Source organism: Podarcis raffonei, chromosome 14 (genome assembly GCF_027172205.1).
Source record: "Podarcis raffonei isolate rPodRaf1 chromosome 14, rPodRaf1.pri, whole genome shotgun sequence".
NCBI classification, from domain to species: Eukaryota; Metazoa; Chordata; class Lepidosauria; order Squamata; family Lacertidae; genus Podarcis; species Podarcis raffonei.
The window spans coordinates 44,121,703-44,247,580 of record NC_070615.1 but is presented as its reverse complement, the minus strand read 5'-3'; the positions used below and the strand labels follow the sequence as shown (position 1 = coordinate 44,247,580).

General features: G+C 47.2%; 3 protein-coding genes, 1 long non-coding RNA gene and 3 other non-coding genes across 8 annotated transcripts; 5 read left to right on the top strand and 2 right to left on the bottom strand.

Annotated features, from left to right (window-relative positions):
* Window positions 1-14,228: 14,228 nt before the first annotated feature.
* Window positions 14,229-14,300, top strand: TRNAT-CGU (transfer RNA threonine (anticodon CGU)). Its single transcript has one exon. It is a non-coding gene; the product is annotated as a tRNA-Thr (tRNA).
* Window positions 14,301-18,879: 4,579 nt separating this feature from the next.
* Window positions 18,880-51,329, top strand: LOC128402108 (uncharacterized). Its single transcript, XR_008327607.1, has 2 exons — window positions 18,880-19,383; window positions 50,851-51,329. It is a non-coding gene; the product is annotated as an uncharacterized LOC128402108 (long non-coding RNA).
* TRNAI-GAU (transfer RNA isoleucine (anticodon GAU)) lies at window positions 27,705-27,785 on the top strand. Its single transcript has one exon. It is a non-coding gene; the product is annotated as a tRNA-Ile (tRNA).
* Window positions 30,132-30,201, top strand: TRNAM-CAU (transfer RNA methionine (anticodon CAU)). Its single transcript has one exon. It is a non-coding gene; the product is annotated as a tRNA-Met (tRNA).
* PARN (poly(A)-specific ribonuclease) lies at window positions 46,740-92,554 on the bottom strand. The gene is made up of 24 exons (XM_053365974.1): window positions 92,385-92,554; window positions 89,395-89,472; window positions 88,165-88,244; window positions 86,554-86,621; window positions 86,375-86,456; window positions 86,119-86,179; window positions 84,522-84,687; window positions 83,237-83,302; window positions 82,933-82,971; window positions 82,032-82,074; window positions 80,179-80,259; window positions 79,951-80,007; window positions 78,350-78,427; window positions 77,370-77,413; window positions 76,383-76,425; window positions 75,171-75,246; window positions 74,472-74,582; window positions 74,301-74,370; window positions 72,404-72,459; window positions 71,517-71,603; window positions 69,685-69,759; window positions 54,084-54,276; window positions 51,751-51,935; window positions 46,740-46,917 (listed from the first exon to the last, which is right to left on the bottom strand). The coding sequence occupies exons 1-24, from the start codon at window positions 92,401-92,403 to the stop codon at window positions 46,865-46,867; spliced, it is 1,911 nt and encodes a 636-aa protein (XP_053221949.1). The 5' UTR covers window positions 92,404-92,554; the 3' UTR covers window positions 46,740-46,864.
* Window positions 92,555-93,449: 895 nt separating this feature from the next.
* Window positions 93,450-104,913, top strand: ECI1 (enoyl-CoA delta isomerase 1). The gene is made up of 7 exons (XM_053364804.1): window positions 93,450-93,763; window positions 96,588-96,704; window positions 97,521-97,648; window positions 98,846-98,992; window positions 100,995-101,116; window positions 102,887-103,065; window positions 104,483-104,913. Exons 1-7 carry the CDS (start codon window positions 93,712-93,714, stop codon window positions 104,647-104,649), a joined length of 912 nt encoding a protein of 303 aa, XP_053220779.1. The 5' UTR covers window positions 93,450-93,711; the 3' UTR covers window positions 104,650-104,913.
* Window positions 104,914-105,247: 334 nt separating this feature from the next.
* DNASE1L2 (deoxyribonuclease 1 like 2) lies at window positions 105,248-119,940 on the bottom strand. Of its 2 annotated transcripts, XM_053364802.1 has the most exons (9): window positions 119,809-119,936; window positions 113,961-114,108; window positions 112,421-112,509; window positions 111,106-111,189; window positions 109,950-110,050; window positions 108,905-109,017; window positions 107,927-108,081; window positions 107,181-107,277; window positions 105,248-107,040 (listed from the first exon to the last, which is right to left on the bottom strand). In XM_053364802.1, the coding sequence occupies exons 2-9, from the start codon at window positions 114,096-114,098 to the stop codon at window positions 106,987-106,989; spliced, it is 831 nt and encodes a 276-aa protein (XP_053220777.1). In that variant the 5' UTR covers window positions 114,099-114,108; window positions 119,809-119,936; the 3' UTR covers window positions 105,248-106,986. The 2 variants fall into 2 exon arrangements, with proteins under 2 accessions (XP_053220777.1, XP_053220776.1); XM_053364801.1 differs by having other exon boundaries at window positions 105,248-107,277; window positions 119,809-119,940.
* Window positions 119,941-125,878: the final 5,938 nt, after the last annotated feature.

Sequence of the window (125,878 nt, the reverse complement as noted above, 5' to 3'; positions counted from 1 at the left end):
TATGTCCCACCATGTTTAGTGCACATATAATTATGTACTTTTTGAACTTTCAGTAAAGATGATGATGATGATGATGATAAATTTATTTATAGGCCGCCCATCTGGCTGGGTTGCCCCAGCCACTCTGGGCAGCTTCCAACAAAACTTTAAAACAAAAACAAAAACCCACCTCCCTGTAATAATAAAACAACAACAAAACCACAACAAACCAATAACACACACGAAAAAGCAAAAAGTGTTGCAATCGAAACAAAACTTTGCAGAAAGGTGGCCCACGTATATGGCAGAGGCAATCTCTCCACTTCCTCCCATGCTCCTCATCAGCCACTTAGAAGCTGTCCAAGGGAGGAGGCTGGCTATGGTGGCCAGGGAGAGACCATGGGTTGCTTCCTTACAGCAGCCACGGCTGCCGCATGGGATAAGCACCGACTCATGCTCCTCAAGCTCAGTGGCAGCTGTACTGGTAGGGAAACAGGGACATTCTGGGATCAAATCGGAAGCCAGGATGGCTTTAGTAATTCTCGGGCATTCCCTGGGAAATGGGGACCCTTGGAGAGTACGCTGTTTCTTGAGGACGCAAGAGATCTGAGGTTCCAAGCCTACAATGATCTGTGTTGGTGGACGCATCCTTAGCCCCCTGTTAGGAAGGAGCTTGGTTACAAAGGCTGACCACATCTTAGAACTCTTAAAACTATAAAGGATAGTGTCATGAATGCGCCAGCTCCAAGCGAAGTTTTGCAGCCGGCTGCAAAAAGCAGCCAGGAACAGAGAGGCTGGGATTTCACTCAGGCAGAGGAGAGCCGACAGCTGCAGGCTTAGCCTCCTCCTGACCTTGAATGGCAGGATGATAAGGCTGTAGCGGAGAGCGGGCTGGAACACAGCCAAAGCTCTCAGGAAGCACAAACAGGAGTAAACAGGCACAGAGATGGTCAGAAAAGGAAGAGGCTGGAGCTAATCCAGTCAGTCCGAAGAGTTGGCGAATGGGAGGGCTGCTAGATCGGAAGCAAAACGAGATGCAAAGGGTGATAGTTCAATATATTCTGTAGACACCGGAAGGAGTCTTCAGAAGGGTCATCTTGAGTGATAATGCCGGCGGCTGTGTTAGAGCCATCCGGAGCCATCTGTTTGTTTTTCCAATAAATCCTCCTTTTTAATTACCTACGCTTACTGTGTTAGCAGCATGCGGGTGGCACTGTGGGTTAAACCACAGAGCCTAGGACTTGCTGATCAGAAGGTCGGCAGTTCGAATCCCCGCGACGGAGTGAGCTCCCGTTGCTCGGTCCCTGCTCCTGCCAACCTAGCTGTTCGAAAGCACGTCAAAGTGCAAGTAGATAAATAGGTACCGCTCCAGTGCGCTGCTCTGGTTCGCCAGAAGTGGCTTAGTCATGCTGGCCACATGACCTGGAAGCTGTATGCCAGCTTCCTTGGCCAGTAAAGCGAGATGAGTGCCGCAACCCCAGAGTCGGCCACGACTGGACCTAATGGTCAGGGGTCCCTTTACCTTTACTGTGTTATCAAGCTGGGAACCTGGGCTCCTGACAGATAGTGGCATTAAGGGGAACAAGTTTGATAAACTGTGTTCACCCCGAAAGCATCCCTCTCCACCAGCTTTGAGCCACAAATCAGTCCCTTAGCAACCAGGCCCTGCTGTGATCTTATTGTGACATAACTGAGATGAGAGGCCAACATTTTGTACGGAGACCTGCCCCATCTTTTCTCGGACCGGCAACCTGGCTGTCGCAAAGGTCCCAGCTTGGCTTCCTGGCGCGATGGGGCGGATGTAAAACACACACAAACAGGCGCTTGGAATGCGCCCTTGACGCAGCGGCGCGGACCTAGCATGAGACACGCATATGCAGCTTTGGTGCTGAGTTCCCTGCTGTTGGGGAAGAAGCCAAACAGAGATCCTTCCCCCCACAGCGGCAGGATCGTAGTGCGGGAAGACCCAAGCATCCCCTACCAGGAGGGGAACAAGCTGCTAAAATTTCGCAAGTCTTTCTGCTTGCAGCATGGCTTCTGCTGGCTTTCGGACTCGCCCTGGGGGTTCCTCCTGGTGGGATCGGCCATGCTGCTTCTGTGGCTGGTGCTAAACATCTGGACCTCATCGGGCCCGGCTTCTTCGCAAGCAAAGCCTCGCGAGGCGACTGTGAGCTCGGTAAAGAGACGTTTCTCCTTAAAGCGTATTCAGTAGTTATGGCCAAGAAAATTACAGTGGTACCTTGGTTCTCAAACTTAACCCGTTCCAGAAGTCTGTTCCAAAGCCGAGGCGCACTCTCCCATAGAAAGTATTTTTTTTTCTTTTTTTCTTTTTTAGGTTAAATGTTTGTATTTTTTGTATTTTATGTATTTTATGTATTGTGAAATCTTGTTTTTGTGTTTTTATTGTTCTTTGTTTGGTGATGTCTTTCCTTATTGTTAAACTTAATAAAATATTATTATAAAAAAAGAAAGTAATGCAAAACGGATTACAGTGGTACCTTGGGTTACATACGCTTCAGGTTACATACGCTTCAGGTTACAGACTCCGATAACCCAGAAATAGTACCTCGGGTTAAGAACTTTGCTTCAGGATGAGAACAGAAATCGTGCTCTGGCGGTGCAGCTGCAGCAGGAGGCCCCATTAGCTAAAGTGGTGCTTCAGGTTAAGAACAGTTTCAGGTTAAGAATGGACCTCCGGAATGAATTAAATACTTAACCCGAGGTACCACTGTAATCCGTTCCAGACTTTTAAAAACAACCCTTAAAACAGCAATTTAACATGGATTTTACTACCTAACGAGTGAGAGGAGATAGGATAGCTATCATCAAATACCTCAGCAGCTCCAGAAGGTAGGACCAGGATCAACAGATTCAAAGTACAATAAAGGAGATTCTGACTAAATATTAGGAAGAACTTTCTGATGGTAAGAACTATTCAATGGTGGAACTGTCTCCCTCGGGAGATGGTGGGCTCTCCGGCATTGAAGGTTTTTAGGCAGAAGTTGGGTGGCCTTCTGTCATGGATTATTTAGTTGTGATCACTGCATTGCAAGGGGTTGGGCAGGATGACCTTTGGTGTCCCTTCCAACCTTATGATTCTGTGACGAAGGCCGACGTAGGAGGATGGCTATCTAAGAGAACTGGAAAGCAGGTAATCCGTTTTTCACTTTACTCATCTGCCTTCACACAGGTGGAAACGGTTCTCAAACTAGAGAGAGAAGAAGAGCAGGAAGCACCAGGAAAAAATGGTATGTTTTTGCAACCTGACTTTCTCCCTTAAACAGTGTTCGAAACTCCCATTGTTCTAGGTGCATTTTGCGACAGGGAATTTCATTAGCGAGAGCAGTTTCTGAGTTCTAGGAGCAGTACTGCACCTAAGATTTCAGATCGTAACTGCAGAGTGGAAGGGGGGGGGAGGAAAATGTAAAGTACCCCTAAGAGTTAAGTCCAGTTGTGGCCGACCCTAGGGTTGCGGCGCTCATCTCGCTTTACAGGCCAAGGGAGCCGGCATTTGTCCGCAGACAGTTTTTCTGGGTCATGTGGCCAGCATGACTAAGCCGCTTCTGGCAAACCAGAGCAGCGCACGGAAACACCATTTACCTTCCCGCCAGAGTGGTACCTATTTATCTACTTGCACTTTTTGGCGTGCTTTCGAACTGCTAGGTTGGCAGGAGCAGGGACCGAGCAACAGGAGCTCACCCCGTCATGGGGATTTGAACCACAGACCTTCTGATCGGCAAGCCCAAGAGGCTCAGTGGTTTAGACCCCAGCGCCACCCGCGTCCCTGAGTGGAAGGAAAGGAAGACCTTTTTCTGCCTCCCCACTTCCAGTTCAGATAGTAATTGGAAGAAGACTGGAGAAGAGTCCCTCTTAAGAATATTAGGGGGGGGGGCATGGAAGAACTAGACTATGTGAAAAATGAACATAATATTTTAGCCGCAGTTCATTCATTTTCAGCTTTGTATTCTTGTTATAAAAAGTGTGCCTAGACATTCCGCTGTTGCGCCCATAACCTAGGTTGAAGGTGCCATTTATCTCCTAGATTCCATATCTCAGTTTTTAACGCTGCCCTTAACTTGTTCTTTTCCAAGTCCTGTAATAATTGCATCTTCTCTGTGGAGATCTATACTGCCATCAGTGTGGGGTGTCTGTTCTTGGTTTAACATAGTGTAAGTCACTTCTTATTGCAAGCTGGCAGTTTTATAAATACTTTTATAAAGAAAGTAAAATAAAACATGCTTCGTCATGGCAATGCCAGCAGGACAGTTGTTGACGTGGGAATGACAATAAAAGAAAAACCCTCCCACAGAAGTGAATGGAGGATAGATAGAGAGGAGCGTTTGTGTGGAAAGTAAAGGTAAAATTTACATGTGTTGCTCCGCCTACTTTTAAATCGGCCCCACCCACTACTGCCATGTGGCTCTCAGGCCACAACAGTTTGTGTACCCCCGAGTCGATTTAATTCATTGATTAAACATTACAGAGCTATAATAAATCTTCAAAACAAATAATAATTATTTTTTTGTCATAGAATGTCTTTGTGTTTGTGGGACACCGTTAACTTCTTATTTCGAAAGGTAGGTATGTCCTCAGTAACTCTAGACAAAAGGGATGTTATTTGGGCTGTTTTCTAGGGGGCGCCCAGGTGGGGAGTCTTCTGGGAGAAGACTGGTAAGGGCCCTGGGGAGTAAAAGGCAGCCCCTTACGTCCCAGCTGGCGCAAAAGCTAACAAGGGATGAGTGCAAACAAGAAATGCTAACAAGGGATAAATGCAAACAAGAAACACTAACAAAGGGTGAATGCTAACAAGATACGCTAACAAGGGATGAATGCAAACCAGAAAAGCTAACAAGGGATGAATGTGAACAAGAATCAGGCTCGTATCGGGCAGCAGCTTTCCAGGCTTTCAGGTCTTTCCAGGCTGTACTTAAGAGATGCTGGGGACTGAACCTGGGACTTATTGCATGCAAAGAAGATGCTCTGCCATCCCTGTCCCTCTTTTCCCTCTGTTGTTTTCCTCCAGAGTAGACACAATGACATAGAAGTTAGACCTGCCCACTAAGTTCAGTGTGCCTGCTCTGTATCTCCCTGGCATTGAATTCCATCCTAAGGCGGTTCCTAAAATGTTTTGTAGGACACAACTCGGTCCCCACTCCCCTCAACACAAAAACATAGTTTTATCTTGCTTTATGCTAACATGGTACATTCTTTTCCACGCTGCCTTTTCTTTTCTCGTCATATGATTGCCCAGCCCGATCTTAGAAATTGCATAGACATGCAGTTTTTAAAAATGTGAACTTTTGGAAATGGTAGGAATTTGGGTGGTGTCCAATGTTAGCATTACTCAGAATAGCCCTCTGGGAAATTAATGGGCATGCAATACCCAGGCCCACTAATTTCAATGGATCTATTATTTTAAAGCATTTGTAAACCACTATACACACACACACACACACACACACACACAAAATTAAAATTCAGTTGGACCTGACCCTTATTAACGCACCAAATGTACAAAACAACTCTGTTTTGTCTTCTTTATTGCAGTTGTGAGCAGCCTTGTGAAATTCACCACTGTTCTCTTGTTCCATGTGAAGATATGGGAAACTGGCATCAAGAGGAGTGTTTATGTCCAAAATATGATGGATTTCCTCCACTGAAGTATGAGGCCATTTTAAGCCATGCTTCCTGCTCCTCCTCCTCATCATCATCTTCTTCCTCCTCCTCCTGCCTACCTCATTTAAAATGCCTGGACCTGCATTCGAGTTCCGAAAACTTCCAGGATGCTAGAGATACTTCGTGGACCGTATTAGATTCCTTGGACATGACGGAGAGCAAAAGCTCCGATTCCTGCTCCAATTCGGAGGAGCCCTGCTTGATAGTGCCGAAGCGTGAACCTTTGGAGGTCCCATTGCTGCCTGAAAAACATACAGAAGTCATAAGAATCCCTTCCCTCCCACCTATGGCTCCGTTTACACAGATAAATATTCTCCAGAGTGCGACTTATAAAAAAGAAGACCAGGTCATCTTGGTGGAAAAATGTGTCGCAATTCGTATGGGCCCTGCACCATCACATAAGGCCAAGCCACCCTCTCCTCCCAAACTGATGGAGAAAGAGAGTGTTGAAAGTTGCACGGATCAAGAGGAGAGGGAGGAAAAACCTCCAGAATTGTCCTGCTCCGACCAAATGCCACTTCCGTGTATAGATATGGATGTGACGTGCGCACAGGAACATTCTAGCGCCTCGGAGGAAAGCTTGCCAAAGCCGTCTTCTCCCACCGGTCAGCGGCCTGCGACAAAGGCAATCTCTGGCACCAGCTTCCCTCTGCGTGACTCTGAGCTGGCCCCTCTAGTCCTGGAAGAGATGGACAGGGAAACCAGAGGCTCTCTTGAATTTCACGTCAAAAAGAAAATGGTTCAGAGGCGGTGTGGCGTCCCCACCCTCGTCTCCAAGTCTGAATCGTGGTTTCGACCCTGTGCGGACGAATATTCCAGGGAGCTTGAAAGCAGGCCCCAGAGGCCAAAGAGAAAGACAATTTGTGCCCGAAGCCCCCTGCCTCTTGAGTCTCCACACAGAAACGCCACGGTGCTCTATGCAAAACCTTTACGAGAATCTCCAGGAACCAAGAAGTATTACCTTCTCCATTTGGAGGACCAGCCAAAAGAGAGCGGGAAGCCTTGTTTCCTCACGAAGAGGCCAGGCCATAAAACCAGGACTTCCCCTGGGAAGTATATTCTCCTCTCGATGGAGCCAGAAGACGTGAAGAAGCTCACTTTCCACATGACGGTGAAGATCTTAGAAATGCAGACGGGCGCCTTTCCAGAAATGGTGGAAGAATCCTTCCGACTCTACAAGGTCCTTTCTGCAAATCCTCTGCCCAAGCCGATCCGTTTTGGCAACAAAACCCCAAGGCCCAAACACATCTGCCTGCCCTTCGCCACTGGAGAGGCTCCTTGCATCATTGACCTGAACATCGGACACAAATACTTGGCCTACAAGTCAAAACTTCCAACGCCCTATTCAAAGTCGGTGGCAGAGCTGACCTACAGTTCTTCACAGCTGAGTGGGACCGAAAGAAGTATCATGAAAAGGGCGCCCCCTGGGCCTTACACACCCAGCATCATTTTGAGGAAGAATCCCAAGGAGGAAACACCTCTTGGCTCGGATCAAATGCTGATAGTCCCAGAGCCCCCAAAGCCACACAAAATGGGGATGCAGGCAGAGACAGCATCCTCCAGCAAGGTTCTCCGGTTTTCCTTGAGTACCGATGGAGCGTCAGCTGAAAGAGAAGGAGCGGAAAAGGGAGTGGAGGCTGAGGGCAGACAAGGGATCAGAGGCCGTGAATTAAGGCACTTCCAGGAGGAGCTAGCGGGAAGATCATCCTGCGTGATTCTCCCGATTTTCGTTGATGAGAGAGGAACAGTGGTCAGTGGAAGAACTGCAAGGGCGAAATTAAGGGACCACCAAACAGAGCTGGAGGGAAGGCCAACCCATGAGGTTCTCGCAATTGCTTTTGATGAGAAAAAGATAGAAGTCAGTGGAAGAACTGGAATGGTGGAATCGAAGGACCAACAAAAGGAGGTAGAGAGAGGACCATGCCGTGAAGTTCTCCCAATTTTCTTTGATGAAAAAGGGATAGAGGTTGGAGGAAGAACCAGAACTGCAGAATCAAAGGACCGCCAAAAGGAGCTGGAGAGAGCGTCACATCACAAGGTTCTCGCAATTTCCTTTGATGAGAAAGGAACAGAGATCACTGGAAGAACTGGAATGGTGGAATCAAGAGACCACCAAAAGGAGGTGGGGAGAGGACCATGCCACGAGGTTCTCCCCATTTTCATTGCTGATAAAAGAACAGAGGTCAGAAGAAGAACCAGAACTGCAGAAACAAAGGAACATCAAAAGGAGCTCGAAGGAGGACCAGGTCACAAGGTTCTCCCAATCTTATTTGATGAAAAAGGAACAGTGATCACTGGAAGAACTGGAATTCTGGAATCAAGGGACCAACCAAAGGAGGTAGAGGGAGGACCATGTCCCAAGGTTCTCTCAATCTTATTTGATGAGAAAGCAGCAGAGGAAGAACCAGAACTGGTTGGAAGAAGAACCAGAACTGCAGAAACAAAGGAACTTCAAAAGGAGCTGGAAGGAGGGCCAGGTCACAAGGTTCTTCCATTCTCCTTTGATGAGAAAGGAGCAGTGATCACTGGAAGAACTGTAACTGTGGAATCAAGGGACCAACAAAAGGAGGTAGAGGAAGGGGCATGCCACAAGGTTCTTGCAATTTCCACTGATGAAAAAGTAACAGAGATGAGTGGAAGCACTGTTATGGTAGAATCAAGGGACCAACAAAAGGAGGTGGAGGGAGGGCCACACTACAAGGTTCTCTCAGTTTTGCTTGATGAAAAAGAAAAAGCAATCACTGGAAGAATTGGAATTGTGGAATTAAGGGAACACCAAAAGGAGGTGGAGGTGGAGGGAGGTCCACACTACAAGGTTCTCCCAATCTTATTTGATGAGAAACCAACAGAGGTCGGAGGAAGAACCAGACCTGTAGAAACAAAGGAACTTCAAAAGGAGCTGGAAGAAGGGCCAGGCCACAAGGTTCTTCCAATCTCATTTGATGAGAAAGCAATAGTAATCGCTGGACGAACTGTAATTGTGGAATCAAGGGACCAACCAAAAGAGGTAGAGGGAGAACCATGCCACAAGGTTCTTGCCATTTCCATTGATGAGAAAGTAACAGAGATGAGTGGAAGCACTGTTATGGTGGAATCAAAGGACCACCAAAAGGAGGTGAAGGAAGGGCCAGACCACAAGGTTCTTCCAATCTCCTTTGATGAGAAAGGAATAGTGATCACTGGGAGAACTGGAATTGTGGAATTAAGAGAACATCAAAAGGAGGTGGCGGTGGAGGGAAGTCCACACTACAAGGCTGTTCCAATTTCCCTTGATGAAAAAGGAACAGTGATCTCTGAAAGAACTGGAATTGTGGAATCAAGGGACCAAACAAAGAAGGTAGAGGGAGGACCATGCCACAAGGTTATTGCAATTTCCATTGATGAGAAAATAACAGAGATAAGTCGAAGCACTGTTATGGTAGAATCAGGGGACAAAGCAAAAGAGGTAGAGGGAGAACCATGCCACAAGGTTCTTGCCATTTCCATTGATGAAAAAGTAACAAAGATGAGTGGAAGCACTGTTATGGTGGAATCAAAAGACCACCAAAAGGAGGTGGAGGGAGCCCCAGACCACAAGTTTCTTCCAATCTCCTTTGATGAGAAAGGAATAGTGATCACTGGGAGAAGTGTAACTGTGGAATCAAGGGACCTCCAGAAGGAGGTGGTGGGAGGGATACGCCACAATATTTCCCTTGATGTGAAAGAAAAAGATATTGGTGAAAGAAGTGCAACTGCAGAATCAAAGCACCAAAAAATGCAGGTGGAAGGAGTGCCAGTTCACAAGGTTACCTTTGTTGAGAAGGGAGCAATGGTCAGTGGAACTAATGGAACTGTGGAATCAAAGGACCAGTCAAAGGAGCAGGAGACAGGTCCAGTCCAGATGGTTCTCCCGGTTCCCCTTGATAAGAAAGGCACAGAGGCCAGTGGAAGTCCTGGGACAGCAGAAACAAAGGAGCAGCCAAAGGAGCAGGAGGGAGCTCCAGGCAAGAAGGTTCTTCTTGTTCCCCTTGATAAGAAAGACACAGAGGTCGGTGGAAGTCCTGGGACTGCAGAAACAAAGGACAAGCCAAAGGAACAGGAGGGAGGGCCAGATCAGAAGGGTCTCCCAGTTCTCCTTGATAAGAAAGACACAGAGGTCGGTGGAAGTCCTGGGACTGCAGAAACAAAGGACAAGCCAAAGGAGCAGGAGGGAGGGCCAGACCAGAAGGGTCTCCCAGTTCTCCTTGATAAGAAAGACACAGAGGTTGGTGGAAGTCCTGGGACTGCAGAAACAAAGGACAAGCCAAAGGAACAGGAGGGAGGGCCAGATCAGAAGGTTCTCCTAGTTCTCCTTGATAAGAAAGGCACAGAGGTTGGTGGAAGTCCTGGGGCTGCAGAAACAAAGGACAAGCCAAAGGAGGAGGATGGAGGGCCAGTCCAAAAGGTTCTCCCAGTTTCCCTGGATAAGGAAGGAACAGAGGCCGGTGGAAGTCCTGGGGCTGCAGAAACAAAGGAGCAGCCAAAGGACCAGCAGGAGGGAGCTCCAGGCCAGAAGGTTCTCCCGGTTCCCCTTGATAAGAAAGGCACAGAGGCCGGTGGAAGTCCTGGGGCTGCAGAAACAAAGGAGCAGCCAAAGGAGCAGGAGGCAGGGACAGCCCAGAAGGTTCACAAGGTTACCTTTGATGAGAAAGGAACGATGGTTGGTAGAACTACTGGAACTGTGGAATCAAAGGAGCAGCCAAAGGACCAGCAGGAAGTGCCAACCCAGAAGGTTCTCCCAGTTCCCCTTGAGAAGAAAGGCACAGAGGTTGGTGGAAGTCCTGGGGCTGCAGAAACAAAGGACAAGCCAAAGGAGGAGGATGGAGGGCCAGCCCAGAAGGTTCTCCCGGTTTCCCTGGATAAGGAAGGAACAGAGGCCGGTGGAAGTACTGGAACTACAAAGCAGCAGCAAAAGGAGTCGGAAGGGGTGCGCTGCAGGGTTCTCTTGCCTTTCTTTGAAGAGAAGGCGAAAGAGGCTGGCCCAGCTGAGAAAGCAAGGAGGGGGCAAAAGGAACCAGCGACTGAGTCTGGCTCCCTGCTTCCTTCTCCTTCCACTGGTGGAAAGGAGGCAGAAACGGAGAAAGGGGCAGCAGTGGCCGGTGGAAGCAGGCCGGAGATGGAGAAGGCCAGGATCCGGAAAAAGGAGGCCTCCATTATAAGGGCAAGCCTCTTCCTTGAGCTGGACCTGGTGAAAGAGAAACTGAATCTGCACTTGAAGAAGAAAATGGAAGCCCGGCTGCTTCCGTCCCAGGGAGCGGAGTTGCAGGTCCACGTTGGCTTTGACAAAGAGGCGAGAGGAAGGAAAACAAAGAAATCGGCACAGCCGAGCCATTCCGCTGACCCTCAGCCCAAGCCGAGCCGGCCCTTCTGTTACGTCTGCATGTCCCTGGATAAAAGTGGGGTGGCAGTCAAACCTGTTTGCTGGGTTCTTCCAAAGCGGATTTTGAAAATGAACGGGAACCGGGTCCCCCAGGTGGTACGATGGGAGAGCAAATCCAAAACTGCTCCAACTAACTCTGCTCCTTCCGGCTTGGAAAAGGAGGCAAAAGGGGTTCCAAAAAAACCTGCTGTGACAATCCAGCCATCTTAGAGAGAGAAGGGGATTTCCTCAGAAGCAGAAGAAATATTGGGGTGGGGAGGAAGAAACTATTAAAGATATTTGCCTGAAAGCAAAGCCCAGCTGCTGGCCATCTTGTGCTGTTTTATGACAGTTTGCTAATGTCGTGGGGAGATTCTCACTCCTAGGGATTGAGGAAGGAAAAATTTGGTTCCGTTTGCTACAAAACCCCACACTTTCTAAAGCACTCTGCAAACCAAAACACAGCGATAGCCTTTGAAAATTGCGTCCCAGTTTAATTCTGCAGCGCAGCTCTCTTGCCAAATAATGTGTGCAAAAAAAATGATATACTGGGGTAAAGTGTGCAAATAGATGCATGTGCAAGTGAAAATAACGTCTAGAGATTCATTTTATCGGGAGAAACATAAACATTAGGGAAATGCGTTGCAAAAATGTGTATATTGGGCGGAGTTTCATACAAAAGATGCATTCGGGCAATGACCGTTTTGCAGGGGGGTTGCGTTCCTGACCCCCACACGCGTCAGTGGAGTGCATGGAAGTCCACCCTGCCCCGTTATGCCCTCTTTTGTATGACCCCACCCCCTTTTCTGGCCCCATCTGGGTTGCGGCGATGTTCTTTGAACACATGCAACACAGTTGTTGCCTTCATCAGACGTTTGCACTAAAATGCTGGTGGAGTTTCATGAGGACTTTAAAAATAATAATAAAATAACTGATGTGGAAATGTGCGGAGAATTTAAAGATGAGGGAAATAAGAAACTGAGAAACTGAAATTAGCAGACTTGCCCACCCCACTCATCACAACCCTGTTGGCAGAGTAACTAAACTGCAGCTAGGAAGCCTGCTCAGAGTTTCTGCACTGGTTGTCCATTTGCTCCTGGGCCAAAGTCAAGGCGTTATTGTTGGCCCACAGAAGCATAGAATTGTTGGAAGGGACCCGAGGGTCATCTAGTCCTACCCCCTGCAATGCAGGAATATCTTTTTTATTTTTAAGTAATTTTTATTGTTTTTTTCCATAATTTTATGCATTTTACCATAACCGTTTCAAACATTAAAGCACAAGGTTCTTTTGAACTTTCAGGCCTCCTTCCCTCCCTCCATGGGTTCCATGTTTAAGATTGAAAGACCTACAGTGGCTCCCAGTATGTTTCCAAGCACAATTCAAAGTGTTGGTGCTGACCTTTAAAGCCCTAAATGGCCTCGGTCCAGTATACCTGAAGGAGCGTCTCCACCCCCATCATTCAGCCCAGAGACTGAGGTCCAACTCCGAGGGCCTTCTGGTGGTTCCCTCCCTGTGAGAAGCCAAGTTACAGGGAACCAGGCAGAGGGCCTTCTCGGTAGTGGCGCCCGCCCTGTGGAATGCCCTCCCATCAGATGTCAAAGAGAAAAAGAACTACCAGACTTTTAGAAGACATCTGAAGGCAGCCCTGTTTAGGGAAGCTTTTAATGTTTAATAGACTATTGTATTTTAATATTCTGTTGGAAGCTGCCCAGAGTGGCTGGGGAAACCCAGCCATATGGGTGGGGTATGTATAAATAAATAAATAAATAAATAAATAAATAAATAAATATTATTATTATTATTATTATTATTATTATTATTATTATTATTGCTGCATCTTTTACCATTATCCATCTATTTTAAATAACCATAATTATCATAAGTAATTGCCACATTACAAGTGTCATTACATCCCTGCCGAAGATTTTAACCGTTTGCAGTGATCTTTTAAATAAATTACAAATTTACTGCAGTGTTTAGAAAATACTTGATCTTCCTGGTTTCGGATCTTTCCCGTCAGTTTTGCCATCTCTGCATAGTCCATGAGTTTCATCTGCCATTCTTCTTTTGTTGGTACTCCTCCTTCCTTCCATCTCTGGGCTAGTAGCATTCCCGCCCCTGCCGCTGCATACATAAAAAGTCTTTTATGCAGGAATCTCAACTCAAGCATCCATGACAGGTGCCCGTCCAACCGTCCAAGGAAGGAGAGTCCACAATCTCCAGAGTCCCAAGAGAGTCTACTCCACTGCTAAACTGTTATTGTCAAAATTTTCTTCCTGATGTTTAGTCAGAACCTTTCTTGTAACTCGAATGGTTTATAGTTACAAATCTGGTCTATAGTTACAATCAGGGCCGGATTTAGGTCTGGTGAGGCCCTAAGCTACTGAAGGTAATGGGGCCTTTTCTATGTCCAGCTGTCCTTTGTCAACAACAAATTATTGCTGTTTTTTGTGTTGAATATATGTTATATGGTAATTTATGGACCTAATAGGTATCTAAACCCATTTGCACATAACAAAATACGTATTTTATCAAAGTAATTGTTGAACTGAAATTCAATTAAAAAGAAGTATATTAATAGTGGAATTTGGGGGGGGGTCAAGAGAGTGGGGTCCTAACCTATAGCTTGTTTAGCTTATACGTAAATCAATGATTAAATTAGCTTACAGTATTACATATAAAACAAGCTTGATGGGTTCATGGAAAAATGGGTGGTGGTGGTTTTTTGTGGTTTTTTTTACAATGTTTTGGAATAATAAGTTCAATGACAGAATGACAGCCTTGTGCAACTTTCAATACTGTGTTTGTCCACCGATCTGCTTTAGTGGATCAAAAATTAATTGAAAAGGAAAGAGCAGCTCGCAATCGGGGATTTGGGTGGGGGGGTATGTGCCCGCCTCCTCGCAAGTGTCCTGTCTCTCCCCGGGGCTCCTCTTTTGCTCGGTGCGGAGTTGCAAGAACGGGATCGGACCGTCTTTTTGCAACAGACCCAAGAGAACACCCAGGCGCATGCGCACTGAGCTGGGGGGAATGTGTGGAGTTCCAAGGCGTGCACTTCCCAGGGCTGCCGCTTGGCGGCGGACAAGAAAGAAAAAAGCAAGACAGCGCAGCGAGCGTCGGGGGCGCGCGCCGGCGTCGCCGCCGCCTCGGGAGCGGCGCCACCCTAGATGGGAGTGAGGCGAGGCTTTCAACGCAGGCGCGGTGGCCAAGTGGTAAGGCGTCGGTCTCGTAAACCGAAGATCACGGGTTCGAACCCCGTCCGTGCCTCGCTAAAACCTCGTGCGGGCCGAATGCCTCTTCCCCTCGCCCCGGTGGGCGCGCCAGAGAGAATGAGAGGGAGGGGCTCATTTTTAGGGCAATTTAAGACCCGAAAGCGAAAGTTTAAAGAAGAAGAAAAAAAGGGGGGCGAGGAGCCCCACTGCAAGGGAATCTAGCGGTCTCAGCTCGACTCCGTTTGTTTCCCACGTGAAAGCAAACACGGGGAGAGCATTCACTCGCCAGGGTCCTGCGCCTTAATCGTACCAGGTCGGATTTTGATTTAAGGGGTTTTCCCCACGTTAAAGGGAGATCGGTCAGCCTGGGATTGCCTTGCACTGCTGGGGTTGCCGATTTCTTTTCCTAGCTCCTGCGCCTTTTAAGAGCAACCCACCACGCGCCAAGCTTTCCCCCAAGAAACAAAGCGAGGGGGAGGAAAGAAAGGTATATATATATATTAAAATATATATACCTTTTTATATATATATTTTATATATATTTTAAAGCTGCTGACGTGGGAGTAAGCAGGAGTCAAAAATCTAACCGTGAACTTTGCTTTTATTTATTTATTCCGGCATGTTATAATCATTGCACGCTCAACACCTCCACTTAAGTGCTTTTGCTGGGCTGGGAATGGCGATACTTCTTAAATGCCTTGCATTGTGGAAAGATAATGTTCTAGTCCTCATGAAAGGCGCATCACGGCGCAATTCACAACAGTGGTAACATCCAGGGGAAAAAACACACCTGGAGCCACTAGAGGGCGTTCTTGCAGCACCAGACTTAACTGTGCTTGCAGGTTGTCGGAAAGGAAACCGAATTTACAGAGCAAAAAAGAGTGAGACGTTGTGGGGGGGGGGGAGCAGCAACTGGCAGCTGCTTTGATTACAATTAGGGAACAGCAAGGCGCAAATGTAAATAAGCCAACCAGTTTCAGCCTGGTTGCAAGCCTATGGTGCAAATTCCTATTCCTTAGTGCATAAGATGCTATAATGATTTGCATTGTTCTCTGACAGTGAAGGTTGATTCCTCTTCTTCTGGTCAGCCTCCTGCACAGCAGGCAGAAGTTCAACAGGTGACTCTTCATGTCTGTCTCAGAGGCCACAATAACCACACCTGTTGAAATTCAGGCAGCGCCCTCTTTTGCAACAACTTTTGCTTTTGCAAATCAAAGCTCATGTGTGACCTTTGGAGGGCAGCAAATCCATCCTGCTGTTTATTTATTTATCTCAATAAATGATTCCCAGGGCGCATTCCGCGAAGGAAATTAAAAGTGAGCGGCAGCAATAATACTGAACCAAGTAATGCGAGCCACCGAGAAGTTTCCGCCTTGGTTTCGGTTCCCAGGGATTGTTCGGAGTGTGACCTCGGATGATAAACAAGCAGTTATTGCTAATTCAACTGGCAGAATGGTTCTCTCGAATGACCTGAATGCTGATGGGAAGGAACTGTTTGGCTCAAAAGATAACAAGAGTAAGAAACTGTGTTTATGGGAAGTTTTGTTTTTAAATTGTGTATTTTAGCATATCCCACTGATGAGCTGCTTAAATGTTACTAAATGCTACTTTTTAACCTAAATGTTATTAAATGCTAGCTTTCGTAAAGCATTAAAACTTGCTGAGACAGTTTAAATTTGGGGAACGACAGAGGCTTTCCACATGGCTTCTTGTTTGTACACAGTGGCTCAACATGGAAATTGGGGAATATTCAGAACAAAATTGCAATTCTTAGCCGCCCCCCACCCTCCCAAAGTAGAAAGCATTAGTTAATGTCTTGGTATTTTTTTTTCTATTTTCACATTCAACTTGCCTTATTTCAGAGGAAAGATCATACATACTCAGTGGTCGCTCGCATCTCCACAGACTGCAGAGAGAGAGGCCATCTGAAACCCTGGAGAGCAGCTGCCAGTCAGTTTGGACAATACTGAGCTAGATAGACGAATGGTCTGAGCTGGTACAAGGCAGCTTCCTAATATTTTCCACCCACAACAGCACATGTTATCTGATGTTCCTTGTCTCCTTGCACTGATGATTTTCCTCCCCAGCAGTTGGAATGTTCAGGCGCATTCTATGACCAGACAGATGGCCTGCCTCATTGCGGAAGCCACTGTGACATCACAGAATTTCAGCCAATGGGTGTGGAGGCAGTGCCTAATTTATGCAAAAGGCTCACTGGGGCTCAGAACTGGTGTTTGTCATGCCACGCGATGCAATATTTTAAAAGAGGAGAGCACCTCTGAACATGTACAGTGAGCCTGTTCCGTGCGATTGTACCTGGTCCTGAAATGTCTAGGATTTTATTGTGAGTCGCTGAGAAATGTAGGCATATGATACATCTAATAAACGTATAGTGATGAATAATAATAGGGGTGGAATTTCAGCCTATGCTACGCAGCTTCCAGACAAGCTGCTGGAGGCTGCAAAACCTTTTTTTAATATAAAATGAAGTACTTTTGTCATAGCTGTCAACTTTTCCCTTTTCTTGCGAGGAATCCTATTCGGAATAAGGGAATTTCCCTTAAAAAAGGGAAACGTTGACAGCTATGACTTTTGTAACATAAGGCAATACACAACACATAATGTATACTCTGAAATGAAGTACGTATTTTTGTTAGATACAATGCAATACAATTAATACAAAATATAATATGTAATTGAACTCAGGTGTGTAAGAAGATAATAGAACTGTAAAGTTGGAAGGGACCCTGAGGGTCACCAAGTCCAGCCCCCTGCAATGACAGGCAGGATTGTGTTCCTATGCAGCGATTCTGCAGCCACACCACGCAAGGGCAGAAACTAGATGCAAAACACAGCATCCTGGGCATGCACTTTAAAAGTTAAGATTCTAGTCCCTAAGACAGGCGCAGATATGCGTGAAGGACTCCTGGTAACAGCAGCAGTCCTTCAGAAGGCCCCGTAATATGTTTTGAGATCAGGAGGTGGTGGTGGAGAAGAGCCAAACAGCCATTTTTGCCCTTTTCCCCAGGCAGGAATAAAGTGTGGAAACATCCAAGTTGCGCCTGCGGTCGCTGGTTCCAGCTGCTGTTCCTACAGAACCGTCCGCGAGGCCTTTCTCCTCCAGCTCCGGAGCCCCATGTAGCTGTGGGTGGGCGTGGAGGCAATTTCAAAATTGCATCTACTCGTTTGCTTCTCTGCCTGCTGCAGCTGCCTGATAACGCAAGAGCCCTGGCTGTGCTGCAAAGCCTCCTCTTTCTTCCAGCGCCTATACTACACCCCGATTCCCTTCCGGAGCATGTTGGACTGCAAGCAAGCTGGTCGGGGCAGGGACCTTACCTGCTTGCCTGTCGCCTCCCTGCGTCCCGCTTGGCAGCTCAGTTGCAGTCGGCAACGTCTGCAAGGGGCGCCGGCTTGGCGAAGCCTGGGAGCCTGTTCCTACGCTCCGGGCGCGCGGTTGCTTGTTGCTTCTTAAAGCGGCAGGGGAATATTGCAAAGCGGAGACAAGAGTGTTGGGGGGAGCGGCAGCTTTTCCTCTCCCCTCCTCGTTCTTTTTCCTTTAAAGCGTGAGCTCCAGGCCTTTGCATGGGTGAGGAAGGGCCCCCCTCTGCGCGAGGTCGCGGGGTGCTCACCAACACTCCAACTGCAGAGAGAGAAAGAGGGGGCACCCTGGCAGCGCAGAGACACCTCTGGCCAGATGTGGGGCCGGAGCGCTTTTTTTTTGGGGGGGGGAGAAAGCAGACGGCCGTTTCCCCAGTTCCAAAGACCCCCCCCATCGGCTTTATATGCCGCCACCACCCCACAGCCAGAGCTCTTCTCCCTGCCTGGGCCAGCCTTCCCTTGGCTGGCGGGCCACACCCCCCTGTCTCCGCCGACCGGGCGGGCAGAGGAGTCGCTGCCCCGCGGGGCAGCCAGGCAAGCAGACAGTCAGACAACTCGGGGAGACTCCCTCTTGGGCGATCGGCCGCGGTAAGTTTTTTTTTGGGGGGGGTCCCAGCCAAAACACCCCCCCCCCCGCTCCCCACTGCCACCCGCCTGAGTCACGCTTTCGCCGGGGAGGAGAAGCAGCCAGGCAGCCAAGGAGGGAGGGAGGGAGGGAGGGGCGGCGGCCACGCCAGGAGGCGCCCGGTCGCCTCTTCCCCCTCCCCGGCCTCGGCCCCAGGCAGCCGGGAGATTCCCCGTGCCCCCGCCCCAGCCGCCGCCGCTGGCGGAATCTCTTCTGACACCCCCGCCTGTGCAACGCCGCCGGGTGAGTCCTCTCCGGGGAGCCCCTCTGGGTATTCCCCGGGCCCCTCCTCCGCGCGGGGATCCTCGCCTGGGCTCCGGACGCCGGCAGGTGTATTTGAGGAGGGGGGTAAAGAGGGGGGGCGGGCGGCACCCCCTCCTTCCTTCCCTCTCTCTCTTGCCTGTCTCTTGGTGTTATGCAATCAGAAGTGCGGGGGGGGGAGAGACCCCCCCCGGCAGCTCCCCGCCCCCTTTCCCCCTCCCACCCCGGTGGGCTTTTGTCAGATGGGGGGGCAGGCGGGGGGAGGCGGAAGCCGCCAGCCAGCCAGACGCAGCACCGGGGTTCCCCCGGGAGCGCGCAGCAGACACTGGCGCCCGCCTGCTCGGCTGGAGAGAGAGAGAGGACTGGGGGGTGGGGGGGCGCGCTCCCGTCCCACCCCCTGGAGCTGGGCTCCTTGCTCTGCCCGAGATGTGGAACTCAGGAAGCAGGTGTCTTGGCGGGGTTGGGACACGAGAGCATTTTATTATTTTATTTTTAAAGGACGGGGATGCAGAAACCAAGCCCACCCCCCAAAAAAGACCCACGTGGAGCCCAGGCTCCGCTGGCCTGACTCCCCCACCCGCAATGGCTTGACTGTCTCCACGTGGCTGCTTTGCTTTGCAAAATACAGCGCGTCCAAGCTCCTGGAGGACAGCGATGGTGCCAGACATAGCCTGCTTTGTACGTGCTCAGACAGTTCCCTTTGGGGGCTTCGTAAGGACATCTTGGAAGGAGACCCTGCTGGATCGGGGGTTGCTGGAGGGTCCCTAAGCCAGGGCGCTTGCTCGCTGGCCGGCCGGGTGCAGCCCCTCTCCCCATGGGATGCCTGAAGCTGACAGCCCTGACTACCTGGGATTCAGAGGTAGACTGCACTTAGGTATGGAGGTTCCGCTTATCCAGCACAAAGAGGAGCCATTGAGGCATGAATGGGCCTCCACCCCTCCTAAAACCCTCGCGTCTTGTGTCAATGAGTTTCGCACATTAATACATAGCTGTCAACGTTTCCCATTTTACTAAGGGAAATCCCCTTATTCCGAATAGGATTCTTCGCAAGAAAAGGGAAACGTTGACAGCTTTGCATTAATAATAACAATAAGAACTTACTGTTGCCTGCCCATCAGCTGGACTGGGTGGTGCTGAGCTCTAGTTTTATGAGCGAGGCGGAAAAACTTCTCTCTGCTTTCTCCACGTGGTGTATAATTTTAGAAGTCCGTAGAATCATAGAATTGTAGAGTTGGAAGGGACCACGAGGGTCATCCAGTCCAACCCCCTGCAACACAGGAATCTTTTGCCCCACGTGGGCCTCGAACCCGTGATCTTGAGGTTAAGAGTCTCATGCTCTACAAACTGAGCCATCTCACTTACCTCCCCCCTGCCTTGCAGGCTTTGAGGTGGGTGGGTGCATCACTGAAATCTCAGGTGCCGCATCTGGAAAACAAACATGCATGCCTGGCTTTTTATTCCAGAGAACCTTGGCTTTCGCCAAGACTCCTGCTGTCAGTTTTGACTTCTGGGTGTAATCTGTGGGTTTTTAGGGTCGGGGTTTTTTTTTATTATCGCTTGCATGCTTTGTCTTTTTTTGTAAAACGGTGCTGACTTGTCACCTTTGCAGGGAGGACTAGGGGAATATATGGTTTAAATAATAATGAATAGTATTGCGCAGAAACAGGGCAGCTGAGGTGTCAGCGGCTTCTGCAAAGCAGTAAATTAAAAGTAATGCATAGAACCTCCATGGATAGGCACAGTATACCCCCAGAGGGAGAATTCCACTGGGCTGGATGAGTCCTTGATCTGATCCAGTGAAGCACTTCTTACAAATCTGTGTTCTTGAAGAAAGTTGCGGGCGCAGAGCATGGGTGTAGCCAGGATTTTTGTTGGGGGAACGGGGGGGGGGCAGGCCTTTTGTTAGGGGCAGCAGAATCTCAGTTTGCTCCGTATTTTTATTGGACTTCTACTGATTTGGGGGGGCAGGTGCCCCTCCCTGCCCCTCTACCTGGGCTACACCCATGGCACACAGCGTATTGGGGAGGTGATGGTAAATTGGAAGGAAAGCAGCAGAGGTTGGGATGGGGCCTGTCGGAAAGCACATGGTGCGCAGATTTGCCTCTGGAGTAAGAAGAGGCGGGTTGTTCTGGTCCTTGAGGGATTTCAGGAGAGCCAAATTCAGAGGGCTACTCTGCAGCCACCGCTGTGAAGCTGCTTCCCTGGTCTGCCACAGGACTGTGGTCTAGTGAGTTCTGCAGAGACTGGGGTGATCTGGATGTTCAAAGTTCCCATCAGATTGTGGCTCTTGCAGCTCATTCCTACCAGAGCTTAACCCCACCCTTGATAACAAGCGTAAATCTGATCCTTCAAAGACTTTGCTATCTGGCCGTGAATGAGAGTCAGCAGACTCTGAGTAAGATCTGTGCTTGGTTGGTGGGGAGATGGGTGTGTGTGTGTCTTTCTGCACAGGGCAGGAAATTTTGCCGTCTCGTCTCAGCTTGTCAGGAGGGTTGGGAAACTCTCCTAAGGGAGAAATCTAGGCAGGGAAAGAATCCAGGGGAGCGCTCTGTGAAATAAAAGTGAACTTTTGGATGCGGTGGTTCCAGAGTCGGGGTTTTGGGGGCGAGATGAGCTTACGTTTTATCCAACTGGCCCACAAAGTCCCTCTTCTGGAGCTCACGTTGGTCTGCAAAGGAACCCTGTTTTGCGGTGGCTGAGAGAGCGGAGGGTTTGCATGGAGTTTCTACAAAATACCTGTATCTTAACAAAATACCTGCATCTTAACTGGCGTAGCAAATCAGCCTTGGGTCACCTGCAGGCAGCCTGTTTCTTGAGCTCTCCTCTTGATTGCTTTGCACAAATTCCACTTTGTGCCTTCTGCTGTTTATTGGCTACTCATTATAATTTATTTATGGTGCATTTATACAATGTTGCGCCAAGTCCCTGTTACTCCACACATTTTCAGTGCGTTTCCCTGCCAATTTCCTTACTGTAAAATATATATATCCAGGAGTGTTTTTCCTTTTTGGGGGGTGAGTGGAAACAGCTTTGTTGTGCAAAAGCACCAAATCATCCGCAAGTCGAACAACCTAAATTCCTGATGTAGATAATCACTCACCCCTCGTTCTCTTGCGGGAAGGGAGCGTGGTGGTGTTTTGTGGTTTGCCTCAGGTGCCAAAATGTTTTTGGCCAGCCCTGGTCGTGTGATATAAGAAATGTCCCTTCGTTTGTCCGGGGGAAATTCCTTGAGAACTCCAGCAGTCCTCCTGGACAGGAAATCAGCTGCGAGATTAACATGTGACAGGAAAAGCAGATTAAAAAAACCCACATGCTTCTAGCAGGCCTTTCCCCATTAACGATACAGGAATTTAATTCATTATGCATTTTTTTTAGATTTACTCTATTAGTTGCTTTTCTGCAGAAAATGAACTTGGAGCGAATTACGAAAACAAAGATGCAACATAGATTCAAACGAAAAATAAAACCAACCCAAAACAGAATACTGTAATATATTCAACTGTGCCCCAGTTCAGAATTGAACTCCAAAGGACTGGGTGAATTGAAATGTTTTCGCCTGGCACCTAAAAACATTGTGAAGGGGCCAGGAATGTCTCATAGCTTTGTGATCACTCCCTGTCCCTATGTGCCCGCCAACTAGTTATTACCTTGGTCAGGGTCTGCTCAAGACATTTTGACACCTGAGGCAAACCATAAAATGGCACCCCCTCCCCAGCAGGGAAGAAGGGGTGTGTGAATATCTGCATCAGGAACATGGGTAGGTGAGTGGAAATAAAGAACTACACTAGGATCTGCTGTCCCTGTGGATCCTGCCGCCTGATGCAGTCGCCTTACCTGGTCTTACAGACAGGTGGGCCGGCCCTGACCTTGGATGGTGTTTATTAGGTAGATCTTGCCAAAAGATTGACGCGTTCTCATTGCAAAACGTTTTTGCGAGCGTTGCATAGATGCCCCGCTTCCAGTACCTGTGTGCCTTTTTGACATCTGGAATCTTTTAAAGTATGTTACGGTTTGTGAAGGAACCGTGTGGTTGTGCAGCAAGCTGAGAAAGTGTCTGAAGTGTCCAAAGCGTGTTGGACGAGCTTTTTTTTTTTGGTGGGGGTGCAGAATTGACGGGAGGAAAAGAACGCCTCTGCTTGCAACAGAATGTAAGGCAAAGGAGTTATGGAAAATGAGCAGGCGGGTCCACAGAACCCTGGATCATCCTTTGAATGCTTTTTTGACCCTGGAGCAGCCATTCTTTGTGTCCTCCCCTTTTGACTCTCCCAGAGCTGCCCATCAGCTTCCCTTCTTAGCGGTTATTTGGCCTCAACGGCAGACGGCAGTCTCGTCAGTAGGCGGAGCACATCTCCTGCAGGAGGGGCAAGGCAAACCTGCCTTCTCGCCTTACCTGCTCGGCTATCTTTTGCCAGGACTTCAGTGCCGCCTCTCTGGGTTCCCTGGGAGAAGTTGCTGGGGGGGGGGGACGTTGGTAGAAGAATACAGTGGTACTGTACCTCGGGTTACAGATGCTTCAGGTTACAGACGCTTCAGGTTACAGACTCTGCTAACCCAGAAATAAAGCTTTGGGTTAAGAACTTTGCTTCAGGATGAGAACAGAAATCGCGCGGCGGCGGCAGGAGGCCCCATTAGCTAAGGTGGTGCTTCAGGTTAAGAACAGTTTCAGGTTAAGAACAGACCTCCAGAACGAATTAAGTACTTAACCCGAGGTACCACTGTAAGTGTTTTGGGGTGTTATGTAGGCTTACTCAAAATGTCATTGCTCATCTTCGCACATAAAAGGCAGATTTTTTCTGAGGTCCCAAGAATTTTCTGGCTCCCCTCCTTTGGCTACGAGGACCCTCTTTTTTACCCCAGGCAGGGGCATGATGTACCCTGTGCACCCCCCCTCCTGAGCCGTGACCACAGAACTGTTCAACGTTCTGCTGTGGGGACAGTACAGTGGTATCTCGGGTTGCAGACGCTTCAGGTTACAGACTCCAGAATGAATTAAGTTCTTAACCCAAGGTACCACTGTATTATCATCCTGCTGTTGCTCCAGACAGCTGGATTGTGGTTTGTTTTGGCAAGCGAGACCTCCATTCTCTCTCCCCAACCAAAGAGCATGAAGTAGGAGGGGGCCTACTAGGGTCTGGTGGTCCCCTTCCTCGGGCCTGTTCATTTGTCTGTTTATGCCTCTGTCTATGGGCAGAGTACCCAATTAGCTCATGTTCCTCTTTTTCATAAAAAGAAGGAAAATCCCATATCCTTACGTTTCTTAGGCAAACCAGAATATCCCAAAACAACAACCAGAACAACAACCCGCCCGTCTGGCTGGGTTTCCCAGGCCACTCTTGGCGGCTTCCAGCACATATAAAAACAAATTAGAGTGTCAAACATTAAAAATGTCCTGATTCAGATGTCTTCCAAAAGTTGTCTAGTTATTAATCTCCTTGACATCTGATTGGAGGTCATTCCACAGGGCAGGCACCACTACCAAGAAGGCCCTTGACCTGGTTCCCTACCTTCTCATTTGTTATAATAATAATAATTTATTATTTATACCGTGCCCATCTGGCTGGGTTTCCCCAGCCACTCTGGGCGGCTTCCAGCAAAATATTAAAACATAATAATTCATCAAATATTAAAAGCTTCCCTAAGCAGGGCTGCCTTCAGATGTCTTCTAAAAGTCTGGTGGTTGTTTTTTCCTTTGACATCTGGTGGGAGGGTGTTCCACAGGGCAGGCGCCACTACCGAGAAGGCCCTCTGCCTGGTTCCCTGTAACTTGGTTTCTCGCAGTGAGGGAACTACCAGAAGACCCTCGGCGCTGGATGTCAGTGTCCGGGCAGAATGATGGGGGTGGAAATGCTCCTTTGGGTATACAGGGCCGAGGCTGTTTAGAGCTTTAAAGGTCAGCACTAACACTTTGAATTGTGCTCGGAAACATACTGGGAGCCAGTGAAGATCCTTTCAGACCGGTGTTGTATGGTCCCGGCGGCCACTCCCTGTCACCAGTCTAGCTGCCGCATTCTGGATTAGTTGTAGTTTCCGAGTTCCCTTCAAAGATAGCCCCCCAAGGCATCTGAGTTCCCCAGAACTCTTCGTTTTCTTTACCATCTAGCCTGAGGAAGTGTCCTGGGGTAATCAGAAGCTTGCATGCTGTTTTGTGACTGTGTGATTGGCCTAAGAAAGGTACAGACCCGATACGGATTTTGGACGAGGATTTCATGTTTTGGGGGAGAGCCACAATCGTCCTGTGGGAAGGTGGGAGGCTGGACTGATGAAACCTGACTCTGTAGGGGGCGATGGGCTTCTCTGCACCCCAAATTCTGTCAGCGTGTACATCTAAAAACGTGTGTGATGAATGTAGCAAGGAATTGTACATACACAACCAGCAATAAGGATCACCTCTATGTGTTAAATTGCTTGTAACGCATGTACAAATGTGTTTGTTCTTTGAAGTACATTACCAGTATGTTGGCATATTGGATGTAGGAGAAATTAGAATCGGTTCCCATATGGAGGCCAACTCTCCTAACTGGTACTTTCTGAATCAGTGTGAGAACCAAAACACAGATCCGTCCTTCAAAATCCACAGTTCTCTGCAATGCAGTCCTCCAGCCGAGGAAGGGCTGCAGAAATACATACACCAGGGTAAACTGTGCATAAATATGCATACATTAGTGAAAATACCCTGCAAGAAAATGCATTATATTTGGGGAAACCACTTTGCAAAAAAAGAGAAAAGCATATTGGGCAAAATGCATGCAAATGTGGAAATTTGCACTCTGATGCTGTCGAATTTTCACGAGGACTTAAAAAAAATTAAAATCACAAACCGATGTGAAAATGTGGAAAACTGAAGACTGGAAAAACGAAAAACCGAGGGAAATGAAAACTGGCGAATTTGCCCGTCCCTCCTCTCTTAATGCTGGTTGTATATGTTAAATAGGGACCCGCAGTGCGTACAGAATTGTATCCAAATAATTCTGTGTGGCATAGCAGACCTGCCCTGAGAATTGGCATTTGCTTTGGCTCTCTGTTCAATGTCCGTTTGGTGCACAGGGTCGGGGTCATAGGTCGGCATGTGCTGAGGCCTCACACCCCAATAGCTTCCTCCTCCCGGACAACGAACCTTTTCCCTCCTTTTCACCATTGCAGCTTGCTTGTTTACCTGCCCCTCCAGCCTGGAGGGGATAATCGAGCCAATTCCAGCAGTGAGAAAGGCAGAGGAGCGACTGCCATTGCCTGCTTGCTCATTGGCTTTGTCTGGTATCGAGGCAGAGGAGCCTCAGCAGTTGGCAACGATGGAAGTAAGGGAAGCACTTACTCTCTCACCCGAGGCCACCCAAAAACTTGGGAGCCAACATTGCCTTGGTATGCAAACCTGGGTTTATGACAGCAACATGTGAGTGGGCTCTTGTTCAATGCTTGCCTGTTATGTTCAAATTGTCGTGGGCTGCCTGACTTTCCTCTGTGTAATGTAGGGTTGTATATCCCCACTCAGTTAGATGCAGCGAAATGAACGGACCTAAGGCTGTTTACATACCATGACACCCACCCCCCAGCCCATTTTTTTTGGAACTGTAGTTTACCCCCTCACTGTGCTACAACTCCCAGCACCCTTAAACTACAGTTTCTGGGATATATATATATATTTTTGAGAAGGGGATGTGCTTTAAACATCTGGCTTGTTCACAGCCTTAGTCATGTCCATTAATTTAAAGGGGTCTTCTAACACTGGATCTCAACGATTTATTTATTAGGGACCTTGCCGAAAACCCACAACTTAAGAATATATACATGGTTAGTATATATGCCAAGATTCACTTTGTGGTGTAGCGGTTGGTCAGGAGGTCGGACGAGAGCTTGGGAGACCCAGGCACAAACCCCCTTTCAGCCATGAAGTTCATTGCGTCATCGTAGGCCTGTTACTCTCTCTCTTTCAGCCTACCTCACAAGGTGGTTGTGTAGAGAAAAGGTGGGAGGACAGAGAATTTTTTTTTATGTATTTAATTATGTGGTATCAGAGTTTTTAGGGGGTTAACCAGGCTGGGATAGCTAGGATAGCTGGCTTGTTGGTTTTTGAATGTCTGATGTAGGTTTTTTTCAGTTTCGTTGTTCTGTATGGGACAACGACAATAAAGATTATCGTACTGTATCATAACCTCGCCTGGCACTCGGAGCTCTTTGTACGAGTGTGAAACATAAACTTATTTACCCAGCACCATCATTGCTCTTCAACGCAGGGAAAATGAGGGACTTTTGGGGGCAGATGTGTTTCTTTTGCACCACCATAATGCCCCTAAAAATCCTTATTGCTCTTGCAGTATCCTTCCGGTCGGCCGGACTCAGGTCGGCCGACTTTTCTCCAAGGCTGGAGCCACCGACGGCTTGGTGTGGAGGAAAACACCTGCGGGCCCACGGAGCTGCGTTTACCTTTGCCTTATTTTTAGCCTAAACCCCGCCGAGGAGGACCACCTGTTGATCAACGAGTTTAGTCAGTCGTAAATCCCGGGAAGACGTCTTGAGCGCCGCTGGGGGCCTCCTGGGAGCGGCTTGGCAGGGATGGGGTTGCGTTTCGCTAGAGACGGGAGCGGGAGAGCCTTGGGAACGTGTGCTTCTCATTGGACGGGTCTTGGAGTGAATCTGAGGGCGCAGTCAGGCTGCCCCTACATGTCCCAAAGCACCTGAGTCACCTGCCTCATCCAGGGCTGCTTGCGTCGCCTTTCCACACACCAGAAGGCCATTCAATAGAGCCCTGCAAGCAGTGCTAGAAACTCAGATACAGTTGCCATCAAAATCATTCAACCACCATTGCAAATCAGGTTTATTATCAAAATTTGCAGGCTTTCAGCTGTTTGCCAGGAGCAAATCAGAGTTGGGTTTTCAGCTGAATTTGGGGGAACTGCTTGAACAGTGCTAGATTTTCGTATACAGTGGTACCTCGGGTTACATACACTTCAGGTTACATATGTTTCAGGTTACACACTCTGCTAACCTAGAAATAGTGCTTCAGGTTAAGAACTTTGCTTCAGGATAAGAACAGAAATTGGGCTCTGGCAGTGTGGCGGCAGCAGGAGGCCCCGTTAGCTAAAGTGGTGCTTCAGGTTAAGAACAGTTTCAGGTTAAGTACGGACCTCCAGAACGAATTAAGTACTTAATCCGAGGTACCACTGTAACTTAGTTTAGGGGACCTTCTGCCTGCAAGATGGATGTTCTGCCCGCATAGCTCAGTTGGTTAGAGCATGGTGCTGATAACGCCATGGTTGCGGGTTCGATCCCTGCACGGGACAGCTGAATATTCCTGCCTTGCAGGGGGTTGGACTTGAATGATCCCTCCTAACTCTACAATCCTATGATTCTATGACCACTAGGTCATGGCCCTTCCCAGTTTGACAAGGGCTTTATCCATAGTGTTTGTTTCTTGGGCGAAACAGCACTGCTTCTGTTACCCCAAGTGTATTCTCTGGGACTTTGGCTGGGAGTTACTGGGCGGTTAGTTCCGTCCTGAGCTTAGGAAGCATTGATACCTGCTGGCAAGGTTTCCTTCCCGGAAAGAAAACCGTAATTAAAAGCAACATTGTGTGGATTTAAATAAACATTCACACTATCTGTATTAGAAAATGTGTAGAAGATAGAGAAATATTACGGTGTACTTACTTTTACTTTTATGTTTTTAGGTTTGATGATGTTATTAGTAACTTTTTCTGTCAGGAGGTAGCAAAGTGGGTGAAAGGAGAAACAAACCAGAACCGGGAGTTGGGGGGAAGCCTAGGAGCGGAGGGAGGGAGGAATACATAGTAAATGTTAAGAATTTGAGATGTATGTAATGAATGAAAAAGAAAAATGAATAAAATTTTTATTAAAAAATAAAATAAAAGCAACGTTGTGGGCAAGTTGCTGGGATCTCTTTTGAGGACCGCTTGCTCGTCGAGCCCAACACCTCGTGCTTTGACTGTAGCGAGCAGATAAATATTTTGGTGGGCTAAGTTGACAGGCAGGAGGAGCCTGATAACCACTCTCCATCTTGGGCTGATTGGTGACTTTGGGAAAAAACAAAAACAGATACGGCAGGGAATTTGGACCTGGTTGTTGGGGCTGTGGGTGGCAGGATACACACTGAGACCTGGGATTGTATCTTCCAAGGCAGGGTCCTTCCTGTCACAGGAACAACAGAAGAGGCTTGCTGGATCAGACCAATGGCTCATCCAGAATCCTGGGGAAGTTTGCCTGACGCCTTCATTATACAGTGGTACCTCGGGTTGCATATGCTTCAGGTTACAGACACTTCAGGTTACAGACTCCGCTAACCCAGAAATAGTACCTCGGGTTAAGAACTTTGTTTCAGGATGAGAACAGAAATCGTGCAGCGGTGACAGCAGGAGGCCCCATTAGCCAAAGTGGTGCTTCAGGTTAAGAACAGTTTCAGGTTAAGAATGGACCTCCAGAACAAATTAAGTTCTTAACCCGAGGTACCACTGTACACCTTTAGGCGCTAGGCAAAAACTTTCCTTTTCAACCAGGCCTTTGGTTGATCTGATTTACATCCTATGCCCTTTTAAAATGTGTTTTTTTTGGGAGGGTGCTATCGTGTTGTTGTTTTATTTTTGTTGGGTGTTTTGTGGTTTTATGTCCTGATTTTATTCTGTGAACTGCCCTGAGACCCCCCGGGTATAGGGTGGTATAATAATAATAATAATAATAATAATAATAATAATAATAATAATAATGGAATGGTACAGTTGGAAGGGACCCCAGGGGGTCATCTAGTCCAACCCTCTGCAATGCAAGAATCTCAACTAGATCATAGCCGACCAGATGCCTACAGGAAGCTTGCAAGCAAGACCTGAGTACAAGAGCCCTTCCCCTCTTGTGATTTCCAGTTTTCAGAAGCATAGGCAGTGCCAGATTTATGTATGAGCTAAATAAGCTATAGCTTAGGGCCCCTCTCTCTTGGGGGCCCCCAAAAGAATTAAAGGAAAAGAAAAATGGATGTAAATTTCCAAAATATAAGATAAAAAACAAGTAAAATAAAAGCTACATACAGCAACAGTGTTTTGTGTTGTATAGGCTCCTATGATGTAAGTAATGGGCCCCGCTTGCTAGCCTGCTCCCTCAAATATCACTGGTTTGCTCATTTCTATATATAGGATGCCTACATTCTGCATGGACTAGTTGCATGGCCACATGGGCAAATGGCTTGAGATACCTATTAGGTCCATAAATTACCATATAGCAGATAGTCAACACAAAAAAACAGCGGCAATTTGTTGTTGACAAAGGACAACTTGGCATACAAAGGGCCCCATTACCTTCAGTCGCTTAGGGCCTCATCAAACCTAAATCCAGCCCTGAGCATAGGCACCGTGTGTAGAAGCCATTCATTCATAGCCTTTCTCATCCAGTTTTAAGCCATCCTAGTTGGTACCCATCACTGCCTCCTGTGAAAGTGAGTTCTGTAGTTCGATTATGTGCCATGTGAAGAAAAAATTAGTTTTGCCTGCCTTTCCTCCTCCCTCCTGACTCCACCTTTCAAGAGCTAAGGAGCAACTTTTGAGTTTAGTCCTTAGGTGTTCTTGGGCAAGGTCTTCTAAATCCAAAATCCCACTGGGAATGCAGAAGCTCTTAGGCCTGGCTCTGGCATAGCTCAGTTGGTTAGAGTGTGGTACTCATAATGCCAAGGTTGCAGGTTCGATCCCTGTGTGGGACAGCTGCTTAATCCTGCATTCAGGGGGTTGGACTAGAAGATCCTCAGTTTCCCTTCTGTAATGGCCGGTGGCTCTTTCTATCCCTTCTGTAATCTCTCGGATGTAGTAAGATGATAATAATAATAATAATAATAATAATAATTTATTATTTATACCCTGCCCATCTGGCTGGGTTTCCCCAGCCACTCTGGGTGACTCTCAACCGAATGTTAAAGACACAATACAACACTAAACATTCCCTAAACCTTCCCTAAACGGGGCTGCCTTCAGATGTCTTTTAAAAGTAAGATACAGTAGTACCTTGGGTTACATATGCTTCAGGTTACACACTCCGCTAACCCAGAAATAGTGCTTCAGGTTAAGAACTTTGCTTCAGGATAAGAACAGAAATTGTGCTCGGGTGGCGCAGCAGCAGGAGGCCCCATTAGCTAAAGTGGTGCTTCAGGTTAAGAACAGTTTCAGGTTAAGAACGGACCTCCGGAACGAATTGAAGTACTTAACCTGAGGTAACATGGTAGTTGCTTATTTCCTTGACATCTGATGGGAGGGCGTTCCACAGGGCAGGCGCCACTACTGAGAAGGCCCTCATTGAGGATTGGGTTTCACGAGAAAGAGGGAGACCAGGATTCCAAGATTCCTCCGTGACTCAGAATTAATCAGGAGCTCTATATATTGTGGCTGAAAACCAGCTTTTGCTCTCCTCCTCCTCCTCCTCCCCTCCACCCCATTTTTCTAGTCCGGGGTGTGGCTTCAAATATTTAGGGAGTTGTTGAGCCAGATGGTATTTGACTTGGCCCAAAGTAAGCTGCATTCTCTCCCCCCCCCCCCCACGCACTCTATTATTTTAAACTCAAGTTGTCATTTCGAGGCAATAGTACATTAATCTAGTGAAGGGCTGTTAAAATATTTGACCGTGTTATTTATGGAGCCATTTTTCAGCCGTGATGGAAGATCACTGCATGGTTATGACTCTTGCTAACTGCATGCTCTCTACCATGAGGTAAGGTGAGGAAGACCCCCAAGGTGGTGGATTTGGGGCACCATTAAGGACCGTTAAAGAGTTGGGAACAAATGGATCTGACCTGCAGGAGACATCAGTCCTGCAGGTAGAGACCTGACTTCAAGACCTTTCTGCAGCCCCCCGCAATAGTTTGGGATGAGAAGCGATGCATATGGCGTGCCGTTTATGGATGAGTAAATCTACACAAATTTGGTTTCACTTTCTTGTTTTTTCAATCTCGAGCACAGTTCTACACATTTCTGCATATGTTTGTTCTGCATCGGCATTTTAATGCAAATCTATCCAGTATACACATTTTTGTAGTTTTGCCTAATGTACATATTTTCCCACCACATATAACTTTTGTATGCTGTTTTCATACCTCAGGTTACATACGCTTCAGGTTACAGGCTCCGCCAACCCAGAAATAGTACCTCGGGTTAAGAACTTTGCTTCAGGATGAGAACAGAAATTGTGCTCCAGCAGCGCGGCAGCAGCGGGAGGCCCCATTAGCTAAAGTGGTGCTTCAGGTTAAGAACAGTTTCAAGTTAAGAACGGACCTCCAGAACGAATTAAGTACTTAACCCGAGGTACCACTGTAGATGCATTAATATGCAGGCTTTACTCTAGCCAAGGCTTTTTAAATACACATTACTTACTTGGCAGGAGAACTGAATTGCAAAATTTGGAGAAGTGCCAGTTTTGAAGGATGGCGGTGTTTTCGTTTGCTACTTGTTTTGGAAAAATGTGTGTTTGGTAAGTTTGCCTTTAAATGTGAACTGAATTGAATTTCTCCCCCCCATCCCTGCTTGTGACAGGGCCTTATCTGTTGTAGCACCCTGACTTGGGAATGCTTTTCCCAGGGAAGATTGCCTGGTGCCAACTCGAATGCCATTTCCACTCAAAGGCACAGGCCTTTTGATTTGCTCAAGCCAATCTCCTTTAACTGAGGCCCTCCAGATGCTTTGAACTACAACTCCCATCAGCCTCAGGCAACATGGCCGTGATGGCAGGGTTGCTGATGGGGGTTGTAGTCCAAAACTACTGGACAATCTCTGGTCGGGAAGGCCAGCTTAGGCTATTGTGCTGATTCTGTTCCTTGCATTTTGATATTGTTTTCCTCTGACTTTCATTCTTGTTTCTGCTGGTGGTGCCTTTAAGGACGATGTATAAATAATCAAAATCGGCATGCTTTCTTGCATTGCCCTGCTGGAACTGTGTCTAAGTGAGTCTACTTTATCTGTCTTTAGAAAGAAAGTGTGAAGATGCTGTGTTTGTGTGCATGTGTGTGGCAAGGGTGTATCTTAAGAGAATGTGTGTAAATTTATTACTTCCCTGTAAAAATGCTTTGTATACTTGGCCAATCCCTGCAAAACAGCACCTCACTTTTCCTTAGGACGTCCCTATTCTCATTGGATACACACTTACGAAACTTCAGGTTATTACAATAATCCTGCTAATGTTTTTATCTGTCTGCAATTCATCTGTAAATATTTGCTTTGTAAATATTCAACAAACCATTTCCATTCTTTTTATAAAAAAAAGTTTGTTATCGCAATTTCTTATTCTTCTGGTAAGTTTCGCCTTTCCTGCATATTCCATAAGTTTTTGTACCCATTCCTTCTTTGCTGACTGCCCTCCTTATCCAGTGATCAAGCAAGCAGAGGTGTGCAGGCGAAGTCCACAGAGTTAAGAGAGGCCAACAGTTACACAGCGTTGCCACCCATCCTAAATAATACAGAACTGACCAGTATTTCAGTGTAAAATCCTACGTCCTGTATTGATTCAATACAGGATGCAGTTTGTCCTGTATTTCCAGCCATGGGGCCTCTGTCCGCATCCAGCTGGAGGATGATGCTGCTGAGATTTTAAATATATATCCATTGTTTAGGGGTATGTGTACCCCTGCGTACCCCCAGAAAAAAACACTGCCCTTAACAGACTAGTTCTCAGAATTCTTCTTCATCTCTGAGCACAGGTGTTATATGGTGACAAGACCTCACTCCTGTCAGCAATCGTGCTGCAGCATTCTTTGTTAACTAGAAGTTTCTGGGGTGCCTCAGACAGGAGGAGAAGGTTTAAAAACAGCAGCAGCAGCCTTCTCTGTCTTTCACAGATGTCCCAATCCTGACTGGATGCTAATAGCAAAACAGCAATGTTACCTGTAGTTTAGTCTTTGGAAGCCAGAGAACAAGGCTCCAGTGTTGCGAATCTAACGGGAGAAGAAGCTTTTTTTTTTTTTTTTTTAATAGTTTCTTCTCTAGCATGGTGAATTGTCAGTTCTGTTGCCACCCCAATGGCGGCCTCATTTCCTGTCACAGTGTTTCCTGAGTCTTGGACTGAAGTGAGCGTTTAATGTGTGAAGTAGGAGTTGGAATCTAGCACGGTGATTGGTCAGTTTCGTTGCTACCACTTCCGATCGTGGCTTCCTTTAATTTCCCCGTGTAATGCATGTTCTTTGTACTTTTGTCCATTTACTGTATTTGTTTTCCCTGATTTGAACTATAAAATGGTGATTTTCTTGAGAATAATAATAATAATAATAATAATAATAATAATAATTCCATTGGAAAGCTCAGAAGGAAGCTGGCAGCCTGCAGATTGTGACGGGCAACTGAATGGCCCTGAAGACATCTGGGGAGGTAGAAGACAGTCTTATCTCCCTCACTCTAGACTTGAGGACTGGGAGATGCCTCAGGCCATAATGATTAATGGCCTTCAGTAGGTTGGTTCCCTCTGGAGAGGGGAACTGATCCCAGCTGGAAGGAGCAGGAGAGTTTAATCCTCCCAGACCTTCCTCTTCCCTTTCCCCTACAAACCCGTTCCAGAATTCCTCAGCTTGGGTTGGTTTGCTCAGCATTCCTGCCTCACATCTTTGGCGCCCCATGAGTGTGTGATTAATACTCTTGAAGGTGCAGCAATTTCCTGAATATCCAGTGAAGGGCTGAAAAGAATCTCTTTTAAAAAATGTGTTCTTTCTTCTTCTTTTTAAAAAAAATCTAGATGAAAGCACCAATGACTTGTGTTTTCGTCTTCTTTCTCGCAGCTCGGTGATTCATCTCTTTGGAATAAATACCCTGAACATCGCCAGTTTATGTTAGAATCTGAGCATGATTCTGACCGCTTGCCAGAGCAACCAGTTGCTGGTGGCTCCTTTTGCTGTGATCAGTGCTTAAATCAACCATGTGCTGTATCTGCTGGTTGCTACGAGAATAAAGACATCAGAAGCATAGCTGTCAATGTTTCCCTTTTTTAAAGGGAAATTCCCTTATTCTGAATAGGATTCCTCGCAAGAAAAGGGAAACGTTGAGAGCTATGATCAGAAGAGTCCTGCTGGATCAGGCCAGGGTCCATCTAGTTCAGCTTCCTGTTCTCTCGGTGTCCAACCAGACTCTGCCTGTGAGAAACTCACAAGGAGGACCTGAACACAGGAGCCATCTCCCCTCCTGAGATTTCCAGAAATTGGTATATGGGAGCAATACTGACTCCAGCCGTGGAGGCAGAGCAGAGCCATCATGGTTAATAGCCACGGATAACCCTCTCCTCTGTGCATTTGTCTAATAATCCTCTTTTAATCCACTCTATGCTGCCTGTAGGGACGCGGGTGGCGCTGTGGGCAAAAGCCTCAGCGCCTAGGGCTTGCCGATCGAAAGGTTGGCAGTTCGAATCCCCGCGGCGGGGTGCGCTCCCGTCGTTCGGTCCCAGCGCCTGCCAACCTAGCAGTTCGAAAGCACCCCCAGGTGCAAGTAGATAAATAGGGACCGCTTACTGGCGGGAAGGTAAACGGCGTTTCCGTGTGCGGCTCTGGCTCGCCAGATGCAGCTTGTCACGCTGGCCACGTGACCCGGAAGTGTCTCTGGACAGCGCTGGCCCCCGGCCTCTTAAGTGAGATGGGCGCACAACCCCAGAGTCTGTCAAGACTGGCCCGTATGGGCAGGGGTACCTTTACCTTTACCTTATGCTGCCTTGGTCAGACCACACCTGGAACGCTGCATCCAATTCTGGGTACCACAATTTAAGAAGGATGTTGACAAGCCGGAAGAGCATCATATCATACATACTGTTAGAATTCCTGCTCCGTGACTGCAGTCATGGGATTGTTGTCTTTCACATGACGGTGCATGTTTTGGCTCCACAAAGTGGGAAGTGACGGAGACAGGATGTTTGTGTTACTGTGTTCCGTGAAGTGGGACTATTGTCCTTTGTTCTTTTTCTCTTTGCTGTCTGATGCTAGAGAGAGAGGGAGCCATGTTGCAGTGCTCTGTGTGTGTTTATATATAAATAAAGTAGATTAGGCAAAATGCTGAGTTGCTGAGGTCTGTTACACAAGCTGCGAAGACTCTGCGGATCCCTAAGTGTGCCAGTGTCTATTGGCATCAGTCGCTGTAATGTTCGGGCTGAAGAAAGCTTATGAAGCTCCTAAATGATCGACCAGGAGGGAGAGAACATGCCAGTTGGGCATGTGTCTCTGCCAGAGTCCTACTCGAGTGGAGGACGGGCTCCTAACAACATCACAGAAGGAGGCGGTCTACAACAGAAATCCTGTCTGCCAGGATACCTGACAATGGCCAGTGATTGCTTTACTTTGGCAGCCGGCCATTCTTTTGCGATGGTAAATATGACACTGGGGAGGCTTTCCCATTTCCCTCCTCCGTGCAGAGAAACATTTGAGGTCAATTTGGGAGAGTCAAAATAGTTTCAGGATTGCTCTCCTGTACTATTTCAGACATGTGGTTTATATACTTACTATCAGGGAACTGCCATCGGAGCCAGGAGTGGAGGCAAGGCTCCCAAGCGATGCCGAAGAAGGGCCCAGCAGGGAGAGAGGGGACTCATCGGCTGGGGAAGGAAATCAGCGTGACACCAGGGAGAAAGGGGGGCAGAGGGGGGCTTCAGAGAGATGGCTCCAGGACTCTTCGCCTGAGACTAGCGGAGAGAGCACGGGTCCTCCGCTGCCCACGCCCACCCTGCACAGAAGACTTCCGCGCAGGGAGGCTAGGTGGAGACTTGGCGTCAAGGAACTTTTATGCTGGAAGAAGTTCAGGAAACGCCCACTGAAGGATTCTGCTAGCGACTGAGACAGCCACGGAGTGAAGGCTGTCCAGCCAGGGAAAGGTTTAACTAGGCAACCTTGCCAAGAGTGGCGGCAACTTACGCACGAGCAACCCCATACATCCATAACACTTACGTACAGTGGTACCTCAGGTTACACACTCTGCTAACCCAGAAATAGTGCTTCAGGTTAAGAACTTTGCTTCAGGATGAGAACAGAAATTGTGCTCCGGTGGCGCAGCAGCAGCAGGAGGCCCCATTAGCTAAAGTGGTGCTTCAGGTTAAGAACAGTTTCAGGTTAAGAACGGACCTCCAGAACGAATTAAGTACTTAACCTGAGGTATCACTGAATGTGTTTGCCTTGTAAATTTATGAACATTTAATTTATATATTTGAGACCCTAAATTCTTACAACACACCCAAGTTGGACGCCATCACTGCCCCCTGTTTAACTATGCACTGCATGAAGAAATACTTCCTTTTATCTCTCCCCAATCGTCCACCATTCAGCATCGGCACTGGACATGTTATGAGAGAGGGAGGAAGACTCTTGTCTGCTTTTCCTGGAACGCTGCCCTTGCTCTCCTGCACTCCTGGCCCAGTCAGGAGAGAGAGAAGTCCATCCTCTTTGGAAGGCATGGGGATGCAGGTCAGAAAGAACAGCCTGCTTCTCTGGAGTATACTGCGGGGATAAATGAAGCCCTGAATTTTCTCACATGGTTGGGCTGTTGCCCAGAGGACTTGGCTTGCTGCAAGTGGTGGCGATTCCATCAGTGTTGGTGGGATCTTGTGGGGTGAAAGGCAAGGGAGCCAAATGGGAGGTGGAGACGAAGCAGGATGCTGAATTAGATGGGCCCTTGTTCTGATCCAGCCAGCTCTTCTGATGCTCTTGGGAGCCTAAGGTGCAGTTGTGCATTAGGTAAAGGGACCCCTGACCGTTAGGTCCAGTCGTGGATGACTCTGGGGTTGCGGCGCTCATCTCGCTTTATTGGCCAAGGGAGCTGGCGTACAGCTTCCAGGTCATGTGGCCAGCATGACTAAGCCGCTTCTGGCAAAGCAGAGCAGCGCACAGAAACGCCGTTTACCTTCCCGCCGGAGCGGTACCTATTTATCTACTTGCACTTTGACGTGCTTTTCAACTGCTAGGTTGGCAGGAGCAGGGACCGAGCAACAGGAGCTCACCCCGTCGCACAATACAAAAGCAATAGCATTGGAGGGAGAGCTTGCTTCACAAAAGTGGCAGCTGCGCGCACCGTTTCCTGCAGCGGCGTGTGCTGTGACCCAGCCGCGAATGAAACTGAGCATAGTCTGAAATGCCAAATGCTTGGGGAATGCAGGCATTGTCTAAATGCCTGGCGCATTCATCTTTGCTGCCGTTTGGCACATTCAGGAACGCCCTGCCCTGGGAGTTTCTGGGTGATGATACCCTCGGGGAAAAGCAGGTAGATGGCTTAGCAAACGCTCCAAGCACTCTTGATCTTTGAAACCCATTAGGAAGCAAACACAGGACAACAGCCCAAGTGGTCTGGGAGCCTTGCCATAGCCGAGAGCTGAGCTGACTGCAGGCCAAAATACATGATGCGTTTTGCTCCGAATCTGACGGCAGGCCTGGGCATACCAGCCTGGGAATAAACGCCATCGAACAAGCCGGGACTTTCTTTGTAGTGAGTACCGTATTAATGAGTTTATTACTTCGGTCACAGACCAGTTCCAGCTCACATACAATATCAAGGAAGTCATAAAACATGATAGGGATACATTTGAATTTGCAATTGGGTGTAACAGGAACAAAACAGATACAGCAACAGTTAAATTAAATTAAAACAGTTAAATTAAAAAAAGCAACAGTTAAATTAAATTAAAACTTAAGTCACTAAAATATAACCTAAAATTATTATTTAAGGCCTTCATCATTATGATAGCACATTTTGTTCCCTAAGTTTTATGGCAATCGCACAGAATTTGGCTACCCTTAACGTGATCTCAGGATCCTTCCCCTCTACCAGGGATTTTAGACATTGAAGTTCGGATTCATTTAGAGATTTTTGCATAGCAGGGGTAATAAATCCGCAGAAACGGCAGCATAACAAGGCACGAGAGACAGTTTCTACCTCCATCTACCTCCATTCTTTGTAGTAAATACTGTATTGGCCCGAATATAAGCCGCACCCACAAATAAGCCGCACCTTTAACATTATAGCAGGAGGGGGAAACTACCCAGAAAGTTACAATTGCTAAAATTGCAAATTGCTATTCAGTTGCTACAGTTCCGCAGGCACTCACACCCTTAAATGGCAAATGTATACGAAAATCCTACGGGTACTAGAGAGGACCCACAAGTGGGTTAAACAGTCTCAAGCTTGTAAATCGGCAATAGAACATTTTTTGTGTGTTCCGTTTTACTGTATGTTTCAGCAGCGATATCATAAAAGCCCATTTTTGTAAGGTCGCGAATTTAAGCCACGCTTTAAGTTTTCACGGTTAGAATTTGGGGAAATAGTGTGGCTTATATTCAGGCCAATATGGTAATATGTACAGCAGGGCTAAGGACGCTTTCCCAGCCTGAAGGCTGCATTGCCTAGTGGGCAGTCTACTGGGGGCATAATGTCCCTGGTTTGCGGAGCTAGAGGTTAAAGTGGCAGAGCGATGGCTGTGACCCTTACCCAGGGCTGGACTGAGGTTTGATGAGGCCCTAAGCTACTGAAGGTAATGGGGCCCTTTATATGCCCAGCTGTCCTTTGAGGTCAACAAATTGTCGCTGTTTTTTGTGTTGAGTATATGCTATATGGTAATTTATGGACCTAATAGGTATCTCAAGCCATTTGCACATGCAGAATGTAGGCACCCTATATATAGAAATGAGCAAACCAGTGATATTTTAGGGATCAGGCTAGCAGGTGGGGCCCATGACTTGCACCATAGGAGCCTACACAACACAAAACACTCTTGCTGTATGTAGGTTTCATTTTATTTGCTTTTTATCTTATATTTTGGAAATGTACATCCAGTTTCTTTCCCCTTTAAATTTTTTGGGGGCCTCCAAGAGAGGGGGCCCCTGAGCTATAGCTTGTTTAGCTTATACATTAATCTGGCACTGCCTTTACCTTGGCACGGGAATCTGCACTGAAGCCATGCAAAGCTTTGAAGGAATGGTGGGGCAGGGAATTCAATTCTGTTCTGATTTAAAGACGAGCCATCCTTTAAAGGTCACACAAATTCTGCAGTGCAGCTCTACAGCCAGAGAAAGTTTACAAGGATGCAAATATTTTGGGGAAAGTGTAAATAGACATGCATGCGTCAGTGAAAATAGCATTTGCATTAAGAGAAACTGCTTGTGTCTTTTTTTGTTGCGCTGTAGTGCAAAGCTGCCCCCGACGGAAGTAAAACAGAAATGTTGGGGGGAGCGTTGCAGAAGAAGCAATAAAGCCTAGAAGATGCATGGACAGCCCGGAATAAATTTACCATTAAAGGTAAAGGGACCCCTGACCATTAGGTCCAGTCGTGACCGACTCTGAGGTTGCGGCGCTCATCTCGCTTTATTGGCCGAGGGAGCCGGCGTACAGCTTCCGGGTCATGTGGCCAGCATGACTAAGCCGCTTCTGGTGAACCAGAGCAGCGCACAGAAACGCCATTTACCTTCCGGCCGGAGCGGTACCTATTTATCTACTTGCACTTTGTTGTGCTTTCGAACTGCTAGGTTGGCAGGAGCAGAGACCGGGCAACGGGAGCTCACCCCGTCGTGGGGTTTCGAACCGCCGATCTTCTGATCAGCAAGTCCTAGGCTCTGTGGTTTAACCCACAGCGCCAACTGCGTCCCAAAATTTACCATTAATGCACTATTATTACATCTTTGACATGTTGCAGGACACGTGCACACACCAGTCTGGAGTAGATAGGGCTGGGTGAGAACTGGTTTTCAATATTGTGATATATCACCAGCTAAACATCCTGATATCCCGATATATCACAATGTCTGAAATAAGGATGGAGCTATGCAGAGACAGTAGTTGGCTTAACCGTTTCCCCCCCATTCTGGCTTTTGCATAGCACACACATGCAAACATATAATGAGTTGGGATATATCGCCAGGTCCAAAATTTTGAAACCGATATCACGCTGTGGACTTCAAACCGGTTATAGGATAGAAAACAGAGGAAGATGGAAACTATTGCTGAAACAATTAACAGAAGTGGAATACAAAAAGGGAGGTGTGAGGAGGTCGCTGAAATAAGTGAATGAAAGATAAGATATTGAAATTGTTTGATGTTGATTTGATGTTGATTTGATGTTGTTTGATGTGTTTTTTGTTTTGTTTTGTTAGTTTAATGTGTTAGTGTTATGTAGTGTTTTTGTATTGTATTGTTCTTTTTTTTTCTTTTTGTAGTGTTTAAATTGTTGGAAAAGTAATAAATATTATTTTTTTAAAAAAACCGGTTTGGGACGATTTAGCATTATATCGCCCAACCCTAGTCTGGAGGGACCTTCAGACTTGTAGATCAGCCTTGTCCACCATCTAGGGCAGGCATAGTTAAACTCGGCCCTCCAGATGTTTTGGGACTACAATTCCCATCATCCCTGACCACTGGTCCTGTTAGCTAGGGATCATGGGAGTTGTAGTTCCAAAACATCTGGAGGGCCAAGTTTGTCTGTGCCTGATCTAGGGAGTCCAGGGTTGTGTTCTTCAACCGTGTGCACCCACATCTTGGTGAACCCCAGCTCCCATCCATCCCAGCCCAGTGTGGCCAACAGAGAGGGCTGATGGGAGTTGGAGTCCAGTGACTTCTGGAGGCTGCCTTGCTCCCATTTTAGCAGCTGCATTTTATAGTGGCTACATAGCACAAATAACAAGGCAGACTTCAGACTTTGCTTTGGCTGGCTTTCCTGAGCCTCCCTCTCCCCCCCACTCCCATTTCATTCACTGCTAATGGCATTGTTGAAAAGGGAAATATTTTCACCCTAATCAGCAGTAAACAAGAGTGATAAGGAACTGGTGCACACTGAGGATTTGGGCACAGTTTGGAAGGGCCCAGCGGCCTTGCTTGTTTGCTTCTAAACTTTGCACCGCACCTCTTCAGTTCCACATTCACATCCCTGGCACAGCTTACAAGCATAGGATACTATTCTATTAAATGATAATACTAAAATAAAATGATAACCGTAACAATATTAATTACATTCATATCCCAGCCGCCTTCCCAACAGAGCCCAGAGCAGTAAACACACGTGATAAGACAGGCCATCTTTCTGGATAGCTCAGTCTATGCCTGTTCTGAATCCACTTGGAGGACTCAGTCCCTGCTTGTGGGCCTCCCTAGGGAGCAATCTTGTTGGCCACTGTTAAGAACAGGATGAGGGCCCCCTGTTTGGCCTGATCCAGCAAGCTCCAAAAATAAAATAAAAAATAAAATAAAAATGCCATCTGCTTCAGCTTGTTCTGCATCTTGCCTGGTTTCAGCATCGCCTGATCATCTTCTAATTAACTGTCCTGTTCTGTTCAGCACTCGTAATTACTAACATAAATTAGCTCCTTTGCTCTGAGGAATGCGGGCGGCGGCAGATAAACGCTTCCAATTCAGGCCGCTGCTCAATAAACCGTTCTTGCCGCGTGCCAAATGGTTGCCTTAAGCATGGGCTGGATCTGTGCACATGCAATACCTAAAAGATAAGTATTGGCAGCAGTTTGACTTGGTCGAGAGATGGATGCCAGCGGTGTCCTCAGGCTCCACCCCCGGCCTTGACTGTCTTTGCTCCGCCTTCCTTTACCTCTTCTGGTTCTGGAAGGCTTGCAGGCAGGGAAGCTGGTTGCCGCAGAAGAGGGAGACCCATTGACTTCTTTAGCAACTTGCCAAATCTCTGCCTCTTGGCTCTGCTCCTTTCCAGCCTCTGCTTCTGCCTCGGATTCTGGACTGCTCTCTGCCACAGGCTCTCCCTGCTCACTGAGTCCTGTTGCCCTTTCAACTTCTGACACCTCGCTCTTCCCAGGGTTATCTCTCTTCTCCCTCTGACCACTCATTGTCATCCCACTCCCAATCCCTGGGCTCTGAGCCTTCTTAGGGCAGTGGTTCTCAACCTGTGGGCCCCCAGATGTTGTTGGACTACAACTCCCATCATCCCTGAGCTCTGGCCTTGCTAGCTAGGGGTGATGGGAGTTGTAGTTCAACAACATCTGGGGACCAACAGGTTGAGAAAGGCTGCCTTAGGGGTTCCTCAGCTGGTTCCTCCCTCTATTCCTCTGTATCCAACCAGTCTATGCCAGATGCCGGCCTGGAAAAAGATTCTCAACATTGCCATGATGTACTTGATATCTAGGGACGCGGGTGGCGCTGTGGGTTAAACTACAGAGCCTAGGACTTGCCGATCAGAAGGTCGGCTGTCCGAATCCCCACAACGGGGTGAGCTCCCGTTGCTCGGTCCCTGCTCCTGCCAACCTAGCAGTTAAAAAGCACGTCAAAGTGCAAGTAGATAAATAGGTACCGCTCCGGCGGGAAGGTAAACGGCGTTTCCGTGCGCTGCTCCGGTTCGCCAGAAGCGGCTTAGTCATGCTGGCCACATGACCTGGAAGCTCCCTCAGCCAGTAAAGCGAGATGAGTGCCGCAACCCCAGAGTCGGCCACGACTGGACCTAATGGTCAGGGGTCCCTTTACCTTTTTTAACTTGATGTCTAGCTGTTCTGGTGGGCTCCAAAAGCCCCCTAACTTCTTGCAGTACTTTTGGGCTGTGCGGCCAGACTCTATACTTTTTTTAGGGTATGGAAAACTGTGTCCCGGATGCCCAAGTTCCTGGGCCAGCGCTGCAGCTGGAGAGCAATGCTTCTGTTTTGGGGTGTGTGTGCGGGGAACAGAACATCACTTTGGTTATAGCCTGGAGCCAGAGCTGTCGGCCTACACAAGGACACTTCTGTCTTCGCTTAAACAAAACCGCCTTTGCAGCAAGGAGCCGCGCAGTTTGCGGTGGGATCCTCTACAGCCAAAACATCTGCTCATCTGGCAGACGTCGAGAGCCAGCCGAGGCCAGAAGCTTTGTAGAACAAATATGCAAGCAAATTCCATATTTATTCTCCAGCTGCCCAGGGACGGGGAGAGCAGGGGAGCCAAGCAATTTGCCTTTGTTACGGCAACATTAGGAAGACCTTCAACAGATTACGATACCGTCAACAGATAAATGGAATGGATTAAAATTCTAGCTGTAAAACAAGATTCAGGCTCCACTTTTAAGTATGGAGGTCTGGCTGGAAGAAACATGGACCCTATTGGACTAGAGCTTCTCCGAGATTTGGTGCTTAATACCAAGGACTATCAAAAAAACCAGCAGAGAGGAATTGAGAGAGAATTAAGAGCCTCGGACGTGAGGTCTCCAGGCTGATAGTATATGGACTGATGGACGTTTGTTGGGGATTGAAACCGGGAAAGGGGGGGGGGTGGAGTTTGGGAATCCAAAGGGTGTATAATCTAACTTGTTCTGTTTTTATTTTGTTTGGATATTTGTATGAAAATTGGGGAAATCGTGGAAGGGAATTTAGGCCGACTTTAGAAAAAGGTTTAAAGAATAAGCAATGATGTATAAATATGAAGTCTATAAGGCAAAATTGGTTTTTTTTTAAAAAAGAACTAAATATAAAAAGGTTTAAAAATAGGGATAAGAACTTGTTGAACCAACAATCTGACCTGGAATACAAGAGGGAGAGGTGTGGGGAAGTCAGGGAAATATGTTATAGAAAATAAGGATTGTGAACCGTATGTGTTTTTAACCTTTTTTTGTTTTTTTTATTTTTTATTGTACTACGGTGGAAAATCTTAATAAATATCATTTTAAAAAAATAAATAAAATTCTAGCTGTAAGCTACCATTGGTAACATATGAAGCTACTTCAATGGTATTTGGAATGAGTCTCCACAGACTGTATTAGGTTATTGACAATCGTGTATTAGGATAAGAATATACACATCTGTATAAATGTAGGGTAATAGAACAGTATTCTTTTTTTGTGCATTCTCACTCCCCCCCCCGCTCGTATCTTTTTATAAAGGCAATCCTCGTAATAAAATATTATTAATAAACAGATGATCCTGGGGACCCCCCCTTCCAACTCTACAATTCTGTGACAAGTAGCAGCTGCCCAGGGGTTCAGGAAGGAGCTTCTCAATCCTACCTGGAGACAGATTGAACGTGGAACCTCTGCTGCTGAACTTTGCTCCTTTCCCAGCTTGCTGGGTGCAAAAGGGTTGCAAGATGGATCCGGTCATTATGTGGTAGTAAAAGTATATATATATATATAAAAAAGGTAAAGGACCCCTGGATGGTTAAATCCAGTCAAAGGCGACTATGGGGTTGCTATTGAGAGACCCAGACCAGGCCCTGTCTGCGCAACACCTTTAAAGCAGTGTCACACCGCTTTGAACAGTCCCCCCCAAACGATCCTGGGAGCTGTTAAGGGTGTTGAGAGTTCTTAGGAGAGCCCTCTTCATCTCCCAGAGCTACGTTTTCCATGGTGGTTTTAACAAATCAGCCCTTCTTCCCAGGGAACTCTGGGAACCGTAGCTCTCCTGACAACTTTTAGCACCTTGAAACTACAGTGCCCAGGATTCTCTGGTGGGAAATCATGGTGGTTTGAAGTGGTATGACGCTGCTGTAAGCATGTAAAGGTAAAGGACCCCTGGACAGTTAAGTCCAGTCAAAGGCAACTATGGGGTTGCAGTGCTCAATTTGCTTTCCGGCCGAGGGAGCCAGCACTTGTCCAGAGTTTTCTGGGTCATGTGGCCAGCAGGACTAAGCCGCTTCTGGCGCAACAGAAGACTGTGACAGAAACCAGAGCGCACAGAAACGCCGTTTACCTTCCCGCTGGAGTAGTACTTATTTATCTACTTGCACTTGGTGTGCTCTAGAACTGCTAGGTTGGCAAGAGCTGAGACAGAGCAACAGGAGCTCACCCCGTCATGGGGATTCAAGCTGCCAACCTTCTGATCGGCAAGCACAAGAGGCTCGATAGTAGCACGTGTTGGAAGAGCGGGGGGATCTCTCTGGATGCTGCCAGATTCCAGCTCCCAGCAGCCCAGCCCATCACCATGGAGTCCAGTAACAGTTGGTGGGCTTCATGTTGCAGAGACTGTAGGGAGGCGTAAGTTCAGGGCTGGGGTCATTTGGCCCTTCATTGGCTACGCTCTCCCATCATCCCATTGGCCATGTTGGTTGGGGCTGATGGGAGTTGGGAGTCTAACAACCTCTGGAAGCCCAGGGTTCCCCAACCTTCTGCTGTCACTCCAGGCGGCTCAGTCCCCTTCCAAGTGGCCATGAATAGTGTGAGCCTATGTCGCAGGGCTCTTTCTCAAACCCATGATTTGAAGAAGGCGAATGGGTGACAGAAAAAATTCAGCGCAGTCTTCATCTGAGGTTGCCCTCATTGATCAACAAGCAACTGGAACTTTTTTTAAAAAAAAATCTGGCTGGGAAAACCTGTTCCCTCTTCTACAGCTTGTGATGCAATCCTTATTAACCCTAAAATAGTTGGTTGTTTTTTTGCAAGGTGGGGGAACAAGAACATTGTGGTTTTTTGTAAACCTGCAGAATGTATTTTGTATAGTTAAGTTTTTGCTTCTAGCTTCAGTAAGTTGTATTCTTAGTTTATTGCTATGGCTAGTGGCTGATGCAAATAAAAGGTTCTTCTGATTCTGATTCAAAATTGTTTTTTAAAAGCACACACAGAGAGACCCAAGTCCTAAGAAAAAAAATCTTTAATTTTCACTTTATGGAAATACATTCCCCGCCCCCCATATTCTCATTTCCATGATACAAAAATGTTAAATATCAAACCAAGTTTATGAAATCTACCAAAGCAGATCTTTTGTTTTGTATTTTAAACTAAGGCTGGTTAATGTCGCAGGTTTCCATTTGTACAACCCACAAAGTTAAGGGGAAAAGGGAGCAGGAAAAGGATGACCCCCCCCTCCCACCTCTATATAACACTCAAATACTTCCCGAATGAAAGGTGAGGTTGAGGAAAATAGTGGGCCCCCCCCTAAAAAAAAAAGACAAGACAAAGGATGTTAATTTAAGGGGCTGGGGGAGGAAAAGGGGTGGGTGGGGGTACAGATCCTAGAGAGGAATGAAAGGGAGTCAAGTGGCTGAAAGCATTTTGTTACTGGCCAAGTTGCAACAACAGGTGAAAATCTGGACTAAAGACAACTTGCATATAAACCGCCCCCTGCCCCCCCCTTGATGGAGCAGTGGAGCAAAGTTACAACACACACAGCTTCTTCTTTTTGCGAATTTCACAGGGTACATGCCGTTTAAAGGTGATCAATACCAAACACTCAGTCTTCTAACATTTATGACGAGCAAAAAGTAAGATTTCAGGTTAAGCAACAAAACCGACGTGTTACACGCACACATGTACGAAGGTGGGGGAGTGGCGGCAGCGATGATTGTTCCGTAGGGTATTCTTTAATTAAAAAAATTTCAAATGATTGCTGAGAGACATCTTGCTTTTTATTTGTGTCTATTATATAAACACCCCCCCCCAACTTCGTTTTAAAATAAAGGGCAGCCCGGCCGAGGTGCGAGGGGCTGCAGATTCGTCCGAACTGGGAGTCTGCTTCGCGCTGGTGTCGTAGCCGGATGCTACCACGTGTCTGGAACGTCGAAAAGTTGGGTGGGCTGGGCCGGGAGGTCTTCTGGAGGAAAGCACATGATGCAGTGGTTATGGAGAGCATCCTAGCAGCTGGGATAGCTCAGCTGGCAAGAGCACGAGATTCTTAATCTCATGGTTGTCAAGTTCGAGTCCTGAGTTGGGCAAAAGATTCCTGTACTGCAGGGAGTTGGACTAGATCAGCCTTTCTCAACCTGTGGGTCCCCAGATGTTGTTGAACTACAACTCCCAGCACCCCTAGCTAGCAAGGCCAGAGAAGAAGAACAAGAGAAGAGTTTGGATTTGATATCCCGCTTTATCACTACCCGAAGGAGTCTCAAAGCGGCTCACATTCTCCTTTTCCCTTCCTCCCCCACAACAAACACTCTGTGAGGTGAGTGGGGCTGAGAGAATTCAGAGAAGTGTGACTAGCCCAAGGTCACCCAGCAGCTGCATGTGGAGGAGCAGGGAAGCGAACCCGGTTCACCAGATTACGAGTCCACCGCTCTTAACCACTACACCACACTGGCTCAGGGATGATGGGAGTTGTAGTCCAACAATATCTGGGGACCCACAGGTTGAGAACCGCTGGTCTAGATGATCCTCATGGTCCCTTCCAATGGCAATTCTATGGTCTTGTGTGTCAAAGCGGAAGAGCAGACTCTGCTCATGCCTGTGCAGGGATCCCCAGTAAGGACCAAGGCCAGGGAGCTCATGGACCGTCAGAAGGCTCTGCCAAGTCTTCGTGTTATAAGATAATAAGTGGCACCTCGGTTTTTGAACGTAATCCGTTCCAGAAGACCGTTTGACTTCTGAAACGTTTGAAAACCAAGGTGCAAAGGGCGGTTTGCAAATTTAACTGGGAAAATTGAGGAAAACTCAGGGGAAGCCGTTCGAAAACAGAAGCATTTACTTCCAGGTTTACGGCGTCCGGGTTCCGAAATGTTTGTCAACAGAGACGTTTGAAAACCAAGGTGCCACTGTATTTGTTTTAGTGCTTACATTGCAAGCTGCTTTGGGAGCCTTGGCGAGCAGGTGATATATAGACCCAATCAACCAATCTTTAAACAAACAAACAAACAAATAAATAAATAAAGCTGGGTCTCAAACAACGTAATTTGGAAGGGTGTCAGGGCCTCATTTAGCCATAAAGCGGCACAGTGACGTTACGGACTGAGGTTGGCTGTGGCTGTCATGGCCGCTGCCCTTTGGGTGTAAAAATGAGTCTTATAGTCAAGGGCGACTTGGGGCACGCAGGGCAGCTATGCAGAGCTTCCGTAACTAAAAGCAGCCTTTTCAAACCTGCTGCCCTCCTGGTGTTTTGGGCTACAACTCCCAGCAAATGGCTGAGTGGGACTGGTAGAGCAGAAGACAGGGAGGCCAACAGCAGGTGGCGCTAGAGAGAAGTGCAATAGGCAGAACCACCGAATCCTAGTTTTGTCTCCATCATCCTCCCTGCAGAGTCATACAGGAGGCAACACTGACACTAAGGAGGAGGAGGGTGGTTGTAAGTAGTAAGAAGGCAGGCTTGGGTTCGCCAGTTTGACAGGCCTGGAGGGAAGGAAAACACACGAGTGTCGGAATTGCTTCTCAGCCTGCGACAGCATTCAAGAACTTAGTATGTGGGGATGACTGCTCAAATAACTGAGGAGCTGTAGTTTCAAGCACTAATACAACCACTTGGTCATTAGCGTTTTTAAAGCGGTGTACATAAAAATAAACCACACAGAGAATAAAACCGTAAAAACTCATCATAACACAATAATTCCAAACACTACCTGGAGTAAGGAAGTCATGGTCATGTGCCTGAAGCTCAGAGCCCATCTAATCTCGGTCAGGCAAGGGTCACTATGGTGAATGCATGGCTTCTGGTTAATATGAGCTGCACATCTGAGCCATGGGGGACGACCAACAGAGACTGTCCCAATATCTTAGTGACCAGGCAGGGATATAAGGGATCAGTTGGCTCCAACTTGCTAAGGGCCTCGTCAATAAATATAGGAACCTGAACCTGGCCTCGTAATATCTGGGCACCAAACTTGTAAACTCCTGGGTTATGTGCTGGCAATATCCTGTTCCCATCAATAGTCTAGTTCCAGCATTTTGTAGCAGCTGGAGCTTCCGGATGTGGTGCAACGGTAGCCTCACATGGAGCAGAGTGCAATAATCGAGACGTTTACAAGCCCTTCGGGACAAAGAGGCCTGCTATTCAGTCACATGTGGACAGCTTGAATTATTCTCCCATTTAGTTGCAGTTTGCTTGTGCATAATGAGAAGCACAAAGGTGTCCTAGGTGACTGCTGGAGATGTGGAGAAAAATCAGGCACTTTCTACCATATGTGGTGGCAATGCAAGAAAATTGAGGTGTTTTGGGAGGACATCTATTTAGAATTACAAAAACTGTTAAAAATCTTTTTCAATAAAAAACCAGAAGCTTACCTTCTGGGAATTACGGATTTGAACTTCCCTTAAAAAATAAAGGACATCTTTTTATATGCTACAGTGGCAGCAAGAGTCCTAATTGCTGCAATTTGGAAATCTGATAAACTTCCATCTATGCAGGAATGGATTCAAAGATTGATTGAATATGCGGAACTAGACAGTTTCTCTGAAAAAATAAAGAACAAACCAAAACAGGTGTTTGTATCTAAATGGAAAGTCTTTAAAATATATTTGAAAAAGAATTATAGTAGCTTAAATTCTGTCGCAGCATTTGATTAACTTCAGTAGTAGCTTCAAGAATGATGTGAGACCTAAGATAAATTAAGATGCAGTTAAAAAAAAAGAGAGAAGCAGCTTGGCAGTGCTGAGTTGTGAGCAGAAGTGTTGGAGGGCTGACACAAGATACCAGCATCACTGATAAAAAAATCATAGAATCGGAGAGCTGGAAGGGATAACAGCATCACTGCTCAAAAAATCATAGAATCGGAGAGCTGGAAGGGACTATGAGGGTCATTTAGTCCAACCCCCTGCAATGCAGGAATCTTTCGCCTAACCTGGGGCTCGAACCCACGACCCTCGTGCTCTACCAACTGAGCTACCCAGCTGCCACAAATCAAACCTTTGCCAAGTAGAATCCTGCTGTACCCTAACCCTGTTTTGTGTTAACTAACACTGGCCTAGTCTGACACTAGAATTAAGTAAAGGTAACTTGTGCCTTTACTTTAACAATAAAGCTGGACCATAAAGAAGGCTGATCGCCAAAGAATTGATGCTTCTGAATTATGGTGCTGGAGGAGACTCTTGAGAGTTCCGTGGACTGCAAGAAGATCAAACCGATCCATTCTGAAGGAAATCAGCCCTGAGTGCTCACTGGAAGGACAGATCCTGAAGCTGAGGCGCCAATACTTTGGCCACCTCATGAGAAGAGAAGACTCCCTGGAAAAGACCCTGATGTTGGGAAAGATGGAGGGCACAAGGAGAAGAGGACGATAGAGGATGAGATGGTTGGACAGTGTTCTCATGTTTATGACTGGTTGGATTATTTTCAGGTTAATGAAATGTTTAAAAAATATATTAAAAGAAAGGGGTTATGTAGAAAAAGATTCAAAGTTCCAGACAGAAGTGATAAATAATGATTGTAAAATTTTGTCAAAAATGTATAAAATACTGTTGGAATGGAATATGAAAAATGAGGAAGTTAAATCAGTAATGGTACAATGGGCCAAAGATTTTGGTTACAATATACAGTTTGAGGATTTGGAAAAATTGTGGAAGGAGAACTTAAGATTCACTGCTTGTATGGCACTAAAAGAAAATGTTATGAAAATGTTCTACAGATGGTATATCACACTGGTAAAATTAGCAAAAATGTATAAGACGTGTTATAAGTGTTGGAAATGTAAGGAAACAGAAGAAACGTTTTATCACATGTGGTGGGAATGTAAGAAAGTGAAGGGATTTTGGGAGATGATATACAATGAAATGAAAAAGATGTTAAAATGTACATTTGTAAAGAAACCAGAGATTTTTCTTTTAGGGATTACAGGAGAGGAAATAAGAAGAAAGGACTTTAAACTTTTCCAATATGCAGTTACAGCAGCAAGAATCCTACTGGCCCAGAAATGGAAACAAGAAGAAATACCGACGGTAGAAGAATGGAGACTGAAGCTGACAGACTATGCAGAACTGGACAGATTAACTGGGAAAATTAGATATCTTCGAGACCAAAAGTTCATCGAGGACTGGGGAAAATTTGTTGATTATCTGAAAAGAACGTGTGATGTGCAAACAACGCTAGTGGGGTTTCAAGAAGCACTGTGAAAGTTGAGATATATTGTTAGAAAGAAATAGAAGTGGGAGGGAAGGTTAATGGCAATATAAACAGAAGAAATGCGTAACTGAGAGGTAAATATGGATGATTGTCAGAGAAGCTGAAGGAAGTCCAAACAGAGTTAAATTTGTGGAAATTTTGATATGATTGTTTATTTGTGTTGGAAAATTAATAAAAATTATTATATATATAAAAAAAGAGATGGTTGGACAGTGTTCTCGAAGCTACGAACATGAGTTTGACCAAACTGCGGGAGGCAGTAGAAGACAGGAGTGCCTGGCGTGCTCTGGTCCATGGGGTCACAAAGAGTTGGACACGACTAAACAACAACAAACTTGTGCCTTTGCTAAAGTGAAATTACTGCTGCTGGCTTATTGTAGTGGCCGGCCACAAATGCAGAGCTGTCAAATGCTGCAGCAGACTAAGAAGCAGCTCTAGCACCAGTGTGTTTTTCTCCCCCCCCCCCCATCCAGCCCTACCAAACCGGCAGAGCCAAACTCACCCCACAAGCACCACCCACTAAACCTAAATCCATGCAGAGCTCAGTCAAGCTCTCTGCGGCACCAGACTTGCTGCTTTATCAACACACCTACGTATTCCACCTACCTGCTGGGGCATGTTCCCTTTTGGCTTTCTTGAACTTCTTGGTTTTTTTCTTCCCCTCTTCCAAGGGCTCCGCAAAGGAGTCTGGGGGATCCTCCTGCATTTCGCTCTCTTCCACGTCGTCACAGCCACTCTCCTCTTGAATGGGGCTCATGCTTCTCTTCCCCACGGTGCTGGTAGCTGAAAAACTGGGGAGGGAAAGAGAGAAAAGAGGACATTCTCAGGTTCTCATGCAGAAGTCTGCTTTTGCTGCCTCCTCCCCCAACACCCAAATCCCTTTTCCTTCTGTTTTGTTATATATATATATAATTAAATTTTCTGTTTTACAATTTAAAATACTCATTTTACATCCTTAAAATACCGACTTGTTTTCCTTCTTCTCTTTCCATTTTGCATTTTACATACCATAAGCCCCTGCATATTTTACAAAAACGATACCATTCAGTATTCCATTATATCAAAAGTTATTTACACTGTTGAATTTATCTGAATGCTGCCAGCGTTTTCAGCTATACGCAATTATTTCCCATATATTCAATAGATGTTTTCCAGTCTTCTTTAAACGTATGTTTAAAACTGTAACATGGTTCCTTATATTTTCCATTGATTTCAGTTTGGGTGGCCCCCGTAAAGTACAGCAATTCCCTTTTAGGTGCCCACTGTCTATCCATATTAACTCTCTTAAGTGTAATAGCCTTGACAGGAGATAGCAGTTTTCCTTTCCAGCAGATTTTTATATTTCTCCCTAAATCCTTTTTTCTTACATGTCATGTAAGGACATATTTCTAAGCCATTCTGGGAGCCCTTTCAGTTGAAGAATGGGATGAAAATGTTTAAAATAAAATCAGTGATTCTTGCACAGAATTACCAATTGAACAAGATGGGATGAAGTCAATGCCCTGGCTTGGAGGATTTTTTTCCCCCTACAATCAAGCTTTGTGAAATAAATAAAACAGGAGAATGTTCACATGACCTTTGTTCCAAAACAGCCACGCTGGTTGCTGGTTCATTCACAGGCTTAGTTCAAGGTGCTCACATTAAGTGTTTAAAGCCTTAAATGGCTCAGGTCTCAGATATCTGAAAGGTTGCATCCTTCCCTACAGGCCGTCTCAGGTATCAAGACTGACAGAGGGGGACCTCTTGGGAGTTCTGACACCCCTGGAATTTTGGGAGGTAGCGGCTCAGGATACGGCATTCCTCTGTGGGAACCCCTAATCTGCAGAAACCCCGCCCCTGCAGAGGTGTGTCAAGCCTCTTCATTGGACAGCTTCCGCTGAGTGCTGAAGACACACCCCTTTACCCTTACAGCTATACAGTGGTATCTCGGGTTAAGAACTTAATTCGTTCTGGAGGTCCGTTCTTAACCTGAAACTGTTCTTAACCTGAAGCACCACTTTAGCTAATGGGGCCTCCTGCTGCCGCTGCACTACCGCTGCACGATTTCTGTTCTCATCCTGAAGCAAAGTTCTTAACCCGAGGTAATATTTCTGGGTTAGCGGAGTCTGTAACCTGAAGCGTATGTAACCTGAAGTGTATGTAACCCGAGGTACCAATGTAATAATAATAATAATAATAATAATAATAATAATAATAATAATAATATATTTACCCCGCCCATCTGGCTGGGTTTCCCCAGCCACTCTGGGTGGCTTTTAACAGAACATTAAAAACATAATAAAACTTCAAACATTAAAAACTTCCCTAAACAGGGCTGCCTTCAGATGTATTCTAAAAGTCAGATAGTTGTTTATTTCCTTGATATCTGATGGGAGGGCACCACCACCGAGAAGGCCCTCTGCCTGGTTCCCTGTAACCTCACTTCTCGCAGGGAGGGAACCGCCAGAAGGCCCTCAGCGCTGGACATCAGCTTAGGCATTTTGCTTCCGGGAGCCAGCCTCACTTGTTCCAGGTGAAACGGTTTGACCCGTTTTATAACTGCAACGGCTGTATCTGTTTTTATAACATTGTTGTAATCTGCCCTGGGACTTATCATAGAATGGATCATCTAATTGCAACCGCAGGAGAATCTCAACTAAAGAGCCCAAGACAGATGGCCATCGAACCTCTGCTCAACATCATCCAAGGAAGGAGGAGAGCTCGCCACCTCCGGAGGGAATCAAACAGGCCTTACTGCCAGAAAAGCTCTCCCTGCTGCTTAGTCGGAATCTCCTTTCTTGTAACTTGAAAGCCACGGGTTCGAGTCCTACCCTCCATGCCGAAGGGCAGGTGTGAAATCTTACAAATGGGAATACCTGGGTATCTTCGAAATGCATGGAAAAGTGATTCTCTCTCACCTGTCTTTTAAAGGCGCAGGCCGTGAAAAAAGTGCCCCTCACCTGTTCGGGTTGTAGTACCGGTTTTGAAGCACGTACGGAGCGGCCTGTGTTTTCAGCCGCTTTCCCTCCATCTCCTTCCAACCATCTTCCGTCCATTTCCTCTTGCCCTGCCTCTTCTCCTCGTGCTTCTTCTCCACGTATTCTGCGTAGGTCTGGATTCTGTAGCTTTCGGCGTACTTGCTGGTGTTTACGGCTGCAAGATGCAACGGAACAGATAGTTAACACTGAAGCAAACTGGAGCCAGGAGAAACCTCTATTCGTCAGCCACATTCTATTTACAGCCATACCTTGGAAGTCGAACGGAATCCGTTCCGGAAGTCCGTTCGACTTCCAAAATGGTTGAAAACCAAATCGTGGCTTCTGATTGGCTACAGGAAGCTCCAGCAGCCAATCAGAAGCCATGGAAGCCTTGTCGGACATTCGGGGCCCCAAAAAAGTTTGCAAACCGGAACAATCACTTCCGGGTTTGCGGCGTTCGGGAGCCAAAACATCCAAGTTCCAGGGCGTTCAATAACCAAGGTACGACAGTATTTAGATTGTTTCTATACCATTTTACAGGCGTTGGGGGGTGGTGGGGCAAAGGAGGAAATCTCTTAAGAGGTTTACAGCACCTCTGGAAACATTAGAAAGGCAACACTGCAGAATATCTGACTACAGAGGCCCCTTCTCCCAAATATAAGCACCGAAAGAAGGAAGTCGAGGTCAGAACAGGACGTTGTAAAGGCGCATCAAATAATAAATAAATACAACATTCAAAGAAGCAACATGAGCAGCAAAACAAAGCAGCCTTTTAAAAGCCGGAAGCATTACGAAGTAAAAAAATCAGGTACAAAAATGCCACATTAGAGAAGGAAGGGAAATCTCAGGATCTGGGGCCAAATGCATCCCTCCAGGGTGCTGGGAACTGTAGCTCAGTGAGGGTGTCTCCTAACAACCCCCCCCCAGCATTCCATAACCAACCCTGGATTGCCCATCGCTGTTTCTAGCACTGAGGTCCGTCAGGCTGAAAGGTCTTATTTAAGCAAATTTACTTTTCCTTAAGTACCAAAAGACAGGAGTGCCTGCCGTGCTCTGGTCCATGGGGTCACGAAGAGTCGGACACGACTAAACGACAACAACAAGAAGTATCAAAAAGTACTGCAAATTGTGCTATATGGTCTACTGCAGAGCTTTCCAAACTGTGTGTCGCGACACATTAGTGTTTCGGCTAAAGTGTGTAGTTGTGTGAACACTCCCTGCAGACTTCCCAGGTCTGGAAGGGGGTTAGTTTAACCTGGCTAGCAAAACTGAATTACCGTGTCACGAAATGGTGCAAAACTGAATTACTGTGTCACGAAATGACGTGTGTGTAAAAAGTGCGTCACCAACATGAAAAGTTTGGAAAGCTCTGGTTTATTCAGTTCTGCTCAGACGGAACAACCCCCAGCCCTGTAGCCTAAAGACGACGAGTCTTTTTCTCAATCTTCAGAGAGCGTTTGTGAGAAACACCCTCTGAACCCACACCCTTTAAAAATATTTCTTTGTAGCCAACCTTTTCCTTGATTTTCCTCCAGGTCTTGTGCAACCCAATGTATTACCTGGAAACAGAGTTGCCCTCATCTATTCCTGCGTTTTGAAGCTTTGGCTAATGACGACAGATTTTCAGTTTGCACACAGTTTTCCACCCCTTTCCACAATAAATCTATGATTTCTTAACAGCTGTGCTAATGTCTTAAGACTTATACCACATCCCACACCGTATGATTAAAGTACATTTATTCCACTTTGAAGATTCATGGCTGCTTCTTCTCTCCCAGCCCAGAATCCTGGGAACTGCCATCTATTACTATATTTATATTTTCGTTGTTATAACATCTGAGGATCACAGGATAGCTTACGATAGAAAAACAAAAATATGTAACATAATAACAAACAAAAACAATACCCCCCCATTTAAAATCCCTATAAATATTTGGCACAGGGGAGCTGTGACTCTTTAAAGTGGAATCTGAGTGCTTTAGAATTATTGAATTGTAGAGTTGTGAGGGACCCCAGGGATCATCCAGTCCACCCCCTGCAGTGCAAGCAAATAAAACATTGCTTATTCTTCATCCACTGGTGTGCTGATTGGCTCCAGATCTGGAGAAACCTGCCCTTGGCAGAACACGGTTGAAGTGGGAATCTAAGGCCTGCTTTGAATCACGCTGGATGAACACAAGAGCCTGGGAGACCGAAGCCGGCAGCTCCCTCCATTTCTTCCCTAGGGGTGGGAGGAGACTGGCAGCACCTACTGTTCACGAAAAGGTGGCTGCAGAAGAGGCATGGGGGCAGCGGATCTAGGCTCCAAGGAGTGCGCTGCAGCCGCTGCCACCACCGTGGCAGAAATAGGTGATGCGCACCTTGGAACTGCTGCCCTGTGGATCCTGCTGCCCGAAGTGGTCATCTCCCCTTGCCTCATGGGTGGGCCGGCCCTGGCGGATGCGACCCTAATATTATGAGGACTGGCTGTGCCGACTGGGGCTCCACTCCCCACTCCTGATTCAACCTGTGTGTGTGCATCCAAAATTTTAAAATTCTAGTAACCTTTTGGCTAGCAACTTCCTCCCTCCCTAGGTTAGCAGGAGGTCTGAGGGAACAAGTTGGGATGCATTTTCCAAAGTTTCTGGAAAAATAGACAGGAAAAACACAACTCATCAATGTTTTGCTTCTGTTGTGTGTGTGTGTGTGTTGGGGGGCTTTGCCTTACAGACTGGTGGCTCCTGAAATGTGGCAGTTCCTTCTTTTGCCTTGCTGGTTTCTTGCAACATCACAAAGAAGGAGAAAACCTTTCTGTGGGTGTTCCCTCTCTCACGCACGCACACATGCGCTCCTGGAGGTTTTGCCCTCGCAATCCTGCAGCTTCCCTTCAAGTCCCAGCAACTTTGCAAACCCGCTGCCTTTCATCTCCCTGCCAAGCTTGGGCGCAAAGCCAGCCACCTCTTAGGGGTGAGTCAGCAAAACCCCTTGGCTGCCAGCTGATGCCCCTTGGCTGTTTCCAGTCCAACTGCTTAGATGAAAGTGATGCACGGCTGTCCCGTCCCCCCTGCCCCCTAAAAAAGTGTTGTAGGTGGATGAGCTGTTGCTGGAGAGTCACTTCCATGTGCCAAGATGTTCAGCTCCATGCAGCCAACGCTTAAGAGCTGTATCCAACACTAGGCCTACTCAAGAGCAGGCCCACTGAAATGAAATGAAGAAGAAGAAGAAGAAGAAGAAGAAGAGGAGGAGGAGGAGGAGGAGGAGGAGGAGGAGGAAGAAGAATCCCCCACCAATCTGGCTGGCTTGCTCCAGCCACTCTGGGCGGCTTCCTACACATATAAAAACATAACAGGTATACATATAAGAAGAAGAAGGAGAAGGAGAAGAAGAAGAAGAAGCAGAATGCTGCGGTCCTCAGGCTGGGAAGGGTGCCCTACCCCTGTTTTTAAGTGCACTGCATGTTTTAAAATGCGATCATTGCCTTTTAAATTACGCCTCCCCTGCGATGCTCTGGAGATGGGACAAGGCAAAAATCTAAGCCAGCTGACAAGAGGCCGACATTCACGGCTGACACTCTCAAACAGGCCTTTTACCGTCCTGTTTTTCCAGATGACACTTTGGAGATTAGCTTTTACGATACGTTGTGCATCACTTCCAAGCTACAGCGGCGGCAGAAAATGCACCTCGTTCCCTACGGTGCCCGTGGGACTAACAAAAATAAAAACAAACCGCTCTGAATTATTAACTGAAACACATCAAAACCCAAGATGCAGACAGATAACGGGAGCACAGGAAAAGAGCAGATGAGCGAGAGTCTCATTGCAGGGTATTTGTGAACTACATAAGCCTAAAGGCTGTTCCCCTCCCTTCCTCAAACATAATAATAATAATAATAATAATAATAATAATAATAATAATAATAATAATTTATTTATACCCTGCCCTTCCTGGTTCAAAAACTGGGCTCAGGGCGGCTAACAACAAATTTAAAACACTTAATTGTAAAAGCAGCATAAAATACAGTATAAAAACATGAATAACAATAAAAATCAAAAATCAATTTAGGGGAAATAAGCATGTTTTCTCCCTTTTCCCAACCTGCTCGAAGGATTTTGCTCCCACCAAAAGCTATTCCTTTTCACACTATCTCGGCTTCGCCTTTAAACAAATGCTGGGCAGTATCCCACGGGAGACATTAAATCACTGCAGAGGGCATTCTGGAACTTCCTTAAAAGACAGCAGCTAAGCCACAGATGTCATAATGAAAAGTTGCCATTTTCAGCCACCCGGCAAGCCTTGCATTCCAATATTGGGCTGGTTGGAGTGGGCAAGTCAGGCAGGTGGTTAAAACAGGCTCTCCTCATCAGCTCCCATTCTATAGACAATCATACTGCAGCTTGGAGCACAATTACTCTTGCCTCTATCTCCTTATTTATTTATTTAGCTAGCTAGCAAAATTTATAGGCCACTTCACTAAACAAAACAACCACACACCTCTAAGCGGCTTTCATGCAATGATGTGAAACATTCATTAAAACAGCAATAACCGCCGACCTTAAAAATCAGCAAATAAAATGATCAAAATATAGATAAAGTCTGTATTGTTAGCCATATCCCGACAACGCTGTACAACTTTATGCTTTTCCCAGGTAAAGGTAAAGGGACCCTTGACCATTTGGTCCAGTCGTGACCGACTCTGGGGTTGCGGCGATCATCTCGCTTTACTGGCCGAGGGAGCCGGCATACAGCTTCCAGGTCATGTGGCCAGCATGACTAAGCCGCTTCTGGCGAACCAGAGCAGCGCACAGTAACGCCGTTTACTTTCACGCTGGAGCAGTACCTATTGATCTACTTGCACTTTGATGTGCTTTCGAACTGCTAGGTTGGCAGGAGCTGGGACCGAGCAACGGGAGCTCACCCCGTTGTGGAGATTCAAACCGCCGACCTTCTGATCGGCAAGTCCTAGGCTCTGTGGTTTAACCCACAGCACCACCCGCGTCCCAGTGGTGTTCCCAGGTTGGACGTCAAAAGATTCACAACTAAATTCTAGCCTCTAGCTGAGGTTATCTTACCCCTCCATTAGTTTTGTCACAGGTCTATCTAAAGTCCATCTTTGTCCTGAGGGAATGAGAGATCTAAGCTTTTAAAAGGCTGCTGTTTTTGGTAGCTAGACCCTTTTGTTTTATTACATAGTTTTGGTCAATCCTTACCATTTTAATGTATTTTTTTTAAAAAAACACCTTCGTGAGTTTCACCTGAAAAGTGGTATGTCAGTATCCTGAACAAATAAACCTAACAGGATACCGTATTGCCCCAAATATAAGCCGCACCTTTAAAATTCAAGGGGGGAAAAGACAATACCCGAATATAAGCCACTCCCTTAAAATTAGGTTACAGGCTGAAAATCGCTGCGGTTGGTACAATTGTAACTCCGAGCCAATTTAAGCCTTTGTTCTTGCAAGCCCGTAAAAGCTACCGTACAATCGCTAAAATCGCAAATCGCTATTCAATTGCTAAAATTCCGTAGGCACTCACACCCGCAAATGGCAAATGAACAGTCTCAAGCTCGCAAATTGGCAACAAAACATATTTTTGTTCCGTTTTACCGTATGTCTGTTTCAGCGGCGCTATCGTAAAAGCCAATTTTTGGACGGTCGCAAATTTAATCCGTACTTTAACTTTTCACGGTTGGAATTTGGGGGGAAAGCGCGGCTTATATTCAGGCCAATACGGTATATCCCGCATTATATACCGGATGTTGCTGAACTACAACTCCCATCAGCCCCACCAAGGATGCCCAAAGGCTAGGGATTATGGGAGTCATAGTTCAGCAGCACCTGGAGAGCCAAAGGTTCCCCATATCTATCAGCTTTGCATGCAGAAGGTCGCAGGTTTAATCCTCAGAATTCTAGGCTTGGCTGGGACAGATTCCCTCTCTGAAATCCTAGAGAGGGGCTGCCAGTCAGAGTAGACAATACTGACCTAGATGGACTCGGTATAGGGCAGCGCTTTCAGTTTTTATGCTGTTCCAGCACCAGAAGGCAAGGGGGAAATGTAGACTCTGGAAAACTGAATCCCTGCATCTGAAATCTGATGGTGTTGTTGGGATGATGCGGAAGACTAATACTCTTAAAGATTATTCAGGTGGCGTTTAATACCACTTGAGGCTGTGTATTGGAAGCGGGTGGGAGGGAGGAGCACATGTCAAATATCACAGCGCAAAGGATTCGTGCGTGGCCTTCTAGGCAAGAACTGGAAGGGCACCCTGCCTGCCTGGGGTTTTATATTCTTGAAGGTTTCTCCAGCCCGTTGCAAAAGAATTCAGAGCACGACCTTTGTACGCTGTTAGCGATGGAAATAGAAGCTTGGTGTGTTTTGCGGTGGGGAGGAGCAGAGAGGGGAGATGAAATCCCTGCAGTGAAACAGATAGCTTGAGCCAGCTGGACAGAGAAATCTGCTCAAGGGCTCATTTCTTTCGCAGCCGAATCCTACGAAGGTTTAACTCAGCATTCGGTAAACTGGGGTACCGCGAAGGTGGTCAGGATGGGAGCCCGAATGGGGACCCTGCTGCGAAAGAAATCTGACGGCCTATGCTGAAAGAACCACGTAAGGGGGTGGGGGGAAATAACACAGCTCCATTCCACATTTGCCTCTACAAGAAATCGTGCAGTGCAAAAAGGGGCAGGCTCCATAGCAGTGCGCCACCTGCACTACATGCGTAAAGGGGATGCGAGTAGCGCTGCGGTCTAAACTACTGAGCCTCTTGGGCTTGCTGATCAGAATGTTGGCGGTTCAAATCCCCACGACGGGGTGAGCTCCCGTTGCTCTGTCCCAGCTCCTGCCAACCTAGAAATTCGAAAGCACGCCAGTGCAAGTAGATAAATAGGTACCACAGTGGCGGGAAGGTAAACAGCGTTTCTGTGCGCTCTGGTTTCCATCACAGTGTTCCGTTGCACCAGAAGCGGTTTAGTCCTGCTGGCCACATGACCTGGAAAGCTGTCTACGGACAAACGCCGGCTCCCTCGGCCTGAAAGCGAGTTGAGCGCCACAACCCTATAGTTGCCTTTGACTGGACTTAACTGTCCAGGGGTCCTTTACCTCTACATGCTTAATGCAGCGTCATACCACTTCAAACCACGATGATTTCCCACCAGAGAATCCTGGGCACTGTAGTTTTAAGGTGCTAGGAGTTGTCAGGAGAGCTACGGTTCCCAGAGTTCCCTGGGAAGAAGGGCTGATTTGTTAAAAGCACCATGGAAAATGTAACTCTGGGAGATGAAGAGGGCTCTCCTAAGAACTCTCAACACCCTTAACAGACTACAGCTCCCAGGATCGTTTGGGGAGGACTGTTGAAAGCGGTGTGACACTGCTTTAAAGGTGTCACGCAGACGGGGCCTGGGTCTCTCAGGCTACGAGGCCAGGATCAAGGTACTTGAACAGTCGTACCTTGGTTTTCGAACAGCTTAGTTCCTGAACGTTTTGGCTCCTGAACGCCGCAAACCCGGAAGTGAGTGTTCCAATTTGCAAGCCTTTTTGGAAGCCGGCTTCCAATTGGCCGCACGAGCTTCCTGCAGCCAATTTGTAAGCGCTTTGGCTTACAAATGTTTTGGAAGTCGTCCGGACGTCCGGAACAGATTCCGTTCGACTTCCAAGGTACGACTGTATTAATTTCACGTGCAGGAGGCACACAAAGAAGGGCCTCCAATGATGAATGCAGAGTCTGGGTCGGTTTATGTCCCGCCAATAAGAGCATAAGAATGCTGGATCAGGCCAAGGGCCCCTCTAGGCCAGCATCCTGTTCTCACAGTGGCCGACTAGACACCTGTGGGAAGCCGCAAAGATGGACATGAGCGAACCAGCCCTCTGCTCACCCATGACTCCCAGTAACGGACACTCAGAGGCACACTGGCTGCGACAGAACCTGGGCACCATGCGAGCAAGCCTTGCCCCTTGCCAGCTTCCGTTCATTTCAACTAGGGCCTGCGCAGGAGAACTTCCTGGAGGGCATGCCCCAGGGAGGGGGATGAAATTACCGTATTTTTCGCTCTATAACACGCACCCGACCATAACACGCACGTAGTTTTTAGAGGAGGAAAATCTGTAGGCATGCCACCCGTAGGCATTCCCTCCATAACACGCACAGCCATTTCTCCTTACTTTTTAGGAGGAAAAAAGGGAGTGTTATGGTGCAAAAAATACGGTAATTGGACAGCGTTCAAATGGCAGTGATCAGCACCATTCAAGCTCATTAACAAGATGATACAGCCTTAATGCCCAGTTAAGGCGCCTGATCCCCTTCCCTCTCCTGCCGCTCTGTAAGCTGACGGGGAGGATTAGCAGAAGCGAGCAAGCGAGCGCTCCTTGCAAAAAATAAACCAAAACTCGATACGCTGCACCTGCTCCTGCCCCTGAGGCGCTCTCGGCAAGCATGCCGGCCTTCCAGGATCTGCCTCCCTAGAGAGGAACAGGCCTGCAGTGCAGCCCATTTGGCAGGGTATTGTGTGTCATGACGGTAGCGCATGGAACCACTTAAAACACACACACACACACACACACACACACACTCAGGGCTTGCCAGTACAGTAGTACAATGTAGCGCAGATTTGGGATGGTGGCTTGTCTTGTCAAGGCAAGCCTAAAAAATTGATTCCCGGTATTCCATGGAACAGCTTGCATTGCAATGGCTGTCCAACACGAAAAACCAGCTCTTCTCCACCCATTACACTGCAATTAACAAAACCAACAGCATTTGGCTTCCAATTTGGGGTGTGTGTGTGTGTGTGTGTGTGTGAGAGAGAGAGAGAGAGAGAGAGAGAGAGAGAGAGAGCGCGCATACACTTGCATTGCGTTTAGCACTTTTCAAAAACTACTCTGTCCATTACAAAGCTCTGCTTATCACCAAGTTTCCCACAGCGTTTTCCCAACTGATGAAAACTCCCAGGCAGCTAATGGGTGGATGAACCCCATCTGCTCCTCACTTCCCTCTACGGCACATGCAGAAACTGCTTCCTTGACCATTGGACCCACTATGGGTCTTGTCCGCTCAATCTGCTGGAGCCTGTCTTCGCTTGCAGGGGAAGTCCCGAACACACTGAGGGTTCGAGACCCATCGGCTCCCCTCACCCGGTCTAGCCAGCCAGTCAAAGCCATTTCCCTGAGTGTAGCCACTGTCTCATGCTGGCAGCTTCTAGGAGCCACAGGTGAGAGCTGAGAGCAGGGTGGGGACCAAAGGTAGACAAACCACCCCAGAAGGCGCATGATGTGTCCCCCGCCAGATGTACTAAAGTTAAAGGGACCCTTGACCATTAGGTCCAGTCATGGCCGACTCTGGGGTTGCGGCTCTCATCTTGCTCTATAGGCCGAAGGAGCCGGCGTACACCTTCCAGGTCATGTGGCCAGCATGACTAAGCCGCTTCTGGCCAACCAGAGCAGCGCACGGAAACGCCGTTTACCTTCCTGCCAGAGCGGTACCTATTGATCTACTTGCACTTTGAGGTGCTTTCGAACTGCTTGGTTGGCAGGAGCAGGGACCGAGCAACGGGAGCTCACCCTGTCGCGGGGATTCGAACCGCCGACCTTCTGAACAGCAAGCCCTAGGCTCTGTGGTTTAACCCACAGCGCCGCCCGCGTCCCTCCCAGAGGTACTACCCCTCCCCTAACACCCCATACACCCTGCCTTACACAGAATCGGACTATTTACCCACTGAGTCCAGTATTGTTTACTGAATACTTTGCCAGAATTCCAAGCAAAGACCTTTCCTAACAACCTATCCTTCATTTTCTTTTTTAACTGGAAATACCGACTGAATGAGACCTTCCAGAGGCAAAGCACATTGCTCTATGCCTCTGCTCCTTGCTTTCAAGTACCGCTTCCTCCTCTTTCTGTGTTGCTGGGACTTGGCGTCCAAATCATCTGGGAGGGGACCAGGGTGGCGTCAAAGGGGAGATAGGGACGCTGCCCCATGAGGAGCGAAATTGGCAGGTCTCTAGGCATCTGGCTCTCCTGAACCAGCTCTTTACGAAACCAGCCACCCTCAGACTTTTGGCACGGCCCCCAGGGCACAAACCCCCGCCACCCGCTGAAGCAACAGGCGCCGCCTTTCAAACCAGGAAGATTTCGCTACCTGGGATGACGGCACAGCCTCTCGTGCCCCGACACGAATTATGAAGGAGCACTTCAAAGCGGGTTCCTGCCGCTCGGAGCCTCGCAGGGAAGTGTCGATTATGGAGCTATTTATTTCACCATGAAAGGGAGATGAAGATCAGCTGGCAATGGAGTCGCTGCAACCCTCCTCTCATAACTCATGGGAATTACCTGGAAGAGCACTTTATATGGCAAATAATTACCTTGATAAGAATCTTTTAACAGATTCCCCCCACCCCCTTTACTGGAAGTAGACTAGAATGCACTGCTACAAAAAAAAAAAAGATGAATGGAATCTACAGAGAGAGGTGGGAGACTTGACGCCATTCCATGTTTGTCGCTGCACTTGTCTGACTGGTCTGCGGCGATTATCTTGTAACAGGCTTCTGACTGAACGTGATAGTCTGCACTTGAGCACAAGGGGCCCATGGAAATGGGGGAAACTGGCTACACCCAGCTACCACCAGACTTCTAGCCTGCTAGTATATTGACCCATTACAGCCGTACTTCGGAAGTCGAACGGAATCTGTTCCGGAAGCTCCTGCAGCCAATCGGAAGCTGTGCCAGAAGTCCGGGTTCCGAAAGAATGTTTGCAAACCGGAGCACTCACTTCTGGCTTTGCGGCGTTTGGGAGCCAAAACGTACAAGTGCCAAGGCGTTCGGCTTCCATGGTACGACTGTACAGTGGAACCTTCGTTCCCAAACTTGATCCATTCCGTAAGTCTGTTCCAGAACCAAAGCGTTCTAAAACCAAGGCGTGCTTTCCCATAGCAAGCAATGCAAAATGGATTAATCTGTTCCAGACTTCTAAAATTAAAAACAACCCCTCAAACAGCAATTTAACATGAATTTTACTATCTAACGAGACCATTGATCCATAAAATGAAAGCAATGATCAATGTACTGTACTATAAAATAAATAAGACAGTACTGGAGATGATAAAAATTAAAAGTAATTTTTTTTCATGCGTGCACTGATGATAGTCATTGTTTGGATGGGGGGCTTTTATCCATTTCTGCAGTTACATAATTAATCAGTAGCTGAACTGGGTTTCACACAGCACACAGTCACAAAAACGAAATCACAAGTCACAGTCACAAAACAAAGTCACAAGCCATAGTCACATGTCAGTCCCATAAAGCGAAGAACAAGTCACAGTCAAAAAAACGAAAAAGCCACACAAACAAAAATGCAAAAAAAATTAGCAAAAACAAGAGCTCCCAATATCATTTCTGTGTTGCGTGGGTGCTCAGGACTCAACAGCTGACAGACTCAACAGGAAGCCTCTGATTAGCAGCGGGGGACTCAATTTACAAATGGAACACATTCAACAGGAAGCGGAACATGTTTGGCTTCCAAGGCAAAGTTCACAAACCGGAACACCTTCTTCTGGGTTTGCAGCGTTCTATTTCCAAGTTGTTCATAAACCAAGCCGTTCTAAAACCAAGGTACCAGTGTATAGCATTTACACCTTCAAATATTTCAGACAGCAGATTTACTAGAATTCCTTCTAAATTTAGATGCTGTCAGTTCAACCACTCAGAGGTTGAAGTGTTCGTTCACGCGATCTTTTCACTGTAGTTTTCATCAGGGGGTTACGAGAATGCATACTATAAGCTTCTATGAGATCATTTCCTGATCGATCTTCAGAGGCCCTTCTGAGTGGCTTCACTGAGGAGACCAAATCATTTTTTTACTGAGCAGGTGGGGGAATACCTGAATCAGCCGTTGTGTTTTTGAGTCCTGCTACAATATGCTAGACCTTAGCTCAGGCTTCCTCAACCTCGGCCCTCCAGATGTTTTGAGACTACAATTCCCATCATCCCTGACCACTGGTCCTGCTAGCTAGGGATCATGGGAGTTGTAGGCCCAAAACATCTGGAGGGCTGAGGTTGAAGAAGCCTGCCTTAGCTTGTTGTTTTTAAAGAATAATTAACTGGACTGGGGTTGCAATTCTGCATTTTATATTTTGTATCCCCCCCCATTGGTCAATCGGCCATAATACACACCTGGCTGGCTGCTTCTCAGCTAAAAAGCTTGCCCTCATCAAAACTGAAGGGGGTTTAATAGCCAATCCCAGGGAACTCTGGGAATTGTAGTTCTGCAAGAAGAATAAGGGTCTCCTAACAACTCTCTGTGCCCTAAACCAACTACACTTCCCAGGATCCTTTGGGGAAAGCTTTTAAAGTGGTATGATCCTGCTTTACATGTACAGTGCAGGTGGGGCTAGAGAAAAGAACGTGGGCACCCAGAGAGGCAGCCAGCCACCCCAAAGGCCGCGGATTCTATGGTGCCACTAAGGCAGGGAGCAATAGACTGGACATTTGTGTTGTGCAGGCCCTGTAGAAAGGAGCATGAGCAAGGCACTCTTAGCCAGCAAAGCAGTGCCTAGCCCAACATTACCCACAAGCTATGCCCTCGAAGGGTGGCGCTGTGGGTTAAACCACAGAGCCTAGGACTTGCCGATTAGAAGGTCGGCGGTTCGAATTCCCACGAGGGGGTGAGCTCCCATTGCTCGGTCCCTGTTCCTGCCAACCTAGCAATTCGAAAGCACGTCAAAGTGCAAGTAGATAAATAGGTACCGCTCTGGCGGTAAGGTAAACGGCGTTTCCATGCTCTGCTCTGGTTCGCCAGAAGCGGCTTAGTCATGCTGGCTACATGACCCGGAAGCTGTACGCCGGCTCCCTCAGCCAATAAAGCGAGATGAGCGCTGCAACCCCAGAGTCGGTCACGACTGGACCTGATGGTCAGGGGTCCCTTTACCTTTACATATGTATTTGGACAACAACAACACTTAAATACCTATATACTAGACAAGCATATATGAAATTGTAGTGGTTTGCATATATTATACCTTTCTTTTCTTTTTCTTTCCATGCACTTTTTATCTTTATTTCATTTTGTTCCAACTGAAATGCTTTCAATAGTAATACAGGAATAATAATAAAACTTGTCTGTGTTGTCTGGATTGAACTTCCCTTTGTCCATCTCTAGCCTGTCCTCCACTGCCCCCTAGGCACCCATATAGAAGAGAGCTGGGTATCAACAGCACAGAGGGAGCTGTCTTACACTGAGTCGCACCAGCTCATCCAGCTCAGCTCAGTATTGTCGACTCCTGACTCTCAGTGGTTCTCCAGGGGTTCAGGCAGGAGCTTTCCCCTGCAGGGGTTGAACCTGGGTCCTTCTGAAGCATGCAAGGCTTGTCACTGAGCTGTGGGCCTTTGCAGACAACACTTCAAGCCTCAGGATTCCAGACGCAGTTCCATGTGTGCTCGTCAATTGCCTTTTTTCCCTGCCCATCCTCTAGAGGAGCTCAGGGCAGCATGCATGACTCCTCCCCTACCACTACCATGCAACGCAACTTTATTCTCACAACAGCTGAGAGGGAGGCAGCTTCACGACTGCGCGAACCCATAAAATCATAGAATTGTAGAGGTGGGAGGGACCCCAATAAAGGAATCACAATTAAGTCCGTTACAGGAATCACAATTAAATAATCTATGACAGATGGCCATCCAACGTCTGCTTTAAAAACCTCCACCGCCTTCTGAGATAGTCCGCTCCACTGTTAAATGGCTCTAGCTATCAGGAAGTTCTTCCCAAGGTTTAGTCAGAATCTCCTTTTAATTTGGAGCAGCAGAAAACAAGTTTGCTCCATCTTCCACATGACCCTACTCTTAGTGCAAAGTCGAACCCAGCCTGGTGCCCCACTCCCTCCCTAGAGGGACTCCCATCAGTCCCAGCCAGCACAGACAATGATCAGGGACAGTAGGAAAAGCAACCTTCTCCATCACAATTCAACTCCTTTTTTCCTTTCACTTGTCTGGTGCTTCTTCCCAAAGTCACCAGCCTCCTCTCTCTTCCTCAGCCACCATCTGGCAACTGCTGCAACCTGGCACTTATAAACCTACCAGCGACTGAGAAAATCAGACGCAACTGCTTATTAAGCAGAACAGTAATATTAAGCAGTTCACTTGTCGTCTTTCATCAGGGCTAATCACTGGCTGCTATTATGCTACCAGGCCCTGTTTTAAGGTCTTGCTATTAGCTTTGTAAAATGATGAACAATCTGGGACCAGGTTACCTCTGGGAATGCCTGAACTTCTATACCTCTTCCCAGTCACTTTAAACCTCAGGAGAGACAGCAGTCCAAACTTTTATGTCCACAAAAAGTAGGGCCTTTAGCATAGCGGCCCCTGCCCCTTGGAATGCGCTTCCAGGAAGTATTAGCATTTATACGTCTGCTTAAACACCATCTGTTCTCCCAGATGTTACCTGATGATCCAGCTGTGTTAGTAAATTAAGCTGATCGACCAATTTGCAACGCCTTTTGCATTCGTTTTTATAAATGTAATTTTACCATTGGATTTTATGCTGATATTTTTTCCCAGCACTAAAGGCGGTGCAGATTCCTGTTCCAATAGGCTTTTTGGGGAATGGGCTGCTTTTTAATGAGAGGGCTGCTGCTACGCTGTTTTTATTGCAATTACTGGTATGGATTTAATAGATTTTTAGATATGTATATAGCTATCACTTTATCAATGCTTAGGTTTTTTTTAGCTGTTCTTATTTTTATCTGTAAGTTGCCTTGAGTCCTGTCAGGGAAAAAGCAGGGTAATAATAATAATACCACCAATATTTTTGCAAGTAAGTAAGTAAGTGAGGGACGCGGGTGGTGCTGTGGGTTAAACCACAGAGCCTAGGGCTTGCCGATCAGAAGGTCGGCGGTTCGAATCCCCGCGACGGGGTGAGCTCCAGTTGCTCGTCTCTGCTCCTGCCAACCTAGCAGTTTGAAAGCACGTCAAAGTGCAAGTAGATAAATAGGTACCGCTCTGGCGGGAAGGTAAATGGTGTTTCCGTGCGCTGCTCTGGTTCGACAGAAACGGCTTAGTCATGCTGGTCACCTGACCCGGAAGCTGTCTGCGGACAAACGCTGGCTCCCTTGGCCTATAGAGCGAGATGAGCGCGCAACCCCAGAGTCGGTCACGACTGGACCTCCCTTTATCTTTAAGTAAGTAAGTAAGTAAGTAAATAATAGCAGCAAGTGAGCAGGGAGCCCTTCCTTTGGTTATGTGTCCATTTCACCACAAGTTCACAATCTTTAGGCAACTATACAACAGGCATGGAGAAACTGCAGCCTTCAAGGTGTTGTGACTGCCAACTCACGGGGCCACAATGGCAAAGGCTGATGTTATCCAACCACATCTGGGGGCTCACAGTTCCCCTCTCCTCGCTATACAAGTCTCTGAGATCAATCCCTCAGAAGAACTAGCAGGAAACAAGAAAACCAACCGAGGTCACAAAGAACTCAATAGCAGGCGGCAATTGGCGAGCAAAAACTGCTCTAAAAGGGGCTATAGATAAAAGAACCCCTCTCATGTAACCTCCTATCGGTTATGATTCTGCAGAAGTAACGGTGGCCTCTGTGTGTTGGCTTGACAGAGAGGCTCTGTGTAACTTACCAATCTGTACTTGTTCAGGCTGGCTAAGCGACACAAAGGCTGACGTATCATCGATCCAGGAAACCTGAATGTTGCCTGCAAAGAAAAGTGTTTGTGAGATGGAAGGGCATAGACCAGGGTTGCCAGCTGCTGTTGGGACTACAACTCCCATCATCCCTAGCTAGCAGGGCCAGGGGTCAGGAATGATGGGAGTTGTAGTCCAACAACAGAGTGGGATTAAAGTCTGAGAAACACACTAGTATAGCCCATCTTACATTCAGACACCATCAAGACTGTCAAGAGTGCTATGAAGCAGTGCACTATGGGAAAAGGCAGGCTGGGACAGGAAGGCCTGAGGTCTGATGGTACTGGGACAAAGCCTTCGCTTCCGAAATCAGAGCAGGTGTGTCTTGACACCTGGCAGATGGGAGGAGCAATGAGACGCAATCATGGGGCAAACGTGGTCCAGAAAAGCTGGTTCCTTTTCCACAGAAGCTGGTGGCGTGGCCCCTTCTCTGCTGCTGGGTGTATGCAAATCCCTCCCCAAAATGTTCCATCTGTCAAGATTGTACTCAGTGCCTTTGGCCTACCCAGCACAAAGGATGGAGCCACTGCTGATAGCCGAGGGTATAATCCTGCCTTTATCAGGGCTGGCTAACCTGTGGCCCCATCCAAGGGTCTTTGCACTCTAACTCCCATCAGCCCCAGGCAGCACAGCCAAAAGTCAGGGATGATGGGAGTTGGGAGTCTTTGCTTCTCTTAAACAAATACCCACGCGCTCCAATATTTTATATGCTTCCAAAAACACACAAATCACTTAGTGCTCCACCTGGTAGACCTATTGTCTCGGGCAATGACTCTCTCTTGGAACCTTTATGTCAATACATGGAGCACTTTCTGCATCCACTTGCTATCGACACTCCTTCCTACATTTTGGATCAAAAAAAAATTCATTGGACATACTGAAAATATCGCAGTACCACGGAGACTATGGACTACCATGAACCTATCTCTACTCATAAACTCTTACCTCTAATTCTGTAACTAATTATTGTGTTATACATATCCTCATGAGTTTGAGTTTGTAATCTCTATTTGAGTTTGTAATTCTTGTCAGAATACAGTGGTACCTCAGGTTACAAACGCTTCAGGTTACATACGCTTCAGGTTACAGACTCCACTAACCCAGAAATAGTGCTTCAGCTTAAGAACTTTGCTTCAGGATGAGAACAGAAATCGTGCTCTGGTGGCGCAGCGGCAGCAGGAGGCCCCGTTAAGCTAAAGTGGTGCTTCAGGCTAAGAACAGTTTCAGGTTAAGAACGGACCTCTGGAACGAATTAAGTACTTAACCTGAGGTACCACTGTACATACTTTTGAATGGATTAGTTTTTGTTACAATTGACTATTGATTTGCGAATAGGGACCACTCCCATTATTGAAACTTATATTGGCCTGAGTACTTGGTGTGCTTTTTTCTTGGGAGTTGGGAGTCTAGCATCATATGGAGGGCCTTCAGCTATATGCCTGTTCTTTGCTTGTTGCCCTCTCTCCCATGTCTAGTCTGGCAGCCACCAAACCTTTCACTGAATACTTGGTTCCATCAGGGCCAAGCACAGTACAGAACACTGGAAGGACACCACCCCTGCCGCAGGGATCTTACACCCTGTTGCATGTAGACCAGGTTTTCCCGAACTTGGGTCTCCAACTGTTTTCAGACTACAATTCCCATCATCCCTGACCTCTGGCCCTGCTAGATGATGGGAGTTGTAGTCCCAACAACAGCTGGAGACCAAAGTTTGGGAAGCCCTGACCCCCAGTGGAGTCGCATCCCTCCCTTCTCATTTGTTACTTACCAAAAGCACTGAAAAGCTGGTAAAGGTCGCTCGTCTTCCACTCTTTGGGAAACGTAACGTAAAGAACGTGGTCGCGTTTTGGCTGCACTGAAAGCGAAGGGAGGGAAAGAAGTTTTCAGCTTGCGATTTATTCATTTTTTTAATACAACCTACTGATACTGGGACGTGGGTGGCGCTGTGGGTTAAACCACAGAGCCTAGGACTTGCCGATCAGAAGGTCGGTGGTTCGAATCCCCGTGACGGGGTGAGCTCCCGTTGCTCGGTCCCTGCTCCTGCCAACCTAGCAGTTCGAAAGCACGTCAAAGTGCAAGTAGATAAATAGGTACCGCTCCGGCGGGCAGGTAAACGGCGTTTCTGTGCGCTGCTCTGGTTCACCAGAAGCGGCTTAGTCATGCTGGCCACATGACCCGGAAGCTGTACGCCGGCTCCCTTGGCCAATAAAGCGAGATGAGCTCCGCAACGCCAGAGTCGGCCACGACTGGACCTAATGGTCAGGGGTCCCTTTACCTTTACCTTACTGGTTCTCCAGCACAAAACGGAGTTCTCAATTTTTGTCACAGGGTGACAGAAAAAGACACCAAATTCAGAAAGTGACAAATTGTGCTTGCAAAGGAAGAATTGGGAGTGGGCTTGGACTACTCTCACAATCTTTCCCCTGCAGCAGCCAGGGCTTGGACTTTCTCACACTGGACATCATATATGGCATTTGGGGTGGAAAAGAGGCATGGCTTGTTGAAAACGGCCTGGCAGGCTTAACTATAGGCCTGCAGACTAGAGGTTCCCGCCACTGAAATAAATTCTGCCTCAGCCTACTACTGGGCAAGAGGAAGTTTTGCACTGGTTCGATTCTCTGAAGAGGGAACGTGAAAGGTGAAAAGAGCACTTACGGTCTGGTCCTTCCAAGTTAAGATATGGGATGTCCATCACCCGCATCAGAAACAGTCTGAAGTGAAAGAAAGAGAGAGAGAGAGTGAGTCACTTGCATGATCCAGTTTCCAAGCTCAATTCAAAGTCCTAGTTTTGACCTATAAAGCTGTATGCTGCTCAGGACTCCAATACTTCAAGGAGTGCCTCTCCCCATATGAACTGACCTGGACCCTGAGATAATCATCTGAGGCCCTTCTCTGTGTGCCTCCTCCAAGGAAGGTCTGGAGGTTTGCAAAACAAGAACAGGGCAGTCCTAAAAGAACTGCATTGGCTCCCAGCATGTTTCAAAGTGCAATTTAAAGTGTTGGTGCTGACCTTTAAAACAGCCTCGGCCCAGTATACCTGAAGGAGCGTCTCCACCCCCATCGTTCTGCCCGGACACTGAGGTCCAGCTCCAAGGGCCTTCTGGCAGTTCCTTCATTGCAAGAGGTGAGGCTACAGGAAACCAAGCAGGGGGCCTTCTTGGTGGTGGTCCCCACCCTGTGGAACGCCCTCCCATTAGATGTCAAGGAAATAAACAACTACCTGACTTTTAGAAGACATCTGAATGCAGCCCTGTTTAGGGAAGTTTTTAATGCGTGATGCTGTATTGTGCTTTTACTATCTGGGGGGAGAGCCACTCAAAGAGTTGCTGGGGCAACCCGTCAGATGAGTGGCATACAAATGATAAATTGTTATTGGTTTTGGTCCCCCCCCCTATAATTTTTATTAAATTTTCTGTTTCACATTTTAGAATATTCATTCAAACACCCTTAAAATGTCAATGACTTCCCTTCTTCCCTTTCCATGGTTTTTTGCAAAACATAAATCCCTGCATATTTTATATAAACCAGACCATTCAGTATTCCATTATTACATCCATCAAAACTTATTTACAGTGTTGAATTTATCTGAATGCTGCCCACGTTTCCACATAAACACAATTTTCCTCCCTATCTTCGATAAACATTTCCCAAAGAGGCTCGCCTTTCCCCCCAGCCGCCTCCTGTGAAAGGGAAGAGGGCGGGCAGATCTGAAAGTATTTGGAGGCCCTTTCAGGCCAGGGGGAGAAGGTGAAATGGAAATACTGCCCATTTCTTAGTGCCCGCTTTTCCCTGTGGAAAACGCCAGGCGAAAACGGCAGCCTTTGGCTGATTGACAACCGATGTTCTAGGAAAGGGATTATGGGTTTGTTGTTCTTAATTTTATAATGTATATTTTATATTGTATTTTTATGTTGTGAACCTCCCTGAAATATATCGATGAGGGGTGGGATACAATCAAAAATAAAAACGAGATGTTCCAACTGTGGTTCCCTCCCCCATTGATTTCAAATCTAAACATGACTTACATGGGGCATTTCATCTGTGAATCTTCAAATATCCCCACACAGTGAAATGTGTGACATTGAGCAAACATATTGATTATTTATTTACTTATTATCTGCCAAGGAGCTTTAGGAGGCGTACATGATTCTCTCCCATCGTGTACCTCACAACAACCCTATGAGATAGGTTTGGCTGAGAGACTATGATGGGCCCTACGTCACCCAGTCAGCTTCAGGGCTGAGGGGGGATTTGAACTCTGATCTCCTGGATCCTAGTCCAGCATTCAAACCACTGCACCACACTGGTTGTACTGCACAATATTATACACTGTATAATTATTTATTTTGTCTAGTTATGTAATACATTTTTAAAACAAATTGAATTAAAGATATTCTTAGGTTAAAAAAAAATAAAAAAATAAACATTTCCCAATCTTCTGATTGTTATTGTTTCAACCAGAGGAGCGTTAAAGAACAACAGGTTAAAGTTCAAGTCAAAAGCTGGGGTTCTCCTTTGCGTGGTTTTTAAAAAATTAAAAGTGGTTACTCACTTGTTGAAAAAAGGTTCGATGAGCTTTGATTTGGCAGACACGTGACTTTTGGGGGGGCTGAGATAGGAACCTAGCAAAGAGAAGATGTCCCCACCACAGAAGAATCAGACACAGCTGGCAAAAGGCAGGGATGAACAGACTGCGCAAGATGGAGCAAACGACAAAAAGTACCTAGGAAGTTGGCCATGGAGATGAAGCACAGGCCTGTGATGTAAGCGTCATAACCTGCTTCGTGAAGCTGCTCTGAAGCTGTGTCGTAACTCGGGAATCCCTCTGCGCTTTCTGGGAAAGGAAAAATGGTTTGCTTTTACTTTCTTTAAACAATTTATGAAGGACTCGACTACGGTCGTTTCTTAAGTGGTAGACAAGAGACGCAATACAGAAAGGGCAAGTATCGAAACAATGGAAGACCTGAGCGATCAGGCCAGGATAGATTAGGCGGCCCTTGAGTTATTCTGGACGCAAGTTGTTAAGGGGCTTGTAAATTAACACAAGAACCTTGAACCTGGCTCTCACTGCAGGTTATCCTACCTGGAGGAGGGGTATTTTAGCCACACTGGGATGTGGAGCCCTATTCGAAAGAGCAACAAGTCTCCATTCAAACAGCCTCATCTTTTGCTGGTTCCAGAACAACAGACACATAAATGTAGACCCAAAAGAGCTACAAAAATCATTGCACCCAGTGCAACTGGAGACAAGCTTGCAGTGTCTTTTGCCCACATATACTGGACCAGTAAGATCTCCAGTTCTGTACAGCTTAAGTTCCTCCCTGAGAATTTTCCAGCATAGAGGGGAATCCTTAGATTTTAATCAGTCTGTTTCCACCTGTGGTCCAGAACTGGCTGTGCAAAACGCCCTCTGTCGCCTTACCGACTTTTGGAGGGCTGAAGGGAGTCTCCTTTACACGCTTCTCCAGCTCTGCAAGGGATGTGTTGTTAATGATTTCCTGTAAAACAAAGATCAGTGTGAGCCACAGGTTGTTGATTCCCTCGATCCAAGTGAGTTCAGAGCAAGCACTCAACATTGCAGCCTTCTCCCAACCTAGCGCCCCCCTCCCCCGATGTTTCAGGTGGCCATGCTGGCTGGGGTTGATGGAAGCTGTAGTCCACAACATCTGGCCAGCAGCATTAACTCCATGGGACCAGGCAAAAGATAGCTGCAACCTCCCAAATTGAAAAAGGTCAACCCTATACACATCAACCCTATTTTTGAGGGGGTGCCTAAACCACAAGACAACCAAAATATGAAAACAGCACTGCATCGTACTCTAAGAACATACACAGTAGTACCTCAGAAGTCGAACGGAATCCGTTCCGGAAGTCCGTTCGACTTCCAAAACGTTCGGAAACCAAAGCACGGCTTCCGATTGGCTGCAGGAAGCTCCTGCAGCCAGTCGGAAGCTGCGGAAGCCCTGTCGGACGTTCGGCTTCGAAAAATAGTTCGCAAACCGGAACACTCACTTCTGGGTTTGCGGTGTTTGGGAGCCAAAATATTCGAGAACTAAGCTGTTTGAAAATCAAGGTACGACTGTATATCCAAAAAATTAATAATGATGCAATTAAGCAAAAAAAAAAAAAGTGCAATATATATTAGAAGATGGAAGAGGGGTTGAAATTCCATTCTAATTTATGAGTCTTTTTTCAATCCCATCGACTTAATTGAGCATCCTTGGGAAGGGGGATAATGTATCCAAGTCATTTATGTGCATTACCTGCAAACAGAAGCTATTTTGCCTGCATAGCTACATTTTTGTTGGGGATTGTTAGCTGTAAGCGCAGCCTAGCAGATACTGCCCCCCTGCAAGTTGATGGGGTGCTTTTCGCTATGCAGGGATCTGTACTGAAGAAATGAGCTCGCTATAGCACGACAAGGAATCTTTCCCTAGCTGATGCTAAGCAGGAAACATCCTAGCGGTGATTTTGCTGTGAAAGAAGTACTGTATGTTGCTTTAACAGTTTGCTTCATCAGAGTAATACAGAACTGGGAGCCCAATTCATCCAGGAGGAAGCAGCTTGGGGAAGGCTGAACTAAAGCTATATTTAATTTTACAAGCGCCATTAAGTTATTGCAGGTGCTGGTTACCTTGAACGGCTGAGTGCTGGCCATCAACTTAGTGTCCAGTAACCTAGAAATGAAATGAAACAGCAAGGATAAGGCTTCACCATAATTACCACCAATTTTTTTAAAAGGCAAAGGAACCCTGGACGGTTAAGTCCAGTCAAAGGCGACTATGGGGTTGCAGCACTCATCTCGCTTTCAGGCCGAGGGAGCCGGCGTTTGTCCACAGACAGCTTTCTAGGTCATGTGGCCAGCAGGACTAAACTGCTTCTGGCACAATGGAACATCATGACGGAAACCAGAGCGCATGGAAACGCCATTTACCTTCCCGCCACAGCGGTGCCTATTTATCTACTTGAACTGGTGTGCTTTCGAACTGCTAGATTGGCAGGAGCTGGGACAGAGCAATGGGAGCTCACTCCGTCGCACAGATTCAAACCGCTGACCTTCTGATCAGCAAACCCAAGAGGCTCAGTAGTTTAGACCACAACGCCACCTGCGTCCCTTACCAACAATTGCCAGAACTTTGGACCTGTGATTGTGTCACACAGGCATGAGTTTTTGGTTCTGGGAGCTGGTCAGAACCCATAGTTTATATTTATTGCAAAGTTCCAAGTCTTCAGGGATGCAAACTGGGGCTTGGAAATCAAGGGTAACAGCTGAGAAGTCAGAGGTTAGGCAGAGCGGGACTCCCACTGGCCGTGGGACTGAGCTTCCATACCCAGGAGAGCTCTTCAGTTCCCCAACCTGGCTCCTGATCAGCAAAAGCAGAATGAGCCATGTATCATCACGATTTAATTCCACTCCCCTGCCCCCAATCACAAACAGTTCATCTTGATGTATGCATGGGTGTGAACGCCCCAAGAGTGTAAGCTGACCCTCCTGAAACCAGGAAGCTAGACTATAAAGCCTCATTTTGTTGGGAAGAAAATATTTATCTGGGTCAATTTTTTGCTTGCAAAGATTTCCCTCTAGGAATGAACTTATGAATTCAGGGCAAAATAAGCCTACCTTGGAAAGACACATGTCGCCAGTTCTTTAAACTCATTGAGATCCTAAAATTTAAACAGAGCAAGATGATCACCACACAAGGAATAAAGGGATGTACAAATGCGTCAATGCTTATTTATGGTGAATTCCACGCAACAGGCTTATCAAAAATGAACATACCCGTATTATGTAATGTCTATGTACAAACCTGTGTACAACAACACTTGGGTACAATTCTGCTCACTGTATTTCAAAAAAAGATATAGCGGAGGTGGAAAAAAGTCAGAAAAAGACAACAAAAATTATAAGGGAGGTGGAGCAACTCACATGTGAGGAAAATTTACAAGACTTGGGGCCTTTTAGTTTTGAAGAATGGGGGAAAGGGTGACTAATTGGGGAGGGGATTTACAACATGGTGTGCCAAGAGTGAGAAGTTTTTCTCCTTTCCTCATAAAGCTAAAACTCTGATTCAAAAATAAGTTTTTCATACAACGTGACGTTAACTTGTGGAACCTTCTGCCACAAGATGTAGTGATGGCTCCTAGCTCAGATGGCTTTAACAGAGCATTAGACAAGTTCCTGGGGAGGATAGATCTATGAACAACAATTAGCTGTGATAGCAAAACGGGAAACTAAACTCAGAACCAGTCCACTTTTGAAGACCAGCTAAACTGGGAGCAAAAGTTAGGGAGGCTGTGGTCTTAATACACTGCTGATGGGCTTTCTGGCTGCCCAGGGTGGAAGGCAGGATGCTAGACTAAAGAGAGAAGGGAAAGCCAGCGTGGTCTCCTCCAGGTGTTCTCGGACTACAACTCCCATAATCTCTGGCCATTGGCCATGCATGACTAGGGCTGATGGGAATTGTAGTCCAAGAACATCTTGAGGGGGCCACATCGGCTACCCCTGAAAGAAGACCTTTGGCTTCTCTTGCAAGGACAGCAGCACAAGTTCAAGTGAAGAACAGCCTTTGAAATGTTGGCCACACTGCAAGGACCACTCACCTCAGGTAGCGGGCAGTAAAACTGGTGGATGGTATGCATGACATCCAGCAACATGTTGTGTCCAACCACAAGCTTGCCCTGTGAAGAACCATTCACAAGCCCAAAGGCATGAGTTAAGGGACCGTCCACATGGTCACACAGACACACAGACACTCGGAGAAAGATACCACTACAGTGGTACCTCGGGTTACAGACGCTTCAGGTTACAGACGCTTCAGGTTACAGACTCCGCTAACCCAGAAATAGTACCTCGGGTTAAGAACTTTGCTTCAGGATGAGAACAGAAATCGTGCTCCGGCGGCGCGGCAACAGCAGGAGGCCCCATTAGCTAAAATGGTGCCTCAGGTTAAGAACAGTTTCAGGTTAAGAACGGACCTCCGGAACGAATTAAGTTCTTAACCCGAGTTACCACTCTACAGCAGGACTTTTAAGAAACAACAGAGACTTTATTTTACTTGTTAAAAACGTTTCTATCCATCCCTTTTTATCAATGATTCCAAGGTGGTTTGCTAAAATAAAAACATTACATGCAAAACAAAACTTACAAAATCACCCATCCTGCAGATAAAAGTAAAGCAATCTAAAATATTTAAGGGTGAATAAAAAAAAAATATCTAGTGCCTAAAAGACAAAGGTAAAAAAGACAAAGGTAAAGGACTGCTGGGTGGTTAAGTCCAGTCAAAGGCGACTATGGGGTGCAGCGCTCAGCTCACTTTCAGGCCGAGGGAGCCGGCGTTTGTCCACAGACAGCTTTCCGGGTCATGTGGCCAGCAGGACTAAACCGCTTCTGGTGCAACGGAACACCATGACAGAAACCAGAGCGCACGGAAACGCCGTTTACCTTTCTGCCGCAGTGGTACCTATTTATCTACTTGCACTGGTGTGCTTTCGAACTGCTAGGTTGGCAGGAGCTGGGACAGAGTAACGGGAGCTCACCCCATCACCGGGATTCGAACTGCCAACCTTCTGATCGGCAAGCCCAAGAGGTTCAGTGGTTTAGACCACAGCGCCACCTACACCCCATGCCTAAAAGATAAAGTGTGTCTGCTAGGAATATCTTCCTAAGAAGTGCTTTCCATAGCTCAGAGGTGAGGGATCTCAGGACCAGGGACCCCAGGCCTCTGTTTGGCCCTTGGGACTCTAAATAGACATTGCTTCATCTTCCCAGGCCACATCCTTCCGTAGCCGCCCTCAAGTGATTTTTGCCTAGCTGGAAAGGATCCCTGATCATTCATTCATCTTACGTGCTTGGATGGGAATGAGATGTGTGTATGTGTTTGCAAGTTTTTGTGTGGCTGGAAAGTAGCTAACAGTAAGAGGGGCATCAGTTTCTCAGCCCACTTCTGCACCAGGCCCTGCCACTGGCATGCGGCCCCCAAAAGTTTACTTGTAACAGAATGTGGCCCTTGAGGTCCCCCACCCCTGCTGTAGCTGGAGTGTCACTACCAAAGAAACTCCTTGCCTTGTTGCAACACATCTCACCTCCGATGGACATGCTATCTAAAGAAGGGAAACTGATTCTCAAGTTCTCGTCTGCAAGTTGGTAAATTGCACCCCCCCACCAGAGAGGCAAAAACCCCCGAAAAGGCAGCAAAACTCACGGAATTTGCAAGAGCGTGAACGACTCGGGAAAACCCCACTGCGTCTTTGAGTTCTTCCTGCAAGCAAGAAATCCCAGCGTGAGCAAAAGAGGGCGAAGGCCCAATGGGCCGCAAGGCTAGTTCTAGGCACTACAAGGTGATTTGGCCTTGCGATTCTTAAACAGCAGCACCCACAACCACCCAGATCCCCCGTCCCTTTTGAAACGGAAAGGAGATGCAGCCACAAACCTGCTCCTTCACTCGCTTCTGCTGCTCTCTCCTTTTTCGCTCCTCTTCATCCACTTTGCTAATGATAATGTATCTTTCCTTCTAGTTGGGGAGAAAGGGGCATTACTGCAGGAAGATGTGAGATGGAGCAGAAAACCTACACAGGCTTTAGGGCTATCAAGTCACCTCTGAGGCATCGGTGGGCACACGCGAGTGGGTGCCATGGCTACCAACTTCTCTGGTCACTCTGTCCCCCGAGAATCAGTCCCCCACACAGACATGAGTGTGCACAGGTACACACTTGGCTATTCCAAAGCATTGAGGTAAAACTCAGATCCAGTGGAATTAATCTGAGCCTAGAAAAGCCCATAGAGGTGAAAGAGGAAGTGGGAAAGAACGTCCCTCTTCTGACTTCCTACTTCACCTCTATGCACATGTCAAGAACCACCTCAGAACCAAGGAGGCTACGAGGGTTTGGAAACCAAGCCTGATGAGGAATGGTTGAAGGAGCTGGGTATGTTTAGCCTGGAAAAGAGGAGACTGATAGGAGATATGACAACCATCTTCAAATATCTAAAGGGCTGCAACATGAAACATGGAACAAGCTTCTTTTCTCCTGCTCTGGAGGGTAGGACTCGAACCCATGGCTTCACATTACAAGGAAGGAGATTCCAACTCAACATGTGGAAGAACTTTGTGACAGAAGGAGCTGTTTGACAGGGGAACGGACTCCCTCAGGAGGTGGTGGATTCTCCTTTCTTGGAGGTGTTCAAGCAGAGGTTGGATGGCCATCTGTCATGGATGCATAAGTTGAGTTTCCTGCACTGCAGGGGGTGGGACTAGATTACCCTTGGGGTCCTTAAAGGTAAAGGTAAAGGTACCCCTGCCCGTACGGGCCAGTCATGTCCGACTCTAGGGTTGCGCACTCATCTCGCTCAAGAGGCCGGGAGCCAGCGCTGTCCGGAGACACTTCCGGGTCACGTGGCCAGCGTGACTAAGTGGCATCTGGTGAACCAGAGCAGCACACGGAAACGCCGTTTAACTTCCCGCTATAAAGCGGTCCCTATTTATCTACTTGCACTTACGGGTGCTTTCGAACTGCTAGGTTGGCAGGAGCAGAGACCGAACGGCGGGAGCTCACCCCGCCGCGGGGATTCGAACCGCCGACCATGCGATCGGCAAACCCTAGGCGCTGAGGTTTTACCCACAGCACCACCCGCGTCCCAAGGACTGTGGGGTCCTTGCAGCACTACAATTCTATGATTCTTCGAGTTTGAGGATCAGAGGCTTTGTGAGCACCAAGTGAAGATCTCAAAGGTGTCATTGCACCCCCAGGTGCCATGCTAGCCATCCCTGCTCCAGCCTCACAAATCTTTGAGGAGAAACAGCTAATATGATTTCGGCTTTGCTTCCAACTGTTGTTGGTCTGTCACAACACACACTTGCCTTCTTACCTACAAGAACCCTAGAGGTGGCCCTGTCGGTCAGTTTTCTCCTCCTCGGTCTCCATGTTATCCTTGTGGAACTCAGCAGGGAAAAGGATGCTGGTGGTTGGCTTGGTCTAATTATCTATTGCATTGCGCACTGCCTTTCTGCCAAGGCGGCTCACAATTTCAAAGGACTAGGGCAAATGATGTAACATGCAAAATGGTGGGCAGCGGGGGAGGGGAGAGTCCAACTGGAGCGGACCCTGACATCGCCTGCCCCTGCCCCGCTTGCCCTTGCCTTGCTCCTCCCGGGGCAAATGGGCTCCTATCCTGCTGTCTCTCCCTGCCTTCCGCCCTGCGAGTCTCACTGAGCACCAGGCGCCGCTGAATCTCACCAAGTCAGAGTTTGCATTAAACGGAGAGCTTGCAAAATACGCTCCTACCCACCTTCTCCGTTTCCTGAGTTTCGACATGGATGCCTTTCGGAAACCTGCCGTGAAAGACAAGAGTTAACGTCCGAGTAATTTTTTTTGGGGGGGGGGTCGGTTTTGCATAAGCTGATAGAATTCAGGGAATGTGCTGGATCAGGAGTCCCTGAGAAGGCAAGGACTCTATAAAGGCAGCCCGGTGGGAAAGCAAAGGCCACCAGGGCTCCCCATTTGAACTGCGCAGGGTGCTAGTCCTCCTGAGTTCACTGATTATCGAACACAAAATGACCACTTTGTGCCACCCTTCAAAAGTGGTGGCAAATATAGTGCAACCTCGGAAGCCTAACACCTAACTCAAACGTTTTGGCTCCCAAACAATCGAAACATGGAAGTGATTGTTCCAGTTTTCAAACGATTTTCGGAAACCGAACATCCGGCACGGCTTTCACAGCTTCCGATCAGCTGCAGGACGCCTTGGTTTTCGAACTTTTCCAGGAATCAAACGGACTCCTTGAATGGATTAAATTTGAAAACCAAGGTATGACTGTACAGCTTTTTATTCAATCTTTTTTCCCCAATTTTTTTTGTTGATTTTCCACATTTATCATAAGGAAAACATAACAAAACATACAAGAAAGAAAAACACATTACACTACACTAAACTAAACTAAACTAAACACAAAACAAAATTATTACAACAACTACCTATATCATTTTACATTGGTAAAATGATATAGGTAAAATGATATAAGTAGACTTCCTCAAATCCCCCCTAACTGAATTTCATTGTATCACCTTGTAACAGTTTTCCAAAATCATCTTTCTAATAAAATTAACTTTTTATTCAATCTAGCTCCTCCCCACTGTCCTAACCCCTTCTCTTTTCGCAACAGTTAGCAGCAATGCAACACAAAACCTACTTCCAGCTCAGCGTCTGATAAATTAGTTTCCTCTGGAATCTAGAGAGAGAAAAAGAGAGATAGAGAGATTAAGATTTCCAGAGGAAGGACTGGCTCCCTGTTTTATCTTCTCTCCACCCACCCTGCACCAGGGGTGGGGAACTCCAAATATTGTTGTACAACAACTCTCATCAAACCCAGCCAACGTGACCAACAGCTGGGGGTGCTGGGGGCCACAGCCTGGTAAAGTCTTGAGGGGAAGCTGTTCCTCACCCCTGCCATAAACTCTGTCCAAGACCCCAACTATGTTTTTAGAGGAACTGACCCTGTGCATGGTTCCAGCTCCAAATTTGTGCTCTCTTCCTTCTGCAAGAGGTCTTCTATCCTTTCTCTGAAAAGGGGAGAGAAATATGCAAGGTTCATTTGCATTCACCAGATGACGGTTGACTCTGGCTCCCATCATCTCAGACAACTGGCCATGGTGGCTGAGGCTGATGGGAGTTTTGAGTGCAGCAGTGAGAGGTACCCAGGTCCCAAGCCACCTGGTGGAATAATAAATAATAATAATAATAATAATAATAATAATAATAATAATAATAATAATATTTTATTTATACCCTGCCCATCTGGCTGGGCTTCCCCAGCCACCCTGGGCAGCTTCCAACAAAATATTAAAATACAGTAATGCATCAAACATTAAAAGCTTCCCTAAACAGGGCTGCCTTCAGATGTCTTCTAAAAGTCTGGTAGTTGTTGTTCTCTTTGACATCTGGTGGGAGGGCATTCCACAGGGCAGGTGCCACTACCAAGAAGGCCCTCTGCCTGGTTCCCTGTAACTTGGCTTCTCGCAGTGAGGGAACTGCCAGAAGGCCCTCGGCGCTGGACCTCAGTGTCTGGGTAGAACGATGGGGGTGGAGACACATTAGTCTTGTTTGAAAGTATTCAGTTAGCTACTCTGTCCCAAGTTTGATCAGTGCAGCTCCCTAGTCAACTCTAGCAACAGCCCTCCGAGATCTCAAGCGAAGATTGTCCAATGATGCAATCCCAAAACCCATTTAAGTGGAGAGACCACGGACTGAGCTGGGGACCTCCAACACGTGAAGCTTGGCTCCTCTCTCTACAGCAGTGGTTCCCAGCCGTTTTCTGGCCATGTCCCACCTAAGCATCCCTAAAATCCTGATGCTCCCCACCCCCCGTGACATATAATTATTTCTTACTATTCAAAAAGTGAACTCCTATTCACGTGGAGGAAGCTAAAAGGCCATTAACTTGGTCTAACACATTCTCGAATTGCCCCCCTTAAAAATCAAATTGCACCCCTGTGGGTCGTGTGCCCTACATTGGGAACCACGGCTCAACAGGTTTCAGAACATCAGAGAACCAGTCAGTAAAACTTTGCTTGAAAGTGGAGAGAGAGAGGGAGGGAACACATGCGAAAACACACACACACAAACCAACATATGACACAGACATATATATCCTGGTATAAATTAATTCAGCCCCTAAAGAGAAACACAGTTTAGTTCAGAAAATCGCTGCTCTGAATCGGTTTCAAAATAGAGAAGTTACTGAGGACATCAAAACTTCTGAGCATCGCTTTTTCCACTTACACTACTTTCTCAATGAACTTCTTCTGGTCCTCTGGAATGGTCACAGGGCACTTCGAAGCATTGGGGGACACGTACGACAAGGCCCCCACTCCGTTGGCTTGGGATCGCCTTTCGTCATATTGCTCCCGTAGCTGCCTTTCCTCCTCTTGATTTAAATAAGGGATTCCTTTGAAAGAGAGAGAAATGGTGATGCTTTTTGTGGCCCAAAGTGTGTGTGTGTGTGTGTGTGTGTGTGTGTGTGAGAGAGAGAGAGAGAGAGAGAGAGAGAGAGAGAGAGAGAGAAATTGAGTGAAGACTGCAACTTGGAAACAGACAAGGCCGGTTCTCATGCATCGGTAAACCAACCTTCCCCAACCTGACACCTTCCAGATTATTGTTTGATTTTATACTACTGTTAGAGATTTGATGTTAGCTGCCCTGAGCCTGATTTCGGCCGGGGAGGGTGGGATATAAATAAAAGTTTATTATTATTATTACAGTGGTACCTCAGGTTACATACGCTTCAGGTTACATACGCTTCGGGTTACAGACTCCGCTAACCCAGAAATAATGCTTCAGGTTAAGAACTTTGCTTCAGGATGAGAACAGAAATCGTGCTCTGGCAGCGCGGCAGCAGCAGGAGGCCCCATTAGCTAAAGTGGTGCTTCAGGTTAAGAACTGTTTCAGGTTAAGAACGGACCTCCGGAACGAATTAAGTACTTAACCCAAGGTACCACTGTATATTATGTAGTGGTTAGACTGTAGACCTGGGAGACCAGGGTTTAAATCCCCGCTGGGTGACCTTGGGCCAGCCAGCATCTCACAACCTGGTCTACCTTACAGGGCTGTTGTCAGGATAAAATGGAGAGGAGGGGAGCCATTTGTGTCACCTGGAGCTCCACAGAGGAAAGGTGGGAGTATATATGTAATATTAAACAAGCAAACATCTGGAGGGCATCAGCTTGGGAAAGGCAATGCTAAACCATTGTTTAGTGTTACAACATAAGCAGGAAGATCCTGAATGAAAACTTGGGTTTACACACACACACACCACTTCTTTCCACATGGTCAGAACAACTTACTTCCAGTTTCTCCTAATCCTGGTTTGTGTCATTTTATAGGAACCAGAGACTGGGTTAAAAAATAATAATAATCAGGTCAGTGTCTCAACAAGCTGGCTTCATGGTTTAAAGCTGGCTTGGTGAGAAATTGACCAGAGGTAGTTCTAAACCACAATCTATGATTCTAACAACAAACTCCGATTAGGGAAAATGAAGTAAACACTAGCAAAGTCTTCCTGGCCACGTGGGAGGGAGAGAGCTTTGTTCAGGATCCTTCCTATACATGCATATAGCACCGTAAACAATGGCTTTGTGTTAACACATAAGCCAAATCATTGTTTCAGTATACGGCCATTGTTACAGATGCATAAAGAAGCTGGAAGCAGCAATTCTACAGGTGCTTTAGAAGCAGTTCATTTGCTGGGCAAATATCCTGAAGAAGTTCACTGCAATTGAGATGACGCATCAATGGGGAGATGGCAATAGAAGTTATAGCTATGGAAACATCAGTATTATGAGAGTATACACTTTATGGCAAGTTGAAAAACGAAGCTTACCATTGCGAAAAACTTTATTAAAATCAAATCCCTGGTTTGCTAAAAAGTCTATACTTGAACTCTGGAAGAGAAAACAAGAAAAGCTTTAAGGCGAACGCGTTACTTGAATCCAGTGAAAGTTGATATTTTTTTAAGTGGTGAAAACACAAAACATGGGCCCCAGAGCAAGGTTTTGCTCTGAACTGCACCCAACCCCGTTACAGCATCAGAAGGAAGGGGGAAACGGAAAAACGTATGAAGCAAGCTTCTCACTAACCTGACAGACAAACTTCACATCTGGCGACGTTCTATTGAAAGGTTTGGGGAAGATGTAGAAATTAAACGTTTTTATAACGTACCTAGGAAAGGTAAAGGATATGGGAGGTCAGTTGATGGGGCTGTCGCTATCAACATGCTAAGGTTTAAAAGTATCATCAAGTCAAGAAAGCCACGTACTTAGATTCTGTGAGATCGTATTTAAAAGTGCAAAGGCCAAACTGGAACAGCAAGAAATCCATGGAATGCTAGAGGTGACGAGACAAAAATAAGATCTAAACAGTCAGGTTATTCATTCAGAGGAGCCGCAGGAATCCCAGAGCAGAGCGAAACTTAAAGGGTCACTAAACTGCATTTCCCACTGAATTCAGGCACTTTGTACAGTCATAAAGGTAAAGGTACCCTGCCCGTACGGGCCAGTCTTGACAGACTCTAGGGTTGTGCGCCCATCTCACTCAAGAGGCCGGGGGCCAGCGCTGTCCGGAGACACTTCCGGGTCACCTGGCCAGCATGACATCGCTGCTCTGGCAAGCCAGAGCCGCACAAGGAAACGCCGTTTACCTTCCCGCTAGTAAGCGGTCCCTATTTATCTACTTGCCCCCGGGGGTGCTTTCGAACTGCTAGGTTGGCAGGCGCTGGGACCGAGCAGCAGGAGCGCACCCCGCCGCGGGGATTCGAACCGCCGACCTTTCGATCGGCAAGCCCTAGGTGCTGAGGCTTTTACCCACAGCGCCACCCGCGTCCCTTGTACACTCATATCTCAGGTTAAATGTGCTTCAGGTTGAGCGTTTTCAGGTTATGCTCTGTGGCGACCCGGAAGTAACGGAGCACGTTACTTCCAGGTTTCGCTGCTCACGCATGCGCAGACGCTCAAAACGCTGTCACGCGCATGCGCAGAAGCGGCAAATTGCGACCCGCGCATGAGCGGGTTGCATTTGTTTCAGGATGTGAATGGGGCTCCGGAACGGATTCCGTTCGCATCCAGAAGTACCACTGTACATGAATGCATGAAGTAATCAAGAATTTCTCCAGAGTATTCAACACAACGCCCTCCAGATGCTGTTGGACTTCAGCTCTCTTGAGTCTCAGCCAGCAAGGCCACTGGTCAGAGATGCTGACCAACAAAACCTGGAGGACTGTATTATGGGTCACTAGAAGAAACAAAACCCCAAGGTGTTTCTAAACAGAATATAAACAATGGACAGCAGAAATATCTCAAGCTCTTGAAAGATGTGGAGAAAGGGAAGAAGTAGTTTAGGACATTTATTTTCCAGTTAAAGAAACTACGCGAGAACCCAATAAATGCACACATTAGAATGCAAGAAGAGCCTGCTGTTCTCAGTGATCAATCAGAAGTCTGCAAGCAGGGCCTGGTTGCAACAGCACTACCACAGGGACCAACATCTAGGGGCCCAGGTTCCTTTGGGCCCTCCAATAAAATATCTGAGGGAGTGGGGACCCCCTCACAAGTTTACACACTTACTGACTTCTGTGCAAGTCCCACTGTGTTCAAGGGAGCTTACTCCCAAATAAACGTGCACAGGATTGTAGCAAGACCAACCCTACTACCTGACCCAATAAAAGCTTGTGGCCCAAAGAGGACTATTATTCACAGAAGAAAGTATTCCATTTTGTGCCTGGTTTGCAACATTGAATTCTTATTTATTGAAAATGTTTCCCTGCAGCGCTGTACTTAGCAACAGAAATCTGTCCAGCACACAGATGTCACAACCCCGTGTCCAAAATATTTCATCGACGAAGCACTGTAACGCAATGATTTAAGCTTTTTACCTTTTTAAGTTTTTGATACCTTTCTTCAGGTGTGTCGAATCCATTCGTTAATGCGCTAACAGATGGTCCATCGCTAATTCCTAATAAGTATAAAAATGTTGTTTGAACAAGTCTCTTAGGGATGCATTAGAGCAGCTATGGGATTACAAATTTAATCTGTAATGATTGCAGCGCATGCTTAAATCATACCCTAAATTATTATTATTTGGGCCCCAAGTATCTCAAGGAACACCACATACCATACAGACCCACCCAAGTGTTGAGATTTGCAGGGAAGAAGAAGAAGAGGAGTTTGGATTTGATATCCCGCTTTATCACTACCCGAAGGAGTCTCAAAGCGGCTAACATTCTCCTTTCCCTTCCTCCCCCACAACAAACACTCTGAGATGAGTGTCACTGAGAGACTTCAAAGAAGTGTGACTAGCCCAAGGTCACCCAGCAGCGGCATGTGGAGGAGCGGAGACGCGAACCCGGTTCACCAGATTACGAGTCTATCGCTCTTAACCACTACACCACACTGGCTCTCACACCACACTGGGAAGACGCTGCTGGTAGTTTTGCTGTCCTGTGAAGCTCACAGGGCAGCACTACATGACAGGGCCTTTTCTGTGGTGGCCCTGGATTATAGGATGCCCACCCACAAATACGTTTGGCCTCATCACTGTATACGTTTTGATGTCAGGCCTTTCTGCAGAGGCCTTTGGGGGTTGGAAGATGTAAGAACATATGGAGAGCCTGCTGGATCAGGCCAATGGTCCAACTAGTCCAGAATCCTGTTCCCATAGTGGCCAACCAGATGTCTATTGGGAAGCATGTAAGCGGTAGCTGAGCGCAACAGCACTCTCCCCTACTCTGATTTTCGGCTACTAGTATTCAGAAGCATACTGCTTCCAACAGCTGAAATACGTAACCCACTCTGGGACCGCATGGTGAAGGGTGGGCTACAAATGCCTATAAATCAATAAACACTTCTTTTTAAAAAAAAGAAATCCCCATGTCCCTCATTCCTTTCCCACCCTCTCTAAAAATGTACCACATTGTCTCATTTCTCCGTTACACCCAAGAGACAGAACACAGAAAATGTAGGAACATCCCATGATCGGCTTTTACCAATATCCTTTCAGCCTTCCCATAATCAATAAGCGACAATGTTCCAGAACAGTGATCCGCAAGGAGCTGCAAATTCAGATCTTTACATTATAAGAGAGAATTCCATGAAATACACCAGACCTGAAAACTCTCCATCGATAGCCAAAAAGTCTGCATCTTCAATAGCTTCATAAACTTTGCTGAGATTGTCCTTAAAATCTGTAGGCAAGAGAGAGAGAGAGAAACAGACCATGTCAAGAAGTGAAAGTGGGCAAAGCACATATGGTTGCCCCTCTACCTATGAAGAATCATTCGCAGCTCTGTAACTGAAATAACACATTCACCAAGCACATTAAGGATCACCTAGGCATTTTCATGGGTTGCAGTTTATATGTATTACCACCCTTGTCCAATTATGTTCTAGTCACTTTAAATATCAGCACTCCCACTCCAGCTAGCGTGGGACAGACAACGCAGGGACCATCTTTGCCTATACCAGATGTTCCAGGACCAGAGTCCATCGTGATATGACTGGGGACAATTTGACAGTGTGCGATGCCCCACCTCCTGCATTAGCTTCTTATCTGCCCCACCATCATTTCCTCCAAACACATACAGTGGTACCTCGGGTTAAGAACTTAATTTGTTCCGGAGGTCTGTTCTTAACCTGAAACTGTTCTTAACCTGAAGCACCACTTTAGCTAATGGGGCCTCCCGCTGCTGCTGTGGCGCTGTTGCACGATTTCTGTTCTCATCCTGAAGCAAAGTTCTCAACCTGAGGTACTATTTCTGGGTTAGCGGAGTCTGTAACTTGAAGTGTCTGTAACCTGAAGCGTCTGTAACCCAAGGTACCACTGTATTTTAAAAAAGACACTTCTGCTCCATAGTGAAAATGACAAAACCTTTTCCATTTCACCAAGAAATATATCTAGGTGATGCCGATAGGATGAAAATAAATCCTTGGCAATTCAATGGCTACTAATCCTGATGGCTACGTTCTATCTCTACCGTCAGACGAAGCAAGAATGCTTGTCTAGATGTGGGACACGGGTGGCACTGTGGGTTAAACCACAGAGCCTAGGACTTGCCAATCAGAAGGTCGGCGGTTCGAATCCCCGCGACGGGGTGAGCTCCTGTTGCTTGGTCCCTGCCCCTGCCAACCTAGCAGTTCAAAAGCACACCAAAGTGCAAGTAGATGAATAGGTACCACTCCGGCGGGAAGGTAAACGGCGTTTCTGTGTGCTGCTCTGGTTTGCCAGAAGTGGCTTAGTCATGCCGGCTCCCTTGGCCAATAAAGTGAGATGAGCGCCGCAACCCCAGAGTCATCAGAACTGGACCTAATGGTCGGGGGTCCCTTTACCTTTACGTTCTATCTCTACTGTCAGACGAAGCAAGAATGCTTGTCTAGATGGGCCACTTGCCTGATCCAGTAGCCTCTTCTTATATTTTTATATCCACACAGCCCAAACACTCCCTAGTGGGACTCTGATGGGACAGGTCTGAGGGTGGCAGTTGGAAATGTTGTCCATTTACCAGTGCCACCTCCGTTTGTTTTAATTAAGAATTACAAAGCGCACCTGTGCTGTACACAGATACCCTTTGGAAGGGGGAGGAGACACACAGGTGAAGCTGAGACGACTGCCCTATGGCCATGTAAATTTTACCAGAGAACATGAAGTAAATGGGAACGCCACACATACTCAAGGCTTCTGTCCCTGTATGCAAGATGCTTCTATACAGGAATGAGAATTTATTCATTTTTTTATTAGAATCTTTGTAAATGGATAGAACCGTATGGCAAAAATGGTCGTTGGAAGACTAGAAATGTATCCATTAACGGATGGTTTTATTTCAGTCACTGACCACAGTGTATCTGTTAATGGGTGTTATTAAAAAGCAAGGTTGCAATGAAATTGTAAACCCAGCTTCTTGCATGACAGTTAACTGATTTACTTTTTATTTTATTTAAAAAAACTGTATTTAAACTGCATTTCAGTAGTTCAGTATTTTTCCTGTCACATGCTATGGGCTGCAACATGTGCGGCCAGAGGGGAAAGCTCCAAGCAGCAAGCCCCCAAAATTAGGGTGTGTGTTAGTGTTGAGAAAGCAATACATAAGAGCAGATTGTCCCCAACTGTACAACTAAACCTACACACAGAAGAAGAGACCTTGTGGAAACAGGCCAAAGGCCCATCTAGTCTAGCATCCTGTTTTCACAGTGGCCAGCCCGATGCATTACAGATGAGGCAGAAAATGAAACTGATCTCCTCCTGCTTCCATCTCCCTGTTTTCCTCTGCTTCTTATAAATCATATCCTAGCCGGCATACTACAACGTATAGCTGCAGCGACAGACCGCAAGCCAGCACGGTGCACGTGGATGGCCACCACGCAAAACAAGCCTGTTGGGAAAAGATCTACGCGGACTCTCCTTCCAGCATAATCTTCTTCTTTTTTTTAAGCTGATGAAAACAACAGAGGGGGCTTTCCCTCCCATCCATGACACAGAGAAGAGGCTTTTTGCAGATACGCACACGGTGCTCAGCGTCACAGTTCTCTCAATTTCCTCTTGTATTCTAGCCGGTCGTGTTTTTAAAAAACAAAATAAAATGGGGGAATGCAATACATACATATACATATGCATATATATCTATAGCTATATCTATATATCTATATCTATCTATCTATATATATATCTCGATCAAATAACCAGTGGAGAAGGAAGGAAGGAAACAGACCACCTAAAACACAATATAATACATTAAGTGCACTACTAAATGGGGGCAATGTGGGAAAGCAAATGGCAAAGGGAGAGCCTTTGGGTATGTGGGTTTTTTGGGGTGGGGGCATTATAAAGGATGTGTGGGGAGGGAGGGGGAAAATATCGGCCTGGAGGGATCAGGGGCAGCCTGAGCAGCAGGGGGAAGGGGCAGGATCTGGGCCTCTGCCCACCCCACACCTGTTCTGGGGGGGGTCAGGTTTCCTTCTCGGCCTCCCCCCAATCCCCACCCCAAGGGAGGAAGTTCAGCCTGCCTTGAGGGGCAGCCAAGAGGAGGGGCGGCGGGAGGCCACTCTGCATATGCTCAGAGGCGCCCTCGTGGCTGACCCTCTCCCCGACCCCAGCCGGACTCACTGTTCCTGGTTATCTCCATCCCTGCGGCTGGCTGGCCGGCTCCGGCTTCAGCGACAGCAGTAGCAACAGTAGCAGCAGCGAGAGCCGCGGGCCGGGTCAGGCCTCGGCTCAGGCCCAGCAGAAGCGCGGGCACTTCCGGAAACAAACCCCACTCCGGCGACCCCCCCTCCCTCCCCTCTGGCCCGAGAGCGTGACGCGGCCCACGTGACCACACCCCCTCTCCCGGGAAGAAGCGGGCAGTTCGAAGGCTGCTTCCCCAGGCGCGTGCGCAAAACCGCCTCGCGCATGCCCAGCGGAGTCCCCTGAAGCCTCTCCGCCGCCCTTCCCCTTTCTGCCCTGATTTGATGGGTTTGCAAGAGAATCTTGGCATCCTGAGAGGTAAAGGCGCCCCAGGTTTTTGTGCACCGCCTGGTCCGAAACGTGCACAGGAAAGTTAATGTACGCGCTCCGCGTGTGCAGGAGCGGATTCAGGGTTTAAAAATGCAAATTAAAAATTCCCCGATGCTCCAGTGTTAGTGGATTAGAAGCAGGACTCGGGGGTCGAGGCGCCTTCAGTGTAAAGGGGCCCCGATCCTATGGGAGAGAACAGGCATGGCACCGTCCCTTGCAAAGTTTCCGGCGTCGAGGTCAAAACCAGTTTTATTTCAGGAGGTCTTTGCACCACGAGTGCTCTTCTTGGATCTATATATCTATAGACCTCCCCTTGTGTAAAATATACCAGGGCGGCGTGCAGCAAAGTTTACAAGAGAGGTTTCAAAAATGTAATTAAAAACATATCACGAACGCTCTTCGTTTTCCGACGTTTTAAATTCTATGCATTGGGTGCTTTATTTTTTATAACTTTTGTAAGCCACCTTGAGACACAGGCGAAAAGCGGGGTATGATTTCAGGCGCTTGTTAGAAATAAATACTAAATGGTAAAATAAGTAAAATGTTCGGGCATCCCGCGGCCATTTCCTTCCTGGGCTGCCACAAGCGTGGAGCAAGGCAAGGCCAGGCGGATGCCATCCTTCCATCCCCAAAAGACGCTTCTATCTACGGAACTCCCTGCCACGCGGGCGATCTTGCAGCCCGACGACAAGCACGGTCAGGCAACATCCTCGGGTGCGACTCGGCGCGGCTTTAGTCGCGAGTAAACGCGCAACCAAGGATACCGCGCAGTCGTGCCCCGGGCCAGAGGCTAATCCTCGTGGAGGGATTCCGCTAGCTCCTCCGGGTGGGCAGGCAGAGAAGCCGTCGGAGGGGCGCGACCGGGGCGGATCTCGGCCTCGACACGCTGGGCCAATCCTCCTCCGCCTCCGCCTCTTGCTCCTGCCTCCCGTGCAACATGGCGGCTGCAGCGACGGTGTCCCGGGCTTGGCAGCAGCTCCGCTACTCAGGTACGATCCTGCGCGCTTTGGTCCGCGCCGTCGGGGCGTTGCAAGAAGCGCTCCGGGGAATGCAAAGCGCCGGCTTTGCGGCTGCATCCGCTGCATCGAGGGGCGCGAAGTGGGCGGGTTGGGGGGGTTGCTCCCCGTTCTGCTCCCCTTCCAGCCCACCTTGGCAAGGGTGACTTTGAGACCATTGCTGGGCCTCAGGCCTGCTCGGAAGGCCAACAGGCAGCCTTATCTACTCGGGAGCAAGTGCCCCTTAGTTCAGCGAAACTTAGGGGAGCGTCTCAAAGGATTGCAACGTATTTTCTCCGTTTCCTTCCTAAATATTTAACATCAAAGTCTGCTCTGAAATCAGCAGGACAACCCCATTAAAAGTTTTTTTCCAAAACCCGTGCAAAGCAGCACTCGCATCCGAATAATAATAATAATAATAATAATAGTAATAGTAATAATAATTTATTATTTATACCCCGCCCATCTGGCTGGGTTTCCCCAGCCACTCCGGGCGGCTTCCAACAGAATATTAAAAATGGTCAGTTAAACATGAAACGCTTCCCTAAACAGGGCTGCCGTCAGATGTCTTCTAAAAGTCTGGTAGTTGTTTTTCTCTTTGACATCTGGTGGGAGGGTGTTCCACAGGCCCTCTGCCTGGTTCCCTGTGACTTGGCTCCTCGCAGCAAGGGACCCAGTGAGAAAACAATTTAAAGCGGATTTTAAGGGAAGGGGCGTTTTGCCTGGGATCAGGGACATCTGATCTGAGGCACAGCCCCTTCCGTGTGTTCTTACTTGGAAGTAAGGCCCCCATCTGTACTGTGCTTTGATTTTGGCATCTGCCTGTCTCTAGAGACAATGGAGTGTGACTGGGAGTGTGTATGGGGGTCCTGGGCTGGCCAGAGGACAAGATCCCCCTCTCAGCATCGCCGATGTGGTCCAAAGGAAAGCAGAGCAAGACGTTTAGCACCAGCTTGGCTGCAGGAATTGCTGGAAGGAGGCCTGCAACCACCATAGGGACTCCAGATTTGTGTAGGGTTTACTCCTTAGCCTTTTCTTACCCCCCCCAAGATACCCCACAAGGCAGCAAAGGTTTAGGATCAGAGTTTTCCTAGGTGGGTGAGCCCCATCTGCCACTCACTTCCCTTCTATGGCATGTGCAGGAACGGCCTTCTTGACCGCTGGACCCACTTTTGGTCTTCTCAATCTGCTGGAGTTTGTCTTCACACACAGGGGAAGTGGCGAACCTACTGTGGTGATCACACAGGGTCCCCGGAACGTTTCACTGTCTATTGATCCCTGTGCCACCACTTTATTTCTCGCTGCCACCACCCAGGCCCTACCTGGTACAATACTGCGTCCAGTCAGGGTTAAATTGGAACATAAACTTCTTTTTATTTATTGCAGTTTAACAAGTTTCATAAACGGTATCGGTCAGTTACATTCATGGGGTGCCTGTCCAGACCTATAACTTCCGCTACCTGCTCTCACTCACTAAACCACCTCTCAGATATTTACTTGTCTTCCAAGCCCCTAACTGTTCCTGACTCAGCTTCTTTCGCTACACTAACTGAACCTCCTCATAGACTCTTCCACCCAACTCCCAATGATTGCGCTCCCAGAGCTGGTTTTATAGTCCCTCTGACTCCACCCCCCTGGGTTCTGATTGGGTAACTTATTTAACTATTTCACCTCCAGCACTCTCATATGTTCATGCCACACTCACCGAGGGTTTGGGCTCACCTCACCTGGTTTAGCTGGTCAGTCGAAGCCGTTCCTGGGATTGTGGCCGCTGTCGCATGCTGACAGCTTCTAGGAGCCACAGCTGAGAGCTGAGTGCAGGGTGGGGGCCAAAGATGGACAAACTACCCCCAGAAGGATCATGACATGTCCTCCACCAGAGGTACTACCCCTTCCATGTACAGTCATACTTCAGGCTGTGTTTTTTCGGGTTGCGGACCGCCAAAACCCAGAAGTACCGGAACAGGTTCAGAGTTGTTCAGAGACCTCTAATATCAAAGCAGCCAAACCTGTGTGTAGTTCTGTAACAAATAAGCAGCCTTAAACAAGCCTTGCTGTTTGTGTTTTGCTGGTCTGCAGCAGCCGATTCACCAGAAACCATGGTTGGAAGAAGGGAGAGACGAGGGCATTTTTCATTGTTTCAGAGGGTTTTCCTGGTTTCTTTTGCCGTGTTGGGGTCACAATTCTGTGTTCAGCAGCAATCCATGGAAATTGTCAGTTCATTATGTGAACACTTGTTTAGAAAACAACTTCCTGTCAACGCATTGTTGTTGGAAATTGTGATCTGCATGTCTACAAAATACAGAACATGTCAGTAAATTCTGAATAACAAAAAATAAACAATACAGTATAAATTCAATGTTACAAAAGGAAAACCCATCTAGGGGGTCTTAAATACATAAATACAAAGCAAAAGACCAGGTACACAATATACATTTAAAGCACATTTGAAACACATTCCTCCTTTCAGAGAATTCTGGGCACTGTAGTTTGTTAACGGTTGCTGGGAATTGGAACTCTGAGGAGTAAACTACAGTGCCCAGAATTCTTTGAGGGAAGGAACGTTATTTGGATGTGCTTTAAAATTAAAGCGTGCCTTCGTTTCTTCAGCAGCAGCCTGAACTATGTAGAAAGCCACTTCTGAAAGGAAGTTTGAAAAGCTGTTTATGAGAGGAGGAGCAACAGAAAGATTAAAAAAGGCAAGGATTCCTTTCCTAAAATGTTGATTCATTTCATCCCAAGGCAGTGGGCTCTCAGCTGCTGAGCTGCCACTCTCCTGGGCAACGACAAGCTGGTAATATTTGGATTCCCCCCCCAGGTTCTTTACTTCCGTTTCAACATAGCCGAGCTGCCGCCCAGAGACTCAGATGCCCTGCTGTCCAGAGGAGGTCGTTCAGCAACAACAAGATCCTGGTGGAACTGGATGAGGGCACAGGTAAACCCCCTCAGGCTCGCATTTCATAGGAATCATAGAAATGTAGAGTTGGACGGGCCCCTGAGGATCATCTAGTCCAACCCTCTGCAAGGCAGGAATATGCAACTGTCCCTTATGGGGATCAAACCTGCAACTGTGGCGTTATCAACACCACACACTAACCAACTGAGCTATCCACATCCTTTTGTGTGGTTCTTTGAAGGAATGGTGGCGTACACACTATACATTTAATGCACATGGCTTCCCGCAAAGAATCCTGGGAACTGCAGTTTTACCCCTCATGGAGCCGCAAGCCCCAGCACCCTTCGCAAACTACAGTTCCCAGGATTCTTTGGGAGAGGTTGTGTTGGCTCCCAGCACACAGCATTTCATAGGTATATTGCTTCTGCACTTAAGAAGAGTTTGGATTCGATATCCCGCTTTATCACTACCCTAAGAAGTCTCAAAGCGGCTAAAATTCTCCTTTCCCTTCCTTCCCCACAACAAACACTCTGTGAGGTGAGCGGGGCTGAGAGACTTCAGAGAAGTGTGACTGGCCCAAGGTCTCCCAGCAGCTGCATGTGGAGGAGCGGGGAAGTGAACCCGGTTCACCAGATTACGAGTCCACCGCTCTTAACCACTACACCACACTGGCTCTCTTGAACCACATGCAGGTTCTCTTTAGCTGTCACGGCTGGGAAGCAATAATAGATCCATCCTTTGTGAATTGGTCCAAAAACCCGGGAGAGCAGCTGTTGGTCAGTGTAGACAACACTGAGGTAGGTGGACTTCCTAATCTCTGGCAGCAACTCTTGTTTCCCTGTATTTCTCATTCAGGGGTAGCAGTGATGAAGATGAAGAGCCCGCCGGTGAACAGCTTTAGCTTGGAGTTTCTGACGGAGCTTTCCATAAGCCTGGAAAAGCTGGAGAACAACAAAGCGTGCCGCGGTGTCATCCTGACCTCGGTACGGGTGACAAATAGAAAAAAATAGCAATCGTCCATTTGGTTCTGGGTCCATCTTTGCTGGCTGGTGGGGGGCAAGCTATGCTGGGTGGGAGCGTCCATTGCACAGGCAGGGATGATGATGATGATTGACAGGTGCCTAACCCTGCCAACCCTTAGCACCAGCCAACCCTGGATACAAGACCTCTCAAAGGACCTGTTGGCATTTTACCATTGCACTGTGGAGAGTGTATTAACTTATGGTCTGTGTCTGTGGTTTGGGAGCTGCACGGTCAGGGAAAAAACAATGCTGTCCAGAGTTGTAAAGACTTCGGAGAGAATAATTGGGTGCACTCTTCCCACCTTGGATCAAATCTATGCTTCCAAGTGCCATAAGAAAGCTGTAGAGATAGTGCAGGATAGTGCGCACCCCAGAAATGATCTCTTTCAGCTTCTGCCTTCTGGAAGAAGGTACAGGGTTATAAAAACTAGGACTAGAGAAACAGTTTCTACCCAAATGCCATTTTGGTTTTAAACACAGTGTAAGGAGTCTCTATAAGGGGACGTGGGTGGCGCTGTGGGTTAAACCACAGAGTCTAGGACTTGCTGATCAGAAGGTTGGCGGTTTGAATCCCCGCGATGGGGTGAGCTCCCGTTGCTCGGTCCCTGCTCCTGCCAACCTAGCAGTTTGAAAACACATCAAAGTGCAAGTAGATAAATAGGCACCGCTCCAGTGGGAAGGTAAACGGCGTTTCCGTGCGCTGCTCTGGTTCGCCAGAAGCGGCTTAGTCATGCTGGCCACATGACCTGGAAGCTGTACGCCGGCTCCCTCGGCCAATAAAGCGAGATGAGCGCCGCAACCCCAGAGTCAGTCACGACTGGACCTAATGGTCAGGGGTCCCTGTCCCTTTACCTTTAAGGAGTCTCTATGGGAGTATATTGTATTTAAAAATGGGGTATCAGAGTTTTTAGGGGGCTAACCAGGTTAGGATAGCTGGCATAGCAGGCTTGTTGGTTTTTGACTGTCTTGTGTAGATTTTTCAATTTTGTTGTTGTGTATAGGACAATGACAATAAAGATTATCGTATTGTATCGTAAGATCTCTCCTCTTTCTGGGAGCTGGGCAAAAACGGCCCGTAGGACTTTTCAGAGTGAAGCAGCGTGGCGTGAAGCAGGGAGGCACGTTGCCAGCTATGACAGATCCTTTTCCTTTTCCCAGGTTGTCCCCAAAATCTTCTCCGGGGGCCTGGACATCACTGAGATGTGTGGGAAGAGCGAGGAGCACTACGCAGAGTTCTGGAAAGCCGTGCAGCAGATGTGGATTACTCTGTACAATTCCAGCCTGGTGACCATTGCAGCTGTCAATGCAAGTTCCATTTATTTACTCCCTATCCCTCCAGAAGAATCACCTTAAGCCGGTGGCTGCTGGTGGCTGGTAGGGTGGAGGGCAGGGAGGCCGACAGTAGGGGGCGCCAGAGCCAGGCAGAGCCAGCCACTGACCAGCGGTAAGCAAGAAGGCAGGCAGGTGAGAGCAGAGTGCGGTCGGTGGGGCAGTGCCCCATTTGCCCTAACGGATAAGCCGCTACTGTTTTTAGCTCTTTGCTCAATGGGCTATTCCAAGCACACCCCAGTGCAGTTCAGACATGAATGTATAGCTATTTTAACGCTGCAGGCTTGGACCTGGGGTGGGTTTAGGAATTAGTGCAATTCAAGCAGCGGTTGTCTTGCCAAAGGCAAGGTGGGTCTTTTAAAATGAGATTCAGAAGCAATACAAAATACCGTATTTTTCGCTCTATAGGACACACTTCCCCCCCTCCAAAAATGAAGGGGAAATGTGTGTGCGTCCTATGGAGCGAATGCAGGACCCTTGGCTTCAGCGAAAGCAACACGAAGCCTCTGAAGCGCAAAGGGAGAGCTCCCCCCACGCTCCGGAGGCTTTGCGTTGCTTTTGCTGAAGCCCCCGGAGCGCAGGGAACTCCTGCTGCGCTCCGGGGGCTTCAGGCAGCTATCGGCAAGCCTTCGGAGCGCAGCAGGAATTCCCGCTGCGCTCTGAAGGCTTGCGGATAGCCGCCTGAAGCCTGGAGAGCGAGAGGGGTCAGTGCACACCCATCACTCTTGCTCTCCAGGCTTCGCTTTGCTGGGGAGGCGCTGCACAGTTTCCCCTCTCTGCGCAGCGCCCCTTCAGCAAAGCGGGAGGAGAAATGGAAGGGGCTCCGTTTCTCCTGCCGCTTTGCTGAAGGGGCGCTGAGCAGAGAAAGGGAGATTCCCCCCCCCCCTGTTCTCCCCCTTCTATGGTTCGGTGCGTTCTATGGTCTGGTGCGTCCTATAGAGCGAAAAATACGGTACACAAGTGGGTGAGAAGATGAAAGGTTTTATTCTAAAACTGCAAGCAATGTATACATACCAAGCAGGCACTTAAACCTGCCACTTGGAAGCCCTCAAAAAGCGGCAAAGTGACTCCCCCAGGTAGCCTCAGTTTGCACCGCCCGCGGCCAGTCAGTCCATGCACCAGCTTCAAAGAAACTCTGGCCAAACCGTCCCATTTTAGAGGTAGCCTGTGTGGCTTCCAAGACTACGTGCAGATCATCCATTCGCCACTCCCTCCCAATGCCTCACTTTCTCAAAACAATGTCCAACATCTAAGAAGGTACCCAGCACAATTGATCCACAACTGATTAATCCGCAACTGATTAAGGCAGCTGGGGGGGTGCGGGGGGGGGCTTCACCTCCTCCCAATGTTTTTAAGGACATTAAAGACTGTTCTCACACCATCAGAAACTTAACAAGAGTGGGGAAGGAACAGAGGCAGGAAGGGTAACCGTGTCAGGTCACTAGCTCCTCGATACATTTGGTCTTCCAGATGCATTTCCCATGCAGTGGCCTGCATAAATTCAGGTACTGCCCCACCACCATCTAAATAATGCCCCGTTTTAAATGGCAAAAATACAAAATGGCAAAAAATGGTTATTTCACCAGGCAGGTTTACCCAGGAAAAAAACAAGGAAATGATAAGTTCAAGAAAGACCTGGTTGTTTCCCTGTTTCAACGATCTAAGTCAGGCATAGGCAAACTCCTGCCCTCCAGATGTTTGGGACTACAATTCCCATCATCCCTGACCACTGGTCCTGTTAGCTAGGGATGATGGGAATTGTAGTCCCAAACACCTGGAGGGCCAGCGTTTGCCTATGCCTGATCTAAGTATCCAAACAATTTAAACACCCCTCGGCCCTCCAGATGTTTTGAGCCAGTGAGGGGTGTGACCTGGGGAGAGTTCCAAGGGCCATATAGAGTGACCCAGAGGGCCACCTTTGCTGCCAGGCCCAAGGCTCTCCACCCTTGAACTAGATTTCCTGTTTTCTTCCTCCCAGGGTTCCAGTCCCGCAGGCGGCTGCCTGATGGCAATGTCTTGTGACTACAGGATCATGGCCGACAATCCCAAGTACAGCATTGGGCTGAATGAGACGAAGCTGGGAATCGTGGCCCCTTTCTGGTGAGGTGGCGGCGGAGGAGGAAGAAGCAGAATGGGGGTGTGGGGTGCAAATCGCTGTGACTTCTCTAGGGTTTCTCTGAACCCCGGCACAGCCAACCACATGGCAGAGGGCCTTCTCGGTAGTGGCACCCGCCCTGTGGAACACCCTCCCATCAGATGTCAAGGAAATAAACAACTATCTGACTTTTAGAAGACATCTGAAGACAGTCCTGTTTAGGGAAGCTTTTAATGTCTGATGTTTTATCTATTATTATTATTATTATTATTATTATTATTATTATTATTATCTTCATTAATTCTGTTGGGAGCCGCCCAGAGTGGCTGGGGAAATCCGGCCAGATGGGTGGGGTATTATTATTCTTCATAATAATAATAATAATAATAATAATAATAATAATAATAATAATGTTAAGCACAGCTTAAATTCCTGGCTGCGCTACCTAGCTTGTCGTTTGTTCCTTCCTGCTTGAATGTCTCTCCTGCCTCCCTGCATTTTACTGCACTTCAATAATGATTGGGGGATTATTCGCTTGTTTTTGCTCTTATTTTTATTACGCATTTTCTGTTGTTTTTTTTATATGCTGTATTTTACGTTGTGGACCGCCCTGAGATCTACAGATGAAGGGCAGTATGCAAATTTAATTAATAATAATGATGATGGTGACAGGCAGGTAGAGAGGAAAAAATGAGAGGAGGAAAAGATTCGTTGTCACAATTGCCAATAAATATGGAGGATACAGGCACTGTGAGTCAATAGTAAAACCTTTCAGAGAAGAAAAGGCTGTGTAATCTATAATTACTGAAAGAGTCCAATGGTCTAAATTGCCATTTTTCCCCCCAGAAGAAAAAGAAGATAAAAAGTAACCTTGAACTGCACTAAATCCAAAAACTCACATAGACCTGTGGGACCGAGGCTCCTGAGCTAACTGTGTTTGTATATAAAATAAAATTAGAATACAGTCTGGAGGAAAAAAAACCCTTCACATAAACCAAAAGTGTGCAAAGGCCAAAGTACATAAGGGTTGTTTTTTTCCTCCAGACTGGCGATTTTCCAAGTCTTGGAATACCAATAGTAGAGATTATTCAGATCAAAGGTCTTTCAAAACTTGGTGACAGTGGCCCAAGCTGCTACCAAAGAACACAAGATTAGCTCCTTGTTATTCAGATCTCAATCCAAATCTAAAGAATCGAGCAAAGAGAGGAGTGGCTCATTTGTTACACCTCAAGGACGGTCTCTCCCCATAGGAACCAACACAGCCCCTGAGATCATCATCTGAAACCCTTCTTTGTGTGCCCACTCCAAGAGAGATTTGGAGGGTGTTCAACACAAGAGAGGGCCTTTTCTGTAGTGGCTCCCCGTTTCTGGAATGCTCTTCCCAGGGAGGCTTGCCTGGTGCCTTCATAATACATTTTTAGGTGCCTTGCAAAAATATTCCTCTTCTCCCATGCCTCTGGTGCCTTTACTACATATCTACATACTACATACTACATATTTAGGTGCCATTTTAATCAGCCTTTTGCTGATTTAAAAAAACCTATGGCCTTTTTAATATTTATTTAGGCAGCAGGTTATTATTGTTATGTGCTTCGCTGTGATCAGATGAAGGGCAGTATATAAATTTTAACAAAAATAATTATCAATGAGATCTCAGAAACTGCTTTTGTCCAAGAATGCTTTTCTCTTGGAGCAGCTCCACCACATGTGCTGATAGGTCTCAGTTCTCTCTCTCTCTCTCTCTCTCTCTCTCTCTCTCTCTCTCTCATGGCCAGGTTTAAAGACACAATGATCAATGCCATTGGCCACAGAGCCACGGACCGGTCCATCCAGCTGGGACTCCTGTACCCTGCCGCTGATGCCCTCAAAATTGGCATCGTGGATGAGTTGGCGCCCGAAGAGAATATCCAGAAGGTGGCTGCAGAGGTGATGGCCCAGTGGCTGGCCGTTCCAGGTGAGGCAGCCCACCCCCACCCCCAGAATCCTGCACCACAAATACACGTTCCAAAACAAATAACGTCCTATAGTGGGGAAGGTTTCCTTGGTACCAGGCCAACCCTGCTTTAACTACTACACCACACTGCCTCATACCCTAGTGGTGAAAGAAAGGTGTGTTGGCAGTAATTGAGGGAATTGGCAGCAAGGTGGGTTGGCTGGCTTAAAGCAGGCTCCAGGAAGAAAGGCTTCCGATCACATGGGTCAGGAGAAGGTCAGCAATAACTTGCAAGATATCAGTAAACTTAATTCTTTATTCAAATGAACAAAACGGCTCAGGCCTAGTGAGCACAAAACCTCTTCCCAGTAGGGTTTCCCAGTTGTGGGAACTGAAAAGTCCCTTCTCTCCAAGCCTCCTCCTTCCCAAGCAATCTGAGGCTCAACACCTTGTCTGTCTCTGCTCCTCCCTCTTCATACCTCTTCAGGTTCTGGGAGACCAGAGGGGAGGGGAGCTGGTCGCAGCAGGAGGGGAAGACCCCCTGGCATCTTCAACAGCCTGCCTGATCTCTGCCTCTTGGCCCTGCTCCTCTCTAGCCTCTGCTTCTGCCTCTGCTTCTGGGCCTCTCTCTGGCACAGCCTCTTCCTGCTCACTAAACCCTGTTACCTTTTCAGCTTCTGACACTCCTCCTTCCAGTCTTCCCCCCCCCCCATCATTGTCCCACCAGCACTGCCCAGGCTCTAAGTCTTCTTCCCTTATGGGTTCCTTTTGGGGGTTCCCCAGCTGGTGCCTCCCACCCAGGGGAGTCTTTAGCATATGCGCTGCCGGGGTGCAAAGATCCACCCAGCCCCCCCCCCAAGTCTGACAAGCGGCGCCATTGTGAATGACAAGCGCCACCGCTGGTACGGTGCGTCTTTGGTAGATGAGCGCACAAAGTCGAAAGCCCTTTAGTGAAACAGTAGGTATACATTTCGGTATTACCTATATGTGCAGTGGTACTTCTGGATGTGAACGGGATCCGTTCCGGAGCCCCGTTCGCATCCAGAAGCGAACACGGGGCGCGATTCACCACTTCTGCGCATATGCGTGATGTCATTTTGACCGTCTGTGCATGTGCTCCGTTACTTCCGGGTCGCCGCAGTGCGCAACCTGAAAATAATTATCCTGAAGCTACTTCAACCCGAGGTATGACTGTATTTTGTTTTTCTAGCTTGATCAAAATTATTTATTATTTCATAACGGGTAGATAGTTAAGAGCTTAGGCGGCTTCAGCGGCAGGCACCTGGCGCCTCCCAGACATCGGCGCCCAGGTGCCCCGCACCCCTTGCACCCTTGGGTAAAGACAGTCCTGTTCCCAGCAGTCCTATGCGACCATGCCACTGGGCCGCAATTCAACATGCGCTCTCTTTCTCTTTCTCTTTCTCTTCTTGCTGCCCAGACCATGCCCGCCAACTCTCCAAATCCTCGATGCGGAAGCCCACAGTGGACCACCTCCTGGCGCACCGTGAAGCCGACATCCAGAACTTTGTGCGCTTCATCTCCAGGGACTCTATCCAGAAATCCCTCCAGATGTACATGCAGATGCTGAAGCAGAAGAAAGCCTGACCTGGGAGCGGAGCAGCCTTGATTTCTGGTCCCGTGACCTCATCACTGTTTATCTCAAGCGCCTTTGTTTCCCAGCTGGTGCCTTTTGCACGGAGTTTTGCTCTTGAGGTTTTTTTCTTTGGACGCTGGATCTCAGGTTGTGGGGAAGTGGGGCTGAGGCCTGTTCTGCAAGGGGCACATTAGGCCACAAGCTCACTTTTTTAGGCACTTGGGAAGAATCAGCTTTGCGCAAAATGTGAACAGTCAATAAATCACTAAAAGAGAGGCTGTGGTTGGTCTCTTCCTAACTGCAGCCATAGGCTTAGGGCCAGGGCTGAGTACCCTTTGGCCTTGCAGATGCCGCTGAACTACAGATCCCATCAAACCATCCTGTTGGCTATTCTGGATGGGGATGATGGGAGTTGTAGTCCAGAAGCAGCTGGAAGACTACTAGGTGCCCCAGCCCTGACTTTTGCAACACCTCTGGATCTTCTTGCTGCTGCATGGAATAACACATGTACCATACCTTTGGATTTAGTAAGTAAACTATTTTAAACTTACTTAACAGGGTCTGTGGAGTCGAAAGTGGTGATTATGCCTTAAAAACAGGAGACTGGGCATTGTTTATTTTATTTATTATCATGCATCCATGGTCAGGGTGGTTAAAAGAAAGTACTTCTTCACATAATACATAGTTAAACTATGGAACTCCCACAGAAGGCAGTGATGGACACCAACTTGGGCGGCTTTAAAAGAGGATTGGACAAATTAATGGAGGAGGAGATGATCAGTGGCTAGTAGCCGTGATGAATATTCTCCGCTTCCACAGCTGGAGGCAGCAGTACTTCTGAATACCAGTTGCTGGAAACCATAGGAGGGTAGAGAGCTCTTGTGCTCAGGTCGTGCTTGGGGCATCTGGTTGGCCAAGGTGAGGAGAAGAAGATGCAGGATCAGAGGGGCCATTGGTCTGATCCAGCAGACTCTCCTTGTGTACTTATGGTTCCCTCCTCCCTTTTATCACAACCAGCACATGAGGTAGGTTAGTCCCAAAGTCATCCAGAGCTCAATGGCCTCGCCAATCCAGTATGCTAAGTGGGAGTAGCCTGTGGCCTGCCAAAGGTTGCTTAGCCAGTGGTCAGAGGTGATGGGGATCTGTAGTCCAGCAAGGGACATCGACCGATGATCTGCCTTCTACTAAGGCAGGTACCTCTCTAGGTCAGAATGGTCTGCATCAACTGGTAGGAGTTCTCTGTGATTTCAGCTAAGAAGGTTCTCCCAGCCCAACCTGGAGACACCAGGGATCAAACCTGAGACCTTCTGTATGCAAAGCAAATGAGCTACAGCCCTATCCCCCTAAGCAATGTCCGGAGACCCACAGGTTTCCCCTCCCTCTCACTGCAACCCACTGAATCTCTCAAAGGCCTTTTGGTGCCCTCCAACTCAGCTCGGGTGGAATACAACACAGGTGGACAATGTCACATAAGTCAATTGGTCTGCAGAAGAACAGAAGGTTCCAGGTTCCATCCCTGGCAGCAACAACTCTAGCAAAAACAAGACCTGGAGGACCTGCAGATAATGTTGGACTCCAGTTATCATCTTCCTCATCTGCTGACTAAGAGATGGTGGGCACTGGGAGTCTAGCAACATCAGGAGAGCCACAGGTTCTCCCACTTGTGAGCCACAAAGATCTCAAGGCAAGAGGCTCTCCTTTGCCTAAGAGATCAGGAAGCAGCTACCTGTCAGGGACTGGGCAGAGGAGGAATGACCAGCCTGACCCTTCTAGAGAAGAAGAAGACCGGGGTTTGAGGGAGGTCACAGCTCAGAGGCAGATGAGGGGGAAAGCTGGGAAACAATGGGAGAGGAGGAGGAAGAGGAACCACCAGGAGGGCAACAGCTGACGGACGCAGTGTCTTAAGAAAGCATTCCAGAACACGGCGAGCCTTGAAAGTAGGAGACCAAAGGGCTCAGAAGCAAATGGCCCTCAGCACCACCCGTGGAAGAGATGATGAATGAGGAAGTGGGAGGAAAAAGGGGGTGGAGAGTCACTCAGGACAACGCCATTATTCTGAGAGGCTGCGTTCCAAGCCTCTCGCTGTAAATATTGAATGAAAGCAGATGGTAAGCACTTTTCCTTGTCTGATCCGTTCCTGGCAACCTGCCTTAGGGGTTGTTTCCTCTGCTGGCTGACACTACCAAACAGAAGAAGCAATACTGGTCTGGATAGACCACAGGTCCATCAAGGCAGCTTTGTACGTCTGCAAGTGAACACGTAGCTGTGGGGTGAGAAGACCCAGGGGTGGCCGGAACCCCTTTTCCGGCACGGGGTGTCAAAGCAAGGCTGCGAGGTCGCACGGAGCTTCAGCGAGATTTCAGCGTCACCTCCACCGGGAAATGGTCGCTGATGGCCAGAGCCTGCATGGGAGGAGAGAACAACAGGGAAGCTCAGAGCATCTCTTGTTGCCAAAGCCAGAACACATTGTTTTCCCAGCATGCACTGCGAGCCTCAGGAAACCCTGTTTGGACCAAGGGCTTAAACACTGAATGTGATTTACCTCCTCTTGGCTCAGCTTGAAGGCGCTCTGGAAGTCAAACACTTGGGCCGACTTGGGATCGATCCACTTCCTCAGCTTTGAACCGCTCACGACAATCCTAGGACACCAAAGGAAAGAAATGGAGTGGTCCTCTCCCGTTTTTGGGGGGAGCTGAGGCTGCCCAGGATCCCTTGCTCTGGGATCATCTGACGCCTTTCGATGCTGAGTGTTCTTCCAAGAGTGGGAAAGGAGGGAAGAGAAGGAGGAGAAGAAAGAGGAGAGGTGGCTTGTTGTGGCAGCTGGGAAGCCTCAGTGGGCCAGTTGTGGCTCTTGGTCAAGAGCCCTTAAGGTAATGTCGCAGGCCATTAGGTCCAGTCGCAGGTCCAGTTGCAGACGACTCTGGGGTTGTGGCGCTCATCTCGCTTTACTGGCCGAGGGAGCTGGCGTACAGCTTCCGGGTCATGTGGCCAGCATGACTAAGCCACTTCTGGCAAACCAGAGCAACACACGGAAATGCTGTTTACCTTCCCTCCGGAGCAGTACCTATTTATCTACTTGCACTTTGTGCTTTCAAACTGCTAGGTTGGCAGGAGCAGGGACAGAGCAACGGGAGCTCACCCCGTCGCGGGGATTCGAACCACCAACCTTCTGATCGGCAAGCCCTAGGCTCTGTGGTTTAACCCACAGCGCCACCCGTGTCCCTGATGGTCAAGAGCCCTACTGGGGTCTAAAGATCTATCACTACTTGGCAGCTTGGCCAACCTTACCTGTCATAGGCGCAATTGGAGTTGCCCACGGTGGTGTCTACAGAGTCTGGGATGAGCCACTTGAAAACCTCGCTGGTGCGCAGGCGGATGGAGGACCAGGCGTTCTTTCCCACGTAACTGCAGTCAGCATTGAAGTCTCCCAGGAACATCATGTTCTACAAAGGGAAGAAGATTTGCTGCTGGGAATCACAGGTGGGGAGAGAGCATGGTTGCACTCGGATCCTGACCATAGGCTTCTCCACAAGGACCTGGTGGGCCACTGTGGGAACAGAGCTCTGGCTAGGTGGGCCATTGGCCTGATCCAGCAGGGGCCTTCTTATATTCTGAAGGTGGGTCTAATGTCCTGTCTCCAACAGTGGTCAGCAAGGTGTGGGATGGGTGGAACAGAACATCCTGTTCAAGGGGCTTGGCTCAGGGGTAGAGCATCTGCTTTGCAGAGGTCCTTGATTCAATCCCTGGCATCATCATCATCATCATCATCATCATCATCATCATCATAATTTATTATTTATACCCCGCCCATCTGGCTGGGTACCCCCAGCTACTCTGGGCGGCTTCCAACAGAATATTAAAATACAATAACATATTAAACATTAAAAGCTTCCCTAAACAGGGCTGCCTTCAGATGTCTTCTAAAAGTCTGTTAGTTGTTTTTCTCTTTGACATCTGGTGGGAGGGCGTTCCACAGGGCGGGTGCCACTACTGAGAAGGCCCTCTGCCTGGTTCCCTGTAACTTGGCTTCTCGCAGTGAGGGAACCGCCAGAAGGCCCTCGGCGCTGGATCTCAGTGTCCGGGCAGAACGATGGGGGTGGAGACGCTCCTTCAGGTATACTGGACCGAGGCCGCATCTCCAAAACAGAGCTGGGAATGTATCCCATCTGAAACCCCAGACCAGGGTGGTTCAACCTGTGGCCACAAGTCCTTCTTTTCAGAAAACATTCAACAAAAAGCATCTTAACTGTTAACAAAAGCACGTACATCCGTCCCCCACTTGTCAATGATCTTCAAGTAGACGTCGTAGAGGGCATCGATCTCTGCCACGGCGTCATTTGGAGCTGTGTGGAGGGGAATCAAGACCAGCTCGTCGTCTTCTGCAAAAGAACCGGGGTTAGCACAGGGAGCCCTTTCATTCCCTTGCGGGACTCAGGTGCCAGGAATGTTCTCCAGAGCATTGGCGTGTGGTCAGTGGACTAGGGGAACTAGGTTAGCCCCCTAAATTTTCTCTTGTCATCCTCTTCCCAAAGCCCAGGAAGTTTCTGCCCAGCTTAGGGAGGGAGGTGTGATGCATGTGTGACTTGTGATGTCATGCGCATGATGTAGCCCCCCCATCGCCCTCGCACTGTTCCCCCAGGAAAAAAATCACTGCACGCCACTGCTCCAAAGGCACATAGGCAAGACCACTGACTTCAAGGCTTTTCTAGAGGGGCAGGATTTGCCAGTCTGGAACCCCTTGCTATCCCATCATCATCATTTATTATTTGTATGCTGCCTGTCTGACTGAGTTGCCGCAGCTGCTCTGGGCAGCTTGCAACAAAATATTAAAAACACAATAAAACATCACACACTAAAAACGTCCCTAAACAGGGCTGACTTCAGATGTCTTCTGAAAGTCAGGCAGATGTTTAATTCCTTGACTTCTGATGGAAGGGCGTTCCACAGGGAGGGCGCCACCACCGAGAAGGCCCTCTGCCTGGTTCCCTGTAACCTCACAGTGAGGGAACCACCAGAAGACCCTCAGAGCTGGACCTCAGTGCCCGGGCTGAGCGATGGGGGTGGAGGCGCTACTCTTTTTTGTACTGGTGATGAACTTCACTTTGCTCCTTTCCCATTCTGCCTACCCGGAGCATCCATTTGGACCTTCTGTTCCCGATCCTGTTGGCCCACCTGAGTTGTAAGCCAACCTCCAGCCCTTGAGCTCCCAAGCAACAAATGCCCAGCCTTGGCCTCACATGGAGTTTGGGCTGTGGGCCTATGAAGTCAATGGGTGTGTCTGTGTTTGGGGGATCCCTTCTGTTTTACTCACTGGCATTGACAGGCGAGAACTTGACAATAAAAGGCGGTCTGCTGAAGGCATTGTTTTTATCTGAGTACTGGTACTTGTCCACAACAGAGACGCTCTTTGTCCTGCATAAAAAGCAGAGGGAGACGGAGTCAGCAAAGGAACAATGCAGGCACACTCCAGTCGGATTACCAGGTAAGCTGGGAAAGTGACTGCATCCCATTGTCGATAAAGCCCTCTATTGTGAACCCTATCCAGCAAACACAATCTGCAAATGGAACTGTGGTCCTCTATATGCCTGATGTATAGAGGAGGAGATTATCCAGGGATTGTCTACCCCATGCTTGTGTTTGTAACTGCTGTTTCTTTATGCGCTGAGTGCCTAAACAGCTCAGGACTGCAATACCTCAAGGACCGACTCCTTCCAGATGAACCTACCTGGCCCCTGAGATCATCTTCTGAGGCCCTTCTTCGTGTGCCTCCTCCTCAAGAGGTCCGGAGGGTGGCAACTCGAGAACGGGGCCTTCTCTGCAGTGGCTCCCCGTCTGTGGAATGCTCTCCCCAGGGAAGTCCGCCTGGCGCCTTCATTATGCATCTTTACGCTCCAGGCAAAAACGTTTTTTTAGCTGGGCCTTTGGTTGATCTGATTTACATCCTATGCCCTTTTAAAATGTGTTTCTTTGGGGGGCGGGGCGGCTATTGAGTTGTTTTTATTCTTATTATGTACAGTGGTACCTTGGTCTACGAACAGTCTTGTTAACAAACGATTCGGGCAACCAACTGCAAAACCAGAAGTAGGTGGATGGGCACCGGTAGCGGGAGGCCTCAGTAGGGAAAGCGCACCTCGGTTTAAGAACGCTTTGGTTTAAGAATGGACTTCCAGAACAAATTAAGTTCATAGGCCGAGGTGCCACTGTATTTTGTGGTTTTATGTTTTGATTTTATTCTGTGAACTGGCCTGAGACCCCTGGGTATAGGGCAGTATATAAATTCATTCATTCATTCATTCATTCATTCATTCATTCATTCATTCATTCAATCAATCAATAAAAATAATAATAATGTTGCTTTTTTTGCAGTTCTGAAGATGGATGTACCCGGATGAGAAAATGTGAGTGGGAGAGTACAATTTGAAATGTAGGAATGTACTTGTCCACAAAGCACTGATTTGATCCGGTACCTGTAGAGGAAGAGGTACATTTCCCTGTAGTTCTCCCGTCCCAGCGACTCGCTGATTTCGTAGGCGTAATTGTGCTTAGAGGCACTGCGGAGCAAGAAGAGGGAGAGGGAAAATCAAGGAAAGGCAGAGAAGGATGTGTGCAGAGCAGCAGTTTAAGCACTCTGAATTAGTTAAACAGAGTTGGCTTGTAAAACAAGGCAGACGCCGCCGCCCGCCCCCCACATCGCCTGCCAAACCCTTTCCCATCCAGCTATCACATCCTAAGCAATGGCAGCCTAGGTAGGAACACCTGTAGGCCTCTTGAAGAATGGCCTGCACACTGCATGGCTCTCATAGCAAGAGCAGGATCCTGGATCGGGCCAGGGGCCCACCTCATCCAACCTCCTGTTCCCGACTAAACATCAGGAATAACTTTCTGATGGTAAGAGCTGTTTGACAGTGGAATGGGTTCTCTCAGGAGATGGTAGACTCTCATTCCTTTTTAAGCAGAGCTTGGATGGCCATCTGAAATACACTCGGAGTTGAGAGTGGATTTCATGCTCTTTATTCAGCTCATAGTGGTGAGGAGGAATGGACGTTCCCCCAGAATGTCTGCTTTATATACATTATTTACACAATGGGCCCCACGTGATTGGCTAATTCCGGGATTCACCTATAGGCCAATCAGGTTGTGGATTCACTTCCACCTGGAGCTGGATTGGGTGTCTCCTGTGGACCAATCAGACTGCTGCATTCTGAATCCTATTGTTCTAGGACCAATCAGACCGCTGCATTTTGGATCCTATTCACCTCAGTACATAACACTATCTGTCATGGATGCTTTAATTGAGATTCCTGCATCAAAGGGGGTTGGACTAGATGACTCTATGAACCCCACAGTGGCCAACCAAGCACCTCCAGGAAGCCCATCGGAAGGGCGGGAGGCTGCAGCGCTCTCCTGCTGCTGTTCTCCAGACACTGACTTTCAGTAGCCCTCTACATCTGACCCTGGAGATTGTCTCCTCTTGCCTGCTGCTTTTTTTTTTTAAAGCCTAACAGCACCGACATTGCATGGCTTGGCTGTTCTCCATATATTTCCTGAGAAAGGAAACTGGTCCCTGAGCTCACTCTCCCTAATTTGCTTTGTCTTCTCCTCCCGTTGAGAAACAATCCATCACCGCCTTCTCTCTCTCCCGCCCTGCCCAAAGACTTCATGGAATCCAACCCCCTGCAATGCAGGAATCTTTTGCCCAAGGTGAGACTCGAACCCACAACCCTGAGATGAAGAGCCCCCATGCTCTGCCAACTTGCCTGCAAAGATTTAGGGCGGTGTTACCTGTTGAGCCGCTCCAGCAATTCACTAACGGCGCTCAGGTCGGCATCCCGCACCTCTTGCACCAAGGCGATGTCGTACCGGGACAGGATCTGGAAGAAGCATGTGTGCGTAAGAAGACCAGAAGGCATAGCTGTCAATGTCTCCCTTTCTTTAAGGGAAATTCCTTTATTCCGAATAGGATTCCTCGCAAGAAAAGGGGAAAGTTGACAGTGCAAAGGGCCCCGTTGGATCTGATGGAAGGTCCATCTTGTCCAACTTCCGGCTTCCCACGGTGATCAACACAACCCATCTCTTCTGCTGCTGCTCCCCACCAACTGCTGTTCAGAGGTAGACTGCCTCTAAACATGGAAGCCCCACTAATGTCATGATTAATACCCAGTGGCTGGCCTCTTCTCATCTTTCTCTTCTGGGACCCTTTTAAAGCCACCTAAGACAGCATCCATCACCACTTCTTGTGGCAGCAAGTTCCCCAGATCAGTTGTGTAAAGAAGAACTTTATTAGAAAAGTTCTCTGCTGAATCAGGGGAACGAGCAATAAATATATTGTCTGGAGGAGTTCTCAAGTTGTGTTCATTGATTTCAGTGATTCTACTCTGAGTATGGGGACACAGGTGGCGCTGTGGGTTAAACCACAGAGCCTAGGACTTGTCGATCAGAAGGTCGGCGGTTCGAATCCCCGCAACGGGGTGAGCTCCCGTTGCTCGGTCCCTGCTCCTGCCAACCTAGCAGTTCGAAAGCACGCCGGTGCAAGTAGATAAATAGGTACCGCTCCGGCAGGAAGGTAAATGGCATTTCTGTGCGCTGCTCTGGTTCGCCAGAAGTGGCTTAGTCATGCTGGCCATGACCTGGAAGCTGTACGCCAGCTCCCTGGGCCAATAAAGTGAGATGAGCGCCGCAACCCCAGAGTCAGCCACAACTGGACCTAATGGTCAGGGGTCCCTTTACTTACTCTGAGTATAATGATGATGATGATAATGATAATAAATAATAATAATAATAATAATAATAATAATAATAATAATAATAATTTATTATTTATACCCTGCCTATCTGGCTGGGCTTCCCCAGCCATTCTGGGCAGCTTCCAAAAAAATATTAAAACACTGTAATACATCAAACATTAAAAGCTTCCCTAAACATGAGAGCTGGTGGACAGTAGAACGGACTCCCTAGGGAGGTTGTGGAGGTTTTTAAGCAGAGGTTGGATAGCCATCCATCATGGAGATTCCTGCATGATTCTACAATTTGATACCATTATTTGTTTTGAGCTCACAGTCCTTCTGCAGGAAAATCCATTCCTGGTTACCCCATCCTTCCTTCATTTCAGCAGTCTGTTTCTGGAGGATGGGGAGGAAGCCATCTTGTTGCTACTATTCTTGTACAAGTGGGAGTCAGGAATACCTGCCCATCTACCTGCCCATCTCTCAGAGCTCCGCCAGAGGACCCAGATTTTCCTTCTTCCCAAACCTGTCTGCTGCAGTCGGGCTGGCATTGGGTCTCTCATGTTGGGGATTCTATCCTTGCAAAGCCCCGTTCTCACCTTCACAATAATTTCCGAGATCCCCTCATTAGACAGTTTGCTGTCTCCAAAGCTCTGGATGTTGAACGCGCAGATCTTCAGAGGAGTGGCTGCCTGCATCAGGAAAGCCAGGGCGGAAATGCCCAACAACAGCTTCATGGTAATTCCCCTAAATGGGAGAGACGGGAGGAGAATATTTTAGTTGTGGGCTATAAGCACCAGCTACTGGGTCAAGAGAGGGCCCATTGGGGTGGCACCAGTTGTAGCTGGTTCCCACTGAGACTGGTTGGGCAGACTGCAAGGAGCCCATCAGCAGGTGGCGCTAGAGTGCATGGCGGGCAGGGCCAACCTGTTCTAGCTTTGTCTCCATCCTCCTTCTCCCTGCTGAGTTCTAGCATCGCACCAGTTTAAACAGCCCTGGCTTCCCACAAGGAATCCTGGGCAGTGTCATTTGTTAAGGGTGCTGAAAGTTGTTATGAGACCCTATGAGCATGAAATTTATTACGGTGAGAGACCAGCTTGAGAAACACAAATGGAACCACAATCCCAATAGCAAAACAAACATTTAAAACAATATACAACAATAGATTTTACGTTTGAAAGTGTGATAGGCATATAAACACATAAAAACTTTAAAATAGACTACCTTAGAGAAATGACCCAAAGTCGCCCGTGGATCCGGGTTTGGGAATTTTCTTAACAAAATAGATTGAATCGGGATGGTCTGCACCTACACATCTGTGCACAGAATCTGGCGACGATCCTAGTCGTCTTGTGGTCTTTGCCTAACGAGAAGATCGAATTTTTGCTTTACCGGGAGGTCAGTAAGCCTCACCAGCAGGGGGTTATGAGACCCCTGTTCCCTTCACGAGAGCAGCAATTCCCAAAGTTTCCTGGGAAAACGGGCTGGTTGTTAAACTACTCTGGGAACTGTAGTTCCATGAGGGGAATAGGGGTCTCCTAACATCTGTCAGCACCCTTAACAAGCCACAGTTCCCAGGATTCCTTGGGGAAAGCCAAGGCTGTTGAAAGTGGGGTGATACTACGAAAGAAAACTGTTCATGTATGCTACAACAGATGCTGCTAGCCCAGAGATGGAAGGAAGAGACAACCCCGACCAGAGAAGAAGGGCAAATCAAATTAATGGACTCTGCCAAAATGGCAAAATTAACTGGGAAGCTTAGGAACCAAGAAGACAAGAAATTTTTTTTAAAAAAAGGGAAATGTTTATAATGTATATAGAAAGTCATTGTAAACAGGTCAAAACATTAGCAGGATTTTAAACACACTTGTAGTAGAAAGTACAGATGATTCAGGAAGATGAAAAACTGGAGAAGTATTCATATGCAGTTGAAAATAGATTCAAGAGGAGAAATGCACCCTGACATGGCGATACACTCGTATGAGAAATTATAATAATATTAATCGCAAACTGATGCTGAAAGGGAGAGAACTGAATTAAGTTTGGAAAAACGAGGGTCCGTAATTGACAGATTTATCCCTCTCTGCCATCCACAGATTATCATCTTCAAAATGCTGCCCTGTATCTGCCATCCACTTAACCCAGATTTATCTTTTCCAGGGAAACTACAATAAATGAAAGAAAACCTGCTACCAGTGAGCCATTCGTGATATCTCGGTGACCCATTTGCAAAATTAAGCCCTCAGATGGAACCACACTTATTGGATTTCCCATGGGAAGGTAAATCCGGATTAAATGTGTGGGTGAGTGAAATACACACTGCGGATTTGCAGCTGATAAACTGTGGGGACTGCAAAAGAAATTGCTTGCTTGAGGAGAGCTCATCTCACAAAAGAAACACACCTATCTGGAAGCGCCAAGAATATCCAGTGCACAATAACTTGTTGATAATGCAAGAAGGAAACAATCAAAGCAAAAAATTCAAAAGCAGGTTAATGCAAAATTGCAAAAATCCATCTTTAATCATTCCAAATGTTTCCATATAAACAAGCCTAAAAGCAGGAAGATGGCGGCATAACAATATCCACATCTTCAGTCTCAATGTTGTCCTTGATGAGCTCAGCAGGGAGGAGGATCGAGGCAAAACTAGAAATAGTTTCTGGTTTGGGCTCCCTGCATTCTGACCCACAAGTCTCTATGGACATCAGCCGCCGCTTCCAGCTCTAAATGATAGCTGATAGGGTTGCCATAGGTCTGGGAATTTCTGGATATGTCCTCTCTTTGGAGTCCTACATGCCCATCTGGGGGCAATTTTACATTTTAAAGCAAATGTCCTGGATTTTGGGTTGGGTTGTTGTTTTTTTAAAGTGTGCTGGTGGTTCTGGTTCAAGCTCGGGTGATTTGGGCGCTCTGGCTCTGGCATGGCAGAGGGACTATTGGGCGATTGCCCTAAAAAGACTCAACAACTTTTTGTGTCCGGATTTTGACCTCTTGAAATATGCCAATACTATGATAGCATAAGAAGAGGGTGCTGGATCAGGCCAATGGCCCACCTATTCCTGCATCCTGTTCTTACAGTGGCCGACCAGATGCCAGAGAGAAGCCCTGGGCAACTGGTCTTCAAAGGCATGAGGAACCCGACAACCTCAGGAAGAGCGCTTGCATCACCTCTTAGCCGAGAAGAGATGGTGGAAGAAGATTGGAAGAAGTTTTAAGAATATTTGAAAAAATATGTTAATATTTAAATTTTAGAATAGCCTTGGAAGTGGATATAGGCTGTAGGGTTAGAGGTAGAAGATAGTGTTTTTTAAAATATTATTATTTGTAAGTGATAAAATGTGAAGATTTTTATGGTAAAAGTAAACGTGATTAAAAAAATGGTTAAAAATTATGACTTGGGGGGACTTGGGGAAGCTCATCTAACAATGTTTAGAAAAAATAAGGATAAGACAAGAATTTGTTTGCATTGTTTGTTTTTCTGTTTGTGTTGTTTAGTTGTATTATAAAAGAAATAAAAAAAATTTGGGGGGAAAAAAGGATCCCAGTGGCTAGGATGAGCTCTGAGCCAGTGACTCGCAGCTGCGTCTTGGTCTTGGCATCCAGGCCTCTGGCTACGGCAGGCGTGAAGGTGTTGCCATGTCAGCAGAGATGTTCCCTCAGCATCTGGAGGTTGCGGGGCTTTGGAATCTCGCCCAGTCGCAGTATCTTCCCAGGCTGAGAGCTTGGCAGGTGTTTCCTTCCCCCAAGGTGTCTGGAGGGAGCAGCTCTCAGCCAGACTCCCAAGGCCGACACCCAAGTGGTTGCTCACTTTCTCATCATCGGCGTTACTCAGTGCGCTGAGATGCTTGGCACCCTCCGGGAGTGGCTTAGGTATCTCTCGCAAGCGCTGCCAAATCTTTCACCCTGCAAGGTGGAATTATGCTTCTTCAAAGAGGCAGCGATTAGAGCTGCGCTCCCACCTCTCTCTTCCACTAACCAATGGTTAGGTAAAGGTAAAGGGACCCCTGACCATTAGGTCCAGTCGTGGCCGACTCTGGGGTTGCGGCGCTCATCTCGCTTTACTGGCCGAGGGAGCCGGCGTACATCATCCGGGTCACGTGGCCAGCATGACTAAGCTGCTTCTGGCAAACCAGAGCGGCGCACGGAAACGCCGTTTACCTTCCCGCCAGAGTGGTACCTATTTATCTACTTGAACTGGAGTGCTTTCGAACTGCTAGGTTGGCAGGAGCAGGGACCGAGCAACGAGAGCTCACCCTGTCACGGGGATTCGAACCACCGACCTTCTGATTGGCAAGTCCTAGGCTCTGTGGTTTAACCCACAGTGCCACCTGCATCCCAAGGGTTGCACCTCGCCAAAAAGGGTACTTGATTAAGAAGAGCTGCAGCTCAGGGACAGTGCATCTGCTTTGCATGCAGAAGGTCCCAGGTTCAGTCCCCGGCATCACCAGGTAAGGCAGGGAAAAATCCCTGCCTGGCAGCCTGGATCTGTGTTGCCGGTTCATGTAGACAATACTGAGCTAGATGGACCAATGCCTGACTCCGAATTTTGTCGCCAACTCCTGTCCCTGCTGCTCTGAAGCCTTGCAGGCTCCGTCTTGCTCTGTTCTCTGTGTCTGAGGAAGGTGTCTTGCCTCTTCCCACCTGGCAGGTGCATTGCAGGCAAGATCATCCTGTCAAGATCATCCTGGCATCTCTCTGCTGGCAGGAGATTCTCCTGCCAAATGTTTGTTCAGTAAAAAAACCACCACTATGTGGGTGGAGATTGCAAGTTTATTTTGGTCCAGGCAGGTACTGTGGGACTTTACCCCTTCATTCCCAGAAATAAGCATTAGAATATCAAACTTTTTTTAAAAAAAAATAATCTTTATTAATTTAAATTACACACATATACAAAGATTTTACAATCTCATACTACAAAAAGAAAATTAAAGAAAAAACAAATTAAGAGAAAAGAGAAGAAGAAAAAACAGATTTACGTGCATTAAAAAAAATCTCCCTAATTAATGCTTAAATAAACACTTAAATAAAAAAGACTTCTGACAAAACGAGTCTTCCAATCATTCTCATTGTACTGTTTATACTGTTGTTTTTCCCCACACAGTTTTATATTCTTTAATATTGTTCCTGTCTACTCCACAAACGGTATTTGTTGTGTTTACAAGTATCACTCAAATTCTGCTAAGGTGGTGCGGTTGGTACAATATGATCTTATATAATCCTTAAATATTCTCCATTCTCCAAACATTTTCTGGTTCAATACTCCTCTAACTCTTCTCCTCTGTTTTGCTAGTTGTAAATAGAGTATAAAACTTTTTTTTTTAAAAAAAACACCACTGGACTACCTTGGGGATTATAAAGATCCCATGACGATTGCTGCTGGAGCAGACCAAAAAAACCCATCTACTCCAACATCCTGCTTGCTTACAATGATCAGTCAGAAGCCTCCAGGAAGCCTGCAGCCAAGGCAGGCAGGCTCTAGCCCGCTCCACCTGTTTTTTTCCTCAGCAGCTGGTATTTCGAGGTACACTGCTCTTAACCCTGGAGGTTTCATTTTATCACCTGGGCTATAATTGCTACCTTGTTTTGCTCCTGCCTTTATTCTAGGCAGGCTCTACAGGATGTCTCCTTCTCCGTGTTATCTCACAACCACCCTGCCAGATAGGTAGGGGATGAAAGAATCTGTCCCCATTTTGAATTTCACCATTTCTCGTTTTCCCAGTCTTGAAACATCATCTTCACATTTCTATAGCAACTTATGACTATTGTTATTTTTTTTTTAAAAAAACCTAATGAAAATTCAACAGCATTTTAGGGAGAACTTCTCCTAATAAACACATTCTAGTTTGCGATTTTGACTAACGTACATGGGGTTTTTTCCCCAAGCAAGTTCTCCAAATATAATGCATCTTCGTCTTTTCGTTCCACTAATACATTCCTTTTTAAGCACATTTCTCCCTAATGTATGCATTTTTGTAAACATCCTTTGGTTGGGAAACTGCATTGCAAACTTTTGGGGAAGTGGGGTTTTTATTTTTATCTATTAAATTTGTATACCACCCCTATAACCACAGATCTCAGGGTGGTTACAACATAAAATCAAAATATAAAAAATTTGAGCTACCTGCTGTGTTTTGGTGTTCCTGCATAGTTTCGGAAAGAGCGAATTGGGTAGGCACACGTTAAAATCCTAATCAAATTGGATTTCTTCTCCCTCCCTAAGCACCACCTATCTTGTGGCAGGGAGTTCCACCAGTTTCTCACGCCCTGTGCCCAGAAGGACTTGTTCTGATCTGCCCCTGATCTGCCAGGAAAACTCTCTCACTGGGTGATCCCAGGTTCTAATATTAGGATAGAGGAAGAAAAAGCCCCTCCAAAAAAAGCCCCCCCAGAAAACCCCCACAATAAAATCAAATAGTTTTTTAAAAAATAACATGAACCAGTTCCTACCGTGTGTTCCACAGGCAGTGGAGAGATGGTTTGGAAGTGTTCCCAGAGCCTCTCCAGTCACTGACGCCCCGTGTGGTCCTGATGCGAAATCTCCCACAACTTTTGGTTCCTCACCAAGTTTTATGGAAATGAAAGACAGTCCCCACCCATCTCCCTGGCGCAACATCAGTCACCTCGCTGCAGTTTCTTTACACGAAATGCAGCAAGTTCCCATCCCTGGGCTGGGCGGGGCAGAGACACATTAATAAGCATTTTCTGAGCCTACATTTTATAAAAACACAAGCCTTACAGGCTCCGCCTTGGGAGAAGCGAGTGCATTGCATAACCTGGGATGGCAAATAACAAGGTATCAGGGTGGGATCCGTCCGTTCGCCAAAACAACAGAGATTGCATTTATGATAGCTGCCTCCCCCAGCCCTCTGTGTTCAACAACGGGTCACGAGTTATAAATCCAACAGGTGAAGCTTTTCTGAGGACAAGACATTTAAATTTTTATTTTTAACTTATCAAAATATATGGAAAAGTTTATACCCAAGACCAAGTCTCTTTTTACAATGGATAGACCATTAATAATAATAATAATAATAATAATAATAATAATACACCCATCAGGCTGGGTTCCCCAGCATTTTAAAATGCTTTAAAAATCTAACCTAAAAGAACAATGGCAAGTGAAGCTGATGAACTATGCAGAACTGGCAAAAATGACAGACAGACTAAGAGAAAAAGACAACAGTGACTTTGAAAAAGAATGGGAACCATTTATATTATACTTGCAGAAACAAATAAAGTCTATAGACTTGGTGGCAGGATTTAAATAAACATTCACATTATTAGTATTAGAAAATGTGTGGGAGATAGAGAAATAATATGATGTATCCATTGTTATTTTTATGTTTCTAGGTTTGGTGTTATTGTATAAATATGTTATTAGTAGTTTTTTTTTCTTTTGGAAGGTAGCAAAGTGGGTGAAAGTAGAAACAGACCAGAAGCGGAAGTTGGGGGGAGGCTAGGAGGGGAGGGAGGAAGGAATGCATAGTAAATATTAGGAATATGAATAGAAATAGAATAGAATAGAAATATCTTTATTGTCATTGCCCCCTCTCAGGGACAACGAAATTACTTGACTGCTCCATAAAAACACTAATGAGATGTATGTAATGAATGAAAAAGAAAAATGAATAATTTTTTTTTAAAAAAATCTAACCTAAAAAGAAACAGGAGCAAAGAGAAGGGGGGGGGGAGAGAAACAAAAAGAAAAGAGAAAAATTAGATAATAACACAGTGTAAATTTTAACCCTTTAGTCCATATACATTCCCACTGTTCCATCTGAAGCCTTTCTGATGATGAATCAAGGCTGGCAGCTTCACCTGTTGAATTTTTGCTTGCACAAGAGCTCAGAGAGAGACTTTTAGCTTCCTCACTAATGAACGGGGAGCAGACATACTTCTTGACTCCCGCCTCTCCCCCACCCACAAACACATGCATCATCATATCCATATATACCCTGCATCAACCTAATAGGGCAGCTTTACCCAGCCTTGGGCCTTCCCAAGGTTTTGGACTCCAACTCCCATCAGCCTCTGCTAGCATGGCCAATGGACAGGGCTGATGGGAGTCAGAGTCCAAAACATCCCACCAGGGATGGCTGGTCCAAGGAGTGCGCCAGCGATATTGATGGCGTTCAGCAACCCAATTGGGAAACCTGACAAACTCATGTGCAGTTCATCATGGTGTCTACGTTGGAGTCAAATGCCCTCCAGGTGTTTTTTTGGGAACAAGGTGATTAAAATATAATTAGCCAGTGAGATGACAAGAGGATGAGTGGAAGGCAGGGAGGAATCTCAGCGTAACCTGAAAAGCAGCTTTGAGGGGTGGTTGTGATGCTTCAGCTCTGTGGTGCATCATTTGGGCTAATTTAGGCAGGCAGAGGATATGACCCCTCACACGACCACTGTGCTTTGCAGTGTGCCCCACCTATAAACCATGGACGGGGAGCCATGAATGGGAGAAGAGAACATGCCAATCTCAGGTTCTTAGTTTCTCATTTTCCCAATCTTAAATTTAGTTCTCCATATTTCCACATCAGTTTGCAATTTTGTTTATTTTTAAGGTCCTCGTGAAAATTTGCCAGCGTTTCAGTGCAAATTTCTGGTAATGGACACATCTTTGTACAGTGGTACCTCGGGTTACAGATGTTTCAGGTTACAGATGCTTCAGGTTACAGACTCCACTAACCCAGAAATAGTACCTCGGGTTAAGAACTTTGCTTCAGGATGAGAACAGAAATCGCAGCGGCAGCAGGAGGCCCCATTAGCTAAAGTGGTGCTTCAGGTTAAGAACAGTTTCAGGTTAAGAACAGACCTCCGGAATGAATTAAGTTCTTAACCCGAGGTACCACTGTACGCAATTTTGCCTGATACACACATTTCCCCAAAGCGATTCTCACTAACACAACATACTTTTTTATGTTACTTTTACTCATGTATGAACCTAGGTCCATGCATTCCTCTAGCACAGGGGTCAGCAAACTTTTTCAGCAGGGGGCAGGTCCACTGTCCCTCAGACCTTGTAGGGGGCCAGACTATATTTTTTGGGGGGAGGAATGAACAAATTCCTATGCCCCACAAATAACCCAGAGATGCATTTTAAATAAAAGGACACATTCTACTCATGTAAAAACACACTGATTCCCAGACCGACAACAGGCTGGATTTAGAAGGTGGTTGGGCTGGATCCAGCCCCTGGGACTTCGTTTGCCTACCCATGCTCTAGCACAGCCTTTCGTAACCTGTGGGTCCCCAGATGTTGTTGGACTACAACTCCCATCACCCCTAGCTAGCAAGGCCAGAGCTCAGGGTTGATGTGAGTTGTAGTCCAACAACATCTGGGGACCCACAGGTTGAGAACCGCTGCTCTAGCGCATGCATTTTTGTACATACTTATTGGCTGGAAAATGGGTTAGCAAAATTCACATTAGGGTGAATTTTGAAGGATCGCTGTGTTTCAGTTTTTGCATTACAGGTGGTGCAAATCTGGTGGGTTTGCCTTCAAATGCAAACTGAATGGGATTTCCCCCCTCTCCCTACCCCACAATCACATCCACATCACACATGTGAAGCCCTCTTAAATCATTCAACAGTAATGAGTTCCTCCAAAGAGTCCTGCGAATCCTAGTGTAGGGTGCTGAGACTCCTTCGTAGAGCTACAATTCCCAGCACCCTGAACAAGGTATAATTCCCAGGATTTTGAATGGAAGCCATGACTGTTCACTTGGTATTAAAGGTAAAGGACCCTGACCATTAGGTCCAGTCGTGACTGACTCTGGGGTTGCGGCGCTCATCTTGCTTTATTGGCCAAGGGAGCCGGCGTACGGCTTCCGGGTCATGTGGCCAGCATGACTAAGCCGCTTCTGGCGAACCAGAGCAGCGCACGGAAACGCCGTTTACCTTCCCGCCAGAGGGGTACCTATTTATCTACTTGCACTTTGATGTGCTTTCGAACTGCTAGGTTGGCAGGAGCAGGGACCGAGCAACGGGAGCTCACCCCATCGCGGGGATTCAAACCGCCAACCTTCTGATCGGCAAGTCCTAGGCTCTGTGGTTTAACCCACAGCGCCACCCGCGTCCCTTCACTTGGTAAGGGAATGCTTTAAATGCATGATATGGCTGCAAGCGTAAAGTGGCTAAATAATTTCACGATGCAGTCCTGCAAAAGGACTAGGAGTGGAGTTTTTGCAAGCCCTTCTTTGCACAGGAGGTGAGAATTCAGGTTTCCGTGCGTTGACCACAATTGCAAGACCAGAGTTTCCTCAAACTTCCCATTTCACAAAGGAGAGGCATTATACATCATCTGGTCTGGGAAGAAGCTTGCTTGCCACATTCAGCTGATTTTCTTCACTGGCTCCCTTCACCCTACTTGGCTATTAGCCATGGGTTGGAATAGTAAACCCAGAACCAGGAATATGGTCAGGATGACAAGGGATGAGTCAGCCTGTCAATCTCTTTCTCATTTTTCCCATCGTAAATTCAGTTCTGCATATTTCCCCACCAGATTGCATTTTTTAAAAAAGTGCTCTTGAACATTTGCCAGCATTTTAGAGTGAATTTATCCTAATATACACATTTTTGGTATGCAATTTTGTCTAAGAGGCATGTTTTTGTTAAGCATAACCCTAATGTAATGCAATTTTGTATGTAGAATTCATGAATATATGCATTTACACACACATTTTCCTCTAACACACACTTTTGTGCACACATCATTTGGCCAGAGAATTGCATCACAAACTTGGGGTAAGTCCAGATTTTGAAGGATAGTTGCGTTTTGGTTCATATATTGTTTTGGAATGTGTGACTTGGATCGGTTTCCATTAACATTTGGCCCAAACCAGATTTTGCCACCACCTGTAGGGCACACCTTGGCATACAACCCCTCAAGTGCTTGTGAATTTTTTTTGAGGAGGTTGTGGGCAAAGCCCAAAGAGGCCAAAAAGAATATAAGACAAGGCCTATGGCCCATCTAGTCCACTATCCTGGTGAGTACTTAAGGTTCCCAACCCCTATAGTTAGTTATAATTTGCTGGTAGCCATCTGATTTTATTTTAATTTTACAGTGGTACCTCGGGTTAAGAACTTAATTCGTTCTGGGGGTCCGTTCTTAACCTGAAACTGTTCTTTACCTGAAGCACCACTTTAGCTAATGGGGCCTCCTGCTGCAGCTGCACCGGTGGAGCACAATTTCTGTCCTCATCCTGAAGCAAAATTCTTAACCCGAGGTACTATTTCTGGGTTAGCAGAGTCTGTAACCTGAAGCGTCCGTAACCCGAGGTACCACTGTAATCCAATTTTAAGCTGTATTTCAGATGATTGCTGAATTTTATGTCTTAATGTGTTATATATTTTGATGTTAGCTGCCCTGAGCCTCGTTCTGGCCAGGGAGGGTGGGATATAAATAAAATTATTATTATTATTATTATTATTATTATTATTATTATTATTATTATTCTGTTCTCAGAGAGATCAGCCAGAAGGAAGCCAGAGTGAAAGCAGATTCAGGCAATGGGTGGCTCATGTCAAGTGCAGTGAGGAGAGACCGAAAAGAGAGATCAATGCATAATATGCATACAGTGGTACCTCGGGTTATAGATGCTTCAGGTTACAGACTCCACTAACCCAGAAATAGTACCTCGGGTTAAAAACCTTGCTTCAGAATGAGAATGGAAATCGTGCGGCGGCAGCAGGAGGCCCCATTAGCTAAAGTGGTGCTTCAGGTTAAGAATGGACCTCCAGAACGAGTTAAGTACTTAACCCGAGGTACCACTGTACTTCTTGCAGGAGGGATGGCCAGGACACTGGTAAGACGGCCACAGGTAGCTTCAGTTGCATCCTCAGGCCTGGGAAACACCCTCAAAGAGCAGCCTGTCCCGTGATGTTGTAAAGCGAAACTCAGCTATTCCCCGCAGGGTCTGGTTTGTTGCTAATGATAGTAAACACCCAGTGTGAGCTGGGAATCTATTTCTGCAAGCCTATGCTCCTTTGGGTCTGCCTCTTCTTAAAGCACAAAGGTCGGCTAACCAGTTCACTGAAGTTACTTTTAAAATAAGGTTGCAAAATTTTGGAATGCATTTCATTTAAGCACCCTTATTTGTTTTTTGTCTGCAAAATAAAGCAGCTAACAAATTATTATCGCTATTAATAATAGAATTCTGATATGCAAAGGTTTGGCAGGCAGCCCTGTTAGAAACACATTCACCTAAATTAAAGGTAGCCAGAAGACAAAGCAAGCACGCTAACTTTTTTTTGGCAGTTTGGTGCGTTCCTATTTCTTCTATGGATAAATCACAACATAATCAATCGCCCAGTTCCCTCAGAATATCAGGCCACAATGATAACATGGTGACTGTCCTGTATTTTGTTAGCTTCAGCATCTCTGCTCTGTGTTGCGTTCTCATTGTGCATGGTTTCCCCCCCTTTTTTCTGTATACTGAATATTGTGAAAACATATTGCGCGTGTGGAAAAAACATTCGACAGAAGCCTGATACTTGTTGTTTTGGGATTCTTGCTACA

What these genes read in the sequence shown, in the direction of transcription:
- DNASE1L2 (XM_053364801.1), bottom strand. Translation starts at nt 114,098, where the DNA reads ATGAAGCTGTTGTTGGGCATTTCCGCCCTGGCTTTCCTGATGCAGGCA. An exon ending in TCTCGGAAATTATTGTGAAG is followed by an intron (nt 112,510 to 113,960) that starts GTGAGAACGGGG and finishes TGCTTCTTCCAG; the next exon opens with ATCCTGTCCCGGTACGACAT. An exon ending in ATGTACCTCTTCCTCTACAG is followed by an intron (nt 110,051 to 111,105) that starts GTACCGGATCAA and finishes CTTTTTATGCAG; the next exon opens with GACAAAGAGCGTCTCTGTTG.
- PARN (XM_053365974.1), bottom strand. An exon ending in TATCAGACGCTGAGCTGGAA is followed by an intron (nt 82,075 to 82,932) that starts GTAGGTTTTGTG and finishes CTTTCACGGCAG; the next exon opens with GTTTCCGAAAGGCATCCATG. An exon ending in GCGACATGTGTCTTTCCAAG is followed by an intron (nt 76,426 to 77,369) that starts GTAGGCTTATTT and finishes TTTCATTTCTAG; the next exon opens with GTTACTGGACACTAAGTTGA.
- ECI1 (XM_053364804.1), top strand. Translation starts at nt 93,712, where the DNA reads ATGGCGGCTGCAGCGACGGTGTCCCGGGCTTGGCAGCAGCTCCGCTAC. An exon ending in GCGGTGTCATCCTGACCTCG is followed by an intron (nt 97,649 to 98,845) that starts GTACGGGTGACA and finishes TCCTTTTCCCAG; the next exon opens with GTTGTCCCCAAAATCTTCTC. An exon ending in CCAGTGGCTGGCCGTTCCAG is followed by an intron (nt 103,066 to 104,482) that starts GTGAGGCAGCCC and finishes CTTGCTGCCCAG; the next exon opens with ACCATGCCCGCCAACTCTCC.